This window comes from Xyrauchen texanus, chromosome 16, assembly GCF_025860055.1.
Source record: "Xyrauchen texanus isolate HMW12.3.18 chromosome 16, RBS_HiC_50CHRs, whole genome shotgun sequence".
NCBI lineage: Eukaryota > Metazoa > Chordata > Actinopteri > Cypriniformes > Catostomidae > Xyrauchen > Xyrauchen texanus.
The window spans coordinates 31,894,182-32,038,360 of NC_068291.1; the positions used below are offsets into that span (position 1 = coordinate 31,894,182).

Genomic DNA, 144,179 nt, shown 5'->3' on the forward strand with positions numbered 1-144,179 from the left:
CTGCTTTTTTCATTGTCATTCTTAAATAAAGTATCCCTAACGTAAGCCTGTCACTGTGTAACAGTGTTTTTAATATTAAAAGAGCGACAGGAGCTTTCACTGGAAAAGCTGTTCCAATCAGATTTGAGGAAAATTGCATTCAGAGCTTGTTAAATGCATTGCACAGTTCAATTTACTGCAGCACAGAGCAAACAAAATATGGAACTTGCCCTGTTCTGAACATAATTGTTGCTTTTTTGCACAATATTTAATATCCCCAAAATATTTTTTAACAAATTTAAGATTGTTTAACATGAAACAGAACAATAGACACCTCAAAAGACAATTTGATAAAAACACACACAAAAAAAATGATCAAGTAGGGGAGTCTAAGGGCTAGTTGTCACAAGGTTTTTTTTATCAGTGTTTATATAACGTTTGAGTCAAATTACTCAAATTGCACAAATGCATGTTTTCTTTCTTTTCTGTGGTTTTGTATGTTGATTTTAAATACCTAGTTCCAAACAGTCATTAATTAAATTCAAATTTCTACATATTTTGCTATAGCTGTTGGGTAAACAAGTAAACACAATTGAATCACATACATTCAAGCAAGGGTCATCTATATGAAGGTAGATTATAACTGAAATGTTGAACTGTGTTCTCAGAACAAGAGATCCATTCATAAGTCAGGGCAAGCTGACATGTGTTTTTCATGTTTTTAAAACAATGGTTTGATATTTTTGTTGGTTTATGAATGGTTTTATGTTTCAAAGTTGTTTTACTGTTTAAAATTAGCTGAAAAGCCTATAATAGGTTGTTTAATGCCAGGATCCATTATGACAACTTACCCCATACAGTTTGACAATATGTCCCAATATAGGACAACATGTTTTCTATGAACTGCATCTTTTCCCCAGGGAAATAATGGTAGAAATGTTCAATAGGTTTTTGTAGTCTTTAGGGTATCTAAACTGACTAAAATAAACCTAAAATTCACCAGAATAAAAAGTGGGACAACTAGCCCCGATCTCCCCTACTTAAACCCCCAAACCTTCAGCCCTCTACCAAAGACTTGATTCTTTTGTTCTGGGTGGCTTTAGCCACCCTATCGTCATTAAACCTGACTGAGCTTCAAACAGTAGTTGTTTAATATCCGGATAACCTGGTCATTTCATTGTTTTGTCCTAACAGGGCATTATTACAGTAATGAGAGCGAAATCAAATCACTTAATGCGTTACCGAGTGGGGCCGGCTCTCAGCCACCCCAGCCAAATCACTCTTCACATTTGGTTTTAATTTAAGCAATCCAGTAGAAGACTCATTAGTGGGTGAGAAGATTAACTCATAGTGATGTCTGCCTCCTGGTGCCTTTCCTGTGACACTTTAATCTGTGTTAACATGGATTTCTAGTATGCAATGAGATCAGCTATAAAATTAAGTGATGTTCCATCAATAAAATACATTTTATCATCATTAACTTATATTTAAATAGGCTATTGTTGTTGTCATTGTTGTTAAATATTAGGCTATGGAAATGCTTTTCATGTATCTTTTGCATACCAGTCTCAGAGGTTTTTGAATCCACAGTGACATTTAAAAAACATTTGGTTTATCAAATGAATACTGGTTATTTACATACACTGTGGGTTCCAAAAGACTAGGACCACATTACAAATCTGTGATATTTTTTTAGACAAAGAAAATAAATAATAATATTATGATGTACAATTAATATGAAACCTTTAAGATTCTGCAATATTTCTAGGTCCTTAATCAATTGTAAGGATATTGTAACATTGACCATAATAAATAAACAATTCACCAAAAAATAAAAATTCTCTCATCATTTACTCACACAGATAACTTTCTTCTGAAGATTTTTAAGAAGGACATCTCAGGGGGCCTAGGTAGCTCTGCGGGTAAACTCTGACTAAACCCCGGGAGTCGAGAGTTCAAATCCAGGGCATGCTGAGTGACTCCAGCTAGGTCTCTTAAGCAACCAAATTGGCCAGTTGCTAGGAGTCACGTGGGGTAACCTCCTTATGGTCTCTATAATGTGGTTCTCGCTCTTGTGGGACACGTGGTGAGTTGTGCGTGGATGCCGCGGAGAATAGTGTAAAGCCTCCAAACGCGTTATGTCTCCATGGTAACATGCTAAACAAGCCACGTGATAAGATGCACAGATTGACTGTCTCAGATGCGGAGGCAACTGAGTTTCATCTTCCGCCACCCGGATTGAGGCGAGTCACTACGCCACCATGAGGACTTAAAGCACATTCCAAACTGGGAAAAAAAAATGAAAAAATTGATTGGTTGCTAGGGATGGTAGAGTCACATGGGTTAACCTCCTCGTGGTCAGGATTAGTGGTTCTAGCTCTCAATGGGGCACATGGCAAGTTGTGTGTGGACCGTGGAGAATAGCATGAGCCTCCACATACTGGGGGTCTCTGCGGTGTCAAGCACAACGAGCCACATGATAAGATGCATGGATTGAAGCAGAGGCAACTGAGACTTGTCCTCCACCACGCGGCTTGAGGTGAGTAACCGTGCCACCACGAGGACCTACTATGTAGTGTGAATTGAGCATTCCAAATTGGGAGAAAAGGGGATAAAAAAATAATAAAACAAAGAATAATATCTCACCTCTGTAGCTCCAAAAAGGAGATAACGTCAGCATAAAAGTAATCCAGTGGTTAAATCAATGTCTTCTGAAGCGATCCAATTGGTTTTATGTGAGAACAAACTAAAATATAACTCTTTTTTCACTGAGAGGAGATTGATTAAACCACTAGAGTCTTATGGATTACTTATTCTCCTTTTTGGAGCTTTTGGAGTTCTGGTCACCATTCACTTGCATTGCATAGACCTACGGTGCTGAGATATTCTTCTAAAAATTTAGAAGACAGAAAGTCATACACTAGGATGGCATGAAGGTGAGTGAATGATGCAAGGATTTTCATTTTTGGGTTAACTCACCCTTTAACTCCTCTGTACAAAAGTTCAGCTTTCCTTGTTTCCATAAATGAACATAAGATGCTTATTGGAACCGTCTCAAATTATGCAGGAATAACATGAATCATCAGGTTTTGCACAAGCTTGTGTACATGTCAGATTGAGTGTGTGCTTTAATTAAAGCAAAAGTGGGACATATAAAATAATGTTATTCTTCCAGTCATGTACATTTTTAAATGTAACTTTTCACTCACTTTGTTATGCTGATAATATTTGTAATGAAAATGTTTTTGAAAATTTGGGCTAACGTAGTTTCTGAAAAATAATTTCAATTAATTTAAAAACCAGATTCAGGCATTTACTCTATGGCCATATATTGAAGGTTATTGCTGCATCCTAGCAGCTTACATTTATAAGTTTTTTAAAATTATTTTGTACTCACATTTACTCAAAGAATGTCCCCTAAACTCTACTAGACCTTTTAAGAAGACTTTTCTGGATTACATCTGTATTGAAGCCATGTTTTCCATGGTCCATTTCAGATGAGCAAAATTATAATCACAACAGAATGTCCTTCAAGGAAAAAAAACCACTAAATTGCCTGATCACCATCTCGCTATCCTGGCAGCTGCAGATGACGGCGTCTGTCTGTCATGGAGCATATGTGCAAAATTAGCCACAGAGTGACTGTCTTACCCCAGGCAGGGAGACAGACGGGTCTCTAACACTGCTATGACCGCATGCCCTACTGCATCCTCATGCCAACCATGCAGACAGCTCTATAGACATGCAATCTGCACCAGTGCCACAGCTAGTGCTGCCTCACTGTAAACATGAACAGGAACCTATTTCCTGTGCACTTTTATTTAAAGATGAAGTGTGTATTTTCTAATGCTAAAATACTTTCTCCTGTCCCAGTTTAATGTGGCGAGCCAGCTATAAGTAAGCTTTTTGTAAGTTGACTTCTCGGAAAAGTGTAAACACTGTGGTGCTATCAAAACATTGCTATATTTGTTTGAGCATCCTGACCAACCTGACACAGCAACATTGGCTCATCCATGACACTAGCAACACCAAACAGAATTGTAAAAATAAATAGTTTTCGAACAGATTTCTGAAAACACCCTCTGTCTTCCATTGGTTGAACAAACAGACAAACTCCTGCCATTGGTTGAGCCAATTTTGTTGTATTGGGCTAACCGGACTGCTCAAACAAACAGAGCACCACAGAGGCACAGTGTTACACTTTCAGGAAAATCTGAATGGTTTACTTATAGTTGTCTGCATATTAAGCTGGGATAGGAGAAATATTTTGGAATAGAAACAAGACAGTTTTCCATCACAAAGCATTCTTTTTTGTATTTTTTGTATTATTATTATAAAATAAATTACCACAATATTTATACTGCATAAAAAAAAAATATTGTACATTATGTATACATTTTTGAATGCTTTAGGCTCTTCACAACATGAGAGGCTTCTTTTGGTTGTCATATCCTTAATGCACATCTTTACATGAAAAACAAAGATATTTCAGTAATAATAGTGCATTAATAACTTTTAGCCTAAAGACTCGTAAAATGCCATAAACTTAATTTTGCTTTGGTTTTGCACAATATGGTAAAATAAATTCCAGATCGATGACAGAATGTTATCACATGTTTTTTTTCCTATGACGTTAGCTATTTTGAAGGAAACAAGGAGGTGATGGTTTAAATTAATTCAAGACATAAAATTTATTTAGAAGTCTAAAAATGAGGAAGTTTCATGAGTTTCACTTAAACTTGTGTTTATTTAACACATAATGACAGGAAGGGATAATTCCTTTGTCATCCATTGTGAATCAATGTTTCCATTTTTAAAACCGATTTTCTTCTTATTTTTCTTTTCCCCCTTTTTTTCAATCTGTTCTTAGCCTCATTTGCCCTAATCCTGCTGCCAAAGAGGGTGGGGTGGCCGCAGCGGGTGAGTAGATTGTTTATTGGTGGTAAATCATGGTGAGAGGGACTCAGGGCCATGGAGACAGGCGCTCTCCAGTGCTGTCAGCACTCCTATTGGATTAAGAGTAATGGCACTTAGCTGTGAAAATGAGCTGAATATATAGTTTTCAGGTTGTGATTAGGTGAAATGACTTGATTAGGTGAAAGAATGACTAATTTTAGATATTATTATTGCTCACACTTAGGTTTAGGGGTCTGAACAAGCCCCTAACCACAAGTATTAAACCCTACGCATTTGTGCTACGGATATGAATGATCCCTTAAATTGCACAGTTTGTTGAAGAGAGGTGTGATATTACTTTTCTTGATGATTGGACTCACAGTTGTCACCTGATGAATGAATAAGTAGTTGTTGCCAAACAACTACTTATCAACGCACTAAAAACACTCAGCAACACTTTAGCAACTGCATGGCAACCACCCATGATACCCATTGTGGTGGCAACCTTTGCACAGGCAAGCACCACACACATATTTTCAGGAAAACACAATAACTATTAAATTACATTATTTGAGTTGATTAAACTTTATTGTGCCAAAGGACATTTGTCTTGGACATACACTGCATCTGTTGTTAGAAAACAAACTACATACACATTTGTCATCCATAATTACACACATAGCAAATCCACACACTTAGATTGTCACTGACAAAACATTGCACAATCTCTTCATACAATGTAACTTCATCCGGAATTAATTTGTACAGAATAAGATTAATATTACAGGTCGCTTGCATGCTTTTTGCTAGCTTGTAGTTTAACGTTTTTATGGACAAGGGGACATAAGAGTTCTTAAAACCATTCAGTCTGCGCTTGGGGACACTAAAGCATCTGCCTAGGAGCTGGTACTCTGGATAGAGGACATGGGTAGGACTGAAATTATCTTATGGGCCTGTCTGGTGATTATTTCACTGAAGATATCCTGTGGGGTGGGATACTGCCTGACTCCCTTGATATTCATAGCTCTCAGGGTGAGGCGAGTAATTTTGGATTTCAACTGTACACCAAGGCAGTAATGCCATAGCAAATGATGCTCTCAACTACAGCACAGTAGAAGAGAAGCAAAGCTTTCTGGTTAACACCATAAGCCCTCAATTTATGGTGAAGCTACAGTCTCTGTAGAACTTTAGAGCAGACAGGAAGTGCTCGTCACACCACTATACATATTTCTGGATCTTGTATTTGTATGTAGTTATATCTATTATGTCTGACATGAGACCCAGGATAGCCTTGTAATCAGAAAACATTTTCATGTATGTGTTGGCCATGCTGCATGTGCATTCATTGGTGTACATGGTGAACAGGTCTGGTGAGTTGACGCATCACTGAGGGATGATGGTAAGAGTATCGGACAAGGTCCTGTTCACCCTGACCTGTTGAGTGCAATGGTACCACTTAATGATGAATGGGTTTACATTCATCTGCTGAAGTGTCTTCAGAAGACTGACAGGTTTCAAAAGATGTACTAAAATCTACAAACAACAGTCTAGCATAGACCCTAGGATTCTCTAGGTGTTTAATCATTAAGTGGACCAAGCTGTTGATTGCATCATCAGTGCCTCTCTTGTATGTGTAGGCAAACTGATAAGGATCTAGTTGAGGGCCTACATCTACTTTCAGCTGCCTCACTATGAGCTTCTCCATGCACTTCATTACAACTGAAGTTAGAGAGATGGGTCTGAAATCATTATCCTCCTGTGGATCAGTTCACAACAGTTTCTTAGCAACATGTCTGATAATTGCTATTTCCACTTTGCTGGTACAGTGTGGAGATCTTGGGACCTCTGAAATATGGAGCACCAGGCAGGTAGAACTTTAGAGCAGACTAAGGAAATTAGTATTTCCTTCTATTTATTAGCATTTGCTTAAGCCAGTTCATCCATGACATGTATGGATTCCTTTGCGGTTTTCATGTTGGCAGCTATTTTCATGAAGTTGCACAGCTTTTTAGATTTCATAGTCTAAAGTTGTCCCTCTATCACCTCCCTATGGGATTCCCTTGCAACTCTCAGTCTTTGGTTCAGGTCCTTTTGAGCAGCTCTTAATTGTAGCTCTTAAAGGTGGTCTTTGCTCTTAAATACCTGCTTTTTTCTTTTAATGCAGTCCTTTACATCCTTTATAACACATGGTTTGTTATTGGGGTACACTTTTATCGACATTTTTGGAATCAGAGTGTCAACACTGTGGTCTGACCATGACAATGCTGTCATCCGTCCATACATTAACTGATTTAATGAATGGTTTGTGACTCTTTAAGGCTGTCTTGTAACTGGGAATCAGGTGAACAGTATTGTGGTCAGAGTTCGAAAGGCGTGGTTTAGCTATGGCTGTGTATGCGTTGGTCATATTACCATAACACTTTTTTCCTGGTGTCACATTTAATATACTGTTCAAAACCTGGAAATGCCATGTTTAAATTGCAGTGGTCAAAATCACCATAACAAGAGTTAGGGCATTTGGAGTACGCTGTAGTTGATCATGTACACAATCTGCCACTTGTGCAGCGGCCCTAAGGGCATTTATGCTGTTGGGTACATAAACAGAGCCGATGAGGATATTACCAAACTCTCAGGGAAGGTAAAATTGTTATAAGACTCCCACATAACAGTTCCACGTCAGGGTTACAGATTTGCTCTGGACCATGAACTGTCTGCACCATTTGTCATTAATATACATGCAGAGCCCGCCCCCTCTGCTCTTCCCTGACAGCTGGCTTCTGACAGAGTGGATGATTTGGAAACCATGTGTATCAACGAGAGGATCAGAAAACTCTTGAGTGTAACCATGTTTCAGTGAATAGCATGTAACCGGACTCACGATACTTGAAACATCCCCTTGTCATGAGTCGTTTGTTCTTCGATCTTACTATTTAGTGATTTTGCATTAATCAGAATCATCAATGGCAGGGGCAGTTGATTGTCACTTCTTCGTAGCCGCTGTCGGGCACCTATTCTCCGTCCTCTTTTCCATATGCGCTGGCATTGTGTGGCCTTGATGTCCTCAGGCAGGTTACCGAGAAGGGGTCTGAGATTGTAAAGATTGGTGTAGAGACAGGAGCGCTTCCCTTGTGTAGAAGAGTGCCAGGTTGCTACTAGGCCAAGCAGGTAACGCTGTGCAACCTATGATAAGGTCTGTACCACAGCAGTAATGCCAGTAAAAGTCACAAAACATAAGCCATTGATGAATCCTTTGTTTGTTTACCCTTATACGGTTCTTCATTCAAATCCAGATCCAACAGCCAGAATCATAAGAAGGACAACAAAACCACAAACAAAACAACAAAAAACCCTCACAAAACAGAAGCGCAGTGCACAGTGCAGTGCATCCGTGTTGCCCTCAGAGCAGTGCCACCGCTCCCATTATACCATGGGGCTGTAGATTCTGATTGGTTGACGGACGTTCTAAGGTGTGCAAATATTTTTCAGTTAACGCACGGCTATGAAATTGTTCCAGGTCTTGACCGCATAATGGTTTCGTGTCACTTTGGCAAATTATTTCAGTTATTTCAAAGAGCTGTACCGGCTACTACAGCAAAATAACCAAACAAAAAAAAAAGACATATAGTTAAGAAAATCGGATAAGAATGAAAACTATGTTTATAACATCCTAAATGTATTTTAATATCTATGGAAATCACCCTAGTGGTCTCTCTCTCTCTCACTCTCTCTCTCTCTCTGTCTCTCTCTATGTCTCTCTCCAAACAAGATGCTGAATCTGTGGCGTACTAAATTAGTTAAATTCACAAGCATGTTTAGGGATGTAAATGTCTTGTGATAAAACCGTGAAAGATGTCTTAAGGTGTGGTACCTGTGGTATAAGTGGAAAAATGGACTCCAAATTGGCCCATTGAATTATTGAAAAATAATGCACACCAGAGGCTTTTGCATCAAGGATGCATTACCAGTAATTCAGCATTCCATCATCATTTATTCCTTGGGTATGTAAACAAAATAATTGTTATATGATCCTTTCTTCCTCTATTGACAATTTTTCTAATACTTCTGTTCTGAAAAGTTTGTTTAATTTAATTTTGGGACTTCGGACCTCAATCCTGAGTCCAGAATCATTCAGTTTGCACTCTTGAAAAATATATACAGTCATAAGGGTTTATTGAGTGAGAATAAGGCGGATGGGATGGCCTTGGGGAAAGGGAAGACTATTTACTCATGGATCCCTAGTTCTGTGTCTCTGTAACAGATTGGAGCCAGATTGTGAGACGTTCTGACAAGGGACAGGAACTTGTGAGGTTGTCCCACTCCTCAAGGTTAGTTATTGCATATTAGCACGACATCTGTTGTTCAACGACAAATGCCACAGGGCTTAGGGCACTCCATCAAGCTCCATGCACGTTCCTCTAATTAATGGAATTACTGTAATGTAGAATTATTTAATTTATTAAATAAATTAAGATTTCTTCTATCAGAGATCAATGCAATGATTCTCTACCTCTGCCCCAGAGAGGGAGCTTTACAGAAATATTTCAATACATAGCCAATGCTAATGTGGATTGCAATCTGCTTCAGAAATATATCTGCAGACCTCTCAGGATGAGCATATTCTCTTATATGTAAAAGTTGGGAGAATTAAATATTGTCATTGTGACCGAACAGATGAAGACAGCTTAGGTTCTGCCTTTAAATTGACGAGCGCTGAACTAATCATGTGATTTTGAGAAAAGATAGATATTTGCAGATGTACAGTAAGTTGGTAATCCATAAGATTGCTCTTTCCTATTCCCTCTACACAGATATGAACCATATGCCTCATAACATATGTGATTATTTGCGAAGATGGATAATAAAGGGACAATGGTCCTTCCACTCTTTTAATAATCCCTGCGCCCGATTTAATATCACAACTATTATTCAAATCAAAGGGAGATTTTGTTTTCATTGTTCTTTTATAATACTCTTATGATTTCTCCCTATCACTTTCAGAAAAGTCCTTGGCCAGTTAAAGCTAAACCCCTCCTTTCCTCCCCTTGAGGACTGGGGGTGGGCTTGGTGGAAATAAGTTCAGCATTTTCACATTTCTGTTCTGACTAATAGTATACACACACTATTTCAATGTACATCTGTATTTTTGCTGTATTTGTTTAATCTAGTCTCAAAGGTTTCCAGTTTTGGGTTTTAAAAAACAAAGTCATTTTGACCCAAAATGAAAGCAGTTTTATGAAAACCTTGCCATCACAGAGATACACAGACATTTATTAAAAGGCTTCTGGACATTATTGGAGTTTCTTTGTCATTTTAAATAAATAAAAATAATATGTTATAATATTATAATATAATGTATTATTAATAACATTATTATTTTTTTGTTATTAGTAGTAGTTGTAGTATTAGTAACATTATTATTATTATTATTGTTGTTGTTGTTGTTGTTGTGCTCAAACTTGTATTGTCTTATATGTATATTATGCAGGTGCGTGGAGCCAAAGAACTTGTTCAAAAATGGCTGTCCAAAATAACTGACCTATCGGAATCAATTACTCTTTTCAAAGAGACTTGTAATTAATCAGTGTACTGGTATGGATGAGACAGAAGATAGAAGACACCACAGTTGACACAGAAGAATTTTAAGGCTCATTCATAAAACCACATTTGTTCTTTCTCTCTATGGGGCAGCACAGTGACGGTTGGCTGTCTGGACAGCAGAATGTTTCACTGATCAAGGCCACATTTATGAGTCCCCTTCTTATAATTGACTGGATGACTCTTTTCTAATTAGCACACTTTAAGGAAGTGGGTAAAGAAAAAGAGAGAAAAAGAGCATGATCACTGTCTAATAGGTTAAGTGAGTCAGACAGGCCTGTGATGGAGTGTGAATAGTGCCTTTGTTAGCTAGGCTAACTGAACTGGACACATAAAGGTCATTATGAGGCACTCAACTGGTGGTTGGTTAGGAGCTATCCCACTTCCCACCGTTACCTCAATCTTCTCCCATCCTTTGTCTGTCTTTCCTGTTTTTTTCTTCCCCAATCACTTGGTCACAAAAGGTGAAATAGTGAAAATAAGTGTCCTGTAACATAAATAACAAAGTTTCAGAAAATAGCTGTCCATTATTGAATGTGTGCATTAATTACTTCAGGATCACAAAGCCTTGCCAATCACATATGACTGAGGAAGGGCCAAGCTGTGCTGGGTTGCTTTAGAGAAAGTGTTGAAGACGGGACACTTGACCAGGATTAAAACTCAATCAAAACCAATTCCTTGAGTAACCTGTCACTCTGTTTAAAGGGAAAGGCCTCTGGACATTTTAATATCTTTTTTGACATTTTTTTAAACATTAAGAAATTTTAGCTGTTCTTTGAAATTAACATTCAAAACTGAAAATATTTATTAATACAAAACTGGAACCTAGCTTGAATCATGCCACGTGTCTTATCTGCAAATACATAATTACTGAGGAGAGCTAATCGAGGTTTAACAATGTTCGTTATGTGGCCCTCTGTATTCCCCAGTAATTTTTAATCCTTAACTGTTATGCATAATGCAGACTGACCATACATGCAGTTACATTGTTTATATTTTGACAGATTTGTAACGTGTCTTGCACATTGCGTGGCGTGGCCTCACTTCAGATGTGACATTACAACGAGACTGGAAGGCTCTAAGAAGACAAAACTCCAGACTTACAGACATCAGAGATCATTTGTGGCCTTGACTAATTTACAAAAGTTTAATCCCACGACTACCCATTGTTTACATCACTGAATTAGGTTAATCTACAAGGAGGGCTATTTGCATAAATGTGCATTTTTGAATAATTAGTGGGCCAGAGGCTGTGGATGGGGTGTGATCGGCGGGAGGGGTGACGCGTGGCCAGACTATTGTTGCCCCTTATATCTAGTATAAACAATGGACCAGCTAAACAATTAAAAACAAACTCGGTTGGGCCTGGTGTTTGGAAGGCATTGTTGAAGATGACCCAGGACATAATCACTGTCTGGATATAGAATTATAGCAATTACTGCTATCGTTTACAATGCTTTTCACCTGTGCCGCACAAACACACAAGATCCAAAATATGAAGCTCCTTTCCCATCTGCCAAATTGCCTCGTTTTCAAACAATTAAGGCTTTTTGATTCTGTGGAAGTATATATTAATCAATTAAATTACAAACCATCTTGTCATATGGAATGATACACTTAAACTGGCCATTTTGCTTCACAAGACAGCAGTCTATTAACATAATATGGTGAAAACACTCAAATCTGCACCGTGCTTTGAAACTTAACTTAACTAAGCATAAGAGTCCTATTCATCACTATAGGTGCACAAAAATCAATTGCAGAGCACTGAATTTAGATTGTGTTCCCAAGGGGCAGTTTCGCAACATAAGTTATTCACAGATCTAACTGACTGGCCAATTTCTCCTTGCTTTTGAGTGTAACTGAACAGATGACCTTTGATATCCCTTCTGTGCTTGCGTGTGTATGAGTGGGTCCGTGTGTGTGTGTGCAGGTTTTTTAATTAACCCAGCTCTCAGAGTCCCAGGTGGGCTTTTCCATGCTTTTGTACTTATTCTCCAGAGAGAGACAACCGCGTCCTAACGCCTTACACACTTCCATTGCAAACTTCCTCACACAATGCATCTATCTCTGTTTGTGTGTGTTTGGGTGTGTGTTTGTTTTCACACTTTGCCTTTATTACTCTCAATGGTCTGTAACAGACTGTAATTACCCATCTAATGGTTTTTTTTGTTTTGTGATCAATAACTGAAAAGCAATTTAAAACTGATAATTAAATTAATTCTCTAAAAAATCAGCATCAGTTTAGCATTAGGGCTCTGTTTGTATATAATCATGCATTCAAGTTTAATAGACCTTAGTCATAGTATCTCCAACTTTGAATTTTGATGGGAATGAAAATGACGCTGTGACTTACCATCTTTTCAATGGCATGCACTGTATAAACAGGGTGGGGAGGTTTACTTCTTAAATGTATTCCACTACAGATTACAGAATACATGCTGTAAAATGTAATTTGTAACATATTCTGTTAGATTACTCAAGGTCAGTAAAGTATTCTAAATACTTTGGATTACATCTTCAGCACTGGTAGATTTGTTCACTTGTTTTGTTATGCAGTGTTGTTTCTAAATAATGAATCTTGTTTTAAGGCTTTTTAGATATTTTTACAGGAAAACTATACAAAAATTATTATCAAGAATATGGTTTTTGCCATATTATCAAACGTCTTAGAAAAAAAAATATTATCGTGCCTGGTAACACGTGCTTGTAAAATGGCTAGAAATAGCATTTTAGTTTAGCATAAAGCTGTCAAATTACACAAGGTTTATCATCAGAAAGTGTTTCACCGCTGTTCAAATGCACTTTGCATCGCGTCATTTATATCTATAAATGTTTTTCATCTAAAAGGTCTAAATATTAAATGAAACAAATGACAATAAAATGCTAATTAATCTCTTCAGCAATCAAATACTTTTTTAAATGTAACTGTATTCTAATTACCATTTATTTAAATTGTAACTGTAGTGGAAAAGAGTTACTAATATTTTGTATTTAAAATATGTAATCCCGATACATGTATTTCGTTACTCCCCAACCATGTGTATAAAGCTATTAAAAAGCTCATAGTTCACATCTAAGGTTCCTCAACTCATGTTGTCTGGAGTTTTTATCTACTGAAATGTCTTGGAAAGATGTTTTTTCGATGTTTTGTCAGCTAGACGATCCAAAAACTCTGTTCCTATATACACTATTACTATAGGAATATTCCTGGTTCAATTCAAGATAAACTCAATTTACAGCATTCGTGGCATAATGTAGATTACCACAAAAAATATTTGTCTCGTCCCTCCTTTTCTTTAAATAAAAAAGGAAAAATGGAGGTTACAGTTAGGCACTTACAATGGAAGTGAATGGGGCCAATTTCTGGAGAGTTTATAGGCAGAAAATGTAATCTTATAATTTTATAAAAGAGCTTACATTGAATTTTCTGTTAAAATTAATTTAGTATTTGAGCTGTAAAGTTGTTTAGATTATAATTTTTACAATCATTTAAGGTTTAAAATTTTGTTGACATTACATCATCATGGCAAATAAGTTGTAAAATGGCTATAACTTTACACACAAGAGCAATTTAACCACACTAACTTATTTAAACGTGCATATTGTTTATGTCTTGTGTCTATACTTTTGAAGAGTGCTTTAAAGTTTACAGATTGGCCCCATACTTCCATTGTAAGTGCCTCACTGTAACCCAGATTTTTTTTATAACATTTTTTTTAAAGGAGGGACAAGACAAAATAATTGTTTGTGGTCATCAATATAATGCCACAAATACTGTCAACTGTATTGAACCTGGAATATTTTTTAATTCTGAAAAAGAGTAGCACTGCATTCGAGCATGTTTGCGGTGTTCTTTGGCTCATCTTCCAGAAAGAAAAAAGCTGTATTTTGAGAACTGAACATTCAAAAAATCCAATGGAAAAAAATATCAGCCACCAGGGAACATTAGAGTCAATGTAATGATAAAGAAGCAACAAAAGGCAAACCAATTTCCAAAACAGAGAAAATGAATTACTAAATCTCATAGATTTGTGCATCCACAGATAAGCTGCCAGCTGAACTAAGAATACAAAAACCTAATCTCAACATAAATGATTTACCACTCTAGGATACTTCTCCACTACAATTTATGGAATTAATGAAGCATAATTTCCAAAAACACATTTTGTGCACAAATACTGTTAACCTGTTCACCTCTCATACAGAAAACTGATTATGGCTGTTCTCCCTTTGCATGGATGAAAGCACCTAAATGAACATAGCTGCATCAGGTTTTCATTATTATTATATAAAAGATTATATAGGTTTGGGATGAGCAACATTTTTTTTAGATTAACATTGTGCAGGCATTTCTTTTGCCTTACAATATCTGTAATATACGTTTTATTTTGTCCTGATTCGGGACAAATAGGATGCTGGGTTACAGCTTCTTTCTGGATGAAGCTTATGTGAAACAGACAACAGTTGACCTGAAAGGCACAGCTGTCTTCTGTAGATTCTGATGACAGAATTTCTTAGACTACTATGTGATCCTCACAGTGTATTTGTGGAACATCAAGCAAGATGTCTCACAGCAGGATCAAAGGATGATCCAGTGGATGTAAAAGCAATGAGTGACAGAGTGACTGGGAGCCATTGTGATAGCTGGGCTGATGACTGGTCAGACTGTGTTGCTACAGGGGTTAAGTGACAGTGTGTCGTGTTCTTGATGATTACAAATCAGCCCGAATTGTAATAGATTGGGTGAAACATCTGGAGATCTAAGGGCCCAGATGTTTGCACAACAAACACATAACACCCCGACCCTAGAGCATGCACACACACACACATATGTACAGTTCCCCAAGGATCGAGGATTTGGATTTAGATTTGTACATCTGCCCAATGTTTTAGTGACAAAAAACAGAATGACCACACATTCGTGACAAGAGGATCCATGATTAAGTTTTCGAGGTATCTTTTTTCCAACAGCTTTCGAGAGCATATTTTTTATAGCATTTGTTTATCTTGTTTGACTTAAAGGGATATTCTGGTTTCAATACAAGTTAAGCTCAATCGGCAGCATTTGTGGCATAATGTAGATTACCACAAAAATATTTTGACATGTCCCTCCATTTCTTTCAAAAAAGCAAAAAATTAGGCTACAGTAAGGCACTTACAATGGAAGTGAATGGGGCCAATCTGTAAACATTAAAATACTCACTATTTCAAAAGTATAGCTACAAGACGTGAACAATATGTGTGTTAACATGATTTTAGTGTAATAAAATTGCTTTTCTGTGTAATGTTATAGCCATTTTACAACTTTGTTGCTATGATGATGTAATGCCAACAAACCCTAAAAGGACTGTAAAAATTATGGTTTAAACAACTTTATAGCTCAAATAATACAGCAGTTTTAAAAGACTTATAAATGTAAGAGATTTTATACAATTATAATCTTCACATTTCTGCCTTTATACCCTCCAAAAATGGTCCCTATTCATTTCTATTGTTAGTGCCTCACTGTAACCTCGATTTTTTATTTTTTTTTATTTTATTTTTAAGAAAAAGGAGGAACGAGTAAAAATGTATTTTTGTGATCATCAGCATTATAATGGATGCCCCAGATATAAAACATGAATAGTCTAAATGCAATTCGTTTTGCTGGGAGTAGGTTATCTGACTGGCATTCACAAAATGACACTTTTACCAAACAGCTAGGCCTACATGCCTACGATGTTTTACGAGAGTGTTAAAGTTTCACTAATATCTTTACTTCGCTTGCAGAAGTAATCAAATAATATTTGAATTTAAAGGGGAATAAAATCATTTAAAGGGGAAATAAGAGGCTAATTTAACACATATCTCTGGGACCACAAACATAAACACAGTAGAGTCAATCTTAAAATATGCATATGTTGTATTTATATTTGCCATTCCGTTGGCAGCCAGTGGGCTAGTTCTACTAGGTGGGTGTTGGGCGCGCGCAGAGCCTGCCCTGCGCGTGCGGGATTGCTGCTATTCCCAATGGCGGGATCCTGCTCAGAATTAGGGCACGTGGCAGGTCTATTAGTCTAACAACCTCCAGCATGTGTCCGTCACGGCCAGAGAAAATTAGAGCAAAGAGCGATTTTTTGATGTTACGCTCTGTAAGAGATTAAAAATCTTGGCGGTGGAGAAACGGCTGGAAATCTTCTCTGGAAAATAATGAGCGGAGAAACATTTACTGATTAGTTTAATCCAGGATTATCCTATCTGATGACACCATGAAACCCAGCCTTGTAATCTGGCCCTTAGCATTTCCTCGCTTTACTGCAAGCGCATGTTTAAGTATTGTTCCCGCAACCCGTTCTCATCAATCTGCGTATAAATAACACGACTTTATACTTCCAAATGCACGCAATTTGGAAGTATAAAGCGTGTTATTTATACGCAGATTGATGAGAACGGGTTGGTTCCCGTGAGTTGTTTAGCTCCATGAATTATGGCAATAAAGGGGTTTGTTTTATCTGTCCGTTTCCATTGAGTTGTATGGTCTACCTAATGAACAATAGGCAGAACCAGAAATGCAGACAGAAATCAACGGTAAAGCTTTTGTTTTCACTGAAAGATGAGCCACGGGAACCCATTATTCAACAGTAATTGTTCAAATCCGCTCGACTATTTAAACTTAAAATCGACAACAGAAATATGAATGTATGCTTAAGTTAATTCTTTTCAAATCTAAGCAACCTGTTAGCGAAAAGACACTCAAGAAAATTAAGTAGTCCTAATTCATTTTCAACAGACAAGAAATCAAACAAACAATTTTTTTTTTAGTTTTGAGCAGGAGAAAAACTGTCAAGATATCATGAGTAGCCAACATTCAAACAGAAATATTATTGTGTAATAGTCGCAAAATAAATACATAAATAACTCCTTATACGGGCATGTCTTCTGATTTGGGGTTCTCCTGATTATTTAGGAAATAATAAATTAAATAATATACATACTTTCCAAATAATAATAACAATAGCCTAAAGGCCTAATTGGCTAATAATCTAATAATATGCTAATAATAATAATAACAAAAATTAAAATAAACCTTAGCAAGAGCCCTAACATGGTCACACATGATCTCTCTCGTCTCATCACATATAATCACAATTTTAGTTAACGTTATGTTACATTAGTTATGAGGATTAACAGCTCTCCAACTGCCAGTTAAAAAGCTGGAAGTCTTCCTCGTGGAAATGGGCCCTAAAAGCAGATTTCACGGAGTCGAGCTCTTTATATGACAGATTAATGTAGTAAACGAATTTAATGGATTCTAATTAATTATCTTGTGTAAGACGATTTCTCTCATTTTGTTTCACAGACCAGCTTTCATAATAAACACCTGGGGTGGTCTGTGTCCCATCATTTCGACCCGAGAATATTAGTAGTAACATGACCTCATTTTCCAAAATACTTAAATACTTAAGGAGCTTCATTTTCTCTCATTGCTGATGTAGAGCATTTAACGGACGAAATAAAGCAGATTCTGTGATCACGTCAAAACAATTAAGTTTTTTTTTTTTGTTGTTTTTTTTATCTCTGTCCAGACAGGACATTTGATGGAGGGTCGGATTAGTTCTATTTACAACGGGATACTTTCCCAACATTGGTCTGCCTGAATGAAAGTGTGTTGAGGACAAGTGTCAGACATGTTGCGAATATATTTTGATCTCTCTCGCTCTCTCTCTCTCTCTCTCTCTCTCTCTCTCTCTCTCTCTCTCTCTCTCTCTATTTAGGGATGTTAGGGCTAAGAAGAAGAAGAAGAAAATGAAGAAGGAGAAACACATATAATGCCCAATTAAGTTTCACAAATTGGTTGATAGAGAGCGGGTCCTCCATTAATCTACTGATTGCAAAAAAAAGCCTCCTTTGCTCAAAGTTTAATAAAATAGATTTTTTTCATTATGTATAATAATTACGATTTATTTACGATAATTATAAAACATTATTCACAAAATGCAATTTTGTTTTGATAAAAAATATTATAAAATGTATTTATTATAATAAATATTTATATTATTATGCCATTATTATAGGCATTATTATTATGCACCAATACAAAATAATGGTCTTGAGTTTTATGCATTCTTTTTTATCGTCTTATATGTTAAAATAAAAGCATTAAAAGCTCATACGCGTTCAAAAGCTTGTGCTATTCGTGTTTGAAAACATCTGGCTCGTTTTCATAAGCAAAGTTCTTTTTTGGAACACGAAATAATTTCAAACATCAAAAACGGCAATGTGTTAATAAAAACCCCAATGATTTTCAAAGTCAAACTAATTGGAAGTTACTATGTGGTTAATCCAGTAAACAGATTGACTAGGAAATTGAGGTCTGTATTTAATGATATAAAATGAATTGACCCCGAGCAATGTAGGCCTAAGTATCACGCGTAGCCTAATCTTGATGCTTAGCACAATTTAAAAATATATATTTTTTCGTATTTTTTTCTTAAAAAAATTATTTGAGTTATTTGAAGTTAAATAGATCTTGGTTTCTAGGTCAAAATGATTGTACATTCTGATTCCAGATGAAATCTCACATCGTCAAATTAAACATTTTCAATAACTAACTAATCTCAGGTTGAAAGCCACAGCACAGTTTATATTCCATCTAAAGGGGAAAAAATTACTTTGGGACCAATTCAGATAGGGGAGGAAAATCCTTATCGGATTAAAAGGAAAATTGGTGGCAATTAATCCTTTGTGATTGAAAAGGGAAACGCCTCCTCTTGGTAGGCATATCTGAAGTTGAATCTGATTGGACGATACAGTGATCTGCTGGATTGGACAGAGGGATAAATTGTCCCGCCAGACCGCTTAACCGTCCCACCAGGTTGCACTCAGCAAAGAGAAAGTGACTTATAACAAACAGCCATGACGGGAAGAGAAGAGGCAATAGACGAAAAACCGAAGGTCAAACTTTATCCTTCTTTCGGAATCGACAAATCACGTCTAAATGGATCTGGATTTAGGCCCAAAGGGTTTGCCATCACAGACCTGCTCGGTCTGGAGTCAGAAGTTCAGCCCCATCAGTCTGTTCCTGGGGCAGGTGCCAACGGAGAAGGGCAGAGCGCGGGAGTCGGAGGATTTTCTTTCCCGGGAGGCTCTTTGCCGCTCGGGTTAGGCTTTCTATGCAGTTTAGCGGCACAGCAACCTCCCGGGGTCCCGTGTTTTCTTCCGAGCCACATCCCGCTTCTACATTCACGGACAGAGAGCCACTTCATGCAGAATTTGGAGCAGCAACGGGACGCCTATTCTGGTACATATCCTTTAACTTTATTTATTCATCAACTGGATGGTTTACCGAGCTGAAGAGCTGTTCACAGAAGCTGGTGCTGAAATAAACCCTGTGTTATGATGTTGCTTATTTGCCATGGAGACCTATTTATCTAGAGTATTTTATTAGTAAATCATTTGAGGATTGCTAACTATTTTGATTTGAAGTAAACCATTTAAATGGATCAGCAATAAGTTCATAATTCTGTGTGTGTATAATACAAATAAATATATTTATATATACATCATCAATTTTATTCAGTATATATACATTTGTGCTTATTTGAGGCCTTGCCAGACTCAGTCAGTCCCTTTCACAATACTTTTATATGGTTATCTGTCAAGGTTTTGGATTTTTATTGACAATAATGTTTTAATGCATAACAGATGATGACTGTCTTTCCGATGATCGCAATGATGGGAAAAACTCAGGGAACTCACAAAAAAGGAAGAAACGAAGGCACAGGTATTACTCTCTTTTAATATAAGGGTTTAAAGTCAAATGTTTACAGGTTTGGGAATGGAAATAATTTATTAACCGCTCATTTTGTTTTTTTAGGACAGTTTTCACCTCACATCAACTTGAGGAGCTGGAGAAGGCCTTCCACGAGGCGCACTATCCAGATGTTTACGCGAGAGAAATGCTGGCTATGAAGACAGAGCTACCAGAGGACAGGATACAGGTTGGCTGAACCATTTTTTGTTTTTTCAGACAACAAATGACTCCCGTTTTCTCTGCCTTTTCTTTCTCAGTATCCCTCTTTCAGATAACTAATGGTAAAAACATATTTTTGGACAGGTATGGTTCCAAAATCGCCGTGCCAAGTGGAGGAAAAGGGAGAAGTGTTGGGGCCGCAGCAGTGTCATGGCAGAATACGGGCTGTATGGTGCCATGGTGCGTCACTCTATTCCACTTCCAGAATCCATAATCAACTCGGCCAAGAATGGAATGATGGGCTCCTGCGCTCCCTGGCTTCTAGGTGAGCCAGCAGGTGGTTTTCCTATTTAGTACTTAAAAAACTCAAATATGTATTTGATGATTTGAATACATAGCTGAGGTGTCTCGTGAAGTGTACGTTTGGTCTTTGTGCGTTTTGGTGTTTGTATAAACTGTTTAAAAATTATGCTAGACGTAATTATGCGAGAATAAAGAGCTATAAAAATTCAGGAACCAGATAACTTTATAACAGTCTTTGTTTTTCTTCTAAAATTCAGGAATGCACAAAAAGTCTCTCGAAATCTCAAAAAAGGCCCCGGGCACGCCTGAATCGACATATTCCGATTCGTATTCTGCAGAACACAAAGGCAAAGACAGCGACACCGCATGGTCAAGTAGAGCCAATGCAGCAGACGACTCGGAGGACATGGCGATAGACTTGTCTAGTGCTTCCAAACAAGAGAGCAAAAGCACTTTGAAAAGATCACCACCTCGCAGAGAATCCAGCAGTGATTCTGAAAATGAAAGCTAGACATTAATTATGAACAATGTGAATGTGGACAATTTTGACGAGCACACAGACAAAAAGGACTATCAATTTTTTTTAAATATCTCTCGATCATATCAACCTTTTGACAATGGTTTTGTCTTTCACCATTCCTGTGTTGTTACTTGTTATAATATGTTTTTGTTGTTATTTCAAATATTTGAATACTAGAGAGTAATGTTTTATTCTGAATTACTTTATCTTTGTGTAAAAATGATTCTTGTAAAAAGAGTTAATTAATAGAACACGTCTTTATGTTGCTTTGATGGGCATTATCCATAAAACCGATTTTGTTTAAATAATAATAAAAAAAATGATCTAATTTTTCTTAAAATCATTATTTTTTCCTCTCTGTCAAAAAATCTCAGTCGCTGGTGATGGTGAGACTTGTTCACCATCATTGTGAATGTCTGAATATTTCCTTGTTATGTGTCTTCCGAGCAGAAAGTCCAATCTCTTAGAGAGGTGTGTTAGTTAGAGGAGGAAAAAGCACCCTATTAGGGATTTTAAAGCACTTTACCTACTGTGATGATGAATGTTACGCATTGATCAATGTCATCCACAAAGCAATATAACACCAGCAAAAACAAATCCACATCATGACAAAAATAAAATAATTTGTATAATTTTTGATTCCTGTTTCATTATTGTTTCAGTGCATGTCATAATCATATCTATTATGTCAAAGAGTTACTGTATACTGACTTGTCACATCACTGTATGCAGTAAGTTGATAAATTGGCTCATTTAATCACTTGAGCCAGTTTTCTGCTTTCAAGGGCATCTTGATGTACTGAATAGGCTTCCAGTAAAGATGCTACTGACCCGTTACATGGTCTGTTAACACCCAACCATCTGGAAAAATGTTTGGAGCATGCACACTAGAGGCCAAACAACAAGGTTAAGTTATTAGTCATATTACTCAACACCCAAGTATGTCAGCCTGCTTATATTACTCATGGCCAGAGATTCATTTAAACAACCTTAAAACAATCTCTCTACTACAGAAAGGCAAATTGCAATAGACCTACTGCCACCAAATCAGCTGCAACAACATGTCTGAGGAAAGTTCTTCTGTTTCAGTGCCCATGATCCTCATACTGGTAAAATCCTATATGTTACAAAAACACATAGCACAATGCATTCAATTTAAAAATTAAAGTTCACCCAAAAATGAAAATGATCTCATCATTTACACACCCACCCTCATGCCATCCCAGATGTGTATGACTTTCTTTCTTCTGCTGAACATAAAGAATTTTTGAAAAATATCTTACCTCTGTAGGTCCATATAATGCAAGTGAATGGCAGCCAGAACTTTGAAGGTCCAAAAAGAATATAAAGGAACTAAAGCAGCATAAAAGTAATCCATATGACTCCAGTGTTTAATTCATATCTTCAGAAGTGATTTGACAGTTGTGGGTGAGAAACAGATACATTTTAAAGTACTTTTTTCTTGTAAATCTACACTTTCAGTTTCACTGACTTCTGATGTGGTGGTGGTGGTGGTGGTGGTAGTGGGTTAAAGGACATAACTGGTAAGCAGAAGGTTGCCAGTTCAATCCCAACAGCCACCACAATTGTTTCCTTGAGCAAGGCACTTAACTCCAGGTTGCTTCTGGGGGAATTGTCCCTGTAATAAGTGCACTGTAAGTTGATTTGGATAAAAGTGTCTGTCAAATGTATAAATATTCTTAAGGTATGTATTAAACCAATGGAGTTGTGTTATTTAATTTTGTGCTGCCTTTTAGTCCTTTGAAGTTCTGGCCACCATTCACTTGGATTGCATGCACCTACAGAGCTGAAATATTCTTCTAAAAATCTTTGTTTGTGTTCAGCAGAAGAAAGAAAGTCATACACATCTGAGATGGCATGAGTGAGTAAATGATGAGAGAATTTTCATTTTTAGGTGAACTGTCCCCTTAAGCAACTGTATGTCACTACATGATCTATAAATAAAAGTATAATATATAAGTAACTGCATATATAAATAAACATATATTTGAATTGCCATATTCTGGATCTTATGTAAGTTACAAGAAACTTTCAGATGCAATTTACCAAGAAATGTTTTCTGTTAACTACTTTGATGTCATTTGGTAATTGACATATAAACAATTTGATGGTCTCCATTGTTTTCTCTTTCTTTATTTTTAAGGTAATCTCAATAATATGACATTAGGAAAGTAATTGTTTTGTTCAGGGTTTAAAGGGAGAGATAGAAAAACAGATTAGCAGAGGACAGGGGCATGAAAATAGGGATTAAAAACACAGCCTGAGACTAGCTCAAAACCTAGGAATTAAATCTATTAAAATATTATCAATCACTGTTGATCCCAATAATCTTTTTGTGCCAACTGCCCTTAACAATTATAGATGATGGGTCCATTTTAAACTATTACGCATGGGGGTATGCAGGAAGATAATCCTGCCTATTGTTGGAAATGGCCATTAATGCAAAACAATATTAAATAACCTGATTTTAGGGCATCCCAATGAACCTAGGATAAGGCGATCACGTGCATTTCTCTTATCCTATACTTGTTAGTCCCTGCTGCAAAAAATGTGCACCATCTTGAGGACATTCAGTTTAGACTTTCTATGCATATGGTACGTGCTGCAGAGAGAGGATGGGGACTGAACACAAATATTTTTGTGATTCCAGTCAGTCACAGAGCAACGTGCCTTGGTAGAGTTGGTTCATATGAACAGTGGTGGAGCTGGTCACTAATCCCTGTGATTCAGTTGGGACTAGTTCACTCTTGACCCCCACCAAGGGCTTAAGTCAAAGACCAATCAGAAAAGAAAAAACTGTTTGTCAATAAATCACAATATTCATTGCATATTTTGATAAATTCAGTAAGATTTCTTCAAAGCATGTTTAACAATATTTTACAATATTTAAAATGTTACAAGCTTATTGTATGAGCATGTGAATTAGGTCAGAAGTAATCCACAAGTATTCCAAAAGCAATCAGATTAGATTACTTTTAAAATGTAATCCAAGACATTACATTACTGACAAATTTAGTTCTGTAATTTGTAATAAGTACCAGATTACAATTAAAAGTAATCTACCCAGCACTGCTTATATTGTATTTACACTATACACAAGACAATGTCTAATAACATCTGCGTTCTAGAGCACAACACAGATAACAATCAAAAAGACTGTCATGAAACAAAAAGTATATCCTAAAAAATATCTAAACAAATGGTATTTTATAAAAGATTGTATATAACTTTCCACCTGTTCTAGTTAGATAGGCTTAACTGTATCCCAATCAGGAGATTTTCAGATGCTTCAAAGCCACACTCCAATTGTAAAAATCAGCCATGTTTGTGTACTGTTGGAGACATCTGTGTATGAGAGAGAGAGAGAGAGAGAGAGAGAGAGAGAGAGAGAGAGAGAGAGAGAGAGAGAATGGTAAAGGGGTTGGCAGAGGCCAAAGAGTTGGTGATGTTTATGATAATGATGAAGAGAAAACATCAGGCTCTCTGCTAATTTGTAAGTAGCTTAGCAGCACAGAGAGCTCCAAACATACAGATGTATACTTGGCACACAGCAGTCCTTTGGCAAGCCCTGTGGAATCACATAACTGAACAAAGCTGATTTGGTTTAGCATTCCCCTAATGAAGTTGACAAGGCTGTTTGAAGCAAGATTATTTGGCATTTTCCTGTGATGCTAATATACAAACTCTTGTCATTTTGTAATGTCCGGTGTTTCATGAGGTTTAGCTTCTACAGTGCATCCAGAAAGTATTCACAGCGCTTCACTTTTTCCACATTTTGTTATGTTACAGCCTTATTCCAAAATGGGTTAAATGTATTATTTTCCTTAAAATTCTACAAACAATATCCCATAATGACAATGTGAAAGAAGTTTGTTTGAAATCTTTGCAAATTTATAAAAAAATAAAAAACGAAAAAAATCACATGTGCATAAGTATTCACAGTCTTTGCCATGAGACTCAAAATTGAGCTCAGGTGCATCCTGTTTCCATTGATCATCCTTGAGATGTTTCTACAACTTTATTGGAGTCCACCTGTGGTAAATTCAGTTGATTGGACATGATTTGGAAAGGCACACACCTGTCTATATAAGGTCCCACAGTTAACTGCATGTCAGAGCTCAAACCAAGCCATGAAGTCCAAGGAATTGTCTGTAGACCTCCGAGACAGGATTGCATCGAGGCACAGATCTGGGGAAGGGTACAGAACATTTCTGCAGCATTGAAGGTCCCAAAGAGCACAGTGACCTCCATCATCTGTAAATGGAAGAAGTTTGGAACCACCAGGACTCTTCCTAGAGCTGGCCGCCAGGCCAAACTGAGTGATCGGGGGAGAACTCCAGCGTTTCTCTGTGGAGAGAGGAGAACCTTCCAGAAGAACACCCATCTCTGCAGCACTCCACCAATCAGGCCTGTATGATAGAGCGGTCAGACGGAAGCCACTCCTCAGTAAAAGGCACATGACAGCCCGCCTGGTGTTTGCCAAAAGGCCCCTGAAGGACTCTCAGACCATGAAAAACTAAATTCTCTGATCTGATGAAACAAAGATTGAACTCTTTGGCCTGAATGGCAAGCGTCATGTCTGGAGGAAACCAGGCACCGCTCATCACCTGGCCAATACCATCCCTACAGTAAAGCATGGTGGTGGCAGCATCATGCTGTGGGGATGTTTTTCAGCGGCAGGAACTGGGAGACTAGTCAGGATCGAGGGAAAGATGAATGCAGCAATGTACAGAGACCTCCTTGATGAAAACCTGCTCCAGAGTACTCTGGAACTCAGACTGAGGCGAAGGTTCATCTTCCAACAGGTCAACGACCCTAAGCACACAGCCAAGATAACAAAGGAGTGGCTACGGGACAACTCTGTGAATGTCCTTGAGTGGCCCAGCCAGAGCCCAGACTTGAACCCGATTAAACATCTCTGGAGAGATCTGAAAATGGCTGTGCACTGACGCTCCCCATCCAACCTGATGGAGCTTGAGAGGTCCTGCAAAGAAGAATGGGAGAAACTACCCAAAAATAGGTGTGCAATGGCTGTGAATACTTATGTACATGTGATTTTTACAAAAAAAAAATGTTAATACATTTGCAAAAATTTCAAACAAACTTCTTTCAAGTTGTCATTATGGGTTATTGTTTGTAGAATTTTGAGGAAAATAATGAATTTAATACATTTTGGAATAAGGCTGTAACAACAAAATGTGGAAAAAGTGAAGCGATGTGAATACTTTCCGGATGCACTGTAAATGTTCTCTAGGTGGACCAATGTCAAACAGAAATTTGTTTCAGTAAACAAGTGTACAAATATAAAAGCCTAAAGTAAACCAATATATTCTTCTAAACCTCTGCCCAATCATTTTGGTTTGCGAGTAATGGAATAACATATATTTAAACTGTAAGATTTCCATAAGACTCCAACTGTAAGATTTCTGAGTGCCAGAATATCATGTAATAATGAGGATGCTGGTGCTGCCATCTAATGGCTATACAGGCATACAAACCTAGTGGGCATTCCATTAAATGATGAGTTTTAAATGATGAGCATGTTGGTTACTTTCTTAACAAATAAATGTATGCATAAAACATTCGCAAAAAGACTAAGGTATAGTGAGGCATGTGAGCCATATCAAAAAAGTGGTTTGGCTGAAATGGGATTTGAAGAAAATGGCAGAATGTGACATAAATCACACAAAAACAAGCTGATTACTTTCAGCAAGTAAACATGTAACTCACACAGGATGTAGTCAGTAATACTGTCTGATATGTTGTTTATTTGGATTAGCTTTAATTTGCGATTAGCACACAGGACATCTGCAGCCTGCATCAAAAATGAATTACAGTAATCCCTCACCACCCATCCACTAAACACCCTGCCCACCAAGTCATCTTTCTTTCCTGTATAGTATATTAAATGTTTTATTTACATTTATTCATTTGGCAGATGCTTTAACCCAAAGTGACGAGTGCTTTTCTTAATATGTGTGATTGAATACAACTTATAGCTATTTTTATGTAACAATGTGAAAGACAAAAAATGGAAACTGTCAACAAATTGACATTCAAATTTGAAATAATGAAGAAAAAATAATTTGTTGAATGCCTCTATTTTTTTTTTTAATTTATATTTAAAAATAAATTGGGAGTGGCTGTAAAGGGGGTCAATTTAAAGAGGACATCTTTTTAAAGTAGGACAGATAGTGTAAGACAGTGTAGGTGTTGTGCTGAAATCTGACTCCCCCGCTTGATTCAACAAACTCAACCTCTAGCTACTTGTTTTGATGCAAGTATGCAAAACGTGGCATCGCACTGTCAATGGTTTGGCTGGTCATTTTTGTTTTTGGTTTGTTAACCCTGTCCCTGAATCATACGGAAGAAAGAGCCAACCGGCTTATCTTTGAATGTCGGTTATTTGGTCTACAAGTGTATTCGTATCACAAGCTTTGGTGTATTTCCCGCTAGTAGTGTTTCGTTCGTGAAAGAATCAGTAGATGTATGCGTCCCAAAACTATGGCATTTTGTAGTTTAAGAAGTACAAGTAGTGTGTTTACACTGATAATGCAACAAAAGAAGTGTATTATGAGTACTTGGACGATACACTTCCTCAACCGTCAAAACAGAGTGTGGAATGTTGAACACTTCATGCACTCAGCGATGTAGCGGAAGAGGCAGAGAGTTACTTGACTGTATTGCTGCTCTGACAAAACATTAACTCTAAATAATGGAGAATGTAGCAACTAGCGAAACTTCAGTGAAGACAGAACCTTACAAATATAAGTTGAATTCTTTACCATCACCTCATGATGTGAGAATATGCACGTTGTTTAAGATACAAGAGTTGAACTGAGGTTGGCTAATGCGCTAAAGCTAGCGGCAAAACATCATCATGTGTGTTTGAAACGTCACTTCCGGCAGCTGTTAAACAGTGAATGCTTTCGTGTAGTAAAAAATGTTAAGTGTTCCGTTTGGGACGAGACTACACTTTGAATACTCATACTCTACATGGCTTAGTGCACGGTTTAAAACAAATCTTTTAAAGGTGCACTCAGTAACTTTTGTTGTGTCATCTTACACAGACCATTGGCATTGTAACAATTTACAGTAGTATTCACAGTCAGCCATGATTACTTTAATCAATGAGTGAAAGTGTCAAATAACAGGAGGGCTACTGAAATTTAGCAATTAGTATTTGGGTGGCCATGTGATTTTAATATGGCAGCCCCCAAGTGTAGACCCTCTCCATGTAGAATAAAACAGATTTTTATAAGGTTACTGATATGACTTGAGTCTTCATTTTAATTCCTTGCATTTATATAGCGCTTTTCTAGGCACTCAAAGCGCTTTACATAGTATAGGGGGAATCTCCTCAACCACCACCAGTGTGCAGCATCCACCTGGATGATGCGACGGCAGCCATAGTGCGCCAGAACGCCCACCACACACCAGCTATTGGTGGAGAGGAGAGAGTATAGTTATATAGCCAATTCAGGGATGGAGATTAATAAGATGCCATGGTAGATAGGGGCCAATGGGGGGTATTTTAATGTGAGTGGTCATGATTTTATACATACATTGCAAAATTACAATTTATGTCTTTAGGAGTTACACATTTTAATGAGGAAAACATTACTGAGTGCACCTTTAAAGTAAACAAACAGTTCACACACAATTCCATTTTTTAATGAATCAGTTAAATCAATTATTGAATTACATGCTCATCACACATAGCATATATTTGTCGCAACCTACTGTCATGTAGGATGTAATCTAGAGGAATGGTTACTGAACGGTTAGTAAACAAATCGGAGTGAACCTCTTTGGTGATTGAGTCAGTGGGATAAATCAAAATCCCCCCTTGACAGCTGTGCTCCTGCCCTTACAGGTTGGAAACAAAGTCTTTGGTTCCCATAGAGCTGTTCAGGTTGCATTTTCAAGTATCTTCAAGTAATGTTTAACACAGACCTTATTTTACTTATTACATATATATATATATATATATATATATATATATATATATACAATACAAATAATAACTAAGCTTGTTTTCACCTAAATATTGACGTCACGGCTGAACAGCTCTTGCTACCATCATTATAATCATAAAACACTTACAAACTCACTAATAAAATCCCTTAATATTATAATGAATAAAAAGAAAAACAAAGATTTCTTTAACATTATGGAGAATAATTTAAAGAAGATCCTGGAAACTAGGTGCTTTCTTTTTTTATATTTATATGTATATGTATGTTTTTGAGTTAGGTCTGGGTTTTTTTTCTATTTAACCTGCTCTAATTGTATAATTCTCCCTTGTATAGAATGCTGTTGGTTATTTGTTGATTTGTCTTGATAATTGTACTTTTGTCTTTTTGTATTTGTTTATTACTGATCCTAATATTGTTGTGCAATATTTGTATTAAATAAAAAAGAAAAGAAAAATATTTGAAACATTATATTGACTTACTTCTTTGTATGAAAAATACAAAATGCACTAGGTCTCTAAGTTAAGATTTTAAGCTATTTATGTTATTATATCACACTTGCCTGTTTTTTTGGTTGTTGTTTTTTAATTTCGTGTTTTTGTTCTCAGACATTTAGTGAATTTATATATTTTGTATATTGATGTGTTATCGTGAGCATAATAGTATAGTATAAAGAAATAAAATGCATTTGAAAAAATATATATTTAAAAATCTCAAATCCACTCATCTGCAGAGAAACATGTCATTAAGGTTCTTGTTTTTTTTGCACTCTCAAGCTCAACCGTCCCACAGTTTTCAGGTTTCAGAGACTTTTATTTTGAATGTAAAAACACCCTCGTTTCCGCCCTCCGATATCTGCGGCTGCCTTCACATCATCAGGCGGAGAAAGAAGCGGAGATCTGATGGCTTTGAAAAGGATCCAGAAGGTAAATATTTTATTTCTAAACAGAATAGATGTCTTAAAGTAGATTGGTTTATCGTTGTTTCAACATATCTACAGACGACTGGTACAATTAATTATCTTCCAACTCAAATTACTCTAACGTCAGAAGGTTTAAAGAATGTATCTTTTTCCTGCCAGCTGAAATGAGCTAGATGTCGAGAACAAAGTAAAAACAAGAAGTTAAAATAATATTACATTAAAATAATTGTGTTATATTTTCTGTATATCCGCAGTTAAACAAGCCAAACCATGTTAGACAGGAAGAAATACTTTATGTGGCAAATATAAGGCAGTGTGTAGCCTACATTTAATATGGACAGACATTTGTATTGTTTATATATAGGATTTCCAGGGGCAGATTACAATTGTAATCTTTATTAATTCAAATGAGATTGGGGTAACAAGAATCACAAGATTGTGTTTTGCAAGAATTTTAGTCAACTTGTTTATATGTATTTTTATATATATGTGGGTTAGAATGGTTGTTACCAAAGTTGTATTATCAGTTGTCATTTTTTGGTCTTTATTTTAACCATGCATTTTTAAGTGAAGGATTAGAGCTCATGAACCTCGTAATTACAGCATCAGACTTTAATGTTGTGATTTTTTCACCCTAAGCTGACATCAACATACACACAACGTACAAATCTACTTTCAAACCTTGTTTCAGCAATAGTAATAGTTGTGATGCTTCTTATAAATCTATTTTTGATGCATTGAAAGTTACCTGTGTGCCCTGTTTCCACTGTGTTTGTAGGAGCTACAGGACTTGCAGCGGGATCCACCCTCGCAATGCTCAGCTGGACCACTTGGAGAGGATTGTGAGTGTTTGCCCACAATGTACTTAATGACATAATGTCAGTCAATGCTCTAAGTGAATGGATGGTCATCTTACTATATTGCATTTACCTTTTAGTATTCCACTGGCAGGCGACAATAATGGGCCCAGTAAGTACAGATGAATAATTTCAGCTCCATATTAAATGTATGAATTTAGCACTGTTGTCTCACATGAAACAACTGAATTAACTTCTGTCACATTCTCACTCTCTCCCCACTAGGGTGATAGTCCATATCAGGGAGGGGTTTTCTTCCTCACAATTCATTTTCCGACTGATTATCCCTTTAAACCACCAAAGGTGAGTGGAGAATGTCATGTATTGGCATTTGTGCTCCAAGATGTTGCTATTTGACACCTTTCCAGTCTAACAAGATCTTATCTACTTGTGTGTTTAATTATACACAAGGTGGACAAAAGTTTGAAACAATGTACAGATTTAGCTGTTTCGGAAGAAAATATTGGTACTTTCATTCACCAAAGTGTCATTCAACTGACCACATAGGACATTACTGTTGTAAAAAAAAAAACTGCACCTTATCCATGAGTATTCATGCTAAATTGCTAATTAGGTACTATAAAGTAATTTGCCATTATATCAAACACAGCTGAAAGCTATTTGGTTTGTTAAAAGAAGCTTAACATTGTCTATTAGCATTGTTTTGAGTTGCCACATTATGCAGTAGACTAGCTTGTCTTAAGGTGAATATTTGTTCAAAAATGGCAAAAAAGAAACCGCTTTCTCTAGAAACTCATCAGTCAATCATTGTTTTGAGGAATGAAGTCTGTACAATGGTTGAAATTGCCAAAAAACTGAAGCTGTCATACAAAGGTGTACACTACAGTCTTCAAAGACAAAAGACAACTGGCTCTAACAAGGACAGAAAGAGACGTGGAAGGCCAGATGTACAACTAAACAAGAGGATATGTACATCAGAGTCTCTAGTTTGAGAAATGGTTGCTGACAGCTTCATTGAATTCTACCCACTCAACACCAGTTTTATGTGCAACAGTAATGAGAAGACTCAGGGGTGCAGGCCTTATGGGAAGAATTGCAAAGAAAAAGCCACTTTTGATCAGCTAGACTGTAAGAAGTGCCCGACAAGACAGCCACATTTGTGGCAAGTGCTTTAGGAAGTGTGGGGTGAAATGTCACCTGAGTATCTGGACAACCTGACAGCTAGAATGCCAAGGATCTGCAAAGGTGTCATTGCTGCATGTGGAGGATTTTTTGATGAGAACTATTTGTAGTTTTTTCAAATTATAATAGTAATTTTTCACATTATTAATGCCCCGACTATACATTGTGATCAGCTGAATGCCACTTTGGTGAATAAAAGTACCATAAGCAAAATCTGCACATTATTCCAAACCTTTGGCTGCCAGTGTATGCATATGTAGTTTGCTGGAGTGCATACATTTATTTTTATGTTGCTCTGACAGCTTGCCTTCACAACGAAAATCTACCACCCAAATATCAACAGTAATGGAAGCATCTGTCTGGACATTCTGCGCTCACAGTGGTCACCCGCCCTCACTGTATCCAAAGGTAAAGGGCAAATAGACATATATATATATATATTCTTTATATATTACGAGTCTAAACTGTCTGGATGCTCTTTCCATAATACACATTTTAACAAAGCAAAGAGGTCTTTGAATGCATCTCACAACTGATCAGATGCAATGATGCTCACCATTATGACATTTTAAATCACTTTACTTGATAAAATATGAATAATATTCACGTGTTACTTTGATTAATTCAACTGATTAATCAAAGTAACACGTGAAATTCATTTATTTGTGTTTGCAGAATTAGTGTTTTATTTATTTTTCACTTTCATTTCACTACGCTGAGCCACACCATTCCTAGTCAAGTAGTAAATGGTGATATTTAATGGTCAAATCTCTCCAAGAGAGATACAAATTTAACTTTTAAAAAGTCAGTAGAGAATTTGAAGTAATAAAAGAAAGATTGAATGCCAATTGGCTGGTTCTGCTGATCCCAGATTGTATTCGAGCACTGATTCCGCATTATGTGTTTATGCTGAATACTTGGTGAATTTGTGGGTGTATGAATAAATTATTCTGATTTCTGTTGTTGTTTTTCAGTTTTATTATCCATATGCTCTCTTCTTTGCGACCCAAATCCAGATGACCCTTTAGTTCCAGATATTGCACATATTTACAAATCGGACAAAGATAAGTAAGTGTGTGCCTTATGTGTATTACTTTTCACTCTTATTATTAGTAAAATGACTGAACCATTTTCTCTGCTGACATGTCATAACTTTTTGGTCAAAGGTACATTATCTGACATATTAGGATTTTGGCACAAGCGGTGTAGCTGAAATGTTGTGTTATGAGAGTATGATGGCTGTGGTTTCCGCAGGTTTAAACGGTCCACAGATTTGACCTGGTTTCTAATTTCTTTTCCTGTTAAGTAGGAAAATGTTTGAGTCAAATGGCTCTCACTTATCAGCTTGACAGCAATATATCCATAGTGTCATGTGATTTAAGATAACTAATTAAGATCCAATTTTTTTTTAGGTATAACAGACTGGCAAGGGAATGGACTCAGAAGTATGCAATGTAACTTAGTTGGACTGGATGGCTACATTTTGAAATGGTTGCACATGGACACTATTACTGCACACAGCTTTGCGACGCGCCTGAACAGAGACAGAAGTTTACCAACAGAAGAACCCCCAACACAAATAAATACATACACACACACACTCACAACTTAAAAATAATCTCCTTGGTAAGATGGCCAAGTCACATGTCCCTGTTCACAGAAGCATACTGGAACAAGAGCTTCCTGCCAGATATCAAAAATATTGTTTTATTTTCCAATTAGTTACTTTTATAGTAATTTTATTGTATAGAAATAAAAACAATAATGATCATTTTTTAGTTTTTTCATTAAAAGGTGTTATAAAAATATATCTTACAGCAGCTGTTTTATCAAGACGCGCACGTGTGAGTGAGTGCGTTTGTGTGTGTGTGTTAGAACGGACAAGAAAGAGACATGATTGTATATGCATGGTATTGGAATTAGATCACATCGGGGATAAAACTACAGTAACCATATTGTGCTCCTATTTCTGTAAAAAAAAAAAGATTAAAAAAATAATTTCAAGGTGAAGTATGACGTTTCTGCACCCAGTGTTTCCAAACAGAGTAAAACATTTTTAGCATATTTAAAAGTACTAGTACTAATGAAGATGTTTAAGAGAATATCTCCGCTCTTTAGGTCCATACAATTCAAGTGAAAGGGTACCAAAAATTTGAATGTCCAAAAAGCACATAATGGCAGGATTAAAGTAATCCAAATGACTCCAGTGATAAGTGGGTGAGAAACCGATCAATATTTAAGTCCTTTGTTATGATCAATCCCCCACATTCACTTTCACATTCTTCTCCATCACCATCTGGGTAGGGATGAGAATTTATAGTAAAAAAAAGGACTTAAATATTGATCTATTTTTCACCCCCCTATCATATCACTACTGAAGATATGGATTTAACCACTGGAGTCTTATGGATGTCTTTATGCTGCCTCTATGCGCTTTTTGGAGCTTCAACATTTTGGTACCTATTCAGGTGCATTGTATGGACCTGCAGAGCTGAGATATTCTTCTAAAAATCTTCGTTTGTGTTCAGCAGGGATACACAGCAGAAAGGCATACACTTCTGGGATGGTATGAGGGTGTGTAAATGATGAGAGAATATTAATTTTTTGGGTAAAACATCCAAGAAAGGAGAAATAAGTTTACATAGAAATACATAATACATATTCATCTTCCTTTGGTGCAGAGTTATGCCACGAGGTGGCGATATTTATCTCTTTAATTACCACAAGGGACCAACTTTTTTGCCGGTCTTAAAGGAAAACCCATTATAACAGTTTCGTGCAGAGACGCTATTCTTATATATTTGTATTCCTAGGACATTCCAGGGAAATAAACTAAATTAATATCTGAAACGATTACATATATCCATACACATTGTAGACACCTTTGAAACAACACACACATATGTGTGTCCTACATATGTGTGTCCTACATATGTGTGTCCTACATATGTGTGTGTTGTTTCAAAGGTGTCTACAATGTGTATGGATATATGTAATCGTTTCAGATATTAATTTAGTTTATTTCCCTGGAATGTCCTAGGAATACAATAGGCGCGCAATTTGGATATGGTGTGAACGTTTGGGAGGAGAGTGGGAGGTTATGCTGACACGTGAATGCTCCCATAGGAGCACATTCATCCATCCATCCTTCCATCCATCTCCTCCAACTCTGGTGTGTTATAGGAAAAGTTAAAGGGAGAGAAATTTAGGGGCAGATTGATATACTCGGGAGGGCCAGTTACTGACAAGAGGGGTTTCAAAGGACGAATGGCGAGAACGTGCTCTGGATTCGGGAAATTTTCTCTCTAATGTTGACATAACGGTTCGCCTCTTGCACGTATAAAAGTCGTTTAGTAAAGTTTGGGACACTTCTAAAACGCAATGGCAGACCCGTTGAGTTTCATTCATCAGTCGGATCAGGGCTCCAGCAGCGAGCGGAGCGACGATTCCCCGTCTGCCGTGTCAGAGGATGACTCGAGCGGCCGCTGCGGCCACATCTCCCCGCTTGACCCAGACTGGACCGAGGAGAGGTTTCGAGTTGACCGCAAGAAGCTAGAAACTATGTTACTGGGTATGATTTCCCTCAGAATATTTCTTAAAAGTTTCCTTCAAGAGCTGTTATGTTTTAATACTTTTGATGAAGATGTAGTAATGGTGCTTTCCCGCCGAGACTTATAAAGACCGTCTAAAAACAACAAGACTGTTTGTTTTTGTAACGAAGCCATGTGTTGTGTCCGACAGAGTAATTTTAACAGTCCCTGCCGGGAAAAAAAATAACATTTCTAAAAGCATCCTAAGCTTGTTGGTCTTAGCTGGTATCGCAGGCTTTTTTAAAAAAAATAAATGTATAGAGGTTTGGGACACTTTTTAGCTGGTCAGGCAGTAGGACCACCAGCTTGACTGAGAGATCAGCTTAGACCAGCCAACCAGCTTAGACTGGTTTTCCTCACTGGTTTTTCAACAGGGGTGCTAGACTTCATCAGTTGTGTTGCCATTGCCAAGAAGTGTAAACGTACATTTACGTTATTGTTAAACCCTAAGGGATAGTTCACCTAAAAAAATAACAATTCTTTAATAATTTTCTGCCCTCATGCCATCCCAGACGTGTTTGGCTTTCTTTTTTCTTATGCAGAACACAAACCAAGATTTTAAGAAGAAAATCTCTGTGTAGCTGTGTAGGTCCATACAATGCAAGCGAATGGTGAAAGTCAGCATAAAAGTAATCCATAAGAATCCAGTGCTTAAATCCATGTCTTCGGAAGCAATGTGATAGATGTGGGAGAGAAACGCATCAATATTTTAGTCTTTTTGTTCTTTGAATCTCCACCTTTGACCATGCAAATTGCGAATTGCCATAAAACAGAATAAGAATAAGAATGTTTAAGTAAAACTAAAAGTGGACATTTGTAGTAAAAAAAAGGACTTAAATATGAATCTGTTTCTCACCTAAACCTATCATATCACTTCTGAAGACATGGATTTAACCAATGGAGTTGTATGGATTACTTCTATGCTGACTTTGTGATATTTGGAGCTTCAAAGTTTTGGTCACCAGTCACTTGCATTATAGGGACCTTAAGAGATAAGATATTCTTCTAAAAAATATGTTTGTGTTCAGCAGAAGAAAGAAAGTCATTCACATCTTGGATGACAAGAGGGTGAGTAAATGATGAGAGAATTTTTACTTTTGGGTGAACTATCCCTTTAAGGTTGGTACATGTATCCTGTGAATGGGAAGATTAAAGCCCCATAAAGGTTATTTATTTGGTGTATATTTGGAATCAGCCAAGGTCATACATTCATGACACATTTGAGAAGTTTAGGCATTTAATATAGTATAATCATACAAATTTTACATGGAATCTTCCTGAAATCCTTCCCAATCATTTGTATGCAGCAGCATATAAAATGAAAAAAGCCAGATATAGCACATGAAAATGAGATTGAACATTATTGATACCTTAAGGGCATCGCTGTCACTTTCAGTCTTTGAACACATATATATATACACTCAAACATTCTTGTGGTTCAAACAACATCATCTGTGTAAAACTCATAATTCAACACCTGCATCATATCTGCAGTCTTTCGCCATTGGGAAATTTATTTCACTGAATAATCATCTCCAGTTATTTTTTTTTTAATTTTCTTGGAACTTCAGCAGCACAGCATTTCAAGCATTAAAAGTAGCATTTATTGATTTGGTATTAAGGTACACTAAAAGTATACAGAATGTCTGTTGTGTTATGAAAGACCTTTAGTTAAGTGGAATGTGTCGGGGACTTTGTGTTTGGTACCATGTAATCAAACAACATCCATATGGCCATGGACGGTATGTGCATTCTTGTGTGTATTTTGTGACTTTATTTTGTTGCATACCACAAATTTTATGTATAGTTTACTTAATAAGTCTTTCTTGGAAAAGTGGAACCTTTGTGTTTTTGTGTGTGTGTTGATGGGTGCTATTGCATGAGTGAATGCATCCATGATATTTAGACCCACAGGTTAACGGTCAGCTCAGAGTGAGAGAGTTCAAGAGAACCAAAAACCTGAATCCTTAGCCAGGCAACGTAGTACAAGACTGCCACTTGCAAACAGACAGTAACTACATCACTCAAATCACACACACATACAGTACAGTCATTGCTGAAGTCATGTGAGCATTGTTCCCACACCTATGATTAAGTTACTCGTAATCATCCCTCTTCATGGATGATGTGCAACATCTGGTGTTTTGAATGACTGTTGTTTTCATTGGTCAGAAGCAGTTGTAGGCGTGATCATAAATCAAGCTATGTTTCTGTGTGAAGGTTTACTGTGTGGCACAGTTTTGCTCCTGTCTTCCAGGAAATGGGAGCGTGCGCAAGAAAGAGACAGAGAGCTGCCATTTAAATAATAATAATAAAAAATCCATTGGCGAATGTGGTGAGGGAGAGACAGAGAGAGGAGACCCAGTGTCCCACTTTTCTGAGAGTACGATTTAAGTAATAATTTTTAAATATTATTAATTGCACTGAAATAAAAAGTTGAATCAACAGCCCTAGTTCTTACAAAAAATGTAAATGAGAATGAATGATGTCCCCGGACAGTAATAAATAATATTTCTACCATTAGAGCAATTCAGGAGGCAGTAAGCAAAACTACAGCTGTATAGGCAACACACTGCTGTACAGACAACAAACCACGCTCAGGCTTGCTTGACACCAGCGATAGCACAAGCTGAGGATGCGTTCAAACACAGGACGCAGTGCAAGCCAAAAGTTTAGAATAATGTATAGATTTTGCTGTTTCAGAAGGAAATTGGTACTTTAATGCACCAAAGTGGCATTCAACTGATCACAAAGTATAGTCATACTATGATTGCAAATAATCACTCACAGAAGAGGGAAAACATATGCAAACACACTTTCAAACACGTGTCTGTGTCTCCCTTTGTTTCTGTTGTTCTCCTTGTCTAGTTTGTCCTTAATTTTATTGGAATAGTTTCTATATTAGGAATGTGATTTAAGTATAATTTAAAAAAATGTTTTTATCCTAATGGCTGTAACATCAGATGCCTGGGTTTGATTAAAAACAGAAGGATGTGTACTGGCTTGACCTTGTATTCTGTGTGATAAGGAATTCTGAAATGCAGTTTTTGTTTAATAAAGTTTATTTCGGCACTTTATAAAAAGCTTATGTCCCCTCAATGGCTATTTGATCACTTTGTACTGTGTACTTTTGTGGGTTGTTCTCCATCGCAGCAAGAACTGAAACTATGTAAGAATGTAATAAGGATATTGCAAGCTCCAATTTTCAATATATCTCACACCTAGTTAGCTACCAAATACATTTAGAGCAGAAGTGTGGCATGTTTAATTTCTTTATGCATGTTAGTTCTGACTTATGGATTTTATTTTGTAAGACTGCATGTTCTGTGTTGTACAACTGTATGTACAACATGCTGCATGTGTGCCTTAGTTTGTGAGTGAAGAAACAGGAAGTGCGTTCTGTTTTGGGAATGTGCTCATGGCTCGGTTCACTGTTGCCAGGGAAACGCAGGTCTGTTTGAGTTTATATAGGCATACATGTGTGCACATTTTTGTGTGTGTTTTGAATATTAATAATCACAGTTGCATGTTAATTTACACATCTGTTTACATTGGATACATTGATCTGTATTTATGAATTATTAACCACATGTTGTTCCTGAATTAAGTGTGTAGTGATTCATGCAAGTGTCGTCTTGGTAACAAGAGTTTTATAGATTGACAGACATATCACAGTGCATTTCAGCTTGTTGAATATATAAAAAAATATTGTCTCAACTTTTACTTGTGCCTAAAATACCCATATAGTCACAAATGCTGTAGCATTGTTCCAAAAAGACTTCTGTTTGCTTGTTTACAAATACAGCTAATTTTACTGGATTTAGAGCAATACTGTATCATCAGGTTTTAAATTGTTTTTGTAAAGTGCTTCAGACTTGAGAGCTGAATCTTAAAGGACTGATGTGTTTGCTCAAATCAAAGTGAAAGAGAGTTTTAGTTAGGCTGAAACATCAGTTCTACTCATAACCCTTCAGACAATTATAAAGCCCCTGCTTGACATAAAGGGAAAAAAATACATTTTTCATTTACATTGTAGCTGAATCCTTCTCATTGTATGTATGACTTAGACACACTTCAGAGAGACCTTGAATTAATTTTCTGCACACCAGATTTATATAAGACATGCATCACTACTTTTATTGCTGATTGGTGACATGAATGATACCTTAAATCATACGGCTTCTAATCAGTTGTTCATTTGTGACCTGCTCCAAGATTCGTGCTGTTGCTTTGACGGATATGAGGTCAAATATAATCTAATGATGATTTTATGTTAAACGTGTGAGGATGTGTATTCATAAACCTGTTACATGTCTGACATAATCATACAGGCTCATTGAACCAAGTTTAAACTTGTTTTGCTGATATTTCAGAAAGTAACCCACATAATGTCTTCACTGTAAACCATAGATATTCCTTTATAATAACTTTTATTAACATTAACAGACAATATTAACAATAACAGACCATGGATTTCAAGATTATATGAGACGCGTATCATATTGTATGCAGTAAATGTAAACTTCACATTTTGCCTTTAGCCTAAATCTTCTGAAAATGGTCCCCATTCACTTGTAAGTTCCTCACTATATGCTTGATTTTTGCCATTTTTTAAAGGAGGGATGACTTAAAATAATCTTTCGTGAAAATAAACATTATTCCACAAATGCTGTCGATTGTACTTAACTTATATTGAACCTAGAATATTCCTTTTGAAAACATCTCAGAACCTGCTAGCAACACCCTGGCAACCATCCAGAACACCCTAGCATCATGTAATGACTCTTATATTTTGTTCAGAAAATTTAAAAATCTAATTAATTTGTAAAAATCTAGTTGTTCATATTGCCTACCTGTTTTCCATCTTAAGTCATATTGGAAATTATAGATTGGACTGTTTCTGAGGGACATTACTGGCCTGAGTGTTAGTTTACTGTGACCAGATATTTCAGTTGTGCTTTAGTTTAGTTTGAGTTTGCTGAGTTTTACATTTACATTTACATTTATGCATTTGGCAGACGTTTTTATCCAAAGCGACTTACAGTGCACTTATTGCAGGGACAATCCCCCCGGAGCAACCTGGAGTTAAGTGCAATACTCAAGGACACAATGGTGTTGGCTGTGGGGATTGACCCGGCAACCTTCTGTTTACCAGTTGTGTGCTTTAGCCCACTACGCCACCACTACTCACTCCATATTGGCACGATGGCACTCAAATTACCTGAAAGATGAACACTTGTATTCCATAGAAAGTAGCAGATGACTTTATTTTGGACTTTGGCAGGGTCATGCTGTCTATGCAATTGTAATGTAATATATGTTTCCTGCCATTAGTGGTTGCCGTAACCAATCAGATTTCACTCCGCTCTATCAAAGGTGGTGACATCACAGCAGGACAAATTGTTGAAATTGAGACTACCAGTGGATGTAAATCACATTATTGTATATTACTGTACACTTCCAGAGTGAAGAAAAAGGGTGTAAAAATCACTCTGGACCCCACTCACCCTGCCCACTATCTTTTGAACTGTTGCCTTCTGGCCGGCGCTTCAGAGATCTGAACACCAGAACCGTCAGACACAGGAACAGTTTTTTCCCTCAGGCTGTCCATCTAATGAACAATTAAATTGCCCCGTTGAGCAATAATTATGTGCAATGCACAGTTTAATTATATTTATATTATCCAACATATCCACTTCTGCCATTACTTAAATTGCTCTGTACATAATTTTTTCTTTATAAAACAGATTGTAATAGATTTGCACTACGTGTGTGTGTATGTGGGTATGTATGAAGGTGAGTGTATGTACGTATATGTATAATTATTTATTTTTTATTCTTTTTTGTTTTAATTACCTATGTCTTGCTGCTGTTTTTGGTATTGTTGTACACTGTTGTACACTGGAGGCTCCTGTCACCAAGACAAATTCCTTGTATGTGTAAGCATACTTGGCAATAAAGCTGATTCTGATTCTGATTCTGATAATGCAGTAGGCACCAGTATGTATCTTATTCTGGCTGATCTCGTATCAGTTTCTCTGATCTCTCACCCACACGTTGGATAATCCTGGAACTTCCCTTAAACTCCACTGCTCAGATGAACACACTGATACAATTACACAGTTATATTCTTACACTTGTTTACTCAACACATTCCTAAGACACAGTTTACAGGAGCTATTCTACAATAAAACACTAATCTTGTTGGTTTGTTTTGTGTGTGTGTGTGTGTGTGTGTGTGTGTGTGTGTGTGGGAAGGTTTAAGTGGTTTACCAGGACTTTTTTTTTAGGTAATTACAAGGGTAAATTGCTATAAATGTGGTTTATGATAAATTTCTAGTGTCCCCATAATTCAAATCGCTTAAATAACATACTAAAGTAAAAATGCAAGTTTTTTTTGTGAGAATTAGGATCAGGGGATAGAATCTATAGTTCATACAGTGTAAAATCCACTATGTCTATGGAGAGTTCTCATAAAGATAGCTGCACCAACATAAGTGTCTGTGTGCGTGTGCGTGCGTGAGAAGTTCTGTTTCAATAGAAAATAAATGTGTTTTTTGACCCACATCCTAAATAGAGGATAGGCATGAACTCAACACACGTGCACACTCACACTGCATTTAACATTCTGTCTGGTTTGAATCTTGCTATTTTCATACTTCATGTTTTTAATTTGTATATCTGTTTTTTTGTGGATGAGAAAGCTGAGCAATAGCAAAAATGATTTTGTCACAATATTTATCAGCCTTTTGACAATATTCAAGATGTTTACTGTGTTTTTGCTCTAAAATGGTTTAAAAGGTTATATATTTAAAAAAAAAAAAAAAAAAAAAAATCAGTTATATCCAAGCAGATTTAGTGTTTAACCCTTTAAGCTCTGAAGGTGGTTTTAAAGAGTTCCTGTTTCAGTGGCATACTCAAAATGAAAGGCTTAAGACTCAACAAAAAATAAAATAAAAAGAGTGTCAAGTGTTTGGTATCATTGTAAAGCACTTTTTTCAAATTTTTTAATGAAATGGATTATAATACATTCTGCCACTCTCAGCTGAAATAAACTGCTGAAAAATAATTTTCTCCTTATTTGACATTATATACAGTATATATCTGGATGTAAATATGGTGGCTCAGAAATGTAGCTTTGTTCCCAATCATATCAACTGTATCTGAGAAAAAGTTTATGTTGATATGACAAAGCAATCAAAAGTTATAGCTTTATAAAAAATATTTATCATAGTGTCCCAAAATGTCTCCATGTGTCCAAAGGCCTCTCCAAACTAATTAAACATAATAATTGTATATACAAACTAATTACACATGAAAACACAACAATGACTAAAGGTATGCATAGCATGCAGACATGATTTTAGTAATGAGAATTTAAAGAATGAGCGCCTTTTGACTCTGCGTCACTGAGTTTGTGTCATGTGCTTGGTGCCATCTCCTGGTGGCCATATATAACATTGTGCTTCGTGTGGATTATCTAATGATCTATGCATCAGATTACCTTGTTTGTTGGCTCATTTAAAAGATAATCACCTACTTACCAAGTAATAGAATGTGATATTTTATGTTCTGTTTATTTTTCGTGAAGTTTTAAGCAAAAATACGTCTTATAAGCAACACCAACATAATTGTCGAAGACATATATATATATAGCTATTACTCACTATATTTTTGTCTGTGAGTACAACAAATCAGCTGGTTGTATTCTACTATTTGAGAGCTTTCCAATAACATATGACACATGGCTATTTGATCAGTTTGATGATTTTACTGATGGCAATAATATGTACAGTGCAAATTTGTTTTATAAATTGACATTTACATTTATGCATTTGGCAGACGCTTTTATCCAAAGCGACTTACAGTGTACTTATTACAGGGACAATCCCCCCAGAGCATTTCTGATTTGTCTGTAAATTTCAAAGCAATTGTTCAGTTTTGGTCATAATGCCTGAATGGATTGGATAGTAGAGCTTCTAAGCTTTCAAACGATACCTATTTTTTGGTACAACTAAAGTTATTAATATTTTGATGGCCCATCCAAGCTTAAAGGGTTAATGCAAGAAGTATAAAAATCTATAAAACCATGCATATCATATTTTATACATGATTTTCTGAAGCCTCTACATCATCAACATGATGAATACTTTGCTGAAAAACCTTTTGTATGAAATCAACTGGATGTTTACTCGTCCTGTTAAAAGTTTCCATGCTCTTCTGGAAGTAGAAGACCTTGTAATATAATTTTCAAAATGACCACCTTCCTATTGTGATGCAAAAGTTTTTTTGCTGTGAAATCTTTGCTGATTTTGATCAAGTAAAAGTAACAATAACATTTAAATTGCTACTGACATTTAAAAAATTAGTATTTGCTGAATTGAAGCAACTTGGGCCACGTTCACACTGATACATTTACTTTTGAAAATACATTTACTCATGACTTACTGAATCATAATATATGTCACTGTGCATTTCTTATCGTGAAGAAAATTGGCAATACGCAGCTTTATGAATAAGAGAGAGTTAGAGTTAACTGTTTACTTCAATCCAGAGTTAAATATGGATTGAAGTAAACAGAAAGGTGATAGAGGGTAGTCTTCACCCCATTATACACTGCAACAAAATATGGTTTTGATTTGTTTTTGTTTTGGCTTATTTTCCAATATAAATATCTAAAACTACTTTAAAACAACGTACATTTTCTTTAGCAGCTGTACTGTAGAAGAAAAATATTTTTCTGAGAATGTTGAATATAATATAAAAAATACAAATGTTTTAAAATATCCTAAAAATCCTTAAAAAAAAAAAGATGCATTAACATGAGAAGTGGCATATAAGACTTTTAGAGAATATATCTTTAATATGAACATATTTTGTCCTTACTGTGCTCGCTGAAGTATAACCAAGTGAAACAAATACACTTATATACAAAATACACTAATATTTAAGATACATTCTCTTAAAGCTGTCTAAATATCTTATATGTTGCTTCTCAAGTAAATGTATCTTTTTTAAGGCTTTTTAGACCATTTTAAATGGAAAACGAGACAAAAACACTTGATAACATTAGGATTCTTTTTTTTTGTTTCAGTGAATTTCTTTACTGATTTAAACTTAATAGAAGTTATTTTTTCCCCTTTAATTCAGTGAATGTCATTTAGAGGTATTTTCAAAAGATGATTTTGTCCTCTTTATTGTTAGTAAGCACGTTTAATACAAACTTTTAAGTCCAGACTGGTTCGAACTGACAAGGTCTACGGTAACACAGATAACAGTTCTGTACAATTGTGGTGAGAGGTACAGCATCTCAGAATGCTATTCTGAGATGCGGGTTGGCACTGTTTTGGCAGCAAGATGGGGACCTACACAATATTAAGCAGGTGGTTTTACTGTTGTGGCTGATCGGTGTATCTCTCAATCATCATCACATTCCATTCATTCCCAACAAAATAAAAACATAGAACTTTGAAAATACTGACATATAATTTTATATAAGATATATTTAATGTGGGAACTGATATTTAATTAATTTTTTTATGTACACATCGCATGCTTTGTTTTTACAAGCTATAATGTAATTTTGCTCTATTGACCTTTAAAGCCTCATGTATCAAATATGATACCACATTTTTATTTTCTTTCAAAATACATTATTTTTTGTATTTTATTTGTACATTTTGTCTATAAAACAGCTAAATAATATATATATATAATTTATAGTCTATTATTTCATATGTCATGTTTTATAGGGTGAAAGGGTGTTTATCACAATGTTTTTCCTTTATTCGCAAAGCTAGTCTAATGACACATTCTCTATGAAATTTTATTTAAAGCAGATTCAATTTAATTAAAAATATAATAAATCATTGCAATATTTACAATGTTGCTTATTTTTATATAGATGGCAAAATTATTTTGAATGTACCAGAAATGTTTAATATACTGTATAGGCCAGCCCTTTGAAAAAGAAATAGAAACAGTACACCTTAGAATTTCCATGACATGTTTGTATGTTTCTCTTAGAGTTTTAATTTTGGATGAGATCCAACGTGTTGTTTTTTTGTCCATTTCTCTTGCAGCTTGTTGTGTTGACAGTGTGTGGTGGTGATCTCTGATTCTAAGAGATATTTCTCTTACAGTTGTTTTGGCCGTCTTGGTTGTTATGAGAACCCTTTAAAACATTTTAGGCTGGGAAAGGAATGGAGGTCAGTTTGGGTTTAGAGTTTTAGCTGAAAAGTTTGTTTAAAGGCGCATTCATTTTGTGTGTAGTGTGTGTAGTTCTGCAGACAGATTGACATGCTAGAATCTCAGAAGTTGATTGGTAGCTTAACCAAATAAAGTCATTTAAATAATTCTAGAATAATATAGAGCTTTATCCACTCGTGGTAAACAGATGTGTTTTTGAATGGCTGATGCAGATAACATAATGTGGCTGAGATAGTGTTGATGTACGTACATACATACTGTAAACACATACACATTATATTAGATCAGATGAGACGTACACAAAATTGCTGGTACTTGAAGCTGCTGTGAGCATTTTTTTATTTACTTACTACATGTTTAAATGAAAACTTATTTTGAACAACATTCACTCAGAATTCAGAAAAAATATATATATTTAAAAAGAAAACATATGTTATTGGTTGACAAAGTGGTCTTTGAAAGGCACTATAATTGGCAGATGCCATTAATCTCAAAGGCCAAATATTTGCAGATTAATTAGAATGACTGATATGTTGGTCTTTCAGTAGTGTCCTTTTTTAAAAGGGATTTAAAAAATGAACATGGCTAGGGCCAATTCAAATTGCCCAACCAACTCCAACAAATGCTTACAATCACCAACATTCTAAAGTTGGCTGTTGGATTTAGTGTTGAGAAGCTGTCATTGTCAAACTGCCCCACAAACATCAACAGGGTGAACACAGTGACCCAACAAACCCCAACAAATGGAAACAAAATTGACAGGAGTGTGTTATAGACCACCAAATCAAAATAATTTTAATGAGGGGCTTGAATGTGTTTTGTCTAAGTACAATGGCACTTTGGCAAAGGAATGTATTATTATGGGGATTATAATACTGATGTCAGTAAATGGTCAGGAGAGAACTATAATGCATTGATGAGGTTATGCATTGTTCCAGACTAAAAAAATGACTAAGGAGCCATTTGCTCCTAAACTGAAACATTTAGGAGCCAAATGGCTGTTTTAGTTGCCACATTACAGAACTGCTTGGTTTAGATTGTTGTTCAAAAACAATATAGAAAGCCAAAGAAAAGACAGCTTATAGCTAATTAATCAGGTGTTTAATTTACACCCATTTTAGAATGTGTGTGTGTATATATATATATATATATGTGTATGTGAGATAAAAAATACCTGTTAGATTCTGCCCTTCAGAATCTAACAGGTATTTACATAAAGTATAATATAAATATAGTGGTGTGTTGCCATCTTGAGCATCAGTGAATGTTTACTTTGCACCTTGTGTAATAGTGTTGTGTACAAGTCCCTCAATGGTCCTCCTAAGTATCAAAAGCTGGTTCTCACATTACAAATAAATAAATGATATACATTAAAAGCACCCGCCTAATATTGTGAAGGAAAACCGCGCCAAACCGCATCTCAGAAAATCATTCTGAGATTATATTCTTCTCACCACAATTGTACAGAGTGGTTATCTGATTTACTGTAGACTTACTGTCAGTTTGAACCAGTCTGGCCATTCTCTGTTGACCTCTCTCATCAACAAGGCATTTCTGTCCACAGAACTGCCACTAACTGGACGTTTTTTTATTTTTGGCACCATTCTGAGTAAGTTCTAGAGACTGTTGTGTGTGAAAATTCCAGGAGATCAGCAGTTACAGAAATGCTCATCTGGTACCAACAATGGAGTTGGTTGTCAAGGCATTCATGGGGATTATGTTGTATAAGCAAGAACCACAATTGTACAGAGTAGTTTATTTGAGTTACTGTAGACTAGCCATTCTCTGTTGACTTCTCTTATCAACAAGGCATTTCCTTCCACAGAACTGCTGCTAACTGGATGTTTTTTTGTTTTTTTGGCAACAGATCAGCAGTTACAGAAATACTCAAACCAGCGTGTCTGGCACCAACAATCATCCATGCAATTATCGAATCAGCTAAACATGTGGCAGCAGTGCAGTGAATAAAATCATTCAGATACAGGTCAAGAGCTTCAGTTAAAGTTCACATCAACCATAGGAATGGGGAACAATTTGATCTCAGTGATTTGGACCGTGGCATGATTGTTGGTGCCAGACAGGCTGGTTTGAATATTTCTGTAACTGCTGATCTCCTGGGATTTTCACACACACCAGTATAAAAAATGTACCTCAGATAACAAAAAAAACATAAAGTGAGCAGCTGTTCTTTGGACGGAAATGCCTTGTTGATGAGAAAAGTCAACAGAGAATGGCCAGACTAGTTTGATCTGACAAAGTATACAGTAACTCAGATAACCGCTCTGTACAATTGTGGTGAGAATAATAACATAGCAGAGTGCTATTCTGAGATGTGGGTTGGCATTGTTTTGGCAGCACCAGGGGGACCTACACAATATTAGGCAGGTGGTTTTAATGTTGTGGCTGATCAGTGTATATGTGTAATTGTAGCTCTTGCTCTGCATGGTAGGGTCTGGAAAAGTACTGAAATCCATGAATGGATGGGTGGATGTGATTTTGTTTATGATTTTAGTGTAATTTAGAGGTTTAGATGACAAGATTGCCCTAACCCTTTTATTTCCTCCTATTTGTTGTTCTGAACTCTCTATGACATCCATATTTCAACTTTAAAGGTAAAGCAAAGTGCAGCAGAGGACTTGCCTTGAAGATATTAGATAAATCGCTCGCTCCTCAGACACAAAAACACAATTATTTTATTTTATGCAATAGGCCAATCTCGATCAAACATCTGGAGACCCAGCGTCACCAAAGCAAACAAATTCTCCAGTTCCCTGTGAACGCAATGTTTCCATCGCACCTGTGCTTGGAGCAATTAGAGATCTTATTGAAGTTTTTAAAATCACACTTTAATTCATTTGTTACATATTTGAGTGATCTGTAGTGTGATAAAGGTGTTGGAAAGAGAGTTTATCTAGTGTCAAAGGCCAGTTTTGACACATGTTTTACATGCGCAAGCCATATGCAAGCATCCTGTTGCAGTGTGGGAGTCTATGGGCTTGAGTGTTTAAGAAGATTTATGAGGTGTCGTTTTGTGATCTGTAATTCAGTGAGTGAGTGTGAGCTTGTATGCAGATACTTGTGTTTATGTGTATTTGTGTGTATCAGAGCTTTTTTTAATGTGTGTGTGTGTGTGCATTGTGGAATGCAGCACAAGCATGTGTGATACATATGATATACTGTATATGTAGTCTCAGCAGCCTGTGAGAATGTATAGTGTTTGGTTAAATCTTATGTGAGTGTATCATACAGTGTTCAGCATTTGTGTTTTTAAGTGAATCTGAAAGATGTGTTTGATTACCAAAATCTATGGCCATCTCAATGATTGTGGGCTATATGATTGCTTATATTCATTTTTGCTTAAATATAATCCTATTGTCCTTTCTTACTAGTTCATCCTTTTGCTTTTGTTTATAATAAATATGTAGATATTGTTGATTAATTTGTATTGTCATAATAATAATATTCTGGTGAACAGAGAACTGTGAATTTCTAAATGTTAATGTTTCTCGTTTTCTCATGCAGCAGCCAGTGAGGGGAGGATAAATGGAGGAGACGATTTTTTTCAGAAGGTGAGACTCTGATTGTTTCCAGTTTATTTTTGTGTATTTCTCAGAATTTAAAACGGTAACGTTAACAGGCTTCATTATAAGTCTCAAAGTCTGCATCTGCTCTTCATTCATATAGGCTAAACATTTTAAAGGGATAGTTCACCCAAAACATTTATATTCTCTCATCATTTACTGACCCTCTAGCCATCCCAGATGCGTATGACTTTCTTCTGCTGAACACAAGCAAAGATTTTTAGAAGAATATCTCGGCCCTGTTGGTCCATACATAAATGTGAAAAAGCTCCAAAAAGGACATAAAGACTGCATGAAAGGAACCCATATGACTCCAGTGGTTTTAACTATGTCTTCTGAAGCAAAATGATAGGTGTGTGTGATAAACAGATTGATATTTAACTCCTATTTTACCATAAATTCTACTCCCTTCCCAGTAGGTAGTGATGCACAAAGCATGTGAATTGTCAAAAACAAAAGATGAAAGTGGGGATTTATAGTAAAAAACTATTTAAATAGTCATCTGTTTCTCACCCACACCTATTATATTGCTTCAGAAGACATTATTTAAACCACTCAAGTTTTATGGATCACCTTTGACTTTGACTAGTATTTTTATCCAAATCTTTGTTCGTGTTCTACAATATAAAGAAAGTAATTCGTGTTTGAGACGGCATAAAGGTGAGTAAATGATGAGAGAATTCCTTTAAAATAATTGCCACTGATGCAACCAAATATGTTGTTAATTCTTTATGCTACAATATAAGCTCATCTAATGCATCTGTAAATATACTGAAGAGTGTATAATAGATGTGTGTTTAATTATCTAAATAAACACCTCTGCATTTCAGCCTTTTGTAAAAGTTAATGTATTCCCAGCCTTCCTCTTCTCTCTCTTTCCTCGCTCCTTTTCTCCTCCTTACACCTCTTTTCTTTCCTCGCCTTCTTAGTGCTCTTCAGCTGAATCAACAAAGGAAACAGGAAACAGATTTCTGTACTCACACTTGCACATACTTGCTTTCATACACATCATTTATAAAATATAAACACACTGCTCTTCATCACTGTGCCCATTTAATGAAAATCAGAGTTTGTGTGACTCGTCCCTGGTGCTTTGAAGTCCCTCCCGATTGGAACACTTTCTCTTGTTAACGTTGAGTGTATATATTTCCCTGACAGGATGATATTTGGTGCGGGAAAGTAGAAAAGGAGCATTTAAATGTATAGTTAACCCAATTTTCTGAAATCGCCTGACCCATTTGAGAGGTATGTGCTAGTCCATCACAAAAATAAACCGCAAACCCCAAAACTGCTGTGTGGTTTGTCAGAAATCTCCCTCATCTGGAAATTGAAGCCAAAAAAAGCAGGCGATGGAGAAAGTGAGAGCAGGTCAGGAATAAAGACCTATAGAAGACACAGCAGTGTGGCAGCACAACACAAACACGCAGAATGGAAATTGGAACTGGCTCTCGGCCATTAAAAACTTTCAGCACCGTTCACCTTTTCATCCCATTCTGAATTGTCCAGAGGGTTTCCTTTCGATTGTGTCTCCATTTGACTCAAGGTCATCAGTGCAGAGTGCTCTGACATTATTGCATTGCTTAACAAACAAGTTAGTTCAAGTTTCAAAGCCTACTGATCTGCCTACTGCCTACATAGTACATAGTGTACTGCCTAAATAGGGCACAGCTATGAGAAAAAGTGATTAGCAATAAAAGATATCTCTTTCTTTTGTCCTAACCAGTCTAGGGGTCTAGACCACAAGCGTCTAGTGACAATATTTCATTGATCACTTATTTCTGTGTTGTCAGAACGAGTAACCCTGCCCAATGTGAACTCTCTCTGATCCAAAATCCCACTGTGCATTAAACTTGAAGGACATTTTTTATTGGCTGTGATTGTGAGGCAGTTTATCGTTCAGAGTGTACAGACTAATTACTTGTCACTAGAATCTTCTCTCATTGCACATGGTATGGACACAGTGTGAGGCAGCATTCTAACCTTCATGGAACCTCATAAGCATTCGATTAGATTTTTTTTAATGTAGGCATTATGACCAAAACTGAACAAGAGCTTTGAAATTTGCAGACAAATCAGAAGTGTTCTCTTTTGCTAATTTATTAATCATTTTGCACAAGACATTGTTTGTTATTAGTAAAAACATCAAACTGATCAAATAGCCATGTGTCATATGTTGTTGGAAAGCTTGCAAAAATATAGCGAGTAGTAGCGAAGTATGTGTCTTTGACATACTGTACATGTTACAAGTAAACAGGTGTTACTTATATGCTGTGTTTTCACTTAGAACTTCACGAAAATTAAAGGAATGTAAATATCACATATATTATAGATCATAATATAATCCACACGAAGCACAATGTGCATGCAGCACGTAATGTGCTATCTGTCTAAAAACCCATTAGCTTTCCTGGAGCAGATGACTTCATCACAAATTATGTAGTTTGTTGTCCAGCGTCATGGAATGTGAAACCAATCATATTAGGATTCAGATCTCTGCAACCAGAGATCGAAGTCATCCAAATATAGGCAGAGAGGAATTGTTCACTCTAATTACATATGGCCACCAAAAGATGGCATCAAGTGAATGACACAGACTCAATGATGGCTCAAATAACACAGTGTCACGAACCCCGCTCCTCTGCCCCATCCCCGCTTCGTCGCACACACACTCACTCCCTCGACCTCACTCCCTCGCTCCGCCCCCTCAAGCTTTTTACGCTCTTTTTGCTCGCTCGAGCCCTCACGCCCACTTTGCTCCTACTCGCTCACATGCTCGTAGGTTATCTCCCTTCCTCGAGTTTCTCACGCGCTTCCAATCCCCAGAACATTATGACCACCTGCACTCGCGTCATCTGCACTCCTGCACATTAGTTTCACCTGCACTCGTCTCATCACCTGTCATGGTTTACACCTGCACTCGCCCCTATATATATCACCACCCTTTCGCTGCACGGGTGTTGGTTATTGTATTTAGATTCCCGTGTCTTTGCCCCCCGCTAGTCTCGTCTAGTTTTGACCCCCCTTTGATTTGTTACCCCTTAGCTTGCCAGCTCTCTTGTTCCCCTAGCTCCCCTGTTTAGGCCTTCCCGCTACTCTATTCTGATTACCCCGGCTTTGACCCTCGCTTCCCTCGACCATTCTCATTGGATTTGCCCCTTGTTTATACTTTGATTTTCCGGCTTTTGACCCTACGCTTCCCTCGACGATTCTCCCTCTGGATTTACCCTGTTATGTACTTTTGCCTGCTTTATTTTTATTAAAGCAGTTTTCCTCCGACATTGTGACTGTCTCGTCTTGTGTGTGTGTGTGTGCGGGTTACACACAGAATGAAATATCATTACTCATGCCTGCATGCTTTGGAGAGAGCATACATTTAATCATTGTTGTGCAGTTAGTTCTTCTGTATAATCATTTTTTATTTGTTTGGAGAGGCTTTTGGACACTAGGATAAATTATTTTTGTAAAGCTAAACTTTTGATTGCTTTATCGTATCAATTCAAATTTGTACTTGGTTACAGGTGATGTGATTGGAAACAAAATAAAAACAGTTTTTCATAGCTACCTTATTTACACCCTGAGACATATCATGTCTAATCAGAAAAATATGAAACAAATAAATAAAAAAAAATTCAGCAGTTTCTTAGGCTGAGAGAGAGTCTCAGAATTTATCATAATATATATCATTAGAAAATTTGAAAAGTTTTCTTTAAAATGATACCAAACATCTGACCCTACCAGTTTTTTTTTTTTTTTTTTTGTAAGCCTTTAATTTTGAGTATGCCACTGAAACAGGACATCTTAAAAAAAAAAAAAAAAAATGTAAAGGGTTAAGTTGCCTACCATTTGGAAATGTCTCAGGAGTGCACCTATGATGCCTCTGTAAGCAGCTCACTTGTTTTAGCAACAGAGCATATATCTGAACTTGACTGACAAATACTGTACATTATGGCATCAAGGAGAGTATGACATTATCTACACTAACAAGTGTTGGATTTCAAACTCATCATTGTTTTGGAAAGTGGATTGGACATCCTGGATCATATTGTCATTTTAAGATTAAAAAAGGGCTGTATGTATTCGCCAATTTTACAGAAGCAGTGTTTTTAATATTAAAGAGTACCATGTGAAAAGTAATTAATTATGTTTTTTTATGTTATTAGAAAAAGATAAAGATATACAATCTCTTTCAAGCAAACAGCAGAATACCCAAGGAGTGTGTGGTCCACCGTTGCATAATTGCTTTCTACAGAACTTTACAGTTCTTAAGCCATAATTGCACACATCCAAATCACCGGATGTGTCACAGCTTGAAAGCATGATTTACAGACTTACGAAAATCTGGAGGGATTAATAAACTTTTGCACTGTTCCCCTTATGTTAAAAAAAACATTCTCGTGTTATTTTGTCCTCTGTGGTGTCAAAACAAAATACAAACTGAAGCCTGCTGTTGAACTACAGGTCCCAAGACTAATGAAACCTGGAAAAGCATGACTCGTAAATTCTTGATGAAAACACAGCACTGAATGCTCCCAGTTTATGTGCGAGCACGTGCAGCATGGGGTGTAAACACATAGTAAGTGAAGTATGGGGGTGTTTGTATGGCATGACATATTAACTGTCTTTTGACATCACTTGACATCAGCTCATTAAGGCTAAGCTCCTCTGATGTTTCCTCTAAGGTTTTGTGGTGTAGAATAGTGGTTAAATCTCAGTGCTTGCCACTGTCTTTGTTTCCAGGTGGACCGATAAAAACAGTTCCAATCAGATTGGAACTGGCCATTTTAGCCAGTTTAACCAGACACTCTGAATGACTACTTGCTATATTAATTCAATCTGTTGTATTTAGTATTAGTCCAGAGACTTGAGATTTCCCTGAAGGTTTTGTGGAAAACTGCACTAAAGCTTTTTATTTGTATTTTTTTTTATTGCTGCAGTTTTAGGCTCAGATAATGTTTTTTTTTTTTTTTTTTATCTGAAAGAAATTGGATTTGTAGTCAAAACTTCTCATGAAAACTGCTTTACAGTAAAGCCACTCAAATCATGAAAGCCAAGGAGTTTTTGTAGGCAGGAGGATGCAGAGCGCTCCACAGAATGGCTACAGAAATGTGTTTTCTAGAGACAAAAAGTTTGTGGTTTGCCCTAAAAAATACATATACATGAAAGACATTAGACAAAACCACTAAAAACAGTGAAGCGCCATGCATTCTTCCAGTAATAGATTTGAGTCCCAGACAAAATCAGGGCAGAATTTTGCCTGTACAGTGGCCCCAAAAGTATTTGGACACTTTTGGACTGTTAAGCCACACTTAAAAATATGTGAATGTCATTGCATTAGATACAAATTATATTAGACCTATTCTCAGAAGTAACTTTAGTTTCCTGGGCCGTTTTTCCAGCATTATTAATCTGTGTTGTTCCTCACAGTAGCTATAGACCTGTTCCTAACCTAAATTTTGACAACCAGAAAGCGTCACAATACTTTTTGTCTTCATTTTGAACACAATATATACACTGATGAGCCAAAACATTATGACCATCTGCCTAATATGCTGTTGGTCCTCTGCATGGTGCCACAACTGCGATGACCCGCTGAGGCATAGACTCTACAAGTCCTCTGAAGGTGTCCTGTGGTATCTGGTAAGTTATGAGATGGAGCCGCCGTGGATCAGACTTGTTGGTCCAGCACACCCACAGATGCTCAATTGGATTGAGATCTGGAGAATTTTGAGGCCAATGCAACACCTTGATCTCTTCATCATGTTCCTCAAACCATTCCCGAACTATGAGTGCAATGTAGCAGGGCTCATTATCCTGCTTAAAGAGGCCACTGCCATCAGGGAATTCTATTGCCATGAAGGGTTGTAGCTGGTCTGCAATGATGTTTAGGTAGGTGGCACGTCATATTGACGTCCACATGAATGGCCCAAGGTTTCCCAGCAGAACGTTGCCCAGAGCATCACACTCCCTCCACCGGCTTGTCGTCTTCCCACAATGCATCCGGGTGCCATCACTTCCCCAGGTAAACGGCGTACACGGCCTTTCACGTGATGTCAAAGAAAACAGGGCTCATCGAACAAGGCTACCTCCTTCCAATGCTCCTTGGTCCAGTTTCGATGCTCGCATGCCCATTGTAGGCACATTCGACAGTGGGCTTGGGTCATCATGGGCACTCTGACCGGTCTGCGGATACGCAACCACATACGCAGCAGGGTGCGTTGCCTTGTGTGTTGTGACACACATTCCTTCCATTACCATCAATTTTATATAATTTTTTTTTATTTTCTCCCCAATTTGGCATGCCTAATTTCCAATGTGCTCTAGGTCCTCATGGTGGCATAGTGACTCGCCTCAATCTGGGTGTCGGAGGACAAATCTCAGTTGCCTCCGCGTCTAAGACAGTCAATCTGCGCATCTTATCATGTGGCTTGTTGAGTGCATTACCACGGAGACCTAGTGCGTGTGGAGGCTTCACGCTATTCTATGCGGCATCCACGCACAACTCACCCTTGCCCCACCGAGAACAAGAATCACATTATAGCGACCATGAGGAGGTTAATCCAACTTGACTCTACCCACTCTAGTCAATTGGTTGCTTAGGAAGCCTGACTGGATCCACTCAGCACGTCCCATAACCATCATTAAAAAATTCTGTGACTTGTGTCACAATAGACTTACTGTCTGTTCGGACTTAACGATGGGCCTTGGGGCCCAACACCCTGTTGCCGGTTTGTGGTTTGTCCCTCCTCTGACCATTGTCGGAAGTTACTCATTATTGCTGACCAGGAGCACACCACAAACCTTGGCATTTCAGAGATGCTCTGACCCAGTCATCTTTCCATAACTATTTGGCCCTTGTAAAAATCTCTAAGGTCTTCACTCCTGTCCATGTCTCCTGCATTCAACACGTTGACCAGGAGAACTGATTGTTTGCTTACTATCTAATCTACACAGACCTTGACATGTGGCCTTCTTCGGAGATGATCAATGTTATTCCCTTCACCTGTGAGTGGTCATAATGTTTTGGTTCATTAGTGAGTATCTTTTGTTGAATAGCTTCAAACCTAATCCAAATCCCACTTGGTTTAAAACTTTATATAATGCAAAGATAATTATCAATGCCATCAGTTGATTACAAAATTTAATTGTGGTTTGCCCTAATTGTGATTTTTGTTGTTGTAGTTAATCGTGATTAATCGCTGATTTTGTAAGTGTTTTAAATTGAAAATATATATACTTTTTCTGTTTAAATGCATTTCTTTAATTATTAGGAAAGAAGACAAAACACTATGTAACACTTTAATGCTTTATTAACATTTTGCAAACAAAGCCTTCCACAGTATAAAGATGGAAATATTCTAAACAGCACTAATTCAAGTAACATTAAACGTTTTCCAAAGTCTAAGTGGGAGTTTGACTAATTGAAAGAAGTAGTTTCCCCATAGGTTGTATTATCAATGCAATGACCTGCAAACCTTTAATGGAAGTAAAACAATTGAAACAGGGGAAATATCTCATTATTAAATTAATATTTTATTAATTATTGGCACCCTTTTATTCAATATTTTTTGCAACCTCCCTTTGCTAATATAACAGCTCTGAGTCTTCTCTTATAATGCCTAATGAGGTTGGAGAACACCTGGCAAGGGATCAGAGACCATTCCTCCATACAGATCCTTCAAATTCAGAGGTCCATGTAGGTCAGGGGACTAGGATTGCCATTGCAGAACCTTGATTTTGTGGTCAGTGAACCATTTTTGTGTTGATTTTGATGTTTGTTTTGGATCATTGTCCTGCTGGAAGATCCAACCAGGGCTCATTGTAAGCTTTCTGGCAGACACAGCCATGTTTGAATTTTTTATCTGTTGGTATTTGATAGAGTCTGTGATGCCGTATATCCGAACAAGATGTCCAGGACCTCTGGCAGAAAAACAGCCCCACAACATTAAAGATCCAGCACCACATTTAACCATGGGCATTGGGTACTTCTGCATCTCTGTGTGCAACAAACCCTTCTCTGGTGTTTGCTGCCAAAAAGCCATTTTTTTGTTTCATCTGACCATAGAGCCCAGTCGCATTTGAAGTTCCAGTAGTGTCTGGCAAACTGAAGATGCTTGAGATTATTGTTGGATAAACAATGCAGATTTGTTTCACAGCCTTCTTTGCTCATATTTACCAAGGGTGCCAATATTTTTGGCCACCACTGTACATACAGATCTAAAACAAATTAAATGCTGAAACTGAATCTCCTGCAGTTTAAAATCTGTTACTTTCCCTGGCTGCCATTCAGTCTCTATCGTGCACACGCTCGGTCTCTCGTGTGATGCCAAGAGATATGGCAACTTTCCCTTATCTCTTCCACACCTGTCTCACCACTCGCGGATGAAGTCTCCATTCTCCGTACAGAAAATCCGCTCCCATAGTATATTATTAGTCGAGTTGAGCGTGTACCTCCTTTAAAACACTTACTCATTCTTTATTATAAATGTTTTTCTTCACATTTTAGAATAATTGTAAAGTCATCACAATTATGGAGTAACATAAATGGAACTATGGGAATTATGTTGTGACTAAACTAAATCAAAAATAAATCAAATCTATGTTATATTTTAACATCTTCAAAGTAGTCACACTTTGCCTAGAATTTGCAGACATGTACTCTTGAAATTTTCTCAACCAACTTCTTGAGGTATCACCCTGGGGATTTTAAACAGTATTGAAGGAGTTCCCATCTATGTTGGGCACTTTTTGGCTGATTTTCTTATTATTTGGTCATCAATTTCAAATACTCTTTTTAAAATTAAATAAAATTTTATTATGATATTAAATAATATGGTGGCACAATTATATTTTTGTCTACAAAACTAATTTAAAACATTTAAGCATATGCCTTCAGATCAAAAGATTTTTAAGATCATGAGAATTATTTCAGTCAAGTGTTTCAAAACTTTTGACCGGTAGTGAAGTGAGGAAAAACATTAGTGAAGTTTCAGGAAGCAAAAAATAAAATAAAACGCATTACATAGTCAGCTAGCCCTAGTCTACTCCAAATACTTTTTGGGGGCCACTGTAACCATGTAGGTGCAAATTATCATAAGGATCTCTTTTGTGGATGTTTTATGCGGACAATAAATTTTGCTATTGGGTTATTGTCTCTCTCTCTCTCTCTCTCTCTCTCTCTCTCTCTCTCTCTCTCTCGCTCTCTCTCTCCCTCCCTCCTTTCACATATGCTGCTGGTTAGTATACTAGGCTTGTCAAATGTTCGCTGCCAACTGGCTATTATGTGTTTCACAGGTTCTTGAGCCAGTTGGGCTCTTTAATCCAAGACATGACTGTTTTTTTTTTTGTTTGTTTTTTTCATGGCTTGAAAATATCTGTCAGTGTGCCTATTTTAGCATAATTGAAATGTGTGAGTTCCTGTGTGTTTATGTGTGAGAATGAATAAACATAGGTTTGATGGTGTTGGTGTAGTATATGTTTTAGAGTATGTATGAGTGCTTTAAACTATGATTATGTTTTTCCACACTCTCAACATTGTGGTTAATTTGTTTCAGGTCATGGATGAAACCAACACTCAGATCGCCTGGCCGTCTAAATTGAAGATTGGAGCCAAGTCCAAAAAAGGTATACACACATGCACACAGACAGACACCATAGTTGTCACTGCACATGTCACACCACACAAACCTACTGTCTGCTCAGAAGCAGCTGTTTCTAACTGAGAATGTGGTTATATCCAGCTGGTATCTTACAGATTTATTTGTCTTTGCAGAATGATTCATCATGATTATGTTTCATAAAATCATTTGCAGACTATTCTTTTGGTGTTTTATTGAAATATCTTATTGCTTTGATAACAAAGTCATGGAAACAAAATGGAAATATCAATGAATATTTAAACTGCGTTTTCCAAGCCTGGAAAAGCCATGACATTTTTTTTTTTTAAATATAATATTTCATGGACTAGTTATTAATCTGTTGAGTATAATTTACTCATAAACCCATAGTGATTATAGATTTATGAGTAAATCGTTCTTTTAATCCTTCCTTTTTATGAATCAGTCAAAATGGTTAACAGTTAGTCTGAATAATTCATACTGAATCGTTCTGAATCAATATATACTTAAAACTCCTTATCCTATAAACACAAATGGCTGAAAAGGTGTGGGAACTGGGATAATATTTCTGATGATATTTTTGTGTCAAATTCACAATGTTTTTACAGTGTTTAATAAATGTGCATCACTCTGGTGAGAATGTATTCTATGTAGGAACTGCATGTTCTTCAATCCCTGATCAAAGATATATAAAATGGAAATGGAAATGAAAATGAGCACTATCTGATTTGAGGAAAGGAGCGGGGAGATGTCATAGCCAGTAAAGAGAGCAGGATTTTCCAGAACAAGTTCTGTAATTCTCTGTGGTAACAGTTCAGACTACATTTTTTGGCTTTAAAAAGCCAGGAACCCAATGAGACTCTTAAGGCTTTTCTTAAAGATATAAGGTCAATGGATTTTGCAAGACAAGGCAAATCTGTTTGTGTGTGGTCCCTCAGAATTTCTTTTTTTAAAGTGAGAGTAAAGGCATAAAAACTCTTGAAATTCAGCTAGAGGCCACGTATGTGAGTGGAGTGGAGAGGCAACAATTTCCCCTCCACGCTAAAAGCATTCTTTAATCGCCTCGCTCCAGCTTCACTTAAGGTTGTCCATTTCCCGCTCCTCGTTCGCTCCACGCTCCTTGATTAGAGAAACCCAGCTCCGTGTTCGCTCCATGCCAAAATTAGGGCCTAACTACCTCTCCACTCTAAAGTTATTTCAGTATGCTTTTTAATATCACATCCTTCCATGCAGAAGGTGCATTAAATGAAAAATAAATACACAATACTAGAAGAAAAGCTACAATGTGCTTTATTAGAACACTAACATTAGCCCAAGACTGATTTAAATAATTTGTATAGCTTACTTTTGAATCAATTAAATAAATTGCTAGATGCAAAAAAAAAACATTATATATATATATATTAAATTAAATTAAAAATATAAATGACCAAATGAAATATTTTAAGAAATTACCAGAACAAAAACAAAATATTAAATTAAATCAAATTAATAAATTACCTTATTGATTACTTTATTAAAGTGTAAAGATCACTCCATATATTTATCTCCTTAAATGTACACTTTTCTCTAATTTGCTTTCTATTTCTCTCAAAAGTCCCCCTTTCAACGTGTTGTAAATATGGCCAGTGCTTGTGACTCACATGCTGAACTATATTTTACATTCCCCAGTATTGAACTGTTTTTCTCATTTCGTTTTTTTTTTTCTCCATCTTTCTTTTTTTCGGTCGCTGCCTGTAACAGATGTTATCAATCTGAAATATGTCTATTCCAATCTGTCTTGAGTCAGTAAAGCACTTTTAAATGAGGCTGTCTACTGGACAGAAAAATCACTCTCCTGTCTTCTCAGTGTGAGTGTAGAGAGGCCAGACAGTCTGGTTCAAAAGAAAGATAAATGTTCCAAGCAGTGTTGTCACGATACCAAAATGTCAGTAGTCTGTAACGATACTAGTGAAATTTCACAGTTCTCGATACCAATTTCGTTACCACAGCAAAATATGCTAATATTATAATGTGCTATAGAACACACCAGTTTAGTTATTTTTAATTATTTAATAATTATAGGTTAATAATTATTATTATTTTCCAGAATGTTTCAGAATTTGTTTTGAAAGTTTAATTTAATTTCATCTCCAAAATGGTGTCTAATCAATAAATTCTTAAAACTTGAATCTTTTATCAAGTGAAAATAGAACTTTTCAACATGTCATTGCATTTTTTTTTGGCAAACATTTATTCAACAGCTGTCTTACTTGTGATATTTTGAATAATTATTAGTAATATTATTACAGTGAATATTACATTTGACTAAACAGTTGTAATATATTTTTATTCAATATCTTCAGTTTCAAGCATCTAGCTTTTATTTTGTTTCGTGCTTTTATTATGATGTTGTGGCATGGGTTTGTAATTACCTCTAACACCTGTGTCTTGTTATAGTGATACGGAGAGAGACATTTAAGGGACGCCAAGTGTCGAGAGCGAGAGAGAGAGAGAGAGTGTCCAGAAAGCACGACAGGTGTTAGAGGTAATTACAAACCAGGTGACAAGCCTTACCGCTCTCTCTCTCCCGCAGACCGACACATGACCACGCCCCCCATGCCACAGATGTGTATTGGTGTTTGTGTATGTGGTAAACATGTTATGTTCTAAATTTTATAACTGTGAGGCACTTTGGTCAACTCTGTTGTTTTAAATGTGATATAAATAAAGCTGAGCTGAGATTAAAGTGCAAATGCTGTGATTTAAATTATTTATATACTGTATATATTACATGTGCTGCGTGGTTAACAATGGAAACACTGGTATTTTTACATCTTTTTTATTTTAGTATTGACTTGATACGGAAGTACCTGTACTTTTGACAACACTCCAAGTATTTATAGCCAGATCCTAGACGGTTACCAACCATTTTGTTTAATTCAACCATATATATTATCTGCGCACACTGTGTACACCTTTTCTTCAACATTTTATATGAAAGGCATTTTAGACATGAAAGCCCATTGAATGTATGCTTAGACACTTACATTTGGTTCAAAAGTCTGAGTCCACTTATTTTGCATGTCCCCCTTTTGCTTTAATGATAGCTGCTCTAGTCTATAAAACCTGATGGTCCATGTTATTTCAGCATGATTTGATTATTTTTTTTCTTTTGTGCTTCAATAATAGCCAGAAAAGCTGAACTTTTGTACACAGAGTTAATATGGTGTGTATATGCACTCACTGAGCACTTTATTAGGTACACCAACTTATTCATGCGATTTATCTAATCAGCCAATCATGTGGCTGCAGTGCAATGCTTAAAAATCATGCAGGTACGGGTCAGGAGCTTCAGTTAATGTTTACATCAACCATCAGAATGGGGAAAAATTGTATCTCTTTAATTTCGACCGTGACATGATTGTTGTTGCCAGACGGGCTGGTTTGAGTATTTCTGTAACTGCTGATCTCCTGGGATTTTCACACATAACAGTCTCTAGAATTTATTCAGAATGGTGCCAAAAACAAAAAAACATCCAGTGAGCGGCAGTTCTGCAGACAGAAATGCCTTGTTGATGAGAGAGGTCAGTGGAGAATGGCCAGACTGGTTCGAGCTGACAGAAAGGTTGCAGTAACTCAGATAACCACTCTGTATAACTGTAGTGAGCAGCAGAATAGCATCTCTGAATGTCGAATCTTGAGGAAGATGGGCTACAACAGCAGAAGACCATGTTGTGCACTTTATTAGGAACATATTGTTCCTAATAAGGTGCTCGGGGAGTGTATAGTGCACTGTTTTCTGTCATATTAAAATTGTATTATTAAATGTTTTCAATTCATCTTAATGTATATTTTAACATTTCTTTTTTCCAAAATCCTAAAAATTCATGTAGATCCAGGTTTAAATAACATTTTTAAATCCCAGATTTTTTAATGTGGACTCCCACAGTACATAGATGCATGTAACTATTCACATTTTCTACAGACATGTATAGACATTCTCCATTCATAATTATACAGGCCACACATGCAACCCCATACACACATTCACATACTGGAATTGATGACTACCACATGGCAAGAAGAGGATAGTGTGTTGGGTTGGACAAGAAGACCCCTACTGGTGTTACTCTAATACCTCCACAAATAACAGTGTACTTTGTGTGTGTATGTGTACTTTGTGTGTGATCCTTCCTGTTTCTGCTCTCCTAGTGCCGATCCCGAAAATCTGGGGGTGTGGTTAAGGGATAGAGGGAGAGAGTGAGAGACCAGAAAAACTGAATTCCAAGAAGTTAAACTACAGGAGCTATTTTTAGAGCACTGCAGTAATGTACATTTCTGATGATGTGTGGGGGTGTCTGCGGAAGAAAGATACTGAAAAAGAGAAAAACAAAACTAAGTTGTGATTTCATTTGTTGTAGTTGAATGAAACATTGAATGTCTATTGAAATCTTTATCAATTATTACACAACAGCAGCATGCAACAGTGGCTTCATTTGGAACTGTTTTCATTAGTGACAAAAACTGTCCATATTGTGTCTAAAATGTGAGTTACTCAATATTTACTGTACTTGCTATTCATAGAACATTTGAATATAAGCAATTTCACACATGTTTATTGTTTATATACAAGTTAATTGATCTTCTTTTCTTCTCTTGTCCTGTTCATCCTCCTTACAGATCCACATATTAAGGTCAGCGGAAAGAGGGAAGATGTGCGAGAGGCAAAGAAAAAAATAATGTCCGTTCTTGACACAAAGGTAGCTACGCAAAACATGTGATTGTCATGATAACTACTGGACACCTCTCCAGTGACTGGTCTGTGTGGGGTAGATCTTATCTGAAGGGAGGATGTTTTTCAGCCTGAAATCTCTGAAATGAATTTAAAATCATGAAAGAACTTTTCAAGAATTTAAAAAATACAATAATAATAAATCCCTCTTATCCTCTTTTGGTTATTACCTTAGATAATTTACCATATGTTTATTACTAATAGAACAGACTTCAGCCTATATACTTCATAATCTACTCATCGAGAATGTGATTGTAACCCCAAAATTTGTTTAAAGGGATAGTTCACCCAAAAATGAAAATTCTTTCAGTATTCACTTACCCTGATGTCATCTCTGATGTGTATGACTGTCTTTCTTCAGCAGAACACAAATTAAGATTTTTAGAAGAAGGTAGAGCACTGTTAGGTCCTTGTAATAGAAGTACATGGGTGCCAGCACTTTGATGGTCCAAAAGTGATATTTAGGCAGCATAAAAGTAATCCATGCGTCTCCAGTTGGTCAATGAATGTATTTTGAAAGGAATTAATAGGTTTATGTAAGAAACATGTCGATAATAAAAATGGTGCTTCCATCCAGGGCTCTGATGCTGATTGAAATGTCCAAACTCTCGCATGACTTTTGTTCTTCTGTTGTAAATTAGCACTGCTTCCGAATTCTCGCATGACTCGCCGACGTGCTTACGTCACGCTTTGCGTCAGCTGATGGCAGGAAGCGCTTTTTAAAAGTTAATTACGTTTTAATTATTGATTTATTTTTTACACAAATACTTATACTTATCAATCTGCTTCTGAAGACATTCATTGATCGATTGGAGATGTGTGGATTACTTCTATGCTGCCTAAATATGACTTTTAGATCATTAAAGTGCTGGCACCCATGTACATCCATTATAAGGACCTGACAGAGCTTTATCTTCTTTTAAAAATCTTCATTTGTGTTCTGCTCAAGAAAGACAGTCACACACATCGGGGATAGCATCAGGGTATGTGAATAATGAGAGAATTTTCATTTGTGGGTGAAACGTTCCTTTAAAATACAGAGGACTGTTATAACTATTATAATTGATTTAGTTACTAGTAATCCTTCCTCATTGTCACACACCTGATTTATTTATTTATGTGCTCAATGGAAAGCCAAACACTTTTTTACAATAAGACTCACAAGCCACTGATAGTGCAGCACTTTCACATTTGACTCGAGTTAAAACCAGTTATATATGATGTCTGTCTCATGTTGCATGTTATGTAATTTAGGAATCATTGGCCATTATTTTTAAAGCATTTATGACTGTCAAACAGTTAGAGCAGTGATACTACCACTAAACACTCAATTTGCTACACTTACCTTTTATGGCTTGTAATTTGCAGAACAGAGCTTGAAACTAATGTACAAGAAAGCAAAGATGTATATAAACACTTGTCTAAGATTGTCTGCAGCGTGCTTAGAGGTAGTTAAGAGCATCAGCGGTCTGTTATTATTCTAAGTCATGACCTTTGACACACAGAGTAATCGCGTGACCCTGAAGATGGATGTATCCCACACGGAACATTCACATGTGATCGGGAAAGGAGGGAATAACATCAAACGGGTGATGGAAGAGACGGGTTGCCACATACACTTTCCTGACTCCAACAGACACAGCCAGGGAGAGAAGAGCAACCAGGTACAAACACACACACTCAAAGTCAACAGACCCAACTAAGAACCAGCCGTACACACAAACACATGCATATACCGACTTGACTGACACAACACCACCCTATACTTTTTTACCCCTCTCAGTTTTCAGGCTGGTTTGCACAAGAATGACAATTCGGGCATAATTTACCCAGGCTGTAACTACGATTCACTATTCAGAATAGTAGTTTATCAAAATAGGTTTTTCAATGACAATTTCTTAAACTTTTGCAGTTGCTCCACTCCAATCTAGAATTTTTTCTTTAAAGAGATACAGTTGTCAATATTTTGCAGAATTTCAGGCTGGATTTTTTCAGAAATGAAAGGTGGCGAGTCACAAAAAAAGCACTATAGTAGTCCATACAACCTGTGCTCTAAATTCTAAATCTTCTAGATCCATGTGATAGCTTTTTTGTTGGAAACCGAGACCGAAATTGAAGTCATTTTTGCTATAAATCTTCCTTTCCTGCATAGCACTTCAATCTCATTACACAACAAAAAACATCTTCTTTGCACTCATTACATATAGTGGCAGAGACTTTTTGTATCCCTAATTATATACGCACATGCAGTATAGGTGCTTCATTGCAGCATTTTTTGTTGTGCTTATTTAGATTCCCACAGACACCCTACAGCAGGCCCATTGAAGGCCTGCGGACCAAATCTGGCCGGTTTTAAGTTTTTAGTGGCCTGTATGAGGTTGTCAGTTTTCTTAGGGACGAAAGCAGCACTGCAGTTCGCACCTAAGAATAATTACACGGCTCATAATCCAGATGCATTCTAAACTTTCCAAACAGCTTCATGTGATGTAGATCGCAAAGTATGAGGGAATTATAATGCAGAAATACACAGTAAGTAAATACAGAAGCACTCTCATTTTGGAGCTGGAGCAAAAATTGCGTGTCGAGCGTCTTTATATGAAACACCCAGGCATTACATCTTAAATGCAGTTATATTTAATACATTATAGCTTTATTAAAGTTAAAATAATATGGAAGCAGATAATGTTAATAACTACAAACTCCAAAACTGGCATTTCTGTGTGTGGTCAGCACCTCTTCTATGAGTTGCACGAATGTCCCGATCTAAGGGAGAGATTGAAACTGCATCCGTCTGAGGCACACTCTGGCACGGGGACGCTCATCCCTTGAGCGCGCACACTTAATGCAGCTAGATTATAATGTGATGGCTCGTGACTTATTGAATCATAATATATGTCACTGTGCATTACTTATTGTGAAGAAAATGCAATACGCAGCTTTATAATGTTTATTTTATTCATTTTTTTGAGTTAAAGATCAATTGAAGTGAACCGAAAGGTGATAGAGGGTAGTCTTAGCCCCATTATACACTGCAACAAAATACATTTTTGATTGTTTTTTGTTTTGGCTTGTTTTCCAATATAAATATCTTAAATTTCTTTAAAACAACGTACATTTTCTTTAGCAGCTGTACTGCAGAAGAAAAATATTTATCTGAGAATGTTGAATATAATATAAAAAATACAAATGTTTTAAAATATCTAAAAATCCTTTAAAAAAAGATGCATTAACATGAGAAGCGGCATATAAGACTTTTAGACTTGCTTTACGAGAATAGATCTTGAATATAAGTATATTTTGTCTTTCTGCACTCGTTGAAGTATAACCAAGTGAAAAAATACACTTATATACAAAATACACTAATATTTAAGATACATTCTCTTAAAGCAGTCTAAATATATTACATGTTGCTTCTCAAGTAAATGTATCTTGTTTTAATGATTTTTAGACCATTTTAAATGGAAAACAAGACAAAAACACTTGATAACATTAGGAGTTTTTGCAGTGAATTTTGCAGTGAAAGTATTTTTTGCTTTTAATTCAGTGAATGTAATTTAGAGGTATTTTTAAAAGATGATTTTGTCCTCTTTATTGTTAGTAAGCACGTTTAATACAAACCTTTTATGTCGAGACACAAGCTGAATAATCCGTTAAGAGCTAATGATTAATTGTTGCAAAAATCGCAGAATAGTCGAATAATCATTCTAATCATTAGATTAATCGATTATCAAAATAATCGTTAGTTGCAGCCCTAGAATCAATATGTTTTCAAGAATACGTTCAGGGATTGAAAGAAAAAAAATCTAATTTACCATAAAACTTAATAGATCACAGGTTTTTATTGCATGATTATGATACATAAAACACGTGTGTGTGTGTGTGTGTGTGTGTATACGTGTGTGTGTGTGTGTATATATATATATATATATATATATATGTGTGTGTGTGTGTGTATATGTATGTATATATATCATTTTTAAATATATATGTGTGTCTATGTATGTATGTATATATATCATTTTTTAATATTTAAAGATAACTATGTATAATTATATATTGATATAAATATGTATAATCATTATATATTGAATAATTGTTATATGAGGGGCTTTCACATCAAATATTTGTATATGCGATTAATCACAATTAATTAATCGGGACACCATGTAATTAATTCGATTACAATTTTTAATCGATTGACAGCCCTAATTTTTATTTATTATTATAAGTAGGATTAATGAAAATATTAATTGTGGAGACAGCAACCAGGATGGGAAAAAGTGTGACAAAAGCCCATGCCACTGCAGCGACAAAAGAAGTGCCGTTCGTCTTCAATTTCTGGTTCCCCCAGACTATTGGAGTGCAAATAGCCACACTGTGAGGCAGGTGCTATTTACACATAATAATCACTCTGTAAACATAAAATTTTGTTCTTAGGGCTCATTTTGAGAAGTGGGCTGTAGCCTACTTGCAGAGCAAAACATTTCCACCTAGCCAACTTCTACCATCCAGCAGTGGCTGAATCATTTTATTTATTGGCCAAGGGACATGAAGCAGTTTGTATTGGCTTGAGGATAAAAATGCTTAACATTTTGATGGATCTGATTGGACAGCTCTCAGGTTTAAAAAGACTGCTGAGTGGCTTGATGAGGCATGCAAACAGTTTAGATTGTTAGTAGTGTATACAAGAACACACTTGCACAAACACCATTTTCATAGCCAAAGCAAATAGAAATAGACTGTATCACCTGGTTCCAGACTGGATTTATTTGTATATGCCATGATTAAACTTTGTATTATTGGAGCTTTGCTTAAGATTAACAAAAAATCCTTGCAGGATGAGAGAAAGGTATAAACATCTGCACCCCCTCCCTCAGGTGTCAATAGCGGGGCAGCAAACTGGTGTAGAAGCAGCGAGAGTTAAAATACGAGTAAGATTATGTATTTCTTGCTTGCTTACTCTTTTCTTGCTTGCTCAACTTTCTTTCTGTCTTTCTTTCCCTCATTCTGTTTGCTTCCTTTCTTTCTCTTTCTTTCTTTCTTTCTTTCTTTCTTTCTTTCTTTCTTTCTTTCTTTCTTTATCTCTTTCTTTATCTTTTTCATCTTTGCTCTAGTGGCTCACTAGTGGTCAAAATGTCATTATCATCATTTTTGGTTCTGTATTCTGTGAAACAAAACATATCAAACAGAATTGTTGTCCACCCTCTCTGTAGGAGTTGCTGCCATTGGTGCTGATGTTTGAATGTAGCGGGGTGGTACAGCAAGTGGACTGTAGCTCTCCTGTAGTTCAGCATATATCCCACACTTACAACATCTCCATTTCCTTCAAACCACCCTCCCGTCTCTATGGCAACACTGCCATTGTCCGTGGCAACCAGAACAATGCCAATGGCGTTAAGGTGAGGAATGAAATGATAGACACAATAAATTCATGTTGTTAAAAGCACATTGTGTTAAAAAAATGGAAGTGGAATCATGATTTATATGAAGTAGAGTCCAATTAAGTAGTGAATTAAGACCTTCAAATCTTCACATTTCTCTATTACAATATAAATAAATAATGTTGATTTATTTATATGGGATGCTCCGATCAATTGGCCACCAATCGGTATTGGCCGATATTCACATCCTATGACTCGATCGGTGATTTGGGCAATCGCATAAACCAATCGCTGATGTCGTAAAAGATGTGTGGCTCCTTTAAGACATTAGCAGCACTGTCATGGTATCACAGAGTGTGGGGAATACTGGCATAGTGCTGTAAGACAACAAACTTGATTCAGCAGTTAAGAAAGAGGCAGTGGGAGAGGTATGGTGAATATGAAAAGCTTGTGTACTGTACTGTTAATGTGGTGTTTCACACGCGACAAAGCGAAGGGAAAATGGCGCAAGCTGGGAAACGTCCTTATTATTGTTCATGGTGGCAGATTCTCAGTCTCTGCCGGGCGTAGGCATCTCAGTAATAATGAGTTACAAGATGTGGTGTAATTCAAACATCTACCATTAAACTGCTTTTACAATAGTAGCACCAGCAAATAAACTTTCTAAGCTTTCCTTTCATCTCTTGCCCTCACGAGAGAGTGCGTATTCCCCTCATAAATGCTCAAGAAGCAACAAGTGAAAAATGAACATTTAATACAATCATTCATCTAAATGAAAAGGCAGGGAAGGAATTTATAAATATAATAATTATTTATACTATATTAAGATACCATAATATAATGTATTAAATATAATGTAAAAATAAAATAAGGAATAATAACAATTATAGGAAATAATGACAATGTATCAATAAACAAAAATGTCATATTAAGTTTAATTGTACATATGGGTTATCCGTTTATCTTCAGTTTGACATTAAGCTTAAGTTTTTACAGGGCTATATAGAGAAAATGTTGTTAGCCTATACTTTTGTTTTAAAGTGTCTTTTACTCGCTCACTCGCTTTTTTAATAAGCCTTTTAACTTTTTTTTTTTTTCAGCAAAAACTAGGCTGTGATATAAAAACTAAAAGTGATATACTGGGAAGAAAATTCAATTAAAAGTGACAGTGCGCAGAAAGCTTACATATATTCAGTTATGACAGAGTTCCTGATAAAAGGTGAAATGATCAGTATCAGCCGATCAGGTGACAAGAATATCTGTGATTGGTATCGACTGTAAAAATCCTGATTGGAGCATCCCTATTTTTTTTTTCCGTAACTTCTGCAGTTCAAATTTACAAAAGGCAAACAACAAGCAAGATTGGTAATGATAGACCTATAAGGCAATAGACATTTTACAAATCCATCTAAAAACCTGAAACAATTCTCAACCCTACTGTCACAGATCCACCGGACTCCCTCTCTCACTCTACACTCCACTCCCTCTCCCTCACTATCCACACAGCCCTCACTCTCCACTGAGTTTTGACCACTCGCACCTGCACATCATCAGTGACTAATCAAGGACTTCATTTATACCCAGCCTTCACACTCACTCCTTGTCTGTTCTTGTCAGTGTTTTTTTCCCGAGACTACAAACGCCCTAGTTTTGTCTAGACCTTCCTTTGTTTATACATCCCTTGATATGGTTCAATGGATGGTGAGTTTTAAATGATGACTTTATTCAGAGAGGCTCATTGGGGATGGGAAGATATATCATCACGAATTCATTATTCAAATCACGCCACAAATAAGCACAAGTCAATTCTCAAGTTATTTAACATTTGTCAAGGCAGCAAAATTAAGACTGAAGTCTGAATCAAGTCACAGGCCTTGGGTCATATACATAAACCTACTAACACATGCACTCACACATATTCACAAACACACATAAAGCCCTTTGCTGAAGTGGCCTTCAAAGTTGCAGATATTAAATGAGTGAAGCTCTTGAGTAGAGGTAGAAAGAGGGAAACTAGGTCATTCTGTGAAATGGAGAGATTTAGTTTTTGAGTAAAGCTGCCAGAAATTAAACCAAAAAACCACTGCAGCCTCCACCACATAACGTAATGCATTAGAAGAGATGGTAATGGAATGGTAATGTGGGTTTGTTTTGTGTTTATGCATATTTCAATCAAGTGTGTTGCCAGCTAAGTTCTTTAAATGCATTTACAGTAGCCCCAAAACGTATTTGGACACTCAAGTCACACTTAAAAGTAAATTAATTGAATTGCATTAGATAAATATAATATATAAATGGCGTTTTCCATTTTCTTTTTTGATTTGTAACTAGTAGCACCTAATAAAAAAGCAAAAAAAAAGTTGTGCCATTAAAGCGGGACCAAGTTGTGACATTTTTAATAAATAAAAAGCTATAGAAAGTCAGATTTGTTTTCATTAAACTGTTTATGCTTCCAGGAGTGTTGGTTATTCATATTTTTGCTGATTTTCTGTAAAGCTGAATAAATAGTTCTAATTATAAGCATCATCAAATCACGGTAAACCATGTTAAAATAAAATGTAGCATTATAAAATTGTGAATATATGTACTGATAACATTGTCCCATGTCTACCAAACATCATCTACTGCATTAAACTGAGCTTTTGGTTGGATTTCAGGATTAAATGCACTTAGCTGCATAGAAAATTATAGGATTCTCCCTTGCTCCCTATTTAGTGAATGACTTAACCTCCAGTGTGCTCTCTGTCTTCACTGGCCTCAGAACAGTTTGAAATGCACCTTATTTTCATCCTAACTCCATATAACTGGGATGAACCCATTTATTCTCAATGTGAAAATGCACAGTAAATATATAGGAATGCATTAACTAATGTTAATGAATAGAATCATTTTACACAGTGATAACAAAATTAAACATAACAGAATGTATATTAAAATTAATCTAAATGACTCACATATGTGTTAAGAGTTCAGAGTTATTCAAAATAAATAACATGTTTTTTCTTCTATTGAGGAAATGCTGTGCCAGTTTCCACATATGTGGACATCACGTTTATCAGGACACTGACGTGCAAAAAATGAACAGATGTTTTAAAGCGGCATATCAAATGAAACTGGAGACTTTACTCTTTACAACCAAAAAGGTTTCAATGAAAAAGGATAGATTTCTTACCAGAGGCACCTTTGTTGGTGCTGCATCCCTAAGAGGGCGTAACAGTATCCAGTCAGTTTTGATTTATTTAAATTATGCGTTACGAATTTGCGAAGCCAAAATACAATGTTCACACATGTGGACGCTGGGTCGCACAAGGATATTGCAATGACTTCCATACCTTTTAAAGCATGGCTGAGGCATCTAAATACTTTTAGGGGCCACTGTATGTGTATGTAGGTACATGTGTTGATGTAATGATGTATTTGGAATACAGGAGGTGTTAGTTTTGTATTAAAGACGTTTGTGTGTGTTTCAGCGAGGAACAGCTTTGCTATTGGAGCACCTTGCTGGGTCTTTAGCTGGTTCTGTTCTGGTCAGCACACAACTGGACATCGCACCCCAGCACCACCTCTTCCTGTTGGGTCGCAATGGAGCAAACATCAAACACATTACCCAGCACACGGGAGCCCACATACACATCCCTGACCTCAACACAACCATGCATTCCCCCACATACTCTAGCCGCTCTGCAGTCTACATACAGGGAAGCATCAACGAAGTATGTGCAGCTAGACAGCAGCTCATGGTATGGAAACAGTTTGTCTGCCTTTATTTTTTCTTTTCTGTCTGCCTGTTTGTCTCTTACCCTGATTTAATACTGCTGTACATATTTGTGACCAGTTGACAAAAAAGTCTCTGTCATGGTGAAAAAGACTGAATTGAGAGAGATGTTTGGATAAGAGTCACTATAAATGCTGACAGATGATTGGACTCGTGCTGGTCTGGATTAAGATAGTGAGGCTTTTAGAAATGTGCCAAAGCAGAGGGGATTTCAAGACACATGTCAAATTGATTATACCCTTCGCCTCTTGTTCAAAACAAGAAATGAAGATCTATAATCTAATCTCACTTAAGACCTCATAGTGGTTGTGTATGAGCGAGAGAGTGTACACAAAACAAAGATTATAGCCTGTCAATTCCTGAAGGGTACATTCTTGTGTAGTGAGGGCGTGTGAGCCTGTGATTTTGTGACACTGATTTTGTGACTCTGAATGACACTGATTATTGAGTACTGGGACAATCCAGGTTACAGGACTGAAAAAAAGTTAAAGTTGATGTATCAAGGAGTTATTTTAGATATATTCACCTACGTTTGGGTGCAACCTCCTGTTCCTTAAATTTTACTACAAAATGAGTTTTTCCTTGCCTATCATCACCCAATATGGGCAACTCCGTCAGATAGAAAAATTATGTGTATTTAATATGAATATTGACAGATCTGGCCATCACTTCAATTAATGCATGTATTGAGACTACAGTGCAGTGTGGATTGAAACAGATTGTTTACAGCTTATAAGCATATTTTGCACATCACACATAGAGTACTTTGCAAACGTTTTAGGCACTAGTGAAAAATGTTGCATGGCGAGGATGCCTTCAAAAATAATGCCATAAATAGTTTTCATCTATAAATTAACGTCATAAAAATTCCAGTAAACATAAAAAAAGCTAAAGCAATATTGTTGTGATCAAACTTGCCTTCAAAACAGAACCAATTCTCCGAGGTACACCTGTACACCGTTTTTCTTGGTTGTCGGCAGATAGGATGTTCCAAGCTTCTTGGAGAATTCACCACAGTTCTTCTATCTATTTAGGATGTCTCAGTTGCTTCTGTCTCTTCTTGTAATCCCAGACTGACTCAATGTTCAGTGGGGGCCATGCCATCTGTGGCAGGGCTCCCTGTATTTTCTTTTGGCACACTAAAGCTGAAGATATAAATAACCATCTTAAGACAAATGCTTTTGTGAATCTTATGTTAAGACTTTTGTACAGGACTGTATATGATATGCATTTACCTTTTGGTGTTGATAATGCTAGCTACTACATTAATAGGACCAATTTAAAATTATGCAAATTATCTAAAAAACAAAAAAACTAAAAAAAAACTTTATTTACAATTTTCAGGGCTGTCTGCCATTGGTGTTGATGTTTGATATTAAGGAGGAGATGGAGGTTGCGTCTCAGGTCTACACTGCACTTATGGAGCAGCTAGATGTCTTCATCAGTATTAAACCCAAACCGAAACAACCCAGCAAGGTAACAAATACCTCATAACAAACAGTGAGACTCCCTTGCCAAGCTACTTTTAATTTAAAATAGCTAAACTACAGTCAAGCAACTCTTTAAAAAAAGTAGTTGTTAGCTAAACTACAAGCTACTTATAAAAAGTAGTTAGCTAAACTGAAGGTGTTAAAGGGGTCAGGCAAACGATATCACTAAATTTTTACAAAGCAAAACAAAGACTTTATTTTTTACAAAAACATATGTGTGACTTGAACAGATAAATGTAAACCAAACACAACTAATAATACTAGAAAGGAAAGTTAAGTCACATTGAGACAAAAACACAATGATAAACATCAGCATTAATTCGATTTGTCATTTTTCTACAAAAGATATGTTAATGCCACATAGGGACTTCTGTACAGGGATTCAAATGATTTGCTAAATATTTTTTTAACCTATTTAAAGGAATGTTTTGGGTCTAAGTGGGTAGCTCAAAACAAACAAATACATTTTATTAGCGCCACAGAAACACAGTGCTTACCAGTGTTATTATAGTTTTGCATTTTCAAATCAGTTTTTATCTTAAATAGTTTTCAAATTTGCTATAAATTTCAGGTTAGTTTTTATTTTGTAAACATATTTCTGTTTAGTTTTTATATATTGTAGTTTTAGAAATGATAGTTTTTAGAGTTAACAACGCTTCCATAGTGTAGACCAATGCAAGACTTTTGATTTTAAGCTTGGCAAGCTTACACTGTACACTTAAATGAAAACGAAACAGATGAATATGTGCAAAGTTTACTAGCACTCAGCACACATTATTGCATAATAACAATAACATAATGGTTTGATATTCAACAAATTCACAAAGAACCAAACAGAAGCAAATCAAAAGTATAAAAGTTAAATCTATGAACATTTCAAATGAACTCAAATTCATGTTAAACATGAAATCTTGTTAAACTGTTGATGCTCACGGTACCGACGATGGGCGCTCCTTCACTTTGTTTATATGTGTTTACATTTACTGCATACAATATGATACGTGTCTCGTATAATCTTGAAATCCATGGTCATCTGTTAAATATAGTATGTTATCCATTCAACCACAAAGTCAGAAGCCACTGCAGAGAGTAGAAATGATCCAAATATGGACATGAAGAAAAAGTGTATCAAACCAGAGACCACACGAACAGACTTCCTAATTCGGATCTATACATATAAACTCTAAATTATGTTTAGTCTGATGAAAGATGTCATGAATATATAGATGACTATGAAAATGTATGATTTGTCAATATTTTCAAAGTGATCGCTGGTATTTGTATTGGTTTATTGCACAGTTCTGGATCTGGAAATATTATGCTTTCTGCTTCATTCTATGAATGGAATCCACATGAAATCATTAAACGAAGCTGTTATAACAACTCAATGATGATTGAAAGAAAGATATTTGCATTAGATTATGTGTAATTTGGAATGCGTACATGGGCTAATGATAATGCTAAAACGCTAGCACCTTTGCCACAGTAGGAGCTGAAAATATCCTAGCTGATGTCACACTGCAGGAAACCCTGCTTCTGGGTTCTTTCAAGCTGCAGATTTCAATGGTGGAAAAAGGCAGCCCTGCAGTTTTAATAATCTTTTAAGCTTTATAGAATGTAATAATGTCTGTTAATGTTAATAAAAGTTATTATAAAGGAATATCTATGGTTTACAGTGAAGAAATTATGTGTGTTACTTTCTGAAATATCAGCAAAACAAGTTTAAACTTGGTTCAATGAGCCTGTATGATTATGTTGGACATGTAACAGGTTTATGAATACACATCCTCACACGTTTAACACACTTCTAAAGCCTAAGAATTTGAAAACTACCATCAGACATGCTAAAATGATTAACCCACATACAATAAATAATATTATTTTACTTCAATATGATCCTATTCCATATCAAAACTTAAATACAGCCATTTTCGAGAGAACAATATTATTTACTGCATTCAAAATAAATGCAAAGACATAATTTTAGCAGAATTACATTATTTTTATTCACAAACAGTAGTCCATGCACTGCATGGTGGAGACGGGTCCCGTTCCTCCCATTACATCTGGTCATATAAGATCATCAGATTATATTTGACCTCATATCCGTCACAGCGAAAGCACTTTGGAAATTAAAAACAGCCGTTTGCGTGAATTCTTCAATAAAAAACGTTAATATCTACCAAAAGCTGCTGCAGCAAAAAAAAAAGTTACCACGAACACCAATTTTTGGGCAGTTTCAGCACAATTTGAGTGAAGTGTCCATAGACAGCAGCTTTTTTCTGGGCAACCAAAAGAACCCAGAAGTGGCTGGGCAGATCATTTGTTTGTAACCAGTAACGTCATCTATAGAATATTGTGAAAAACTTTTTTTTATACTTCCCACCAGCCATAATTCATGCCAGAGTCGTCTTCATATATCAATCTTTCAGGATCAGCTAACCTCATGTGCTTTACAAGCCACAACGCTCCCTGAAGGTGTTCACCTAAACAACCCAATAGTGTATAAATCTGCAGGTCTGAAGATGAACACATCTCAAACACACACACACAGATCAGAGTTTTCCATCATGTGATGAGAGCTCAATGATTTAAAAAACAATCATTTATTTTTGAGAATTTTTATTTTATTTCAGTTAGTCTTTTAATAACTGCTGTTAGTTTTTAGTTAAAATTTTTCATTCATTTTGAAATATTTATTTTTATTTCAGTTTACAAAAAAAAACAATTTAATCAATCATTTTCATTGTAGTTTACGAAAATAACCTTGGTGCTTACAATTTTTGAGAATATTAACCTATGAATGGCTCACTAAAAGTTGTCTCTGCATATTAAGCTGGGATAGGAGAAAGTATTTTAACACGGAAAAATTACATACTTCTGCTTTAAGCTTAATCGCCAGCATTTTTTACATTATTTTGATTAGCAAAGAAAATATTTTTAACTTTTAACCTCTTGCTACCACACCTGGAGTTCGCTAGTTCGAATTCCAGGGTGTGCTGAGTGACTCAAGCCAGGTCTCCTAAGCAACCAAATTGGCCCGGTCGATAGGGAAGCTAGAGTCACACATGGTAACCTCCACGTGATCGCTATAATTTGAAGCCTTCACATGCGCTATGTCTCCGCTGTAACGCGCTCAACAAGCCACGTGATAAGATGCGCAGGTTGACGGTCTCAGACGCGGAGGCAGCTGAGATTTGTCCTCCGCCACCCAGATTGAGGCAAGTCACTATGCCATCACGAGGACTTGGAGCACATTGGGAATTAGGCATTCCAAAATGGGAGAAAAAGAAGTTGACAGTAAGGCCCTTATAATGGAAGTGAATGCAGCCATTCCATAAATGTTAAAATATACACCGTTTCAAAAGTACAGCATTATACATACATATGTTAACATAGTGAGATAAAATCTCACTATGTTAACATTTTTAAATGATAAAAAAAAAAAAAACATTTTACCAGTGTTGTTTCATCGTGGTAACAAAGTCAAGGTATATAAACATGTATAATGTTTACATCTTTGGCTATACTTTTGAAACTGTGTATATTTTAAGGTTTTTGGACTGGCTTCGTTAATTTGCATTGTAAGTGGCTTACTATAACCATGATTTGTTTGTTTTTTTATAAACAAGACTGTAAAACCTTACAATAAGGTTCCATTTGTTAACATTAGTTAACATGAACTAACAATGAACAATGCATTTACAGCATTTATTAATCTTGGTTAATGTTAATTTCAACATATAATAATGCATTTTTCAAAAGTTTTGGATGTAACATGTTAATTCATTATGAACTAACATGAACTAACAATGAACAATAGTATTTGTATTAACTAACAATAACACCGATTCATAAAAATGTTGTGCTGAAAACGTTTTTGTTTTTTTTCATTGTTAGTTCATGATACCTAATGCATTAAATAATGTTAACAAATGACAACTTTTTGAAAAGCGTTTCCAAAATATTTTTTTGTGGAATCGGACTTCCCAATTTTACAATGATAAATTGTGCCTGTCTGTCTGTCTGTCTATCTTTCAGTCTGTGATTGTGAAGAGTGTGGAAAGGAATGCTGGTAGTATGTATGAGGTACGTAGGATCCTGTTGGGGCTGGAATCCAGCTGCATCCCCTCCTCCATTAGTCCTGTCGCTGTTAATGGACATACATCTGCCTCCACTCCCCTGATTTGCTCCATTGGACTGGACACTCTAGCCTCAGCTGGACTGAGACTAAGCACTCTGTGTAATGTAGTTTTAATGTATAACATTTTTTATTACTAAAGCTCAGGCTTTACAATATAAGTAATTCCTTGAATGTACATGCTAAGAAAAGCTTGTTTGTATCAATACACACACAGAGACACATTGCTACTTTAAATGCAGTCACTATAAATACTACTGTCTCTGTTAGTAGATTATAGTTCATGCTGCCAAACAGCTCCATAATTAGCTAGAGCTTTGTGTATTTTGTGTCTGTGTTCCACATTCATGCTGCTTACACACTATTAATGTGAGTTAAAACAGTTATTTCTTTTGTACATCAGGATGCACTCAAACTTTTTAAGGACACTAAGGTTATTCTTAGTGGGGGCAACTACTAACATTAATATTTTTAGTGTTTGTGGTTTTAATGGGAAACACAATTTCCCCTATTAATTGAGACACAACTACTTAGAGAGCATTTTTGCATGATGATAACTTGCTGTACTTAACATTAAACTTTAATGTTTAACTTTAATGCTTTAGGTTTCATATTTTTATGCACTGTTGTTACAGCAACACTGTAACAAGGTTAAAATGGAAAGGAGGCGGCGGAACCGGCTGAACGGTCAAAATAATTGTAAAGGAGTTCAATGGGAAGGAGGAGGCGAGAACCGGCTTGATAATATAAATAATATTTTAATGAACAACTTAAAAGACACAAACACACATGAAGGACATGTCCGTAAATCTCTCTCTCGTTGCACCACCGTCTGCCATTGGCCTTTATCCCTCTCGGAGGGATAGCATGATAAGGGACCGGGTGTGTATAATCACAACCCGGCCCCACCCTCTGCCCTGCCACAATAATATTTAATAAAACAAAAGTCACAAAACACAAATGGACTCACTGCAGCTGCGTGTGGCTCTCTCGCTCTCGAATTGCCATATCCTGCTGCACTTATCCCTCTCCTCGGCTGATTAGCCTGATTGGGGGCCGGGCATGCATAGTCACGGTCGGGCCCTGCCCCGCCCTCCTCCTCGTCACAAATACATTTCAAGGCAATCACTGTCGGACATGAAATCCTCTGCTATGAGACATTTCCCCTAATTGTGAGGTGCTGTGGAGAGATTAAACTCTTTTTCTGATTCTGTCTGACACTGCTTAAATAAATAGTGGCTTGATTTTGTGAACTAGATATGAATCTGCAAAATTATCTTGCAGTTCTGTGCTTTTAAATGATTAGCGAGGATCGCCCTGAAGCACTCCGGTTACATTGAAGCGCGTCATTCTGCATTCAGGATGTGCATAAGCGGTTTCGTGCCACTCTGTATTGTAGAAGTTTTTATTTCTTTGATAGTTTTGTGCAATAAGATGTTATAGTTATTTAGCCTTTTTATTTGTTGAATATGTGTAAGTCACCATATTGAAGTGCTGCACTTAGCGTCCGTATATTCTTCTAAAAGGTGTCTGATCAGCGTCACATGAACATAACAGAGCCTAATTGTACATTGTTATCCTTAACACCAACTAGTTGACTAGTCGTTCAAGTAACCGACCATTGGTTAATAATGCAAATTGGCACAATCCGTAGTTGTGGGTTGTGTCATACTCATGTATTCTGGGGTAATCAAATGCAGGCCACAGATTCTGTCAAGCTTAAGTTACTCAGTATTTAACCCAGAATATTCCTTTAATATTGCTGAAATATCATATATATTACTCTCTCTGTCCTTCTCTTTCTCTGTCTCTTCAGCTGGTCTTCTAAGATCTTCAATCAGCCCTGTTCCTAACGGTTTCCCCAACCCAACCTGTGTTATTAATGGACATGGCTCTGTGTTAAACATCCAGAACGGAGCTGTGAATAACACACAGCACATTAACACCCCTGCTCACTCACACACACATTCACATGCTTCTGGTCACACAGCGTCCTTTTGGCCCAGTGCTCTAAGTTCAACAGCTAACATAACAGGTGAATCTGAGTCTCTCATGACACAGTCAGTTTATATACCTACAGTACATGCCCTGTTTACACCTTGTATTCAATTATACTCACACCTTTGACATGGTTTGTAAGAAAATCAGTCCAGAATTACTTTTAGAGTTTATTAAAAATGTGTTTAGTTGTAAGTAAAAGTGCTTTATTTTGAGTGATCATATAACGAAAGGCTTTGAACCCCATTTACAAGCTATATTTGGCTCTGTCCATAACTAGATGTTAATACCAGGTGAAAACGGGTATATATAGTAGTATAATAGTGGATATAAAGTAATATGTTAGAACTCTCTCTCTATCTCTCTCACTGTTTTAGAGTTTTCCTCCGATCTGATGTTGCGGTCCATGTCTCCTTCGACTCTTAGTGGCCTTCTGCTCTCTGGAGTCCAGGGTCAAACACACACACCATCCCCTCCACCTGGACTCGCACCGATACACAAACCAGCAAGCACCGAACATCTCAATGGACATGTGAGAAACTTATCAAAGCTTGTTTGTGTGTACTGTTTTGTTCTAGAGTCATTGCACTTACTTTTTGTGTTTCTGATGGACTCCACGGCATTTGTTTGTAATTGTGTGTGTGTGTGGGTTTGTTGTAGCTTGCTAGTCCTGTGTACAGTAGGGTACAGCCCGCCCACTGTGACACTGCCCAGGAAGTCATCGGACATGCCCAGTCCAAATCCATTTCCAATAAATCTACAGATGAAGGTACAGAACACATACACACATTACAAAATGTATTCTCCATATCCAGAAGCATCATGCCCATTCAAACTGCACATGCCACCTCAGATTTTGAATGCATCTTTCTAAAAAATGTTTGTGTCTTTGATAATGAAGTTGCATGGTTATGAAGGGGGTCCTTCAGAGGATGAACTGATGCCAACTCCAACCTTAAGATATGGGATACTTAATTTGCCACTGCCTGAACCTTGAACTTTTGGGTAGACCTCACCGAAATGACCAGCAATGAACAGCATTGCACCTCACTTATCTCTGCATGCATCATCTTGGTCTAATGATAGACTACACTCCTGAAATGGAATACATAGACTATTAATCTTACAGTTCTTACAAAATCTTTGTTTACTTACCACTTAACTTAACACTTACTTAGCTAACTAATTTTAAACCATGATGTGTACTGCACATTAATAAGTAATATTGGCATTATATTCTTGATGTTAGCCAGAGGGGAACTGGTCCCCACAGTGAGTCTGGTTTCTCCCAAGGTTATTTTTCTCCATTAAACAACATCTTATGGAGTTTTACGTTCCTTGACACAGTCGCATTCAGCTTGCTCACATTATTTAATTATTTATTTTTAAACACAATTTACAATTACACAATGATGAATCTAAGACTTTATAGATATTACAGTTTCATTTTCTGTTAATGCATGTTTTTCTGTAAAGCTGCTTTGAAAAGATATGTGTTGTGAAAAGCGCTATACAAATAAAAATGTCTTGACCTGACATTATTGATGAATTGCATTGCTGCCACAGGAATGGCTAATTAGATAATTGCATGAATAAGTAGATGTAAAGGTGTTCCTAATAAAGTGCTCAGTGAATGTATTAGAATGAGATTTGAACCAAGGTACCTTCGCACATAAAACATAATCTGTATCGCTAGACTAACAGACCTTAGACTTGTGTAAAGAACTTTAAAAAATATATAATAATAATAATTAATAATAATAATAATAATTCCTCTGGCAATGACTTATCTTATTTAGAGCACCAAGTGAGCTAGGACTGCCACTGGTGCCAAAATGGGTGTATTATGCTCTTGTCTGTGTCATTAAATATCTGTCAACTTTCTCTCAGTTTTTCTCTTTCCAAATCATCTTGAGCAGTTCTATGGGTTGATGTGCTGTGTGGTTTACTTATTCATGCACGCTCCATTTAACTGGGTATGAAAATTCATGCCAAGCATTTATGCCAAGAAGAACTAACTTTTTTCCAGAATCCTGGGCTCCATGAAATTTCCAACAGCAGCAGGGGTGGAGTACAGTTTCAGCAATGCTTTATGATACACATTACAGTACATCTCAGTGTCACTGTTTGTGGCATTATTCTTTCCACCCTTTGTTCACTGTATACAGAAAGGAGAAATTGTAAGCTTTATTTCACTGTATGTGTGTTTTAGGCTCGGATACGTTTGTTGAAGTGGGCATGCCGAGAAGCCCGTCTCATTCAGCCAATGGGAGTGAGCTAAAGCAGATGCTGAGCTCTTGCACGGCATCATCAGGGAAACGACAAACAATGGAACTTCTGCAGAGAACCAAGAACTCGCTTCTGCAGTATGTTGAATCATTTATCTTGCAATTATCATGACAATTCAGTGATGTTTAAAGATGAAGTGTGTCATTTCTGTGGCACCAAATGGTAATGCAAACTAATTACTTTTAGGTTTTTGCAAAAACATCTCATTGCAACTTCGAATCATTTTGATGAATTGTGTTACATTTTAACATCGAAAAAATTACTCACTTCACCTTTAACTATCAACGCTTCACTGCAGCTATGAGGTGGTCATTAAATTTAGTCTGTTTGTATGTAGTGTGGCATGTGTGTTGGCAGATTCTGAATGTGAGAATACAGTGACTGATAAAAGAGCACCAGGAAGTGAAAGAGCAGCAGAAAGAAGACTGGCACCACATATACAGGTACACACACACTTTACTCATACAATTGTACACAAATTAGAACATATTTACTCACAGCTTTCTGTCTGAATGTGTTTCAGGCTTTTGACTATGAGAAAAAAAAGCTACTAGCCACTAAAGGTAAGAGAAGACTTAATCTGTTGATCAAACATGTCTGATTGTGATGTCACTGGCTAGGCTGTGGCTAAAGAAAAGGTTGACTTGTGTTGTCTTTGCATAGCCATGTTAAAGAAGCCAGTTGTAACAGAGATTCGGACCCCAACAAATACCTGGAGTGGGTTGGGCTTCTCTAAATCAATGCCAGCCGAGAGCATTAAAGAGTTGCGCAGGGCAAACCATGTGCCATACAAACCCAGCATGAGCACGACATATGAGGTACACACAAACAGAAACTCAGAGTGGGAATCCACTAAGAACGCTGTGTTGTTTTAGCTTGTGATTCACACATTTTGTGCTGAACACTGTTTGGATCGCACAACAGTGCCTGCCCACTTATTCAGCCATTTGGGTTCTGGAGATATTTTTCCCATAGACGTTTTATAAAATTCTTCATTAAAGAGTTGTAAGCCATGAACCAAACCAACCAGCTCAGTAAACCAGCAGTAAATCACAACATCACATACTTTGAGGTAAAAATGTATTTGAAAATCGGACAAAAAGACAAAGGTAGAAGGCTGTGTACTTACCGTCTTTCATGAGTGCACAGACTACAATCCCAAGAAGCATTGAGACTGATGTCATAGAATAAAATACTATGGGAATACTGTATATGAAACAATTGATTTCAAGGTTGTTGATTATAAGTATAGAAACAATATATTTTACATTTATTTTAAAATATTCTGAAATGTACAAAGATAGAAATAGTTTAATGGGGGAGGCACCGACTCAATTACATCATTCACAGTGCATCTTCTGGTCCATGGGTAATGTAGTTGTTTACTATTCATTTCAGCTATCAAAAACGATTTTGAAACAATGAATTTGAAATAATGCAGACTGATCAGACGGAAACATGTACCATCGATGAACAATCTTGGAGCTCAAGATAGGTTTGTCTTTAAAGGTTTATAAGTTATTGTTAAAAATCAATTAGACTATGGAAAGAATGAATGGTATATTTACTTCCGAAACCAGACTGTTGCGTCCTATTCCAAGTCTTGCGGGTCAGTCCTGAGTGCAAGGTTGCCATGACGATAATTCTTTTTAATAAAATTCTGTTTACCGCCTGCTTACCGTGGATAGCAATAGCGCAACGTCAGTTGCGCTAGATAAATAGTGCTGACTTTTGTGATAAGGTGCAATCAATAATAAGCATAATTTACATAGAAAGCGATTTCTCTGAAAATAATTATAGTATTAGTGACGTAATTGAAAAACAGTTGATTTCAGTTGAATTGAAACAGTATGATTTCATTTAGCACCTGGTTAAATTGGATTGCAGTTTATTAATAACTAAAACAACAGTAGTGCAGGTGTTTTTGTGAATTCACAGTTGCACAGTCACATGCAGCCTGATTCCAGATCAGTTTAAAGCTAAATTAATGTATGTAATTTCTGCAACACTAGCACCAATAAACAAAATTGCTAAAATAATGATTTCAAAGCAGCTTTCTGAATATGCACCTTACCTGCAGTTATTCAAACAGTCAGATTGTCCCGCCCATTTGTTGAGTAACGTTGTTGGGGCAGGTCTAAGTGGGTCACTCAAAACAAACACAGGAATTTTTATTGTGCCGCAGAAACACAGTGTTTACAATTTTTTAGAAAATTAACCTATGAATTATTTACTTATAACTGTCTCTGCATATTAAGCTGGGAAATAATGTGTGTGTGTGTGTGTGTGTGTGTGTGTGTGTGTGTGTGTGTGTGTGTGTGTGTGTGTGTGTGTGTGTGTGTGTGTGTGTTTGCAGGACTCTCATCTGTCTATGTCACTCTCTGGGAGTCAAGAAAATTTGGATAATGGCACAGTATCTGATAATTGGGGTGATCGGAACGGGAACAGACTCTCAGGAAACTCTGAATTTTCCCCTGCTGTCAGCAGCCCAAAGAAAATCAAGAACAAATCTAGTGAGACTACAGATGTTGTACTCATTGAACTCTCTCCTTATGAAAGGAACAAAGTAATGCCTCACTTACTTACTACTATTCTCTGTATATGTGTGCGTCTGTATCAGTAGGTGAACAGTATCTCAGCAGCAGTAATTATACGGACAGTATCTCGATGTCGGGTGGTAATGGCTGCTCTCTCAGCTCATCTCTTAAAGGAACAGAACTCCCTGAGCTTTTCAGCAAACTCGGTCTTGGCAAGTACACAGACATCTTCCAGCAGCAGGAGGTAATTAATGAATAAAGCCATCATTGAGAAAGCTCTTCTGTCGCTCTCATCACATTGAATCTGTGTGTGTGTGTGTGTGTGTGTGTGTGTGTGTGTGTGTGTGTGTGTGTGTGTGTGTGTGTGTGTGTGTGTTAATAGATTGATTTGCAGACATTTGTCACCCTGACGGATCCAGATCTGAAGGAACTCGGAATCACAACGTTTGGTGCTCGCAGGAAAATGTTACTTGCGATTTCAGGTCAGTTGGTTTGTATGCAGTGGAAAGAGAAATAAAGGATAAACCTAAATAAATGATATGTAGTGAAAAACAGTCACTGTTGTGTGATGGCGGGTGTATGTAATTTCTTTCACTTTCTAGTCAAATATGAGTTGCTGCCTTTAAAGGAAGCTGTCTCTGTAGGCAGCAAGGCAGCTCACTAGGTTTTGTAACAGAACTTATATGTTTGGTTTAAAAATGAAATGCTGATCATATGAATGTTTCCTCCTCAGAGCTGAACAAGAGCAGGAGAAAGCTCTTTAACGCACCCAACATCCGCTCCTCCATTTTAGAAGGCGGGGCCAGTGGTCGCCTCTCGCGCCAGTTCCACGTAAACATGGCGAGTGTCAGCGGTCGCTGGTGATCTCATATATTTACATACTTACAAGTATCCATCCACTCCATGGTCCTGCCCTAGAGTTGAACCAGACATCCCTTATCTAAACTGGACTGTAGCTCTTCTTCTTACTGGATTCTAGTTGATGTAGACAGCCTTAATGAGATGTGACGACTGTGCCTTTAAATATACAGAAAGGAAATTGTTCAATGTTTTTAAGAGAATGTGCCAATAATTTTGTCTCGCATTTACTCTGGGTTAACAGGCAAATGCACAGTGTTAAATAACTAACCATACTGTCGGTAAGCACGCTTCGGTATTGGTGTCTAGCACTTTAATCTGTAAACTCTGCTGTTTTTGTCTGTTGGTTGAATGCAAGTTATGTTTTTTTTTTTTACTTCAGTCTTTCCAGTGCCAAAGCCAAACACATGCACTTATTTAGCAGGAATTTCCAGGTCACACACAAAGATCAGCTGCTTGGTAATCACAACCAGCTGACGCTTATGTTTAGATTGACTGTTATATTCATGTTCAGTGTTTAATTACAATTGGCCATTGCAGTATTGTTGTATTTTACAGTTTTATTTTATAGTTGCATTATGTCTTTACATTTTTATGTTAATCTTTTTAAGAGGCATTATTGGTTTACATTTATTTTTTCCATTTGTTACAGCTTTTTAGTTGGCATCTTTTGTTGTTTGTTTAGTTTGATTTCTTCTTCAATAGAACTTCTCGCAGTCATCTCAAACAGATGTCAGTCCGAATGGATCCACTCCATTTCTATGTGGTAAAATGAAGTCTGTTTGTTTTCAACTGAACAATGTGAAGAATAGCAGTACGCCTGGAGTGATGTTGAAAAAATTCAGTATCAGTTCTTATTTTGTTTTAGGAATATTTGTTTCATCACTTTATTTACATTTGACCTGTAGCACAAACATCAAATATTATTTGCATTAGCTGCTATACCTTAAAATGTAATTAGGTCTAAATTGTAAGCATTTTGATAGAGTTTGGTGTGTGTGTGTGTGTGTGTGTGTGTGTGTGTGTGTGTGTGTGTGTGTGTGTGTGTGTGTGTGTGTGTGTGTGTGTGTGTGTGTGTGTGTGTGTGTGTGTGTCCCCGTCCATCTGTCCGTCCGTCACTCTAAGCACAATGTCATATGAAACTAAAGGGCTACTGTCATTAAACCTATGATTTTCAATGTCTTTGGTTTTCAGTGTCCTTGACCAGAATGTTTTTATTTTTCATCTGTTTATACTTAATATTCTTTCATTAGTTACTTCATTAGAATTTTTTCTGACCAGATTGTGTATGTCATCTTTGAAAGTATTCAGAGTAAACAAGGTTATGTGGCCTTTGGTATCAGATTTGTAGTGCATTCACAGTGCAGGTTACAATGAAGAATGTAAACCATATAGAAAAAGCTTTTGCCACATATCTATTGTTAAATACTAACATTTATCAGAAGAAACCATGCTTATCTCTTTTATATGCCTTTGAGTTTGTTTTTGTTTAATGGAAGAAAAAAATATTACACAAAGTTTGCAGTATTCATGTATCTTTGCTCAGTGATATTAGTAACGTTTGTTGCACATTAAGTCCAAAGTAAAACACTTGTATCGTTCATGTGCAAAATATGGACTCGTAGAGATTATATTCCTCCCAATAGTGGAACCAATATATATGGTTACATTTCTTACAGAGCAGGGAATCCTGTGAGGGTTTGTGATCGAGATTCATTTTCTTTCTTTCTTTACATTTGACAAATCATGTCTGTTCACTTAGTTTTTTCACACTTTTCACCTGAAATAACTTCACTCTTGCAACAGTCATTTTCCCCCATATTTTTCTAAGGGAACAACTGTGTTGTTCTGTTTATTGGTTGTGCTAACTTCTTCTTGAAGTAGAGCATTATGGGAGCAGAACGTTTGTTTTGTTTTTTTCTGGTTGTGAATATAATTGCATTTGAATCTTTGACAAAGGGACCAATGTTCATGTTTTTGCCTTTTAAAAAATGTTCTGTAAGTCCAAATCAGTGTCCCTAATATGGACAAAAGCCATTTGCTGCCTGTGATTTGTGTTGCCAGAGTATTACTATCTGAAAGTAACAGAAAATAAGGGAATAAAAACAAAAGTAAAAAAGCAAAAATATTTGAAATGTTCACCACACATTTGTGGTATTGTTCCAGAAAATAAAAATGTATGCAAGCTAAATCAAATTGTCTGCATTTTATCACAAAATCCATCGTAATTCAACATTAATAGACAAAAAAGACCTTAACGGGGACATGAAGAATGCAATTTTTCTTGATCTTTTTACACATAAGAGGTGAATGTACTATAAGAACATACTGTAAGTTTCAGAACTCAAAACTTCCTCTCTGCGAAAACAGCATTTTTTGAGACTAAGCTGCAAAATCTCCTGTTCCTACACTTTCCACATTGTGATGTCACACTGTGGTATACATTTGCATCTGACCACTTCCACAACGACATATCAATGCCTACTTTAGATTATCACTTCTGTAGCCCGCCCAGTAGTGGTGAGCATTAATATGGCATGGAGAAAGGGCAGATCAATCAAGAGCAGAGAGCCAATCATAACAGTGGGTGTTCACTGTCCTCTTAAAGGAGAAGCAGCACAAATACCAAGTTTTTCTGACAGAGGTCAGAATGAGGGTGGAAAATGATCAAGTTTTACAAATATATTAATACTTTTTGTTCATAAATCTCTACTAATATTATAAGTGAACCTCAAGCAACAAATTAAAATAATAAACATGTCATGACCCCTTTAAGGTTCATACAGCTGAGTCTCTATTTTCTTTTAGTGAAAGGAAAAGGAACTAATGAAAGTGAATGATGACTGAAGCGAAGTCATATCTCCTTTTGTGCTCTACAGAAGAATGTCATACATGAGGGTGAGTAAATTTTTTTTTTTTTTTTTTTTAATGCAATGATATCTTTTGGTATGCAATCAAATAAAAGAGAAGTAGTGAAGGCGTTTAAAATGTATAGGCACTGAAAGAGGACAAAGTGAAAATAAAATAGTGTGCAATTAAAAAACACCCAAGCTTTGAACCTATGAGGCTTTACTATTATAGAACAAGCTAATTTAATATCATAGGATTGTAAGCCACCCTGAACTTTTGAAACTGGAGAGAAAAATAAGAGTTGATGCATGAAGGATGGAGGGAGGGAGGGAGGGATATATCAAAGTAATGCACTGAAATTTACGACGTCTTCATAATATCCCATGAACAAATACATGAGCGTCTTTCATAATGGCTAGTCATCTATCAACATTGTGTCTGTAACCTTATACTTCTGTACATTGTTAGTAGTTAAATTATTAGTATTTCAGGTGCAACAGAGGGCGCTATTTACCAACTCGTGAAATTATTTTGTTAGATTCAATCATCTGATTCACTACTGTATAGTTTGCTGGTTCTTTAATGGAATATTGATGAGGGGTAGACGTTAGCATACTGAACTTTTCACATTGGTAGCATTTCTCTGTTACAGTGCCAAATATATATAGGCCTATATATATATATATATATATATATATATATATATATATATATATATATATATATATATATATATATATATATATATATTTTTGTTTTTTTTTGTTTTTTTTTACCGACTATTCCTAAAACAAGAGTTAAACTAGAGGTCAAAGCCCACCCTGTCTCCGCGCGTGCCAATCGTACCTGCGCCACGGAGATGCGCGTGAGCGCTCCGTCTGTTTGGGTACCAAATATGGTCATGAGCGCTTGAGATGACGTCATTGAAATAGATGGAGGAGACTTTTGCGGATAGAGGCGGGAGGAGGAGGTTGAGGGGGGGCTTTCGAGTGTGCAGAAATTGAGAATTAACGGGAGTGTAGTCCGTAATCTCGTTACATAACGCGTCACTGAGTGCGTCGTCCGTTCATTCACGTTTACCCGTTATCCTGCCACCTGACACAGTAAGCACCGCGAGAAAATACTTCTGGCGCTCGTCAAAGCATGATAACTTACACTGAGAACTACATTCATTTTATCGAGTCACTAAGAGGAATTCATCTTGTATGTTTCTGTCTATTTTCTGTGTGCAGCCGTGACGTGGTTTCCATCGCAACGCCAGGGGAAAGAATAGAGAGACAGCTGGGTCAACACAGAGCACCATACTCTCCCTCTTTTCTGAAGAATATTTCCAAAGAGATATCCACGCGCCTCTGAAGACATGGAGGCGCCGGGTTTGGCACACGGGATCGCGAGCCCTCTGAGCTCGCGCGAGGGCATGATTAAGAACGTGAGCCTGGAGTCGCTCCAGCTGTGCGAGAGAGACGGTAAGAAATAATGTTCTACATTCAGCCCCTAGTAAAACAACAACAAAAACCTAAAATATTATTTATGCATGTTTCCTCTTAATATTAAGCTTTTTAAAAGGCCGTCATATACCTACGAGTTCTAATGCGCAGAGCGCCCTAATGTAGTGATACAGGTATGTTTTATGTTTGCACATTCTCCTTTTCTTTCAAAACGTTTGTCACGGAATACTTAAATATGATAGGTTTTCTTTGTGCTGTCTGTGCTGGTATGTGAGGGTTTTGCTTCAGCACCATGGACACTACCCGCTCTCAACGTCATCTTTTCTCTTTTAATCTCGTGTCATTAACGGTACCGTTACCATGCATGCCAGTGACTGGAACCAGTACTGTAAATCTGTAGAGAATAGCAAGATGAGTCAACTAATTTTTGATCAGGAACATAAGCAAATCTAATTTCTAAAGAATGAGTACCCTATAGCATGTAATCATACTGTGGCAGGGGGTGAGGCTATGATGGTCTATGATGGTAAGGTTCATCTTATATACAATTACTGAGCCTCTATTAGGAACACCTGTTCACCTATTTATGTTTAAAGCGCTTTGAGTTTAGAGTTAGAAAAGCGCTATATAAATGTAACGTTCACGTTCATTTATTCACGCGATTATCTAATCAGCTAATAGTGTGGCAACAGTGCAATTCATAGAATCATGCAGATACGGGTCAGGAGCTTCAGTTAATGTTCACATCAACCATCAGTATGGGGAAATGTTGTGTGTGTTTGTGTATATATAAGAAGCTTACCATAAAGAAGACTGTCTTAGCCCCTGCCACATCAGCCTGATTAAACAAAAATACCATGCCACGACCATCTGACATTTTTAGACTAAACTTAACCAGCATCTTAACTACAAGCAGCATCAGATATGAATAAACAGCATTATCTTTATGACAGAGGGCACGTGCACACACACACACACACACACACACACACACACACACACACACACACACACACACACAAAGGGAGGAACCTGCAGTGACTTTCAAAGATATACAGGATTCATCTGCCTGCGTACATGAAGACACAGCTCATCTGGTATGATGCCTGCACTAAAGATGTTGCCGTTTGTCTGTGGGGAGCTCTATGCTTGGTGTTGTCAGATTTTTTTATGGTTTTTCATTTTAAAAAGGGAAGCACTTTTGATAGTAACTGTTATTCAGCCTTATTACTTAAACCTTTCATATTAATAAATAGTTATATTCAATGTGTGTAGTGTAGGAATGTGTCATAAAATGTCTCATCCACTTAAAGTATGATTGATTGCAAATATGATAAATTGGCACAATTGGTAAATTGCCAGAGGAAACTTACAGGCTAGCACAATGACTCCCCGGTTTTTGGAGAGGGAGGCAATGTTTTTATCATCCCAGCATGAATCTATTTGAATCAGCATTAATTAGGCTGAATGAAGTGCTGTGCTAGCAGCACAGTGCCTCTTATCTCTTTGAGGTCCCACATTTACGCATCAGTGTTTATTTCAATTAGTTATATTGGAACAAACTGAGGGCATGCATAAGGCACTGTATTTTTGAGCTCACACAGTACAAATGGAGGATTATTGAAATTATTAGCTCTGGCTAACCCATCAGCTGAGTGAGTGTTCAGTTTATATGGCTAAATCAGATTAACTAGAAACTTGAATCTATTATGCAGGACTTTGAACAACCTTGGCCTCTTAACAGCAGGAAGCTTGTGATTGGGGCTTATGTTTGTTTCCAACTGAACAAATACATTTTGTGAAATATCCCACAAATAGCATATAATGGTTCAACCCTCATGTAGTGTTGGGGTCAAAAGTGACCCCTTTTGAACTTTGCTTCTTTAAAAAAACATGGTTTCCTTCATCTTAGTGGTATAAGGTTTGGCAACTTTTCCTATATTTGCCATCTATACACACACACACAAATGGGCTGGATTCTGTTGGTGTGGTGGTGTGGTAAAAAAAAAAATTCACACTCATTGTTATCGGTGACAAATTGGACCCCACATAGAAAATTTATAGGTGAGATGCTAAAACAGAAAAAAAAAATTAATTTATCAAATAAAATCAATAAATCAGTCACAATGCAGAGCACACACACACACATAAATGAAGGGGTGATACTATAACACATCCATAATGTGGAACGCACATGCCACAATCACACACACAGGAATGAATAGGTGAGACTATAACAGATAATTTTTTTTTTATATAGAATTTGTCAAATAAAATCAGCCATAATGCAGAACACACACAGAAATGAAGGGGTAAGACCATAACACATTCACAAGGAGAACACACACAGAAATTAAAGGGTGAGACAATAATACTTAAAACACACCAAGCATGCAAGCGCTTACAGATCAGAGGCTGAGTTTGAGACAGTTGCCTTTTTCCACTATAGAGAAAAAGTTTACGCTTAGGGGTGGGAGCTGCACCTTCACTGTTCATTCCTGTTTATTGCTGTTAGTTTTATTGACATGTTTTATTAATTTACTCTATTGAGTTATTGAATTAATATGTTTGAAATAAATGATAGGTTACAAAAATCTCATTCTAAGTCTTCTCTTTGTAACAACATGGCCAGTAATCATAATGTGGCATCAGTGCAAAAAAACTTCAAAACATCTCAAACCATACAAATGCTAAACTTTGGAGTCACGTGGCGCCATGCGAGGGTCGGAAGTGTGAATGGCGAGCTCTGCACACTTTGCTAGTTTTTAATACTTTTGTGTCATAAACCTGTGAGATTATATACACCCTGTTCCATAACTGTTCAATATGTCAAAGAATAAGAAATTCTCTGGCTCTGGAAACATTAAAAGACACTAACATGCTCCAGCTGATACCCCAGATAGGGCCACAGAGCAGGGATGCAGTTTGGACGGTGCGTCATCTGTCAAGCATTTTGGCAATGCTGGCGAAAGTTGTTGCTGACTTGGAGGATCTTGCTGTAATACATCGATCGATCACTGCCATGGAGACTAAATTCTCTGAGTTGTTACAAGAGTGTCGGAGGTCGAGAAATGGATCAATTATCTGGAGTCATCGGAGAGGGAATTAGCTGCTAACCCGCTAGTGACCAAGACAGACTTGGAATGTGTTTGGGAAAAGTTGGAAGACCTAGAGAATCATAGCCAGGGAAACAACATCCTAATTGTTGAAATTCCTGAGAACGAAGAAGGCCGAGATATGGTGAAATTCCTAGATGAGCCCTTCCCGATTCTGCTCGACAGAACAGGCCTGTTCTGCTGAGGGAAACATTTATAGAATTAATAGCCAAAAAAATTACAAATCCATGTATTCAATAAATAAATAAGATATTAAAATAAATGCTAAACTTTGACAAAAAAAAATAGATTTTTTTTTGTATGTTTTTGATGATGTTTTAATATATATCCAAATGCATAACTTGTGATAAGATCTAAAAAAATATCTGTTTGCTACAACCAGGCAAATGAGTGGACCTCTGCAGCCATCTACTGGTTATAGTTGTAATTTCATGTAGTTTTAATGCATGACATATTTTTCATATTTTTTCCATGAATTAAATTGTGAATGTAGTTGTTCACTGAAGTTAATGTAACATAAACTGTTCTTATTTTACATGAAAATTAATGATGTAGTTTAGTAATTTAATGAACCTCTTTAGTGAATTTAAATGTGAATTTATTGTTATTACATTTGTTTAAAAAACTAAATTACAAGGTTATTGTTTCAAATTTGACCCCAAACACCATGAGAATGCACCCGTAATGAACAGAGTATAAGGGTGAAGAATGGTTTAGTTAGTCTAGCTAATAATGACCCGTAATTGTTATAAAGCAGTTTCAAATTAAATCAAAGTTAGAGTCAACGGTGAATCCCATTCCTTGTCTGTTATCTAGCCTTATTTTAAGGGTCATTTGTTCAAATGTTTAATCCCAAAGTGAATTATTCATAACACTGCCAATTTTCCCATCTGGTTACATTGATAGCAGAATATCATCATGGGCTTTGCAGTTACCTAATATTTAACACAGTTCTTAATTATTATGGCATCAGAGATTGCATTTGAGTTGCAAGCCAAATCACTGGCCTAATTAATAGGACACACTGCTTATAAAAGCATCCATAATTAAATACAAACTTCGTATTTTGGATGATTAAATGCTGTAGTGATTACATTCTGTAACTGCTTGACTGAGGTGCTTGTCTGTTGTTAATTTTCCCTATCCTAGAGAGGATGTTGGATCATACAGCATCCCACAATACCATTTTATCATGTGCTGTGTTGTGAGATGTCGCTCATCTCAGCGAAATTGAATTGCAAATTAAATGTGTTGTCTGTATTGCTGGGGGATAGAAACAGATTAGATAACCATGTTCAGAGCTAATGTATTTTTCCACACACATTTGAAACAAGGATCCAAAGGAATCATTTAACCCTATAAGCACTGAGTGTGTTTTTAAAGATTTCCTGATTCAGTGGCATAATTAGTCAAAAATTAAAGGCTTATAACTCGACAAAAAACAAAGGAGGGTCAAGTGCTTGATATCATTATAAAGAAACATTTTAAAATGTTTAATGATACAGATTATGATACATTCTGAGACTCTCAGGATAAGAAACTGCAGGAAAATCACACAAAAACACTTGAGCCAAAAATGAACTTTTTTTTTAATTACTTTTCTGATTTAACATTATATATCTCAGGGTGTAAATATATAAATTCATGTAAATTAGGTATTTCTGAAAACTGCTTTGTTTTTGTTCCCAATCATGTCACTTTTAACTGAGTAAAATTTTGTGTTGATACAACAAAGAAATCAAAAGTTGTTGCATTACAAAAATAATTTATGTTAGTATCCAAAAATCGTCTCCAAGTGTCCAATAGCCTCTCCAGACAAATAAAGCATTATAATTGTAAATAAGAACTAATTACACAAAAATGATTAAAGGTATGCTCTCTCTCCAAAGCATGCAGGAATGAGTAACGAGATCTCATTCAGTTCTATTCTGTGTCATTTGAGCCATCATTGAGTCTGTGTCATGTACTTAGCGCCATTTCCTTGTGGCCATATGTAATTACTGTGAATGAGCCTCTCTGGCCATATTTGGATGACTTCCACCTCTGGTTGCAGCGATCTGAATCCTAATACAATTTGTTCAGCATTCCATGATGCTGGACAATGTACTGCATCATTTCCAATGAAGTCATTTAATCAAGGAACACTTATGTATTTTTAGCCAGATAGCAAATTATATGCTGTGTGAACATTGTGATTTTGTGGATTATCTAATTATCAGTGCATGCAAATACGTTGTGTGCAGGGTCGTTTTAAAGACAATCGCCTCATCTAAGAGATGTTATGTGATATTTTATGTTATTTTTTGTGAAGTTATTAGTGAAAATGTGGCACATAAGCAACACCTGATCACATGTATGTCAAAGACATACTTATCTATCTGTGAGTAAAACAAATAGGCTGGTTGTATTCTACTCTTGAGAGCTTTCTAACGACATGGCTTTTTGATCAGTTTGATGTTTTTAGCGATAACAATAATATGTACAGTGCAAAATTATTACTAAATTGTCAAAACAGAACACTTCTGATTTGTCTGCAAATTTCAAAGCACTTGTTCAGTTTTGGTCATAATGCCTACATTGTAAAGTACAGCTTCTAAACGATACCTATTTTGTGTTGGTCAAGACTGTAGTTATTCATATTTTGATAATAATTTTTTTCTCATGGGCAGGTAAATAAAATAGCAACAGCATATTTTGTCCACTTGGTATATATATTGCATTTTAGTATATTTATTTGTGAGGATTGAGAATTCACCCCCTGTATAGTATTGAAGGAAAAGGTCACTGAAAAATGAAAAACCTGTCATTTACTCATTAATCATTTATTTTCCCTTATGTTATTTTAAGCCTGCATGGATTTTTTCTTCCATTAAACACAAATGTGTTCATTTTATGGGGAAAAAGATTCAATGAAAGTGAACAGTGACTAAAGCTAACATTCTGCCTAAAATTCTCGTTTTGTGTTCCACAGAAGAAAGTCATATGTTCCTCCAATCATATTATACCTTCTGAAAATGTAATGCACATGTAATTCTTCATGTGCATTACAGAATGGGTCCAGCTCTCATAAAACAAACAGTAAACTTTGCCAAGCTTGCATTCTATCACAGGATGCCGACTGACCCAGGGACATTTTTTGTCTGAATCTACAGTCCTGCATTACATTAAGGTTTATACAGGAGACTAGCCTTGTTGTTGTCCACAGGGACAATTAATGCCATCCCATGTTGGTATTCTGGTGGCCCACATAAAGGCCTCACAGTTTGAATTTGTGGGTGTATTGTATTTCTTAGGTGAGATTTGCTGTGTGTAGAGATTTTTGCTACCTTTTTTTTGCTATGTAATACTGCATACTACTGGGTAAGCCTCTCACAAAAGCTGCTCTCCTGATGAATGTAAGGTAACTAGAATGAGATATTCAGAATGGAGTTGGTGTTACTGGGATTTATTTGATATTTAGATTCTTTTGTGTGATTATATTGAGTGAATTCTGTAGGATGTAGTCAGAAGAGCGATGGCCAACATTGTCTTTTAAGGTTATAGAAATCTTAAAGCTGAAGTCTGTAATTTCTGCACCACTAGCATCACCAAAAAATAATGACCCCATCTCACACCATTGGTTTAGCCAAATGTGTCGAGCTGGTCAGGATGTTCAAACAAATAGCATTTTTTTGAAAGTGCCTCAGAGCCAGTGTTTACAGTTTTTAGGGAAGTAAACCCACAAATGGCTTACTTATTAAGATGACTGTGGATATTAAAGGAATATTTCACCTAAAAGTTATAATGCTCTCAACTTTTACTCTCCCTTATGTTGTCTCAAATTTGTAACACTTTATATCTTCTGCGGAACACAAATTAAGATATTTTAATGGAGATCTGATGTCTGTTTGTCCATACAAGCAAGTGAAATGTGGCCAAATTTTGAAGCTCCAAAAATGACATAAAAGTAACCCATAAGACTCCAGTGGTTTAATCCATGTCATCTGAAACGATCCAATTAATTCATTAGACCAACTATCTAACTTGATTTCAAGCTTCCTAATGCCTCCTAGCACTCTAAGCACTAGGCAGTGTAATCGAGTTTGAAATCATGATTGGTCACATTCACTTACATTGTATGGATATTTTCCCATCATATCTCCATACAAATGTATTCGTTTCTGTTCCGTTGGAGAAAGGAAGTAATAAAAGTTCCCAGCTTTAACTAATGGTTTCTCTTTTAAGCCTTTAGGTTGTAATCTTACTTGACCAAAACTAAGTGCTGAGTTCTGATTGTATACAGCTAACTGTGATATTGCATACATTATGTATATAATATGTTGCTGATGGATAGTGTTTAGTTTAGTAAAGGTATTTTTAGGCCACTGGAGGAAATCATTTATGTATAGGTTCTGCCCATCATCCTCTTTTAATAATTCTACATTGATTAATTGCTTTGATTTGTTTCCATGGAAACTGCAACCACTGGTAAATCGTGCCGAAAGAATGGTGGGTGTGTTTTGAAGCTGGCTGACTCTTCTATGTATAGTCACTTCTGGAATATTTGATCATATTAGATAAAACTTCATCACATTTAGACAGACTTGCATTAAACTTGCTAGATGACCTTGTGGCCTAGTAGCTAAATCAGTATTGTGTTGTGTTTAATGAATACACAAGCTTTCAAAAGCTGTCCTAGACATTATGTGAAGTATCTGTGGGTCCAGTTTTAGTATCAAAACTGGGGTTGTTCTGTATGAGGGTGCTGGGTTTTTATGATTTTGCAATGAAGGGTTACATAACTCAGACATAATAACTGTGGAAGATGTATATTTTTAACAAATACTGTATGTAAATGTTAACACTTTACAATTAGGTTCTATTTGTTAGCATTAGTTAACATGAACTAACAATAAACAATACTTTTACAGAATTTATTCATCTTGGTTCATGTAACTTTCATCATATAGTAATACATTTTTTTAAATCAAAGTTGTACCATTTACTAACAATGAACAATTGTATTTTATCAACAAACATTAATAAATATTAAAAATGCTATAAAAATACATTGTTCATTGTTAGTTCATGATACCTAATTCATTAACTAATGTTAACAAATGGAACCTTATTGTAAAGTGTTACCATGTTAAAAAGCAGTATTCTGTAACAATTCTCTTAAAGAGATAGTTCACAAAAAAAAAAATGAAAATTCTCTCATTATTTACTCGGCCTCATGCCATCCCAGATGTGTATGACTTTCTTCCTTCAGCAGAACACAAACGAGGATATTTAGAAGAATATTTCATTTCTGTAGGTCCTTACAATGCAAGTGAATAGTGATCAGACACTTTGTAGTAGTGTTTTTATGTGATGTTTCACATAATGAAAACCTAAAAGTAATCCATATGACTCCAGTGGTTACATCTATATTTTCAGATGTGATATGATAGGTGTGGGTGAGAAACAGTTTAAAATATAAGTCCTTTTTTTACTCTAAATCTCCACTTTCACTTACAGATGTGAATGTATTGCAACATGTCAGCAATTGTAATGAAATTATACCATTTCTAGGGAGAGAAAGGGGCTTGGTGTGTAGTATACAGGACAGCAAGCTGAGGGTGCTTATTATACAAAGAACATTCACTAGTGTGACCTTATTCGTACAGTTTTCAGAGGTGATTCAATGTTACTGTTCACTATACTTTGTTTAATGTGTGTGTGTGTGTGTGTTGTTCCATATTCCTGTTGTGCATCTCTAAACTCTAGGATAATAAAGTGTCCACAGTGTAGCCATGCCAACCTAATAGAGCTCTGATTTCTCACATTGTTTGTATGTTGTTTGAGGGCAGTATTGTGTAACGGTAATTATGCACAAAACTGAAGTATAAAAATGTCAAAAACCATAAACGATATTAGACAAAGTTCCAATTAAGAGTTCTTGGTAAAAATGTATAATGTGGTTGTATACGTTAACATTAGTTAATGCATGCAATAGTTAATATGACCAAGCAATGAATACTTGTGCATTTGCTAACTAATTTGAACATACAGAACCTTATTGTAAATTGTTATCAAATTCTGTTTTTAGTGTGTCATTCAGAATTTCATTTTGATTTTAAGATTAAGTCCTTTTTACTTGCTCTCTGTTTAATATATTTTCTTACCTTTACATCAATTTCTCTCTCAGGTAAACCAGAGGACAGTGGTGTTGTAAGAATGGAGGAGTTACCTGTTCCTCGCAATATCAAGATCAGTAACATCACCTGTGACTCCTTTAAGATTTGTTGGGACCTGGACCCTCACACCACAGAGAAGATCACACATTACTTCATTGACCTTAACAAAAAGGAGAACAAGAACTCAAACAAATTCAAACACAAGGTACTCACAGATTCCTGTTATAATAAGCTTTTTAGTCTTTTCATTGATTGTCAATTGTCATGAGTACCATTTGAGGTGAAAAGGGCCATTTTAATGCTTTGAATGACGTGTCGCTAATCCAAATATTTTTGCTGCTGTAGTTGTTAAAGACTAATTTAGGACATTTTGTTCTTTGTTCTGCTTGGTTTGAGTATTGCCTTGAGTTTAAAGGAATAATTCACCCAAAAATTATAATTCTCTCATCATTTACTCAAACTTATTCCATCTCAAATTTGACTTTTTCTTGTGCGGAACACAAACAGAGATATATTGATGGAGATATGATGTGTGTTTCTTAATACAATGCAAGTCAATGGGGTATTTGTCAACCACGATGAAGTGAAATCGAGTTCAAATATATGATCGCGCCAAGAAGACTGCAGATGTCAGGATTTATAGTGAAAAACAAGTTACATTTTGGTCTGTTTCTCACCCCAAAATGATAATATCACTTCAGAATCCATGGATTGCCTTTGTGCTGCCTTTATATCCTTTTTGAAAGATTTGAACCCCATTGACAAAAACACACATAGGCCTACTGTAAATCCTTCAAAAAAAATCTTTGTTTATGTTTTGCAGAAGAAAGTCATAGGAGTTTGAGATAATATAAGGGTGAGTAAATGATGAGACAATTATAATTTTTGGGTGAACTATCCCTTTAAGGTTTATAATAGTAGTTAGAATTGAAATTGTGCTGCATTTGCCTATATACAGCAGCACCAAATAGCTCTGTCGTTCAACATTATAATAATCAGAAATGATTAAGGAAAGTCTGTGACTTTGATGACAGGAACTTCCCTCAATGACTCACTCTCTGTCTTCAGGACGTGCCTACAAAGCTTGTTGCTAAGGCGGTCCCGTTGCCCATGACAGTGCGAGGACATTGGTTCCTGAGTCCACGGACAGAGTACACAGTTGCCGTGCAAACAGCATCCAAGCAGAGTGATGGAGACTATGCCATATCAGAATGGAGTGATATTGTCGAATTCTGTACAGCAGGTAGCACACGTATATACTATGAATATATACGTAAGGGATAGGGTACAAGCAGTCAGTCATTATTGCTAAATAAATCCTGTCGTGATGATTGGGACTTGTATCACCCTGAAAGGGTATTTTTGCTGTAATCACCAGTTTGCTGTGCATTACCTTGCTAATTACACAGCTACTTCCTATATAAATAAAGTTAAAAATTATTTTATTAGCTTACTTGTTGAGACCACAAGGTGATTCGAGACTCTAACGAGACACATTAAGTGACATTTATGTAGGTAAAATAGATTACCTGGTGAGCGGTCAGTTATAAAGTGTTGCTATGTACAACAGTCATTATTCAGAAATATTTGACAGCCGAATGCCTTGATTGTCAGCAATTGTCAGAATCAAATATTCTAGAGAGACGTGTCATAAAAGTAAACTTACTGTAATCACAAAGAATAGAGATAAATATAATGCTTCTGCCCAGCTTTTAAAATGGTTAACATTGATCTAATTTAGAAGATGAACTATGTTTGAATAAGACAAATAATATTTGTTTTTATGTTTGTAGATTATTCATCAGTGCATTTGACGCAGCTTTTGCAGAAGGCTGAAGTGATTGCTGGCAGGATGCTCAAGTTCTCTGTCTTTTACCGAAATCAGCATGAGGAGTACTTTCATCACTGCAGGTGATTCAGGAAAAAACACTTCATTAAAGAAACACATGGGGAGGAGGGGCAGATAAAGTAATGCTGGTGGGGAAGAGAAAAAGAATCTTGCTATGCTCCCGAGTTTCAGTTCAGCATTAAGAAGGAAATAGGGCCCACTTGTGGCATAATTCGACAATTTATTGCCAGGGCTTAAACAAAACAGGCTCTGCTTTATGTTAAAAACCTCATGAAGTCTTTTGTGGTTTTAGTCCACATGTTTTAGCTTTAAGGTAATTTAAATGGTTGTACACTCTTAAAACACGTTTTAGGAGATGGACACATTCTAACATTTTATAGATAGATAGATAGATAGATAGATAGATAGATAGATAGATAGATAGCAAATATATACACAAGTAATAAATACGCTATTAAGGAAATTAATCTCTCTTTTTCTTGCTCTTTATTTCTCTGTCTCACAGAGATGTGCTTAGAGGTCAAATGATGCCTTCGGTAAAGGACAACAGTGGTAGTCATGGCTCCCCTCTGAGTGGTAAACTGGAGGGGATTGTCTTCAGTTGCAACACTGAGTTTAACACAGGTGAGCCCCCGCAGGATTCACCATATGGCCGCTTCCGTTTCCAGGTGCCCGCCGAGGCCCTGTTCACCCCTGAAACCCGTCTCTACTTTGGGGACTTCTACTGCATGTATACTGCCTATCATTATGTAATCCTGGTACTGGCTCCTCGTGGCTCGCCTGGAGACCTGTACTGCACTGAACGCCTTCCTGAGCTAGATATGACGAACAACCACTTTCTGACACGTGTGTGTGGAGACGATGGGCGTGTGGAGTTTCGGCACGCACAGGACGTGATTCTGGAGCTGATTTATACTGATCCGGTTCCACTAACACTGGGGACTGTCTCTCAGATAAGTGGCCACCAGCAGATGAGCTTGTCCACTGTCAATGCCAAGAAAGACCCCAGCTGCAAAACATGCAACATCAGTGTTGGCCGCTAACCTGCATACACTTTCTCACACACACATATACATACAGAAACCCACACTAACCCCACCCCAATTGTACACATGAGCCCTCCAACTGGACAAATGAGATCTGAAATCTTAGAATGATACATTACAGAACCAGACACAGAACTCTAAGTCAAGTGACACAAGAATCCTCCAAACATGGTCATGTGGGGCTTAAAAACCCTTTTGACCACCCAGAGATATTGCTGGAAAAAAGCATTGAGGATATTCAATCTATGCTCTCAATATGGAAGTCTCTTTCTGCCACATAAAAAAAAAAATATTTGTGCTTTGTATGCACTTTGACATACAAAGTCATAATTTTAAATAAAAAGTCAAATATTTTAGATAAAAAGTCAAAATGATCAGATAAAAAAGTCAAAATTACAACATAATAAGTCGTAATTTCGAGATCAAAAGACATCATTTCGAAATATTGAATTGTGAATTGGTATAGATGGCAAGTATGGTTCTTTACGCAACGTTCCTTAAGGCCAAGGTGAGTCACCATTATTACCCAAGTAAGTCATAAAATTTGCATTAGACACCCATTTAAATATTGAATTTATAGCTAACATTTGAGAAGGGGTCATTTTTACACATTTTGCAATTAGAAGTGGGAATTGATCAACATTGATCATTTATATCCAAAATGTGATTGACGATATTACGGTATAAATACTTGCATTTACGATATAAATACTTGCGTAATAATGGTGACTCACCTTGGCCTTAAGGAACGTTGCGCGGAGAACCATGCTTGCCATCTTTACCAATTCGCAATTTAATGTTTTCTCATATCTCTAAATGATGACTTAGTATGTCGTAATTTGGACTTTTCATTTTAAAATCTTAACTTTTATTTCAAACTTTTAACTTTTTATCTCAAAATTGTGACTTTTTATCTCAAATTTTTTTACTTTATCTCACTATTTTGACTTTTTATATCAAAATTGTTTCTATCTTAAAATTTAGACTTTTTATCACATAAATTAGATTTTTATCGCAATTTTGACTTTTATCTCAAACTTTTGACTTTATCTCACTATTTTGACTTTTTTATCTCAAACTTTTGACTTTATCTCACTATTTTGACTTTTTTATCTCAAACTTTTGACTTTATCTCACTATTTTGAATTTTTATTTAAAAATGTCTTATTTTATCTAAAAATTTTGACATTTATCTAATAATTTTGACTTTTTATCTCATAATTATGACTTACTAAAGCACAATAAAAAATGTTATGCGGCAAAAATGGACTTCTATATCTCAATGAACAGAGCATTGTGAGAAAACAAAAACACCCAGTTAATGCTAGAAACTATATGAAAATCTACAAAATTACTTCTAATGTTAATGGACCGAGCATTGCAAAATAAAATAAAAATAAATAATGTGCAACAGACAAAAAACAAAAAAAAGACAAAAAAAGAAGGAGCAAAAAAAGAACAGAGCAAGACCAAGAGTAAAAGCTGAATTTCCAAAAAACTCTAATCCCACTGTGAACCTCTCATGTGTATTTCTTGGTGCTTTTTATGCTTGATATTCAGATCCCAGCCCTGGTTATCCCCAAACAATTTGTGACCTTCTTCAACACATATCGTCTCTCAGAAAAGTCTTGCTCATTTCTCGCTGAGGCAATCACATCGCATGTGTCTCTTAGGTTGGAAAGGTCAAAAGACCCTTCTTTAGAACTGCTCTCTGGAGTCTTACGCCAACCGTTCCTTTAAGCACTGACATGCCACCTCAGCCTATAACTCTCCTGTTGTACTCTCAATATTTCCATTTTCTACTCTGATCGCAGTTCTCCTTTAACCACAACTGTTATTAATTAAATTATTTTGATGTGTTTGTTTCACTATTATTATTTTTAATTTGGAGAATGTGTGTGTTGCTGTTTAATGGTGTATGTTGTTTCCTGTTAGAACATTAAACACTGCTCTCCACATTCCCTGAATAGGAATTATTTGTTTACGCATAATAAACAAGTCCTTTGCAGACCATAGCTCACCACTGTACTTCTTTATGTCTAAAGGTGCTTGCAGGGTCTGGTTGCTCTCATTCTTGCACCCTCTGGTGGTGAAGAAGAAATTTCACAGATCTTGACAGTCATGCATGCCGAAGATTTTGTGCAGGACCTGAACTTGTTTACTTGTAGCTCCAAATATAAAATCTAATCATAACAGACATGGATTCATGGCTTATTTTTTGAAAATCCATCACTGACCATATGCTGAAATGTATCTTTTGTCCAAAACAAAATACTTTGGATCTTTTTATTTTTTTATTATATTTCTTTTATTTTTATCTTTTTAAGAGATCCACATTTTTATGCCCACTATCACTTCAAAATGACATGTACTTAATAAAATATAAGCTCCCATATTAAGGTAGCATATACTGTGTGTCTAATATATATATATATATATATATATATATATATATATATATATATATATATATATATATATATATATATTATTATTATTATATTTCTGGGAGTTATATACAGTGAGGAAAATAAGTATTTGAACACCCTGCTATTTTGCAAGTTCTCCCACTTGGAAATCATGGAGGGGTCTGAAATTGTCATCGTAGGTGCATGTCCACTGTGAGAGACATAATCTAAAAAAAAAATCCAGAAATCACAATATATGATTTTTTAACTATTTATTTGTATGATACAGCTGCAAATAAATATTTTAACACCTGTCTATCAGCTAGAATTCTGACCCTCAAAGACCTGTTAGTCTGCCTTTAAAATGTCCACCTCCACTCCATTTATTATCCTAAATTAGATGCACCTGTTTGAGGTCGTTAGCTGCATAAAGACACCTGTCCACCCCATACAATCAGTAAGAATCCAACTACTAACATGGCCAAGACCAAAGAGCTGTCCAAAGACACTAGAGACAAAATTGTACACCTCCACAAGGCTGGAAAGGGCTACGGGAAATTGCCAAGCAGCTTGGTGAAAAAAGGTCCACTGTTGGAGCAATCATTAGAAAATGGAAGGAGCTAAACATGACTGTCAATCTCCCTCAGACTGGGGCTCCATGCAAGATCTCACCTCGTGGGGTCTCAATGATCCTAAGAAAGGTGAGAAATCAGCCCAGAACTACTCGGGAGGAGCTTGTCAATGACCTGAAAAGAGCTGGGACCACCGTTTCCAAGGTTACTGTTGGTAATACACTAAGACGTCATGGTTTGAAATCATGCATGGCACGGAAGGTTCCCCTGCTTAAACCAGCACATGTCAAGGCCCGTCTTAAGTTTGCCAATGACCATTTGGATGATCCAGAGGAGTCATGAGAGAAAGTCATGTGGTCAGATGAGACCAAAATAGAACTTTTTGGTCATAATTCCACTAACCGTGTTTGGAGGAAGAAGAATGATGAGTACCATCCCAAGAACACCATCCCTACTGTGAAGCATGGGGGTGGTAGCATCATGCTTTGGGGGTGTTTTTCTGCACATGGGACAGGGCGACTGCACTGTATTAAGGAGAGGATGACCGGGGCCATGTATTGCGAGATTTTGGGGAACAACCTCCTTCCCTCAGTTAGAGCATTGAAGATGGGTCGAGGCTGGGTCTTCCAACATGACAATGACCCGAAGCACACAGCCAGGATAACCAAGGAGTGGCTCTGTAAGAAGCATATCAAGGTTCTGGCGTGGCCTAGCCAGTCTCCAGACCTAAACCCAATAGAGAATCTTTGGAGGGAGCTCAAACTCCGTGTTTCTCAGCGACAGCCCCGAAACCTGACTGATCTAGAGAAGATCTGTGTTGAGGTGTGGGCCAAAATCCCTCCTGCAGTGTGTGCAAACCTGGTGAAAAACTACAGGAAACGTTTGACTCTGTAATTGCAAACAAAGGCTACTGTACCAAATATTAACATTGATTTTCTCAGGTGTTCAAATACTTATTTGCAGCTGTATCATACAAATAAATAGTTAAAAAATCATACATTGTGATTTCTGGATTTTTTTTTTTAGATTATGTCTCTCACAGTGGACATGCACCTACGATGACAATTTCAGACCCCTCCATGATTTCTAAGTGGGAGAACTTGCAAAATAGCAGGGTGTTCAAATACTTATTTTCCTCACTGTATGTATATGGGTTTGTTTGTGTGTGTGTGTGTGTGTGTGTGTGTGTGTGTGTGTGTGTGTGTGTGTGTGTGTTTCTAGGAGTTATATATGTATATGGATGGGTCGTTTTGGTATGTGTGAGAGTGTGTGGGTAGGTGTGTGTGTGTGTGTGTGTGTGTGTGTGTGTGTGTGTGTGTGTGTTTCTGGGAGTTATACGTGTATATGGATGGGTAAGTTTGGTATTTGTGTGTGTCTGCTTGTTTCTGGGAGTTATATATGTATATGGATGTGTCGGTTCTGTTGTGTTTGTGGAGAGAGTGAGAGAGAACTGGTCAGTTGTCAGTGTCCACTGAATACATGACTGTTTTATTGAATCATTTTAAGTATATACATCTTCACTCCAAACATTAATGACTGAATTTCCTTGTTATAATTTAACAATGATCCTATTCATCTGATCTTATTCTGCTTATAGTTGGAAAACATCAGTTCAAAACTTCATATGGGTTCAATCTCTTGCCGTGTGAATGTGCCTCACACTGACAGACCTGTTCAGTGAATACTTGTTTTTTCTTGATGCCATGTTTCTGAATACCAAATGTGACTGTTCAATAAAGATCATTCAGAATGAGACCAGTGTGTGTGTGTGTACAGGTTTCCCTATTTTTGTCTGAAAATGACTGAAATGTCCTCACCAATATAGTGACACATTAAAATCTGACTATAATGAGGACATTTTAGGTTGACCTCACTGGTAAAAATGGCTCATACATCAGTATATGCTAAACTGACCTGAAGAGGGCATGTGGTCTTAAACCAAATAAATCTCATAGCGAAATCGTCAGGATTCGTATGACTGTTCTAAATTTGTATAATTCTATACATAGTATAGGGGGAATCTCCTCTACCACCATCAGTGTGTTGCATCCACCTGGATGATGCGACGGCAGCCATAGTGCACCAGATGACACCAGCTATTGAAGTTACAGAATATGCTGCGGCATGGATTGCATAACAGCAAAACATATATCTATAGATCTTTATAATATCTATATAAAAACTTTACTATTGATCTACAGTGAGGAATGACTGCTGTCACTACCTTGTGCCATTCTATCATCACCTTGAATAATTATTATTTTTAAAATATATTTTAATATCACAAAGGCCTATTTTTATATTGCTATCTAGTAAACAGGTTAGGGAAATGGGAAAGGTTGAAAAATCAAGTTATGGCAGTTACAGAGTGCATGTTAGTATACACATCAAATCATTCATTAATTAAATTGCATCATAATCTATGCAGGTAATACTCAAGTAATGGCAAAGAAATAAAAAGGTAGATTCTGTTCTCTCTTCTCTCAGCTCTACTGAGGTATAGATCCTATATTTCATTTGTCCCTGAGATACTGTAAATAACCAAAGGTTTATCTGCCTTGAACAGTAGTCTGTTGCAGAAATGACGATTTAAACAACTTTACGGCTCAAATAATACACAAGTTTTAACAGAAAATTAATGCAAGTACTTTTTTTTTCTCTCTCCCCTTTTTCTCCCAAATTTGATATGCCCAGTTCCCAATGCGCTCTAAGTCCTCATGGTGGTGTAGTGACTTGCCTCAATCTGTGTGGCAGAGGACGAATCTCAGTTGCATCTAAGATGTCAATCCGCACATCTTATCACATGGCTTGCTGAGCGCGTTACCACGGAGCCATAGCACACGTGGAGGCTTCATACTATTCTCTGCGCGGCATCCACGCACAACTCACCATGCGCCCCACCAAGAGCGGTACCACATTATAGCGACCACAAGGAGGTTACCCCATGTGACTCTACCCTTGATTAGGAGACCTGGCTGGAGTCACTCAGCACGCCTGAGTGTGGCGTGGTAGTCAGCATCTTTACTCGCTGAGCTACCCAGAGCCACATGAATGTAAGTGCTTTAATAAGATTATAATTTCTAAAAATTTCCCATTCACTTCTTTTTTTAAGCACTGAATAGGAAATCTTAAAGGGTAACTAAACTTCTGCTCAGAGTCTGACTCCACCCACTAGCAATATTTGAAAAATGCTGGAAAAGTGGGAAAAGTGGGGGGGGGGGTTTGCGAGCACCTGAGACCCATAGTGACGGATTAATTGACAGCTGCTGTCAGACTCTAAAATGGAGAGTGACTGGAGTGGTAATTTTCTCCAGGAGTATTACTATTATGTTATTATTATTCCTCACACGGTCGCAAGACGACATGTACATGAATCTGATGAGTTTTATCGAGTTGATGTCAATAGCGCGCGCTCTGTAGGCATATTCATATTTTGCCGCTATGTGAAGAAATCCAGCAAATGCGCCGGCACGTTTGTCTACCCTACCCTAGAGGATTAACTTTAGCCTAACCATAAATTGTGATTCAAATATATATGATCACTCACCTCAAGACGCCGCTGCGGTAGTGGAGTCCATGCAGGAGGAGCAGCATTTGGCACTGCGTCGCTTTTCAGCGCGAGCTGTTTGGAGAAGCCCATTTCCACCTCCATTGCATTGGAGAATGCAGTTTGCACACTCTGTAAAATGCAGTTTCCAGCTCTAGGCGGGAACTCGCGGTCTTCCAGGCCAAGGACATGCAACCACTGGCGCCTAATTTCCAAGTCTGCTGGAAAGCTATACAGTCCAGCATTGCTGTTGCAACCAGCAACACTACACCTACGTACCATCCTGACAACTGTACTAAATACAGATAATCTACACTAACTTGAAGCTATCCTAACTGACGCAATACTATGCTACTAACTAACTATGCTTCTAACAATACTACACTAACAAATATGCTAATTAACTACCTAGACTACACTAAATAATCTAAATAACTATATAAATGCTATGCTAAATAGATGCTAAAATACTCTATCCTGATCGTTTTCAATACTCGCAATTCCAACTCCTGACTCGCTACAGTGGTTTTGACGAAACGAGATGGTTTTTATACTGCCATGGGCGTGGTAGCTCGTACCAAGGGCGTGGTGAGCTGGAACCTGCTTACGTCAGCTGTCACCGGTTACGTCACGAAGTACCGCAAACAGCCAATAGGAAAATTCAACTGCAGTAGCCACCGTTCAACCTGAAGAGGGCAGCACTCAGACGTTTTCACACCATATATTGTAGAATTAAAACACTTTATACACAAATGTCAAAAAAATTACTTGAATCAATGACCAGTACTAATAAAGCCCCATTCTTACAGATCATTAACTCAAAAAAGTTGGTTTAGGGTTTAGTTACCCTTTAAAGGAATATTCCAGGTTTACAGGTTTAATACAAGTTAAAGGTGCACTCGGTAACTTTTGTCTTTGTGTCATCTTGGAATTTACACTAACACCTAGCGGTTTGGATGCAGCATCATTTTAATTCATTAGTTTCAGATGCCATTGTAGAAATGTAGTATTAACAGTCAGCCATGATTACTTTAATCAATGAAAGTGTCAAATAACAGGAGGGTTACTGAAATTAAGCCAGTGGTATTCGGCTGGTCATGTGATTCTAACATGGCAGCCCCCATGTGTGGACCATCTCCATGTAGAATAGAACAGATTTTTATAAGGTTACTGATATGACCGGAGTCTTCATTTTAATGTGAGTGGTCATGATTTCCTACATACATTGAAAAATCACAATTCATGACTTTAGAGCTCCACTTTTTAAATGACAAAAAAAATAAAAAATTACTGAGTGCACCTTTAAGATCAATCTAAAGCATTTGTGGCATAATATTGATTACCAAAAAAATAAAATTAATAATAATAATATTTCGACACATCAATCCTTTTCGTAAAAAAAATAAAGGCAAATATCAAGGTTACCGTGAGGCACTTACAATGGAAGAGAATGGGGCCAATTTTTAGACGGTTTAAAGACAGAACTATAAAGCTTATAATTTTATAAAAGCACTTACATTAATTCTTCTGTTAAAACGCATTTATTATTTGAGCTGTAAAGTTGCTTAAATAGTTTTACTGTCGTTTTAGGGTTTATGGTATTACGTCATGACAACAAAGTTGTAAAATTGGATGTTACTTTACACAGAAAAGGTAAGTAAGTGATTTTATAACAATAAAATCATGTTAACAGGCATAATGTTGGGGCTATACTTTTGTAACAGTGAGTGTTTTAAAGTTTACAGATCAGCACCATTCACTTCCATTGTAAGTTGACAGTTTTTGCTAATTTTAAAGAAAAGGAGGGAGTCGAAATTAAGTTTTGTGGTAATTGACATTATTTTAGAAATGCTGTTGATTGAGCTGAACTTGTATTGAACCCGGAATATTCCTTTAATGTGCTAGCTAGTTATACAAAATAGCCTTTCTGGAATCTAGCCTTTAAAACTTTCTCGAGTGTGATTTGAAAGTCGAGTTTGTCAAGTGTTCCGAATTAAGTATTTATTACTGTCAAGTCAAGTTTTTACAGTGGTTGTGTGTGATGACAAAGTCTTACACACCAGACAACCAGTCCATTTAAAAGACAAATCACAAAAACCCCGAAATCATCATTGGACATTCACATTTCACGGTCATCTTGGAAATGCATTTATTTGAAGTGATCGTGGTAAATAAATGTTGCCCTCTAGCGGTCTCGTTCATTTTCAGTTTTTCTAAACTGTAGGCATACGGTTCCCTGTCAAGATAAATAATAAATATACTTTGGAATGACAAAGTCTTGTCTTTAAAATCTTTCTAAATCTTTCGGTAGTCCTCCAACAGTGTCTCTTGAGCAAATATTTCCCCACTGTAACTCAGTTCACACGCTGACGCTGGTGGGAGGATTCAACATAAACTGGGGATTTAACGGGATTCTGCGAGCAGAGTTCACACCACACAACCCGGGACACTCTTTATCTTTGAACATGATTTTGGTCAAATTCGTGTGCGCGATCATAACCAGATCGCTGTTTATTCTGGTCTCTCTCATCGGGGTCTGGAGAGTGACAACGGTGAAAAATGACAGTATCTACTGGTTACTGACGGTCTTTTATCTGCCTCTGGTCGTGGAGATGATCTTCACTTTAAAGCGAAGAAAGGGGAAAGAGTACAAATGGTGAGTGGCATATACTTTCTCAAATCATCCATTATTTGTTACAGTATACGTGATTTAAAGCATGACATAATCTGAAGTAATCTGAAACAGATTACCAATTCATTCTGTGACAGGACACTCCAAAACTCTTCCAAACAGTTGTTGATCATATTCTGTGAATGAGATCACAATAGCTTTAATTCAGCATTCAGAATTAAAGTATATATTTAGATGGTATTTAATCAGCTTTTATAGTCTCTGTCCAGATGTATTTTTGATTTAAATCTTTTCCTCAAAACTTGGCTACATTCCTCAGTCCCTCCCTCCTCCTCCTCCCCCTCCCCAACATCCTGCTAAACCTATTGTTACATCTGACTGATGGGCGTGTATGCAGCCTATACATGCATGTGTGTGTGAAGGAACATACAAATCCGTTCACCAAGTGTTGAGTTCTTATGTACTATGTGCCAGTGTGCATTTGTTATAGTAATGCATCTGTAAATGTAATGCAGTCATCTTTCTGTCCTCTCTCAGGTTTTCTCCAGCCATCCTGCTCTTCCTCATCAGTATTATTCCATCCATCTGGATTCTAGAGTTGCATCATCAGGAGAACAAGGCCAGTGATCCTCAGGTATCCTTCTGTGTACCAATTCTGTTCACTGGAAACCTTTCTGTTTTTTCTTGTTTTTTTACCTGAAATTTAGGTTGTTACTTGCTGAAAACCTTATTGAGGGAACAAATGTAATAAATGGCCCTAAATGTAGCTACAAAGGTCCTAAATGTAACCCACGTTGCCCCAAAATGTATTAAAATGTGGTCCTTAATGTAATAAGGCCCTAAATGTAAAAAAAAAAATATATATTGTCCTAAAGATGAAAAAAAGCCCTTCTTTAAGCAAAACCAGAGTTTCCAGTGAGGCACTTACAATGGAAGTGAATTGGGCCATGTTTTGGAGGGTTTAAAGGCAGAAATGTGAAGCTTATTATTTTATAAAAGCACTTACATTAACTCTTCTGTTAAAACTCGTGTATTATTTTAGTTGTAAAGTTGTTTAAATCATCGTTTTTACTGGCGTTTTAGATTTTACTGTGGTAGGTTAAATTGTACAATTGGATGTAAATTTACACAGCAAATATTAGTAAGTAATTTAATCACACTAAATGTGTGTTAACATGCATATTGTTTATGTCTTGTGGCTATACTTTTGAAACAGCGAGTATTTTAACATTTACGGATTGCCCCATATTCACTTCATGGTAAGTGCCTCACTGTAAACCAAATTTTTTAAAGAAAAGGAGGGACATGTCAAAATAATTTTTGGGGGTTATCAACATTATACCACAAATGGTGTAGATTGAGCTTAAATTGTATTGAACCTATAATATTCCTTTAATGCAATAAAGTTATTTCAACTCTACTATTATTCTATTGTACTAACTATAACTGTCTATCAAAAATGAGTGCATAAACTTCATATCTACATATATATTAATATACGCAAACACAAACTTAAAATATTCTAAAACATACCAAGCACCTTTCGGGGACATTTGTATATATTTAGGACCAAATGTTATAACATTATGTCCTTTATTACATTAAGAACTGTGATGTGCTCTCATGCTTTTGTTTTTCCTTCATGGCTGCTGCTGCCCCAAGAAACCTGTTTCTGTGTCGTTTTGTGTTGTTTGCTGTTGTTTTATATTTATTTTATTTTTTTCTTAGAAGGAATCATGAGTTTTGTCTTTGTTTAGTTAAAACACATTACAATAGACTTAGTTAGGTCAAGTTCATTAAAGATTCAGAAACCCTTGTTATTAATGACACTGTGGCCGTTAAGTGAACTGTATCCAGCTACCTGTTGCTCATGATCGCGCACACACTCCATTGGGACGCTAGCGAGCATCAACCAAAACAATGACAAACGTACAAAGAGGCTAAACGTGATTCACCGACATCATGCTGATAGATGATTAAAATTACACAGTTATGATTGTTTTACTACACACTTTGAGACTGCATATTATATTTGACTCTCCAGTGCTGGAACAGGGCTAAAACAAAGTGTGGATTTAAGTCTGACTATGTGAGACTGTAGTTTGAAGTAATCCCTTTTCTTTGCATTATACAATGCCTGCATTTATATGATAGCCGATGTCGGTGTTAGCTAGCTAGCCAGCTTTATCAATAGCTGTTAGCTAAATTTGGTGGATGATGAAAGTAGCTGTTTATAAAATAGACTGTACATTATAAATATGTTGACAGTTCAGTATTGATGTGATTCCATCACAACTGTCATTTTTATATATATCGATGCACTATTGTTTTATAATAATATAATTAATATATTCTCTGTATAACCAAGTTACATTACACTAATGACTGGAGCTTTTTGCATTATCTTGAGCATTGTCTAGCATTCATTTCATGTGTTATTGTAGTTTACCTTGCTGAATAATTACAGATTAACATTGTCATTGTTATTTTAGTGTGTGTGTGTATGTGTGTGTGAGAGTCGGTCAAGCCTAATTATGGTAATTTAATAACTGATATTCCAACTGAGTTTCCATTTATTAAACTCCTCTGCTTTCTGGTGTCTGACAGTGTAAGAAATTGGACTCATGGGAGAATGTCAAGAGCATGGTAACACCTCAGAATGGCACCCTGGCTAATGAAACACTCAAGGTAATCTTGCAAATTAACTTCATATTTGTATGTTTTTTTTTTACTTTTAATTGATTATTTATCAAAGGCACAAAAAGTCACTGATGCTCTGACTACTATATATCTGCATACATGTCAAGTCATGTCATGTCAAGTCATTTTTATTTGTATAGCGCTTTTCACAACACACATCATTTCAAAGTAGATTTACAGAAAATGATGCTTTAACAGAAAAAGTGGTTATATATGAATGTCTTCAAGTCATAATAGTGCAGTTTAATAAAATAAAATAAAGTGTTAGGTTTAAATATAAGTAAGTAAGTAAACTTTATTTATATAGCACCTTTCACAGATAAAATCACAAAGTGCCTTTACATGTAGAAAAATAACAATTTAAACAATTAAGACACAATTATACAAAGCATACAACATGATAACTAAGTCAACTGAAAGCTTGTCTGAATAGAAGTGTCTTCAGCTGTTTTTTAAAAGAATCAACACAATCAGCCACACGCAACGACAAGGGCAGGGCATTCCACAGTTTGGGAGCAACTGCCTGAAAAGAGCGGTCTCCCCGAGTTTTAAGTCGGGTTTTGGGGATCATCAGGAGATTTTGACCTGAGGAACGAAGAGTGCGGAATGAAGAGTAAGGGGTCAACGTGTCCGCAATATATTTAGGGGTCTGTCCATGAAGTGCTCTAAAAGTTAAAACTAATATTTTATAATCAATTCTATATTTTACTGGAAGCCAGTGAAGAATAAATAAGATCAGAGTGATGTGAGTCCTTTTGTTTGTTCCTGTTAATAGCCTGGCTGCTGCGTTTTGCACCAATTGGAGACGGTTCAGAGAAAATTTGTTAAAACAAATAAAAAGAGAATTACAGTAGTCTAAACATGACGAAATAAAAGCATGAATGATCAACTCCATGGTAGCTTTTGGGTAGTATTGTTCTCAGTTTAGAGATATAGCATGTAAGCTTCCACCGTGTGTTTCAAATTTGTGATCTAATTCTTTTCCTGTGGCCCACAACACAGTAACCATTGTCAATATGCAATATGCAACACTGGAAATGCAGCTACCTTGCTTTTCACTTCCACAGAGTCTTTCTCTTGAATTACTATTCCATGGATTTGAAATCTTTACTAGAGGATATCATGATATATCACTAACTCCTCAGCCATTCCATCACCCTTTACTCTAGTTTTGGTGGGGTCCTTTTAAGCATTGCCATTATTAAGTTTTTAATGGAGGATGTCCAAAATGTATTTTGACACTCATGGTAACTTTGAGGCTCTATAGAAATGTGTTTGTTATTATACTGATTTTTCATTCTACCTGTTTTACTTTCACTAGACATTAATTTCGGACTTAACTTCTCACTCTGGGACAGTCCCCTTTGAGCAACCAGGGCTTAAGTGCCTTTCTCATGATCAAAGTAGTGATAATTCAGTCCTCGTGGGATTTGAACCAACAAACTTTTGGTTACCAGCCCAGAACTTACCACGCACCAGACATTACAGCATAATTGTGTGTAAAGCTATTTGAATTGATGTGAAAATCAAAGACTTAACTCACTAGGTGGGATAAGACTTGACTAAAGAAGAACACTTTTTAACAATTTAGTAGTTTATTATATATGTAAAAGACATTTTAGTCAAGGAGGTCCCACGTTTAAATCCTGACAGTATATATCTTTATTACTACATTTTAACGGAAATGACGGGTCCCACTCTGCTCTCATGCTGAGGCCTATGGCAGATACGTTGTACAATTTAAACGGGTAGTGCCATTTCGTCGCACTTTGAGTATTTTGAGTGGCCCACTACACAACCTGCTCACTGGGAAAAGTCCCGGTGCTTCCGATGGCCAGTTCATCCCCGTTAAGACTGATTCATCCATGTTTGCAGTCATATTTCTTTGGAATGAAGAGAATCATCCCCTTTGTTCAGTGTGGTCTGATTTGCTTAGTCATAGTGTCCAATTTATATCTAATCTTTGTCTGTAAACAAATGTGTGTGTTTGTGTCAATCAGAACTTGGAACGCGTTCTCACCTCTGTTTGTCCGAATGACTGGATCCTTGGTCTTCATCAGGTTCTGCTCATCCTTCTCATCATCGGAAAGTGGCTCCTCCCACTAGGGGGAGGAGTAACTCGCGACGAGCTGTCTCAGCTTCTGCTCATCTTCGTTGGCACGGCAGCAGATATTCTGGAATTCACCAGTGAAACACTTTCTGATATCAAGTGAGTACTTCCTGTTTTGTCTACAGACAAAAGACTGGCTGAATGCCAATTCACATACTAGTGTTGGGTGATGTAAATTTGTCTCTTTATGGACCTCCTCTGGAAGGGAAAAAATATATATTTTACTGTTGGAGCAAATGAGAACGCAAAAATTATATTTGTTATGGTCTCCCATGTACCTCTATAGAAGTGTACCTTATTATTGTTTACTTAGCATTTCCAAACCAGGAAAAGGGTTCATTCTTATTTCCCCAATCCTAAATTGTGATTACAGCTATGCAATATTTCAGTGTTTTCCAATCCTGGTACAGGAGTACTCGCCAAACAGCGCACATTTTCTATGTTATTTTCTATGTTATGTCTCCCTAATCTAAAAAACCTAATTAAACTCATCAAATCATCATCATGCTTTCTGAAATGCTTCAGAGTCTTATGTTATTTGAAAAAAACAGGCAAGATTTTTTTATTCTGTTTCACTTTTGCATTACACACTATAAAGAGTTATATGAAGTACTGTGTATAAAATAAAGTGGCTGTATTTTTTCGTATTAATTTTATCAGTAGTAAATCATGGTAACGTAAATGCCACTGTTTCCTGAGAATGAGTCATTGGTGTTGATTTTTTGTATTTCCTTAACATAATGAGTGATAAGTGTTTGGGATAAGTGTTTATGTGTCTGAGAATCTGGTCTCTGTAATGCCATTTATAGGGCGTTGCAGGTCTTGACCCAAACACATGAGTAATATGTTCACATCTTAACTAAGTGTCCCATTCAGATGCATTTAAAACCTTTTATGCTACGTATTATAATTTAGAAAAGTAATTATTTTCTTTGCCATTGCATTAAAAACACACAATGTTTATTTATAACATTATCATAATCAAAACTCAAAGTGCAAGTTTACTTAAGCATTTTTATTTCGTGATATTGGATGAATCTTGGCTGATTTGTAGTTTTTATCCATTGAGAGAGGTTCATATAGAAATGCTAATGCATAATTTTATGCAAACCTTTATGACACAATCTTCCCTGTGTTTGTATTACAGGGACAACAGCCTTCAGCTGGTGTATATAATCCTGGCAGTGTGGACGTGGAGTATGTTGCAGTTTCCTTTACACCTGGCAGGTTAGTGATAACCTGTTTAACTGTGTTTCCTTAACATCTCACCATCAAACACATCTAACAGCATATGACCTACAAAAGAGTTCAAGATCCCATCTATCACTCTTCCAAAAAGGAAATCCACACAAACTCTCAAGTGACCAGAGGAGGATCCTGCTGTCCAGTGGAATTTTCACTTGAGGATCAGATATCGTGAATTTTTGATCCTGCTCCACAAAAAGCATTTTTCTTACCCAGGGTCTCTTTAGTAAGTGCTTATGACCACAAACTGTTGGTGTGTTGTGTGTTTTGGGAAAAAAACATGTTGCGGGGCATGTTTCTAGATACATGTGTTCAACAGCATGTGTTTTTGATTTGGAATTTGATCTATATCACTTCTATCCTCAGTAAGAGAGAGAGAGATGTCTTGCATTTTCTTTCTATAAACATCTCTACTAAAAGGACAAAACTTCCTTTTTACAGCCCATAATGTATAAATGGAATGTCCTTGGTTCAGTACAAGTTATGCTTAATTGACATAATTTGTGGCATAATATTATTTTACTACAAAAAGTGATTTAAATAATAATAATTAAAAAAATATAGTTATAGTAAGTCATTTATAATGCAAGTGAATGGGGCCAGTCATCCAAACATTTAAATGCACATTGTTTCACAAGTTTCACCACCAGATGTAAATGTTATACATGTTAACATGATTTTATCACTCATGTTAATACGTATAATGTTAACATCTCGTGGCTGCACTTTTCTCTTCACTGTTTATGGACTGGCCCCATTTACTCCTTTGAACCTGGAATATTTCTTTCAAACACATCTAAACAGAAGATCTTTAATTTGCTTTATCTATCTAAATGAAACGTGATCACTTGAAGCAAATGGATTGCGTAGGTATGTCGTTATATTCATTTACAGTAATTGATTTAATGTAGTTTAGGAAACAAAGCAGTCTGTTAGTGAGACATGCAGCTTTAGAACCCTCTTCCAACACTAAATCCCACCAACTTTAAAGGAATAGTTCACCCAAAAATGAAAATTCTCTTATTTACTCACCCTTGTGCCATCCCAGATGTGTATGACTTTCTTTCTTTTGCTGAACACGAATGAAGATTTTTAGAAGAGTATCTCAGCTCTGTAGTTCCTTTCAATGCAAGTGAATGGTGACTAGACCGTTCAAGCTCCAAAAATCACATAAAGACAGCATAAAAGTAATCCATAAGACACCAGTAGTTTGATATACAGTATGTCTTCTGAAGCAATGCAATTGCTTTGGGTGAGAAACAGATCAATATTTAAATAATTTTTTACTGTAAATCTCCACTTACATTTTCAGAATGTGAAAATTGAGAATTATAGTAAAAAGGGACTTAAATATGCATCTGTTTCTCAACCACACTTATCGTATCACTTCTAAAGAGATATATTTAACCAATGGAGTCATTTGGATTACTTTTATCCTGCCTTTATGTAATATTTGGAGCTTGAAAGGTCTGGTCACCATTCACTTGCATTGTATGGACCTACAGAGCTGAAATATTCTTCTTAAAATTTTTGTTTGTGTTCTGCAGAAAGAAATCATACACATCCGGGATGGCATGAGGGTGAGTAAATGATGAGAGATTTTTCATTTTTGGGTGAACTGGCCCTTTAGCTTCATTGAAGCAGATGTTTCCCTGTAGGAACTGTGCTTTTATTGAAGTGATTTAAAAAAATGAAAGATGGCCAAAGCATGATGACATAGTTTCCTGCAAACATACTATGAGCTTTGACTAAACATGGCGAGTGGGACCAGTTCTAACAGTAGTCACAAACTACATGAGATTCTACATTTTCTGCCAACTAGAAGGAAATTAATTCAATTTCACACAATCTTCTACTTCTGTTTCTCTCTATCATGTGTTACTCTACAGTTGTTACATCCAGGCCACAGACCTCCGATGAGCCCAATGGGGAAGACGGCTGTTGTAACAGGCTCTTGTCAAGACACAGTACAGATATTTGGAACATCGTAGAGAGCTTGTTTATTCAGGATGGGCCGTTTCTCGTAGTGCGTCTCATTGTGATGATTTACTTTGATGTGTTCCACCAGATGTTGGTCTTTTTCGCTATCAAGAACTTTCTAGTGGTCATCCTCAACCTCTATAGACTCATCGTCATCTGTCAAGATTTCAGACCACCACCTCCATCATCTTCCTCTCTTCGATCTAAAAGGAGGGAGGAAGCAGAGATGGAGGAGGGCAGAACATAGAGTAAAAGAGGGGACCATACAGAAAGGATACTTTTTAGTCTATTAAAGTTATTGAAGGAAATGCCTCTCAATTTAAAACCAACGTTATGTTTACTTCCCTAATAACAATGCATCTAATAAATGTGCTAGATGGATTACTTAAAACACATTTATGTGTGGGATGACAGTTTTATGATGGTATTTTGACTTTGATTTAAAGTTGTCCTATAAAAATAGGAACAATAGTAGACTATCATTCTGTGTTTCCTATTTTTAAAATAACACTTAAGTTTTATTGTGCTTTTATATGCTATTAGTGTTTTACAATGTATTTATACCTGTCAGTATTGTAAAATTATTTTCTTCTGAAAATTTGTTTGTATATCAATTTGTAAGAGGCAAACACACAGTTATCTCTAGCACACATGTGTGTAAAAGGGGTTTGGTCATGCATGATTATCATGATTCTCTCAGCATGTGCATTCAGATATGACTCTTTGAGATTAGTATTTGGAGTTACTCTGATCTAAGATCAGGTAGGTAGGTTGCTCGCTGGTATCTGTACTTGCACTACAACAGATCCCAGATCAGCCTTCAAGAAACCCAGCATTTTAACCAGAGATGGTTACAGCACATGTAAACATATCTACTTGTGAACATGTTTGTCTTTCAGTGTTGAAATAAATGATATAGCTTGTATAGTTTGTATCCAGCTGGATTCTCTATGTTTGTGGGGAATGATCTCCGCTGGTTATCTGACCATTGGGTTTTAATGGCTATTTTAGCGTTGTGGGGAAAAAAGTAGATACACTAACTTTTTTTTTATTTAACTCCCAATCTCACTTTGTCTCTCACATGTAACCGTGGTATCTTGTAATTTCCTGCATGTCTTCAAAAACAACATGCACTGGTTTGAGTTTTTGTGTTTGAAACTCTAGTCTAGCCTTGTCAAACTGTGCCGTAACATACACACAGTCCCAAAGTGAGAAAACACACATTAATTTAATAAGAGAGTAGTTTTTCTATTTTTAATGAGTAGAGGAAACAGGAACTAACCACGCCAAAAAAAAAAAAGAAAAAAAAGAAAACAGGATGCCAGCGAAAAAATATATATTTAAAAGGAGTTACAACCAGGAGTTATTTTACCAATTGTGCAGGGAAGAAGAAGAAAAAAATACCAATTTTAAACCAGCGTAATGTGGCTTTATGTTCTCTCAGCCTGGCCAGCCGACAAGTGCCCGAAACCCCTTTAAAGACTTGTTTTGACATAATTTTTTAACTGTGTATCATTCAAGATTGTATGAGTACATATTTGTGCAAAGAAATGCCTTAACAAATGCTTGCTTACAATTACTTGAGCTTAATTCCCAGTATTTGTACCACAACAAACCCCAATATCACATCAAAATGACTAAAGGGAATATTCTGGATTTATTAGAAGTTAAGCTCAATCAACAGCATTTGTAACATAATGTTGATTACCACAAAAAATTACTTGGACATGCCAATCCGTAACCGTTAAAATACTGTTTCAAAAAGTATAGCCACAAGACATAAACAATGTTTTAACATTATTTTAGTGTGATAAAATCGCTTACTGTGCCATGACGAGATGTCAACAAACCCATAAATTACTGTAAAATTACTATTTAAACAACTTTACAGCTCAAATACATGAGTTTTAACAGAAGAATTAATGTGCTTTATAAAATTATAAGATTCACATTTCTGCATCAAAACCATCCAAATTTGGCCTCATTCACTTCCATTGTAAGTGGCTCACTGTAACCTCACTTTTTGTTTTAAAGGAAAGGAGGAACAAGTCAAAATAATTTTTTGTGGTAACCAACATTATTCAGCAAATTCTTTAGACTGATCTTAACTTGTATTGAACACGGAATATTCCTTTAAGTGCCTACAAAACAGCTATAAGGGATTAAAATACCTTAAGAATCAATAAAAAATTGTAACAAGGGTTATTATTTTGTATTACACTTCTCTCTGGAGTACATGATTTTGATTGGTAGGTGAAAGTACAATGGCCTTCAGTGTTCTCAACCCTATGGAAATGTCTGAGGAGAAACAGGCTTGTATGCTGTTGCTACCCCTTTATCAAGCTGCAGAATGAACTGAGACTATTTCAAGTTAGAGAAAAAATTGTGAGGAGGACTAAGGGAGTTATTATTGTTTGTTCAGTTATAATAATGCCCAGATAAGTACATTCGCATGTAAACAAATGTACATTTCATGAGACATGTCATGTTTTAGCTTCATCATCTAATTTGATTCAGTATAAGGAACTGAAGAAGTTACAGAAGGGCAAATGTTATTTTTGGCAAAATCTCATTGGATTTATTTGTTTAAACCAGGTGAAAGGTTCATGCACACAAACTCATTTATAGCCTGTGGTGAGATCACATTTGGAGAGATATCTTTGGAGCGACTATAAAGCATGAAGGAAGCCCTCTCTTACACAAACTCCATTACTCGCTATTTAAACAAAGTAACGATCAATTTCAGAGAAAACATCATTAATATTATGTGAATCAGATAATGTGGCCTGTAGTGAAGCTGTTGTTCAACAGTTTACAGACACTTTGTATCATGAGTGAATGCCCATGAGTTTGATTTTGAAGCAAACACGATGGGAAATGGCTTGGAAAACCCAGAAAGCAACACAATAGTATGCTTTCATGCTGACAGAAGAATGAATGGGCACGTTTCCACAGCAGTGCAGATAGCCAGTTCCTTACAGATGACTTAACAGTGTTAGACAGCATTCTCCAACATCAAACACTGAACTCATTATGTAAGGTCAAGATGTTCTTAAAAGACCCAACTCAGATCCTTTTTAATATTTCAAGAGCGATAATGGAAGCATTGTTTATGCAGTCTTCATTTATGGTGAAGAAACAAAGAGGCTTGGGTCAATTTCCAATAAGTTGGGCAGACACTTGTTATATAAAAGACTGTTTTAACTATGGGTTTCATACAATGATCATTTCAGCTATGCAGAACATTGCCAGGTGCCTATAACATCTTATATATTAGATAAACTCAATTTTAAAGATGGACATTTTATGAGCTAGTTTTCACTCTTGAACCATTTTTTTTTTTTAAAGCATTTCATTCTTGTTTTGAGCAGATGTTGCCATTTCTGCCCATATTAGCAATGATTTTTTTTTTATTCTGTGATGTTTGTGGCATCAGTTGGCTTGTTGCAAGCATTCTGTTAGGTAGAATTACAGAAATTAGAAAATATATTTAAACGCAGCAAAAAAAGAAACGTCCTCTCACTTTAAACTGCTTTTATTTTCAGTAAACTTAACATGTGCAAATATTCGTATGAACATAAAGATTCAACAACTAAGACATAAACTGAACAAGTTTCACAGCCATGTGACTAACAGAAATGGAATAATGTGTCTTTGAACAAAGAGGGGGTCAAAATCTAAAGTAACAGCCAGTTTCTGGTGTGGCCACCAGCTGCATTAAGTACTCTAGTGCATCTCCTCCTCATGGACTGCACCAGATTTGCCAGTTCTTGCTGTGAGATGTTACCCCACTCTTCCACCAAGGCACTTAAGAGTTCAAGGACATTTCTGGGGCGAATGGTCCTAACCCTTACCCTCCGATCCAACAGGTCCTAGATGTGATTAACAGGATTGAGATCTGGGCTCTTCGCTGGCCATGGCTGACATTCCTGTCTTGCAGGAAATCACATACAGAATGAGCAGTATGGTTGGTGGCATTGTCATGCTGGAGGGTCATGTCAGGATGAGCCTGCAGGAAGAGTACCACATGAGGGAGGAGCATGTCTTTCCTGTAACGCACAGCATTGAGATTGCCTCCAATGTCCGATGATGCTGTGACACACCTCCGCAGACCATGACGGACCCTCCACCTCCAAAATACAGGCCTCAGTGTAGCGCTTATTCCTTCGTCAATAAAGCAACTCGTCAGTTAAGAGCACTTTTTGCCCGTCTGGTCAGGTCCAGCGAAGGTTGGTTTGTGCCCATAGGTGACATTGTTGCTGGTGATGTCTGGTAAGGACCTGCCTTACAAGACCTTAGTTTCAGCCTATTGCAGTCTAAGCACTTCTGTACGCTCCTGGTGTAACTCGGGCAGTTGTTGATGCCATCCAGTGCCTGTCTAGCAAGTGTGATATTCGGATGTACTGATCCTGTGCAGGTGTTGCAACACGTGGTCTGCCACGGCGAGGACGATCTGCTGTCCTTCCTGTATCCCTGTCTTCTCACAGTACGGACAATGCAATTTATTGTCCTGGCCACATCTGCAGTCCTCATGCCTCAGGCACGTTCACACAGATGAGCAGGAACCCTGGGCAACTTTCTTTTGGTGTTTTCCCCAGTCAGTAGAAAGGTTTCTTTGGTGTCCTAAGTTTTTCTAACTGTGATCTTAATTGCCTACCGTCTATAAGCTGTTAGTGTCTTACTGACCGTTCCACAGGTGCATGTTCATTAATTGTTTATGGTTCATTAAACAAGCATGAAAAACATTGTTTTCCTTCAGAATAAAGATCTGTAAAGTTATTTGGATTTTTACAACATTATCTTTCAAATTCAGTGTCTTGAAAAAGGGACATTTCATTTTTGCTGAGATATATATATATATATATATATATATATGTATATATATATATATATATATATATATATATATATATATATACCTTCCAATTGACACTCTCATGAAAGCCAACTCTTAATTTCTCACTGACAGAAGACATCATTCCAAAACGTGATCCTACAAAGTGCTCTTTAATGAGAACACGTTTTATTATTTGAATATTTTACAAACAAAATAAAAACACAACAAAAAACATTTTATTTACAAATGGGTGTTTTATGTAACATAAAATAGGATGGGAAAAGACATACAAAAAACAGACAAACAAATGTAGAAAACCACCCATTTCAACAAACGAACATTAATTATTGCATGCCAAAAGACTCGGATTGCATTATTGCTGGTGGAAGGAGTGAGTCTACACCTCCAGAATCAACCAAACACCTCTCTTCATTCTGGATTAAGAAACAACTCCAGGAATTTTAGAGTTAGATTAATTATGACCCCTGAATTTACACTGCATTGGATCGTGTATGCGTAAAACATGTGATATAAATCCATTTCCTAATGGAGTGGGAAATATAAGATCTTCGATGCAAGTTTATATTTTGAGGTTACTGGCGGGAAGAGTGCTCTTATCCAGATCGTCAAAATAGGGGTGTGTCATTGCTTGCCGTGCAGAAATCCTCTTTGGTGGGTCATAAATCAGCATTTTCTAAACAAAAGAGAATGAAAACGAAGATCAAAAGAAGAGACAAATACAAAGAGCTAAATAGATGTCAGTATGCCCTTTTACCGAGAGCAGGTCGATGCCATTCTTGTCCAGGTTTTTCACTGTGTTGGCCAGATTCCCAGATTTCCACTTTGGGAAGGTATTTTTATAATCTGGCAGTGACTCAACATCTGGCCAAACCTCATTATTAGGGGTTCCCAGTGTCCTACACAAATTAAACAATCAGCATCACAAAAATTGACATGGTACTAATGTTAATATATATCCCAATTTGACAAGTTAGAAAACGAAGCCTTGCCTTTGTTGAATACCAGGAGCTGGCATTTTTGTTAAATTTAATTTGTGGTAATCTTTATTAGCAACTGTTGTAAACATTGCATTTCAGGATAGTGACCCTCAGATTGTAAAAACAATTATACAGACAAACTATTACCTAACCAGGCATAATGCAACAAGTTTTTTGTTGGTGTTGTGTCTGCTTAGGACGGTGTTACAATAGCACATTTCATAAACATTACCACTTACAATTTGTCAGCCCTAACGGACCATTTCCACACTTACCAGCAGTAGAGTATGATATTGTGGGATCGAAAAACGGAACCAGATATATAATTATTGTGCATTTTGGGTTGTCTCTAGGTTCACATGGGCATGTACCTGAAGATCCTGAAGAGCTGGTCTATTTCTGAGTCTCCATGGAAGAGGGGTTTCTTAGTGGCAAGTTCGGCAAAGATGGTACCGATACTCCAGACATCTACAGGCGTGGAATAGCGAGAGGCCCCTAGCAACACCTCTGGAGCTCTATACCATAGAGTGACCACCTGTGCAAAATGTCACCACATTACACACAGAATAAAAGTATATCATAGATTGACAAAGTGCCATCCATCTATCCTGTACCAGATTATCTGAAATCTACGGGAGACAAGATTTAAAAAAAACATTTTTTTTTTTTTTTTAAAGCTAGAGTGTGTAATTTCAAACAGGTCTCCCAAACACTCTGCCAGTCTTTTTTTCTCTCCAGACAAACAAATAGTCCTGCACCAAATTCATCTCACACACAGAAATGTTTTTATTAAGATTTTGATGGCCTGTTTGTAAACACCTAAAGCTATTGAATCTTTATTATAGTGCGATGGGATTTGCACCTGTCCATACCTCATGTGTGTATACTCTGACTGGCACTCCAAAGGCACGTGCCAGCCCAAAGTCTGCCAGCTTAATCACACCTTTATTATCGATCAGAAGGTTCTGCGGCTTCAGATCACGATGCAGAACCCTACGACAGTGGCAGAACAGAATCCCCTCGAGAATCTGATACAGGTAACTCTAGAAATAGAACACACACAAGTTACTATCAGACCTATCACTTGTAGATAAGTTAAACGGACATGGAAGAGGTAGATAAAAAGCATTGACCACAGTGTATTATACATTCAGCCATGACTCAATACCTGCTTCAAATTGTGCGATACAAACATCTAATGATACAGTATTTCACAATGTAGCAGCTGGTGTGTCTGGCTAGCTGTACAAAGGTATGTAGCTTACACAGAGCTGTAAAGAAAGCACAGTCTGCTATTTTTTTGCAAACAAACAAAAACCCCAAAAGTATTTTCTTTTTTTTTTAAAACTTGATAAGATATAACACATGTAAATTCCCATACACACACACACACACACACAACTGTACTCAAAGCACTCATGCATGTCCAATAATAAGCAATAGTCTCTGCACCTTAACCAGCATGGGGTCCATGTACTGGCCTGATCCAATAGAGTCCAAGTACTTCTTTAGATCCATGGACAGAAACTCGAACACCAGGTACAACTTTGATTCCTGCATCAATACATCTAACAGGCTGTGAGGAAGTGAACAGACAAATAGAAAGACGTGAGTTTTTATATAAAAACAGTAATCATGGCAACATGCATTCTTCTAGAAACAGATCCCTGAGATCTACATAAAACTAAACTTTGTTTAATTTAATTTAATTATGAACCAGGAAATTACATTTTACAGAACACAAGTTTGGTTGATTTGTGAGCAAACAACATTATTTTGATAAATTGAAATGTAAACTAAAAGGTGCTTTCACACATATTTTTTTTTGACAGGTAAAATTCAGCCAGTTCCATTTAGCTTTCTCAAATTCAGAGGTTCAAATTCGGTTTGAAATTCAATCCGAACATCTGGGAACTGCAGGAAAAGCAGCAGAGTACGAACAACGTTGATGTTCTTTGTCCTCGCCAGTAGGTGGTGCAATGTGATCGGTTGTTGACTGCTAAAGACCAAAGCTACAGGTAGAGAGAACAGCTGTTTACGTTTTGATAGTTTGTTTTTCAAAATGGTTCATGGGTAGAAAATAGATAAATATTTGATTTGCACATGTGGGTGGGCATGAAATGCATCTTTCCACTGATTGGTCAACCAGCGTCATCATCAGTTCCTCAATGCTGTGTAACAGAATAATTATCCACCGCTGCATAACTTTTATTGCAACTACAGATCATCTCTCTCTCATCAAACAACCAGACTAAGGAATACCTGTGACACAATCCGTACTAGTCAGGGAAGGGTCTAGATAGGGCTCCGTGCTAACTTTCTTCTGCGTAGGCATGGGTTCTACCTGTGCCAGAGAAATATTAGTTGTCTGCATTAGAAATAGCCTATTGAAGTCCCTTGCATCTGCATGCAAAATTACGTGTCCCATTTCTTAGACACACAGCCTGTTTTATTTAGCTGTCAGCTATAAAAAGGTCTGTCAAATCAGCTGCGCACCCGGCGCGACACATTGGACCACGCGGAGCGGATGAATTTACATTGTAGTGAAGCGCAGACCAGTATGTGGAATGCATTGGCTTTTGAAAATGTTTAAAAATGATTGCCAATACATTGTACAGGTTATTACATAACTCAGATGTTTAAAGAGATGATTACTGTGTACCATTACATATTATGTAGTAGGTGACAAGTCCCACATTGGAAGCTTTTTTGTCTCATTTCACTTATTTGTTCATGGCTAGGTTTCCCATGGCATTAACTAGAACGTTAGTGTCACTAAAGTAGTACTTAATCTCTATGGCGCATTTACCAAGAAGCATTGTTATAAAAGTAGTTAAATAAAAACTAGGACTTTGAACCACTCTAAAGTCATAAATGCAACTTAAATATACATTTCAGTTTATCTGAGAATAAGGAACATTTAATAACTTGTATAAATATATTTGGATCATTGGAAAGCCATAGCCAGAAACAAGACGCCAAGGGAAAACTGTGCAAGAACTGAAGCACAATAAAGTTAATTTTTTTTGGTAACTTTAACAATTGCCATTCACAAATTTAATCAAAAAGTGCTACATTTATTTTCACGTTATTTTATAATGATTTATTTGAGCCTAAACAAATTACTCTTATCAATGGAGTCTGACCCCAGCTAGTTGGGATATGTGAAAACAACTGCATTTCATTGGCTCTGTACGTGTACACTGCACAATGACAATAAAGTTGAATCTTAATCTTAGTTGGTAGGCCTGTTAATATAGAGGCTTAATATTTAGACATAAAATTGGATTAAATTATTATAGAATGTTACATAATTTCCCCCCCTCCAAAATCCAGAAGACAAATGCACAGGTAAATGAAGGGACACTTTGCACTAACTGACAAAAAGTACTACACCAGGTTTTACATTCACGATTCAAAATAAAAGTGATGCATTTTATGAAATAGAACAATTTCAATACCATGTGCATTAAGTTTCCAGCTAAATAAAATAAAAAAAAACAAACAAAAAAAAAAAAACTTTTGGCTACATTAGGGCCCCTTATTAGGAATCACATTGCATGCGTTCAGAAACATGCATTTCTATCAATAATCTCTATAAAGTTGAACATCTTTAAGCTTGTTCTCTCAAGTCAAACATCTAGATAAAGGACTCACATGCACGACTTGTCAGGCAAACAGAATATTTAGCATTTTATATGATCGCCTCTCAATTGCCAGACAGGCTGGTTGGAGTATTTCTATAACTGCTGATCTCCTGGTATTTTCACACACAACAGTCTCACTCAATATTCACAGTCAGAATAGTGCCAAAAAGCATCCAGTTAGCGGCAGTTCTGCGGATGGAAACGCCTTGTTGATGTTGAGTGTGCAACAGAGAATGGCCAGACTGGTTTGGACTGACAAGGTCTACGGCAGGGGTGCCCAATACGTCGATCGCGATCTACCAGTCGATCGCAAAGGCAATGCTGGTAGAGCGCACAAAATTTAAATGTACTTTCGTTAAATTTTTATAAAAATAAATATAATGTCTTTCCTTCTTTTAGTTTCTGTCTGACTTACACTTAACGAGTAAATATTGACAAGGCGAGGTTGGGTTTATTCAGTTACCATGACAACTAGGTTTGCGCATACGCGCCCTCCAAGGACTTCTGAGAACAGAACGCGAAATTGCGATGCTACTGCCCGGATTAGGCAAAACTGTCTGATTCCATTCAGTGCAAATCATCAGAATAAGGTAAATGCCCTGGCTATTGTAATCTATTGTGCTGTAGGTGTTTTGGGTTTAGTTTTAAAATGGAATGATATCAACATTGAACATTATTATATATTTTTTTCCAATCCTGTAAAATTAGCCTAAAACGCCTAATCAAGGCATACCCAAAGTAAATTTAAAGCTGTTCTTGAACCGTTTGGAGTACATGCATGGTTTTGGTCACATTTGAAAGGGGACACTCTGAAGTTTTTTCCCCAGCAGTCAGAATTACTGTAAGTGCTACTGATTCTGAGTAATAGAAGTTTGAACACAATGAAATAGAAGTTTTTTTTTTCGCCTGAAATTTTTTTTGCATACAGATGCCTGCAGATGACTATAACTTGTAGCTATTAGCTTGAGAACACAATGGGATCACAGCATGAAGCCTTACCTAGTCCAAGTTCAAATTTTAGAACAATACCATAAAAAATGAATATTTTACACATGTTTTTCTAAGGGTACACCCAGGCGTTTTACAAAAGTGCCTTTTGGATACTCCAAAAGGACCCTTTGGTAACCTAGGACAAAAAGGCTCCTACTTTTGAACGCTTCAACGTACAGTCATAATTTTGGGCTCTAATGAAAGATGACACTTAGAGCTATCATATTCCATATCCAGATCCACTATTAGTTTTGCTGACACAGAGTAACTGATGCATAAACACATTAGAGTGCCTTTTCCCTTCTTGAAACTAAATGTTGTGCATATAAAAGAGTCAAAACTAGTGCTATGGTGGACAATTTGTTTATATAAAAAATACACAAACTATTTACATGAATTTTTACACAAAGTATTTACAAACCATTATAAAATTGTACATGTTTCTAGCAACATGCCAGTCATTGTAGCAGTCACATTTGGGTACAAAGCACAAAGGCAGAACACAGGAAGAGTACTTCACTGGTGTCTTTGCATGACACTGCCTGCACTTCAGACGACCAGCGGTGCAAGATGTAATTTACAATTCACATTTGGGTACAAAGCACAAAGGCAGAACACAGGAAGAGTACTTCACTGGTGTCTTTGCATGACACTGCCTGCACTTCAGACGACCAGCGGTGCAAGATGTAATTTACAATTCACATTTGGGTACAAAGCACAAAGGCAGAACACAGGAAGAGTACTTCACTGGTGTCTTTGCATGACACTGCCTGCACTTCAGACGACCAGCGGTGCAAGATTTGGTGATGTGCAACGGCCTGTGATCTGCTCTTCGTGGAGCAGGAGATACGGGTCTGGCTGTGGAGTGAGACCCCAACTCTGCCAGCTCCTCAGCAAGAGTCTCTCTGAAAGCCCTCCTCTCTTGATGAGGTGCTGTCCTGCTGCTCCACTTTATGTGGCCGCTTGCTGAGTGGGGGAGAATAAATAAATGTAATTTACAAAGCTAGACACAACTTTTCCATCTTTTCTGTATATATATATATATATATATATATATATATATATATATATATATACAGTAAATATACAAAACATCTATATAGCATGTCAATAGATCTGAAACAAACAATGAACTAAAACCTCACACACGCACATACAAATACAAAAAACACGCACAAACGGTTCAAACACTCACTGAGGAAACACACGACAAAGGGTAATTACAAAATGTGTTCATTATTCAAACTAAAGCTTATTTATGCGGAATATACAGTAATATATGTTATAAAACACAAGAAAACACTTACTTGTCCAGAGCCATGTCTCATCTCTCCATATTTCCTCTGCCTCCAAATCATCCGTATTGTTTTCAGAAATTTCATCTCCAAACTCAGAATTTTGACAATGAATGCCTTCTTATATCACATCCTGGGGTGAAAATCCTGTTTTTCGCGTCCGTTTCACCATATTTAAATTGACAAATGTGTAAACAGTTCCAAAACAGCTCTCCAATATTTTTACGCACAGACGCAGGACACACTCGGTAATGGCAAGGCAATTTTGCGCACACACATTACAGAACCATCCTCTAATCTTCCCACTAAAGCTGCATATCACTGTTTTCAGAATTTCATTGGCTATACGATGCATCAGTCATTTCCACTCTTCGATGTAATTGGTTTGATCAGTAAACAAAGGAAAGTGGGTATGCCCTTACATTCGACACAGACTGTGGTTGGGTATTTAAGGCTTTGGATAGGACATGGAAGCTCCTATTGGGTCAAATGAGGTGTCAATCGAAAGGTCAGAGTGCGTGCTTCCATTTTGATACCGGATATAGGAAATGTTTACATCTGAACTGAAGTTATTACCGATAATATGTGAAAGATTAGGCACAGCTGCCAGGTGCTTTGAAATGATGCACCAAGAGTCTGTGGATATTTATTGATGTAATAATGCGATTTGGACTAAACATTTTACTTGATTTGATCGTTTGGACATTTGAGAATGAAACAACACCGTTTTTGTCGGGAAGTTATGGCTCAGTGGACTACTATGAGGCTTCATAGGTGAGTTGCCTAAATTTTGTTTTTGGTTGTTTATATGTTGGTGGTCTGACAAAGATATAGATTGTACCTGCTGTTGTGATTGTATCTTAAAAAGGTTTACATCGTTCGAATCACGAGTATCTCAGCTTTCCAAATATATGTATTATGTTTACTTTTTTTTTTTGGAGTTTTATCTTTCAAAAACATCAACCTCTGAAACACACCGTGGGTCGAGTTCGGCACGTCGGACCGGGAAAGCGTTAATTAGAAGATGAATTCCATGTAGGGATACATGCAGTAGTCCCAACAAGCATTTTCTTATTTTAAATGAAACAGTTTTTTTAGTTGGTAGATCTTATTGAGTTGGTCATTTAAAAGTAGATCATCACACCAAAAAGTGTGGGCACCCCTGGTCTACGGTAACTCAGAAAACCTCTCTGTACAATTGTGGTAAGCAGAATAGCATCTCAGAATGTAGGTTGGCGCTGTTTTGGCGGCACGAGGGGGGACCTACTCAATATTACGTAGGTGGTTTTAATATTGTGGCTGATCAGTGTAGTTTACAAATTATCTAAATATATGAATACAATTTATTAAATGTTCTATTGTCTTTGACAAACAGTGAAAGATATCTCTCTGGCATGTTTAAGTTGCAGTTAATGGACTTTTTCGGTTCAAAGCACTCGTTAATTTACAAACATTTTTACAAACTTCTTTGATAACAATGCTTTTGGGAAATGCTTCTTAGAGATCAAGTATTACTTAAGTGCTGCTAATGTTCTACATAGTGCTTTGGGAAACCCAACTATTAACACAAGTTGTATTGCCAGGTTAAAATAAACTGGAAAATGAAACCCAATTTTGAAATCAACCTAATTCAATGGTTGACATGTCATCAGTGCAAGACATAAACCATACCCAAAATATTTTACTTAATTCTAATGAAATTATAAACAACAACAAAATAATTATACGTTGTGTATGGCTGTATGCTGCACAAAATGTGCATTTACAGATTTCTCGTAGGCAAATTAAAAGACAGAAAAATCAACAATACAGTAAACACAAGTGGCGTTTTTATTTTATCATTGGTTTACCATTACGTAACAACAAAATATGATTAAACTGACTTCTATTATTTAACTTACTATCTGCTGATTTTAACTACTATATGAACTACAACAGTTAAATAAACAAAGTTAGTCCACTTTAAAATCTGTGGTCAACTGCATCTTGGAGTGTTGAAACGGCACTTCTCCTTGACATAATGTAAACCAAATTCTGTTGGTTTTAGTAAATACCAATGTGTGTGTGTGTGTGTGTGTGTGTGTGTGTGTAACCGTGACACAAGCACCGCCGACACTGCACAAAACACATGCGCTGACCGTGTGTAATGAGAGCGAGAGCTTTATATATATATATCAACATTTCTCTTAATTTATGCAAATTGTTTTGCACTATTTTCTTTGCATGCCATTTATTTCTCAGCTGTAATTGATTCAAAGCACTTCAAACAGAAATGGAGAGCATTCCCATCCAAGTGCATTTATCATGAAACAAAATGCAAAAACACACTGCATTCCATGCAAAGTAATGATATAACAATGATTTGTTATATCATAGGTTGCTCATAGGTTATATCATAGGTTGTTTCTCTATCATGTTATCTATAGGGATCGTGTTGGGTAGGGTGGGGTTGAGCATTGTGAGCTGGTGTGTGTGTGTTGTTGTGTTTTGTTGTGCGGTTTTTGACCGTGATATTTGCTCTGCTGTTTTGGTTCTTTTTTTGCTTTGATGTATTGGAGGACCCCCTCGAAAACGAGATGCTTCATCTCAAGGGGTTAATCCTCGTAATAAAGATATGTTTATAATAATAATAATAATAATAATTTAGTTAAAAGTAAAAAGTAGCATGATCAAAGTCTATAGAACAGCTGTTAAGTAGAACACCTAATTCACCAGACTTGTGTTTTTCAGGAAGGCTGAAAAGTTTCTAAAAGTTATTTTTATTGTATCTTCTCTCTTATTTTATGTTTTTGTATAGACCATATGATCTATTAAAGTAAATTACTAATATTAAACATAAGTGTTTAAAAACAACTAATTATTGTATCAGTACAAGTATTAAGCTGTGTAAATTAGTAAATATTATCTCATAACTGCTGAGAAAAGGTGTACACTTCATTATAGTCATGATAAAATTATGCTCCGAGTAGAGGTCCACCAATTTGAAAATTGCTAGCCCGGCCACTGACATGCTTTTCTGATAAATATAGGTCTTAGTTGTTAAGAGCGTTCTCTACTTTTTGAGTGCGCATCCCAACCCTGAACTTAACACGAATGAGTGACCCCCTTTTAAGTGCTTCTTAAGAGTTGCTGTCCATTGTGAAGTGATGAAATCTGACAATATAGTGTCTCACTCATTCATAGATTTGTGCACAACTTTATAAATACTTGTAATTTACCTCCCTGAGAAATGTTCAAAGTAATTAGTACACAGTACTCTTTTGTAATTATTTTTGCACAGGAGGCCAAGATCTACTATTTTTACACAATCACTCCTTTGTCATCAAATGTAAGTTTGCAAATGTTTCATTTTTCATCTGTGTGTCGACGATCAGGTGCAAGCTTCTATGATCTACGAAGACTGTATAAAAAGTATAAAGAGGTTTAAGTGTTGGCAGGCCCATTTCATGTGCACAGGGCAATGGAAGAACTAACATAGGGTAAATGTACAAACATTAGCCCTCTTCGGACAGCAATTATTTTAAATGGGGACGTGAGGTAATTCCAGCATTTACAGGGGGTAGTCAGTAATTATCTGAATCTGTTTTTCTACCACATCCAGTGAGAAAATTCCCTACAGTTTTTTGACAAACACCAAGGTCATGTGGTAATTTAATTAACATCCAAACTCACATCTCTGAGATTATAATCCAAAAGTCATTTTGGATATCTTTTTTGACTACTACAAAGTGCTGTACGTTTGCACTGCGCATGGTAACAGCTCTGGTGGTAATGGACAGTTGTGAACTTTGGAGGATTGTGTAACAGTTTTTTTTTTTATAATTCACAATAGTAAAATAACATCGCTGCTTCACCACAGTGAGTGGGAACTCTAAGTAGAAGGGAAAGAAAAACAAGAGCCAGATCAAGTAAACTTTTGAAATGGTCCATTATTATGGCAGCAATTGTAATATATCAAATGTTAATGTAGAAACGTTTACTAAATATATTTATACATAGGGATTGCAAAACTACTTGTTTTAGTACTACTACTACGAGTAGTCCCATAAAAATTGTAGTGTTAATGCTATAATAATCTTATTTAAAGATATTTAAATACCACCACCACCACTTTTTAAACACTGACCGATAATTCCAAATTATACCTGTAATTTGAAAATTTTCAAATATCTATGTTTGATAGATAAAACATAAGAAAACCATTTTAACCATAGCTCCTCAAATTCTATTTGAACTATCTTTACTGTCCTTGATATGTGCGGCTTCAATCTCCTAAGCGCACGCAAGAGGTGCACCAAGCGCACATAAGAGAACACAACTTATGTGATGCAGGTGACGAAACATGCATACCCACATTGACAGTTTTATTTGGCTGTGTTGATAAACAGTTTTGTCTCTACAGTTTCTTGATTGGCTTAATTGCTCTTCGCAAAATTTTGGCTTGCTCTGCATGTTCCCCTCACACTCTAAAAAAAAATATTTTCACTTTAGCACAATTCCAAACATATTTAAATACAAACACAGAGGACACAGTTTGTGGATTGATGATTTTTCCATATAACAAACGCAACTGCAATCATGTGATCACCATCTCCCTCATCCCCAATGATTTAATATGGAGTTATCACAAAGGAGCCATAAAAATTTACTTTTACAGAGAAACAATTGCCAACTGAATAAGGCTATTAACTGATTAAGCGGAGATCTGCGCTTTGCACCCAAACTGATATCGGTGACATCAATGCATAACAATGTGCCAGCGCCATACGGTGATGGAGAAGAAAATTAGCAGTTTGTAAAGAGAAGGAATGTGGGAAAATGTGCCAAGATAGACAATTTCCCCCATAAAAACAGTGTAACATCATTCCTTCTGAATTTAATACAATTTCATGTGGCCACATTGTACCAACTCATGCACAAAGGTAGGTCTATTGTTTGTTGATTTAGGCCTAATCAATTTTTCATTAAATTATTATTTTTATTGTAATATATTATTATTTAATTTCTTTTCAAATTGAAAAACAAACTATCAAAACGTACATGTCTGTTCTCTCTACCTGTACCTATGGTCTTCAGCAGTCAACACCAGCATGCATTGCACCACCTACTTTTGAGAACAAATAGCACCAGGTTGAGATTGTGCATTGTTACAGTTTGAATTTCCAACCGAATTTGAACCACTGAATTTGAGGAGTTAAATTTTGTTAAGCAAATTAGAACGGGCTGATTTTTTGTAAAATCTAGATGTATTTTCAAATGAACTGAATATTTTGGAAATTAACTTTGGAAGATAAAATATTATTGTTGAATTTTTAATAATGAAATGTTTCCAAACAAAATATTAAATGCTTAAAAATACAACAATGTTAAATTTTAGCCTCCCAAAATACGAGCACTGTGAATGCAATGCATTTAAAAACATGCACTGTTAATACAATGCATTTTTTTTTTTTTTATTAGAGCAATTCAACATGCTTTTATGCTTGACAGACTTTAGTCATGAATTGACATCCATAGAAAACACAATTTCTCAGTTAACAGCCCACCTTTAAGTATAAGCTATATATTATTCTTGTCACTTTTCCTGCTGTTCTCTGTGTGTATATATACCAGAACAGTTTGATATTTGCACACAGGCTGGTGTCTACAAGATCTCTTTTACCATACAACGTTGGGGTGCTGGAGCTCCTTGAGGAGGGAGATCTCTCTGACCGCAGTGCTGGGCACCCCCTCTTCCTCACTTTCCAGACGGATTTTCTTCATGGCCACCACCTGCCCTGTGGTTTTATTCCTGCCTTTATATACCACACCATATGTACCTACAGAAGAAACATAAACATCAATGGAATGCTTGTCTGTGGGTTTCCATCAGACTTCTACAGATGAAGACTATCATGCCATGTTTGGCCTTGAAACAAATTCTATATATCTTTGAGAGGGTGAAATAGCTAGCTAAAGTAAAAGATCATGAGAGCCTAAAATACCAATGATAAGCACAAAAAATTTTCAACTTACCTTCACCAATTTTCTCTATCTTCAGGTAGTCATCCATTGTTTCTCAAAACTACTTTTGAAGCTAAACAGAATAAAAAATGCATATGTGTCAGCACATCATCTGAAATTTCTCAATAATAGGAGAATAAAAACCAGTGACATGACAGGAAAGGCAAATGTGATCTATAATTTAAATCACTAATTATATTTATATTGTTTTGAACATACTTCCCAATATATGCTAGGTTCTACACATAAAAGTTTAATTAATAACAAAAAAAAATAGAAAACTTCACAGCAGAAGCTCATTATACATGATATTCATTAAGCAAAACACACTGATAGAGGCATAAAGACTAAACAACCTTTTGACCTTTCTTTACAGTTAACCTTGGCCTTATAAAATTAATCATCATCATTCAAAACAATAACATATCTGCGGTGTTATAACTTTGTAAAGACAAAATTATATTTAGTTAATCACATTGTATCCATGTCTTGGTAGGAAGACTCGCAACGACATGATGGCCACGCTACACCAAGATACGACGGACACACAAAAAAGAAAACAAATGAAATATTGAAGACTGCAAACTTAATTTATTTTTCATTTTGCATCACCAACACAATTAAACAAATTATTCTGTATTTTGGATCGTATGAGCAACTGTAAATGTAAGGTCTCTTTGCCCAGTGAGGCCTGCACAACTTTAAAACTTTGGAAATCAAAATCAAAACAGATGACCATTTTAATGAATGAAATCGTACCTTTCTGGAATTATATACAATCTGAACGAATGTCCAAGTTTCTCTATTTTCCTCAGATGCCCAGCTGAAGATTTTGAGAGAAAAGAGCGTGCAGATGTTGTATGTGACGCTGAGCTCCGAGGTACTTGATTCAAACTGGCCGCGAATGCGTAATTCAAACGTGACCAATCAGAGCTCACTGTGGACTTCAAACGAGCCAATTAGAAGATGAGGCGGTATGGAGCGGGAGCTGTGTCAAGAAGGTAATCCCCCGGCAGCATAAGTTTCGCGAGAGTCTCATTCGCTGTTATAAAGGTTAGGTTTAGGGTTAGATTTAGTGGTAGGGTTAAGTTTGGGGTTAGGCGTAAGTGTAGGGTTTCTAAAGGACTCTAAATAAACACGAAAACACAAAAGTGTGTGAAAGTTAATTGCTGCTCTCGCGAGACTTAAGGTAACTGGGGGTTACCTTGTAGACACGACTGGAGCATAGCGTCCGATTTGAGTGTGAATGTGCGCGTTAGCGTTTGTTTATTTATTTGATCAATCCCTGGGGCCTGTACCATGAAGCTGGTTTCAGTGGCTAGCCAGGTACATTTTAGTTTAGTTTGCCTCAACCCCAGGTTTTAGCTACCATGAAAGTTTGTCGGCTTTAAGCGGTGCTCATTGACATAGCAATTTATGAACACGGCTAACCTGCTCCGTAGCAGGTTTCGTTCTGGATTACAGATTGCTAACAGATGCTGAAAAAAATCAGCTGTGAGTAAAATGACATCGCTGACGCTATCAAGTCCCTCCCCCTTGTCTCTTAAAGCACACTTTACAAATAAAATCTGAGAAATTCGCAAAATCGACTCTTCGTTATAAATTATTTATTTGAGAATCTAATTGTAGATTAGCATTTTTTATTTTATTTTCATAATTTTTTAAAATTGTATTTAATATGTAATTTCTTTTCATTTACCCTCTTTAGCCACAGCAAAAATATCGTTGAATATATAAACATAATATATTAGGCCAGAAAGATGGATTAATAGGATACCTGCAAAAAGTAATTGTTTTATAAAATATCAAACGCTCAACTTGACTCTGTTGTGAACGTGTGGACGGCCGTTACTAGAAGTCAGTGATTATAGTTTATAAAGTTATAAATATGGATATTGTTCTTACAAAAACGCATAGCTTCGCTTCAAGAAGGCATTTATTAACCCCCTGGAGCCGTATAGATTACTTTATTGATGGATGGATGTTTTTTTGGGCTTCAAAATCTAAGGTACCATTCATTTCGATATTAAAGCTTGAAAGAGCCAGGATATTTTTTAATATAACTCTGATTATGTTTGGCTTAAAGAAGAAAGTCATATACACCTATGTCTTGAGGGTGAGTAAATGATCGGATCATTTTCATTTTTGGGTGAACTAACCCTTTAAGCTCTCTTAGCAGCCACTGTTTTTTCTTGTTGTGTAAATGTCTTCTCACGTTCTCTCACACTAGGGCCAGTCCTACCCCATTTGTCACCCTAGGCGAGACCCTCCAGTCCAGTGGGTGCCATTGCTACTGACTGAATGCATCAACAAATGGATTGAATAACAGGCTACAAAGAGGGCCACATTTAGATTAGGTTTAGTTCATCTAAACTATGTCCCTACCAAATCTCTAATTTTATTGACCAGCAAAACTAGCCTTCTTGGGGAATAGTACAGTTTTATCAGTTTGACACATTCTTATCCTCTTAAACAACTTAAAATACACTTAATTCATGTACAGTCATCAAAGGGTTTGCATAAATGGGGTTAAGATTGTATGCTTTGTTTTACTAGTCTAGACAGCACATATATGTAATAACTGTGTTTATGTCCTGAAATTCAATGCAGGCTCTTTTATTCTTGCAGATTGTATTGCAAATTAATCTGGAACCAAGCCAGATCTTTTAACCATTGTTTACATCATTTGCTAGGTATTCAGAAACATTGAAAACCATAGGCATCCTGTAGACCAGTGGTTCTCAACCAGGGGGCCAAGGCCGAATTCATGACAGCCGATCAGCCTTTTGAACCCTTGATCTCTCATGATCAATATATATCAGCACTGCACTTTATTAATATTAGCCTACCTGGACTGTCATAAATTATATTCTTTCTTAACAACACACTGGTAACTGACTATCAACCAACAGCCTGAATGTCAATACAACCTACTGTATATATATATATATATATATATATATATATATATATATATACATAGTATTTTTATTTTTTATTGCATACAATATTCTGTATTGTGTGTATTGTATACTGTATACTGTACATTGTATATTATTATTTGTAAATTGTGTTGTGTAAATCTGATGTTTATTGCAGATAGGTATATTTCTCATCACTCTCGTGACTGCTATGTTGCTCAGAACTGCACCCACGACTTTCACCCACTGTTGCACTTGTGTATATGGTTGGGTGACAATAAAGTGATTTGATTTTGATTTGATTGAAGGGGGCCTCAAGTGGACAAAATTATTTTAATATAAGAAATATTAAAATAAATAAATAAAATGAAAAATCAGACACGTCTGGTTTCGGGTGAAGATGTCGTACTCGTATTTCTACACAGAAATGCAATACTCTTTCTGATCACATGGTGGCACTGTCAGGCTGTTTATCTACAGGGGAAATCAGAAGTCCTCAAGTGATGGCAATAGTATCCAGCTGCAGACCCGCAGCACCACCAGTTTTAGAACCCCAGTTTCAGAACCCCAGCGCCAGAACCTGAAGTGAGGGGCGGAGCTTACGTTCGAAACCGAGTAGCGCCACCTAACGTTTTGGAGAGTACTTTGCTTTTATTACAAACGAAACATCATACTTTATACGTATGTTATAATGATTCTTTAAGGTACAGTACAATAAGCATTTTAAAACATTGATCTTGTGTAATGTAATTGTATATAGTTATCCGTTTCATTGTATTATGAGAGTTACTTCCTGATCATGATGGTGAAAAAAAATGCTTGAAACTTATGGGCATTTTAAATAAAATATACTTTATTTCACAAGAACATGTGCAGCATGCATTTTTCTTTATGTAAAATAAAACATGTCAAAAAACTAAAAAAGAGAAAATTCAGCATAATTTTAAAAGAAACAATAAAAATATATACAACAAATGACCAATTCACCCCTAGGCCCATTTTATCATGACAATCCTGTATAAATTAAACTTAAAATGTATCAAATGAGGAATTCACTCTCAGGCCCATTTTGTCCTTACATTCTTGCTAAAATAACTCCATGTCATCCCTGAACACAAAATGAAATAGAAAGGGCTCTCTGGAAGCTTCTGACTGTTCCAGGAGATTGTTGCGGGCCTTTTCCTTGTGGTCTTCATTCATTCGAAATGTCTCTACAAGAGATGAAAGCACCACACAATAATCTCAACGTAAAAAAACTCCCTCAACTATAAGGTAACATTAACTCACAAACAATGCATATAACAGAGGAACGTGGAACATACACTTTAACACCTTCACAAGATGTCTTCAAAACGTCACCGCAAGGCTCATTTACAACATGCAAAAATGTATCGAACCATCCGTAGAATTGTTTTTTTAATACAGTAAAGTATGACAACATATTCAAGCTTCATTAAGATGATAACGTTATGCACAAATTAAATATTTAGCAGATAAACGCTGAACTTAATATATGCGATAATTTTTCACAGCATGATGTCAAAAACGTTACACAACTCACTATGCTCTCCGCCATGCTTGTCTCATTGTCAATAACTCCGCCCCTCACTTCAGGTTCTGGCGCTGGGGTTCTGAAACTGGGGTTCTGAAACTGGTGGTGCTGCGGGTCTGCAGCTGGATATGTCTCAGTGATGGAGCTGTTTTCAAAGTCTGTACTGTGATATCGTTTAACTTTTCAGTTCTAGAGCGTGAGCTAGAGATACCGTATTGTGTGAGACAAAATTGTGGTAATGTAGAAAAAATAATCAAATTAGCATATATCTGTATATTCAACAATAATATCATAGCCAAACTACAAGTATATTTCTAATGTTAAAAAGCCCCCTCAAAGGAACTATTTAAAAACAAGATAACAATAGTCCAATGGAGCATAACAAGGCTGTCTAATTACAGAGAAATAATAGAGGCTTAGTAAGCAGGATAAAATTTTAATTCAAACCCAAATTCTCAGAGGTATAGACTTTAATTAAAGAAGTGTTTAGAAGCTATTTATTAAGATGACAATTTTAGGAGCCATGATTAGCTGAAGGAATGCATATTTCTAATACATTTTAGAGAAATGGGAGTAGACAAAATGATGAACAGTGTGTTTTTAGTTAATACATACAAGTCAAGGTCTTTATTGTCATTTTACAATTGCAACAAAATAATTTTTATTACAGTTACAGTGGTAAAAATAATTATGTGAACCCTTTGGAATTACCTGAATTGATGTATACATTTGTCTTAAAATCTGGTTTGACTTTATCTAAGTTAAAATAATGAACAAACACAATCTGTTTTGACCAATAACACAAATTACTGTATTGTTCTTGTACATACTGAATACATCATTAAAATATTCACAGTGTAGGATGGGAAAAGTATGTGAACCCCATAGTCTATTGACGCCAACAAAAGCTAATTAGAGTCAGGAGTTGGTATCCAATTAATGAAACAAGATTGGAAGTGTGGATTAGAGCTACTTTGACTCATAAAAAGCACTCAAACGTTTTGAATTTGCTATTCACAAGAAGGACCATGTCAAAAAAGACATCTCAGAAGACCTACGATCAAAAAAAGGGTTACAAAGTTATCTTGAAGAGCTTAGATATTCATCTGTCCACCGTTTCTGTCCACACAAATTGTCTATAAATGGAGATGATTTAGTACTGTGGCTACTCTCCCTAGAAGTGGCCGTCCAGCCAAGATGAGTCAAAGGGCACACCACAGAATGCTCAGCTAGGTAAAAAAAGAACCCTAGAGTGACAGCTAAAGATTGAAGGAATGATTGGAACTGGTTAACATCTCTGTTCATGAGTCCACTATACGGAAAACATTAAACAGGCATGGTGGCTATGGCAGGACACCATGAAGAAAAGTCATTGCTTTCCAACAAAAACATTGCTGCATGCCTGAAGTTTGTCAAAAACCACCTTGACACTCTATAATGCTACTGGGAAAATGTTTTGTGGACTGATGAAACTAAGGTTGATTTGTTTGTGAAGAACACGCAGCACTACGTATGTGGTAAAAAGGCGCCACATACCAACTTGAAAACATCCTCCCAAGCATGCTAGAGGGAGCATTGTGATTTTGGGCTAATTTGCTGCTTTGGGCCTTGACCACTTGTCATCATCAAGGGAAAAATGAATTCCTAGGTTTATCGAGGTATCCTATCCTACAGGATAATATCAGGGTGTCCGTGCACCAGCTGAAGCTCTGTAGTTGGGTGATGCAGCAGGACAATGACCCTAAACATTAAAGTAAATCCACTACAGAATGACTTAAAATAAAAATAAAATCCACCTTTTGGAGTGGCCCACTCAGAGTCCAGACCTTGACCAAAGAGAGATGCTGTGGAAAGACCTCAAGAGAGCCATT

General features: G+C 36.5%; 6 protein-coding genes across 9 annotated transcripts; 5 read left to right on the forward strand and 1 right to left on the reverse strand.

Moving 5' to 3' along the window:
- The first annotated feature begins 19,368 nt into the window (after nucleotides 1–19,368).
- Nucleotides 19,369–21,290, forward strand: vsx1 (visual system homeobox 1 homolog, chx10-like). 2 transcript variants are annotated; one of them, XM_052146049.1, is made up of 5 exons: nucleotides 19,369–19,753; nucleotides 20,158–20,236; nucleotides 20,330–20,453; nucleotides 20,570–20,762; nucleotides 20,986–21,290. In XM_052146049.1, the coding sequence occupies exons 1-5, from the start codon at nucleotides 19,369–19,371 to the stop codon at nucleotides 21,237–21,239; spliced, it is 1,035 nt and encodes a 344-aa protein (XP_052002009.1). In that variant the 3' UTR covers nucleotides 21,240–21,290. The 2 variants fall into 2 exon arrangements, with proteins under 2 accessions (XP_052002009.1, XP_052002010.1); XM_052146050.1 differs by having other exon boundaries at nucleotides 20,570–20,750.
- An 8,804-nt stretch (nucleotides 21,291–30,094) lies between these two features.
- Nucleotides 30,095–33,938, forward strand: ube2d1a (ubiquitin-conjugating enzyme E2D 1a). The gene is made up of 7 exons (XM_052145385.1): nucleotides 30,095–30,171; nucleotides 30,946–31,009; nucleotides 31,105–31,136; nucleotides 31,250–31,327; nucleotides 32,470–32,575; nucleotides 33,142–33,235; nucleotides 33,580–33,938. Exons 1-7 carry the CDS (start codon nucleotides 30,148–30,150, stop codon nucleotides 33,623–33,625), a joined length of 444 nt encoding a protein of 147 aa, XP_052001345.1. The 5' UTR covers nucleotides 30,095–30,147; the 3' UTR covers nucleotides 33,626–33,938.
- Nucleotides 33,939–35,329: 1,391 nt separating this feature from the next.
- Nucleotides 35,330–88,585, forward strand: LOC127657324 (protein bicaudal C homolog 1-B-like). Of its 2 annotated transcripts, none has more exons than XM_052146059.1 (21): nucleotides 35,330–35,738; nucleotides 49,489–49,535; nucleotides 59,099–59,168; nucleotides 63,824–63,903; nucleotides 65,441–65,599; nucleotides 68,813–68,866; nucleotides 69,149–69,334; nucleotides 72,787–73,056; nucleotides 74,436–74,567; nucleotides 78,623–78,824; nucleotides 80,539–80,757; nucleotides 81,098–81,252; nucleotides 81,381–81,489; nucleotides 82,933–83,086; nucleotides 83,347–83,452; nucleotides 83,533–83,572; nucleotides 83,673–83,827; nucleotides 85,366–85,522; nucleotides 85,630–85,790; nucleotides 85,929–86,028; nucleotides 86,280–88,585. In XM_052146059.1, exons 1-21 carry the CDS (start codon nucleotides 35,549–35,551, stop codon nucleotides 86,408–86,410), a joined length of 2,877 nt encoding a protein of 958 aa, XP_052002019.1. In that variant the 5' UTR covers nucleotides 35,330–35,548; the 3' UTR covers nucleotides 86,411–88,585. The 2 variants fall into 2 exon arrangements, with proteins under 2 accessions (XP_052002019.1, XP_052002020.1); XM_052146060.1 differs by having other exon boundaries at nucleotides 85,633–85,790.
- Nucleotides 88,586–90,284: 1,699 nt separating this feature from the next.
- On the forward strand, nucleotides 90,285–103,770 carry phyhipla (phytanoyl-CoA 2-hydroxylase interacting protein-like a). Its single transcript, XM_052145892.1, has 6 exons — nucleotides 90,285–90,357; nucleotides 90,487–90,720; nucleotides 99,988–100,181; nucleotides 101,045–101,219; nucleotides 101,770–101,887; nucleotides 102,331–103,770. The coding sequence occupies exons 2-6, from the start codon at nucleotides 90,615–90,617 to the stop codon at nucleotides 102,866–102,868; spliced, it is 1,131 nt and encodes a 376-aa protein (XP_052001852.1). The 5' UTR covers nucleotides 90,285–90,357; nucleotides 90,487–90,614; the 3' UTR covers nucleotides 102,869–103,770.
- A 7,930-nt stretch (nucleotides 103,771–111,700) lies between these two features.
- Nucleotides 111,701–120,983, forward strand: tmem26a (transmembrane protein 26a). 2 transcript variants are annotated; one of them, XM_052145985.1, is made up of 6 exons: nucleotides 111,701–112,054; nucleotides 112,568–112,664; nucleotides 114,638–114,718; nucleotides 116,791–116,939; nucleotides 117,988–118,067; nucleotides 119,975–120,983. In XM_052145985.1, exons 1-6 carry the CDS (start codon nucleotides 111,864–111,866, stop codon nucleotides 120,310–120,312), a joined length of 936 nt encoding a protein of 311 aa, XP_052001945.1. In that variant the 5' UTR covers nucleotides 111,701–111,863; the 3' UTR covers nucleotides 120,313–120,983. The 2 variants fall into 2 exon arrangements, with proteins under 2 accessions (XP_052001945.1, XP_052001944.1); XM_052145984.1 differs by having other exon boundaries at nucleotides 111,705–112,054; nucleotides 116,731–116,939.
- Nucleotides 120,984–125,062: 4,079 nt separating this feature from the next.
- Nucleotides 125,063–138,733, reverse strand: LOC127656952 (cyclin-dependent kinase 1-like). The gene is made up of 8 exons (XM_052145524.1): nucleotides 138,595–138,733; nucleotides 137,848–137,908; nucleotides 137,495–137,651; nucleotides 127,353–127,476; nucleotides 126,773–126,943; nucleotides 126,272–126,435; nucleotides 125,678–125,819; nucleotides 125,063–125,596 (listed from the first exon to the last, which is right to left on the reverse strand). The coding sequence occupies exons 2-8, from the start codon at nucleotides 137,882–137,884 to the stop codon at nucleotides 125,483–125,485; spliced, it is 909 nt and encodes a 302-aa protein (XP_052001484.1). The 5' UTR covers nucleotides 137,885–137,908; nucleotides 138,595–138,733; the 3' UTR covers nucleotides 125,063–125,482.
- Nucleotides 138,734–144,179: the final 5,446 nt, after the last annotated feature.

Coding starts and splice junctions, on each gene's coding strand:
- ube2d1a (XM_052145385.1), top strand. CDS start 30,148: ATGGCTTTGAAAAGGATCCAGAAG. Junction 30,172..30,945: donor CTTTGAAAAGGATCCAGAAG/GTAAATATTTTA, acceptor CTGTGTTTGTAG/GAGCTACAGGACTTGCAGCG. Junction 31,328..32,469: donor ATCCCTTTAAACCACCAAAG/GTGAGTGGAGAA, acceptor TTGCTCTGACAG/CTTGCCTTCACAACGAAAAT.
- LOC127656952 (XM_052145524.1), bottom strand. CDS start 137,884: ATGGATGACTACCTGAAGATAGAGAAAATTGGTGAAG. Junction 125,820..126,271: donor CAGCTCTTCAGGATCTTCAG/GTACATGCCCAT, acceptor TAATTTGTGTAG/GACACTGGGAACCCCTAATA. Junction 125,597..125,677: donor ATGGCATCGACCTGCTCTCG/GTAAAAGGGCAT, acceptor TCTTTTGTTTAG/AAAATGCTGATTTATGACCC.
- LOC127657324 (XM_052146059.1), top strand. CDS start 35,549: ATGGCAGACCCGTTGAGTTTCATTCATCAGTCGGATCAGGGCTCCAGC. Junction 81,253..81,380: donor CCGAACATCTCAATGGACAT/GTGAGAAACTTA, acceptor GGTTTGTTGTAG/CTTGCTAGTCCTGTGTACAG. Junction 83,453..83,532: donor GACTGGCACCACATATACAG/GTACACACACAC, acceptor AATGTGTTTCAG/GCTTTTGACTATGAGAAAAA.
- phyhipla (XM_052145892.1), top strand. CDS start 90,615: ATGGAGGCGCCGGGTTTGGCACACGGGATCGCGAGCCCTCTGAGCTCG. Junction 90,721..99,987: donor CCAGCTGTGCGAGAGAGACG/GTAAGAAATAAT, acceptor TTTCTCTCTCAG/GTAAACCAGAGGACAGTGGT. Junction 101,888..102,330: donor GAGTACTTTCATCACTGCAG/GTGATTCAGGAA, acceptor TCTGTCTCACAG/AGATGTGCTTAGAGGTCAAA.
- vsx1 (XM_052146049.1), top strand. CDS start 19,369: ATGACGGGAAGAGAAGAGGCAATAGACGAAAAACCGAAGGTCAAACTT. Junction 20,237..20,329: donor AGGAAGAAACGAAGGCACAG/GTATTACTCTCT, acceptor TTGTTTTTTTAG/GACAGTTTTCACCTCACATC. Junction 20,763..20,985: donor GCTTCTAGGTGAGCCAGCAG/GTGGTTTTCCTA, acceptor TCTAAAATTCAG/GAATGCACAAAAAGTCTCTC.
- tmem26a (XM_052145984.1), top strand. CDS start 111,864: ATGATTTTGGTCAAATTCGTGTGCGCGATCATAACCAGATCGCTGTTT. Junction 112,055..112,567: donor AAGGGGAAAGAGTACAAATG/GTGAGTGGCATA, acceptor GTCCTCTCTCAG/GTTTTCTCCAGCCATCCTGC. Junction 116,940..117,987: donor GAAACACTTTCTGATATCAA/GTGAGTACTTCC, acceptor TTTGTATTACAG/GGACAACAGCCTTCAGCTGG.